Raw genomic sequence first — 144,179 nt, forward strand, 5'->3', positions numbered from 1 at the left:
CGGGGGGGGGGGGGGGGGGTAGGACAAAAGATGTCATGCAAGTTCTTTTCATAACCACGTATGACTATATTCGGAATACATGCCTACATTACATTGATGAACTAGCGCTAGTTCTGTGTCACCCTATGTTATAACTGTTACATGATGAACCACATCCGACATAATTATCCATCACTGATCCAATGCCTATGAGCTTTTCACATATTGCTCTTTGCTTAGTTACTTTACTATTGCTACTGTTACAATTACTACAAAACTGCTACTGTTACTTTTGCTACCGTTACTGTTACTTCCATACTACTTTGCTACTAAATACTTTGCTGCAGATACTAAGTTATCCAGGTGTGGTTGAATTGACAACTCAACTGCTAATACTTGAGAATATTCTTTGGCTCCCCTTGTGTCGAATCAATAAATTTGGGTTGAATACTCTACCCTCGAAAATTGTTGCGATCCCATATACTTGTGGGTTATCACCCTTTAACCGTCCTCCACCCAGTAGTGAATTTTGAAGTCCATCTTGAGCTTGAAGTCATGGGGTTGTCATCATCTTGACTCTCGCATATCCCTTAAGAATCACTCAACCAACCCTATCTACGAAAGCATAGCAATCAACTACATCGCCCCGGGCATTGGTAACAAGGGGAATGGGTTCATCCTACCTCATGATACTACTCAAGAACATAACTTAAAATTCTCTTACTGCATGCATGGTGGGGAGGTATAATTCTAATGGAATAAAATCATAGGTATTGTAAAACATGATCAAATGACTTGCCTGGTTGACGGTCTTCGAAAGCTAGTGAATCGTAATTGCAGGCCTCGCACTCCGGGAATTCTATCGAGTCAAACAATAGCACAAATAAGTATACTACAATATAACATAACATCACGTCAATGTAAATCACCCAAGCACTCAAACCAAAACCAAAGAAAACTCGAAGAAAGACAAATCAAGGTTTTCATCACTTAAAGCAACAACTAAGAAATAGCTTTATCCTACTAAAACTATTCTTAAGAGAACCTAAACAAGGGTTTTGCTAACTAACAGAAATCAAAACATCATACAAACTAGGTGCAAAAATAATCACATCAAAAGCTATTATAGAACTCCTATTATGCCCAGAACAAAACTAGCAATAAAATAAAATAATTTTTTTTATTTTACTATAAATAAAAGTTCACCCTCTGTAACTACAGAAACTAATCTAAAATAAATTATAACATAGGAAAAATAAAATTCTATAATAACTAGAACAACATGAAACAGTAGCAAGTTAAATAAAACTAGAGAAGCTTGATTTTGACTAAAACTAATTTTAATACAATCTAAAAATACCCAAACAAGTTCCTACTGCTAGGCAAGGTCAAAACTAAGCAGTAGCAAATAGGAATCGCTAAAATAAAATTACTCTAGCTCAATTTATGGCAGAAAAACTAATCTGACTAAAACTAGTATAATACTATTTTCATAAACTTAAACATGGATAAACCTATTTTCTACAGAAACTACAGGAAATTTATAAACTAACAAAAAAACAACTAAAAACAATAAACTACCTAAAAGATACAGCTAAAACAAAAACAGAACTATTTCTGCTAAAAATAGAAACTAAAACTAAAACAAAAAAAGAAAACAGACGCGACTGGGCCTATCTAACGCTCAGGCGCATTATAACTAAAACGTGCCCGCGGCTAACAGAATAAAAAACGAATGGCCAGATCTAACTGAACCAAAAAAACGAACTAACCAAAAAACAATCTAACTAAAATAACCTAACTCTTCGCCTGAATCTAATCTAGACCGCAAGTTATTGATTGGACAGTGGAGGGGAGTGTGGCTTACAGCGACGGCGGCGATGGACGACGGTGGCTTCGGGTGACAACGGTGGTGGTGCTCCGGTGATCTACGGCGTCGGCAAAGTAGACAGGAGGATGCGACCGTCGACGGGGATCACAATGGTGGTCGCAACAGCGTCAGAGGTGGTCGGAGTCGGACGACAGCAAGCTTGGGGCAGAGATATTGTTCGGTGGTTGTTGGCGGCGGCGGTCCAGCAGTCGTAGGTGGCGGTGGTGGTGTGCGGGAAGGTGAGGGGAGTGCAGAGGTGGTCTCGGGAGTTGGCGAGGGGGTCGGGGTAGCTTGGGATGGCAGTAATGGCGCGGCGGCGGCTTCGGGCTCCGGCGAGGTATTGCGAGGCGACGGTGCATCGGGTGAGGGGCTGTAGGAGGTTGAGGACGACGGGGGCGATCGGAACAAGCTCGACAACACTCCTGGTGAGCTCCAACTCCAGCGATAGGCGGTGATGCTCAAGGCGGCGGCTCCGGCGATCTTTGGGCGAAGGGAGTATGTCAAAGAGGTGCGGGGGATCAAGGGCATTCGAGTGAAGGTGCTTGGGAGGGAAGGTGGTGCTCACTGGCGTTAGAAGTGGCGGCGAACCGAGGCGGCGGCGGCGAGATCGGTTTCGCGAGAGCGTGGGCTGTGGCGCGGTTGAAGCTAGGATTTTAGGGGGGATCGGGAGAGGAGGGGCAGGGGCTTTTATAGGGCACAATCCATGGCGAGGGGGCGACGCGGGATCACGATCCCGAGAAGATCACGGCGACGAGCGGATTAGGTCGTGCTCTGGCGCGGCATTTCGTGCGCGAGGGGAAAGAGAAGGCGTGGGGTCCGCGGGTCAGCGATGGAGAGAGAGAGAGGGGAGCGAACGGGTGACCGAAGCGAGAGGGATTCAGGCGCGGCGCTGCGCGCTGGCTGGCTCGGGCGCTCTGGTGGCCTGCGGCCCAGTTGGTTGGGTCGGTTGGCCTGACCAGCTCGGGGGGAGGCTTTTTCTTTTTCTTTTTTGAATTACTACAGAGAGGAAAAACTAAATAAGAAAATGTATATATATATATATTTTATATGGGACATATATATATTAAAAAAACTCAGGGGAATTAATCCTACGACGTGGACATTTTTCCAGGGGAAAAACACAAACTAAAAAAAACATTTTCTGAAAATCCCAAATAAAATTCAAATTTTAATTCAAACTTTTTGGCAATATTTTCTTCTCACATTTTTGGAGTGTCATGTCTACTCCTCTCATACTTTTGCTCAAGTATTTGTCAGGCATTTTTGAAATAAATTTCAATTGCCAATCAAGTTCAAATTCAAAAAAACTCAACTGCCTCTGAAATTTCAAATGCCACTCAAATTTCAAAGAACATGCATAGATGCTTATCTAATAATTGTAAAACATTCGAAATTGGAAATTTGGGATGTTACATAGGTATGGCCTCGGCCGGCCATAGACGAACTATTACGTCCTTCATGGCCAGTCCGACCACCCTGTGCAGCTCGAACAACTGCTTCAGCTGGTCAGTTAGGGGCCCTGGAAGCTCTGGCGCAAGGTACTGCGACTAGAACAACTTCTCTCTTGAGCTCCCCTCTTCAGCTCGGAAGAATGCGGCGGCATCCGCAATACTCCTCGGCAGATCCGCAAAGGCACTTGGAGAACTCCAAACTCGGGTCAGTAAAATATATCTCCTACTAGTAAATCTACTCTGCATGATAAAGGCCTTACTAGCCACAATCTGCCTCGCCTCTTGGATCTCCTAGCGAGCCCCGTGGGCATCAACCCGGGCCTCCTTCAGACTCTCAAGAGCTTTGGTGAGCTTGGAGGCCTGTTCTGAACTCTTCTACTCCAAGGACTCACACTTGGTGATAACATCCTTGAGCTCCTGTTCGACCTCCCCCACCCGCGCCTCATGTCTTCGGCGGGTGGTTTGCTCCACCTCTAACTCCTTAGTCGCTTTGTCTGCGGCCGCCTTCCTCACCTCCTTCTCCTTCTTGGCTTTAGCAAGGGCGCTCTTGAGGGACTCGACCTCGGCAACGCCAACTTTGAATATATTCAAAACAATCTTAGTCAGTTTAAAACGACTAACACACATATAACCTTTTGGGTATGCCTTAATGCCGCATACCTTGGGTTTCGTTGAACCGCTTATTGATGCGGTCGAGTTCCTCATCAGAAAGCCGAAGCTTCCGATTGAGCTCGGCAATTTCTGTGGCCTGAGCAGTAGCCGCCAGCATAGAAGCCTGTCAAATAACATATACAGTGCATTATATACTTGTTTGTGATCCTCTGTTTGGATCGTTCTAATCCGGACAGAGTCTCAGGGGCTACTGTCTACATATGGGTTTTGCCTCACACGCACACACATATATATAGGATGGGACTATTTAGAAACTCCCCTTTAGAGTTCCTAAATAAGCTTATTTAGGAACCACCCCCTCCTAACCTGTTTCTTTTCCCGAAGGAAGCGAGCGAGGGAGCGAGCGAGCTCGGGTCTGCAGGCCATGGCCTAGGAGGTGGGCTCCATGGATTCCGGGAACAGTCCACCGCCCAGCCCCCGCGCCCGCATATCCATCCATCTTGTAGGCTTGTAGCCAGCCAAGAAAGCAGAGCGGCGCTCCTGACCAGCACCCTTCGATTTGCGGCACCGGGCGAGGGGAAGAAGGGCTCAACATGGAGGGGTCATTGTCGGCGTCGGCATCGATGGGGGCGGCGACGAGGGCGGCGCGGGCGGGGGCAAAGGTGTGCGGCAAGGAGGAGAAGGTGGTGGGCATGCAAAAGGCGTCGGGGAGCTGCCCGTACTGCGGCGGCGGGGTGGTGTCCATGGACGTGGAGGCCAAGTGGGTGCTCTGCTTCCTGCTGATCTACCTCAAGAACAAGCGCAGATTCGCCTGCACCGCCTGTGCCCGATGCCTCATCACCTACCCCGCCATTGTCCAGGACTAGCTGCTGCTTAATTAGTCCTTTTCCATACTATTTCATTCTCCTCCCCCCTTGGTTGGATTCTCTGGAGATTGATCAAAGAACTGAAGATTTTCGTTAGATGCCAGATTGAACAACTGGAGATCGATTGATGTGCGTCCCGGCCAGTTGCTTTCCGTGCCCGCGGATCTTGATTTGGATATATGCTTGATTGTTTTCTTGATTCTGGCTAGATGTTTCTTGCTCCTTTGCTCGTGAGTTTCAGTCTGGCTACAGTTCTCCTTACTACAACTGATGGATGGATGATGCGATACAGTTCTTAATTTTTTAGTGTCTTCGCTCCTAGCAATTAAATTGGTGTTAACTGCCACAGCCCCAGGCAGATAGCTATTTTAGGCCCGGCAGTTAGTTCGACCCAAGAAAAATTGTAAAAGAAAAAAATAGTGTCTTCAGTCTGGCAATTAACTTGATGTTAACTGCCGCAATCCCCGGTAGTTAGCTATTTCAGTCCCGGCAGGCCTAATCTGGTCGAAAAATGAATAAAAGAAAAAGTATTTGCAGCTCTGGTAGGTAGCTTGCTCAACATAGTGCAGTTAGCTATTCTGCTCGAACAGTTACCGTCTACTGTAGCAGTTCGGGAAGTGACAGGTGGGGAAGTGAACGGTTACCCATACACGCACACCATCGGATGTGTTTGTGCATTGTTCAGTTAGCTTCCCTTATTTCTAGCACGCAAAATAGTGGATTTACAAACACAAAAATTTCTCTCTATCTTTGTGTGTGGAAATTAGCAGGCAGAGGCCAACAGTTAGGGAAACAATGAATGGTTTATGTGTTCTAAAAATATTTGTTGTTTCTATTGGTGTTTCCATTGTCACAGGGTTTGAAAATTCAGCAGTTATCCCTTCCAAGAAAAAAGAGTTAATTTCGAGTGTGATAGCAGTTCCTGAGAAAAAAATTGGCTACCCAGAAAAATAGGAAGTTAACATCATAATTTACAGCGGTTAACTTTACAAATGTATACTAGTTCGGGGTCTATAGCAGTTAGTTTTTTTACAAGAACCTGTGTAGCAGTTAGCTGAGTAGATTTTATAAGTTAACTTTTACAAAAAAAGGTGCAATTAACAAAACAACATGTTTTTTAAATGCGAGTTAATTTTGAAGTTAACTTTTACAATTTACACTAGTTAAAATCACATTTTGCAACCGTTACCACAAAACAAGGTAGACAGATGGGAAGATTTTGCCAAAACTTGATATAAAAAATTGGCAGTTAGGTTGCAAGGTACACAAACATTTTGGTCATAACCGGGATGCATCGCAGTTTGCTAAAGAAATCTAATTTCTAGTGCTCATAACTCCTTCTGTGTCTATTTTATCTTATTGAGAGTACAAGTGACTGATTAATTATAGCAATTGCATACTCTTTTCTCATCATTTTATCATCTAGTGGTGTTGAACCAGTGACCGTGGTCAGTGCTGCATTATGATGCTCCTGCTTCATCTTTTGTGTCTGTTTCTTCTTCCCAGGAATAAAATTGAGTCATTTTAGTGTGTTCTTATTATTCTAGTCATCAATTTATCATTTCGCGTGTTCAACCATCAAATAGTGTCGTTCATAAATGTAGAAACTATAGATAGTGACATATTCTATTTTATCCTTTTTCAGACTTCCAAAAAAACAAGCAATTAGAGTGAAAAGAAGAACTTAGAAAAGAAGTAGAGTGCCTCGGAGCTGATTTGCAACAAGGTAGAAAGATGGATCATGCTCAATCTGTTGCTCAACTGAATACCTTGACCACTAAACTAGCCACTTACAATGAACAAGATAGAAATTGTTTGATAAACTGAATGTTTGAGAGTTAAAGTGGTTCTTTTAGGTTTGTGCTTTCAGTAAATTTGGTTTATTTTCATGTCACTACTTGCCTTATTACTATCCTTTTGTTCTGAAAAGACTTATCATTATGCTTGTTCTCAAGAATCAGAGACCACTGCTCAATTAGCTATTACCCCATGCTGCCAGCGGCGTGATCCACAGTGCGCAGTTTGCCAATGCTCAGTTTCATGGAGCAGTTAGTTTCAGGGACTGGCTACAGTTATCTTGCATCCAAAAAATTAAGTGATGTACACAACTATGATTTTGCCAAGCCCCTGCTTGTGTGAGGTACAAAAAATAGCAATCTAATGAGAGGGTTCAGTTTGTTTACCAAGCCCCTGCTTGCGTGAGGTACAAAAAATATTTTTAATTCCGACAGTTAACTCGGTGTTAACTACCGCAATCCCTAACAGTTAGCTATTTTACTCCCGATCGTTAACTTGAACTGGGCAAAAAACAAAAAAAAGTATTTTCAATCTTGACAGTTAGCTATTCCAGTCCCGGCGGTTAACTTGACCAGGGAAAAAATAGAAAAAAGAATGAAAACAAAATAAGCAAAAAAAGTATTATCAGCCATTGCAGTTAGCTTGCTCATCGCGTGCAGTTAGGTATTTCATACCCGCAGTTAGTGTGACCCAATCAAAAAAGAAAAAAACATTTTCAGTCCCGTAGTTAACTTGGTGCTAACTGTTGCGATTCCTGGAAGTTAGCTATTTCACTCCCGGAAGTTAACTTGACCTGCCGATAAAAGTATAGAATAAAAAAACAATTTTCTTCAGTCTCAGTAGTTAGCTTGTCAGCATATGTCAGTTAGCTATTCCGCGCGAGCAGTTAGCGTGTACTGTAGCAGTTCGGGCAAAAAACGTCAAAAATGATGTTGTTTTTTTGAAAACTGCTCTTAAACCGTAGCAAATCCGAAAACATGTTATATATGCCAAAGTTCAGGCTAATCGATACCTTTCTAATGGTATATCATACACATCATTCCGACAAAAACTTTGAAAATTCCTTTCACAAAAACATTGAAAACTCGTTTGATGGATTTTCAGTTTTTTGAATTTTGTTTAGAAACCAGATCGATTTTGGGAAAACAACCAAAATGTATTTTCTGCTCCCTCTCAATAGCTATCCAAAGGTATATCAGTTGAATCAATCCAATTAGCGGTTAAATAATTACGACCCAAAAACAGTGCGAAAAACTATGCCAGAAAAAGTCCGCCCGGCAGTTAACTAGTATTGTTCACACAGTTAGCTGTCTATTCTCGCGCAGTTAGGAACGGTTCCTGAATAGCTTATTCAGGAATGGGTTGCAGAATAGCTCGGATGTATATATATATATATATATATATATATATATATATATAGACACACACACACACACACACGAAAGAACTTATGAAGAATATTACGTTGCTTACCTCGAAGCCTGTCAGTAGGCTATTGAAAGCTTCGGTCAGCCCGCTCTTCAGGACCGAACCTTTTCCATAACCGCACTCATCATAGTACGGTGTTCCTCGACAATGGAAGTGCGTTGCAGCGCTTCCTGCTGAGTGTCAGCGGCCTCCAAATTGACAGAGGCCACCGACGAAGCTCTTGCTCCTCCCCCCTCTTTCAAAGGGGGGTGTTGGTCCGAACCCGGAGCCGTACTGGACTACAGGACGGTAATCGGTGGAGGCCCCGACTGCTGAAGTCCGCCACCCTCGGTGGTCGTGGGGGTCACCGTGCCCCGCCCTACGGTGTCCGAGGTATTGTCCTCGGGTGCCTTCTAGACGGTCTCGTCCGCCCCTTCCTGGCTAGGAGATGGCCTTTGGGATGACACCTTGGTGTCCTCCATGGCAGGGGGAGAAAAGGCGTAAGAAGGCCCATCACTCTCCGCCCCTCCAGGGGCTAGAGAGTTCCCTTCCGAAGTGGAGGTAATCGGGATCTCGCGCAGAGGGCTGAAAAACATAAAAATATTGGGCATGACAGAGGCAGATTAAAGCGATAATGGAACGTGTAAGTTTTTTATATTACATTTCAGCCAGGGGCTTCTCCCTTTGGACCCTCTTCGGGCTGTGTTCGGACTCTAAGTCTGAACTGTCCGAGAGGACCACCCGCCCCTTCTTCAGCGTCGCCCCCTCTAGGTTCTCGAAGGATGTCCTTTTTCCCTCCTCGTCTTGAGGGGGGGAGTCACTCTCCACTTCCTCTTCCTCCTCCTCCTCCTCCTTTTCCTCTTCGTCCTTCTATTCCTCGTGGGAGGAGACAGGCTCGGTCTCTCCGGACATAGCTTCCGGAGGACCTTTGCAGCGGGGCCCATCCTTGGGCCCCTTGCTCTTCTTCTTGGCCTTCTTCTCTGGCGGCTTATAAGGCGCCAGGACCAGCATCTCCTCCAGCTCAGGAGTGACTGGGTCTTCGGGCAGTGGAGCCGGATTCTTGATTTGCTCCGACTTCTTGGTCCAGCCCTGTAAAGGATGGGTTAATGAGTTTAGTATTGACCGAACATATGAACCGACTATATCTTTCGAAGGTTAGAATACTTACTGGAGAGGCCGGATTCATGGCGTTGAGGCCGAAGTCTTCGGTCTCCATGGGCTAGCTCTTCTACGCCTCGAAGAGCAGCTTCCACATTCCCTCATGTGTGGTGTCGAGGAAATGTTGTAGCGTCCGCACCTCTGGCTTGAAATCCCACATGGGGGAAGCTCGGCGCTGGCAAGGGAGAATGTGGCAGAAGAGCATGATCTGAACCACGTTGGTTAGACCAAAGTTCTTCCCCGGCATGTTGATGATGCGCATTTGAAGCGCATGCACCTCCGTCTGGGACCCCCATTCGAGGCGCTTCACATTCTAGGAGGTGAGCCTCATGGGGCGTCTAGATCTGAAATCCGGAATGGCCGCCCACTTAGTGCGGCATGGCTCAGTGATGTAGAACCACTCCCATTGCCAGATCTTCATGGTCTCCACGAAGGCCCCCTTGGGCCAGCTGGTGTTCAGTAGCTTGCTAATCATAGCTCCGCTATAGTCCACGTGCTGACTGATACGTCTCCAACGTATCTATAATTTATGAAGTATTCATGCTATTATATTATCCATCTATGATGTTTTATATGCATTTATATGCCATTTTATATGATTTTTGGGACTAACCTATTAACCTAGAGCCCAGTGCCAGTTTCTGTTTTCTCCTTGTTTTTGAGTTTTACTGAAAAGGAATACCAAATGGAGTCCAATTGACGTGCCAATTTTTGACGATTTTTTATGGACCAAAAGAAGACCACGGAGCATCGGAGTTGGCCCAGAAGAGTCCCGGGATGCCCACGAGAGTGGGGGGTGCGCCCACCCTCCTAGGGCGCGCCCCCTATCTCATGGACAGCCCGGAGACCCCCTGATGTGAAACATATGCCAAAAATTCCTATAAATACAGAAACCTTCGGGAAATAACCTAGATTAGAAGTTCCGCCGCCGCAAGCCTCTGTTGCCACGAGAAATCAATCTAGGCCCTCTCCGGCACCCTGCCGGAGGGGGCCATCATCACCGGAGGCCATGGAGGAGGATCTTGGAGGGGCCATCATCGCCATGAAGGCCAAGGACCAGAGGCTCTTGGTGGCACCGGAGTGCCATCGGGAGGGGAATCATCGCCGCAGTGATCGTCTTCATCAACATCACCATCATCATCACCATCCTCATCTCTTTTACGCGGTCCACTCTCCCGCACCCCGCTGTAATCCCTACTTGAACATGGTGCTTTATGCCGCATATTATGATTCAATGATGTGTTGCCATCGTATGATGTTTTGAGTAGATATCTTTTGTCCTTGGGTTGATTGATGGCCTAGATTGGTACGAGTTGTATGTTTTATCTTGGTGCTATCCTATGGTGCCCTCCATGTCGCGCAAGCGTGAGGTATTCCCGCTGTAGGGTGTTGCAATACGTTCATGATTCGCTTATAGTGGGTTGGTGAGTGACTGAAACACAAACCCGAGTAAGGGGGTTGTTGCGTATGGGAATAAAGAGGACCTGATGCTCTAATGCTATGGTTGGTTTTACCTTAATGATCTTTAGTAGTTGTGGACGCTTGTTAGAGTTCCAATCATAAGTGCATATGATCCAAGTAGAGAAAGTATGTTAGCTTATGCCTCTCCCTCATATGAAATTGCAATGACGACTATCGGTCTTGTTAACAATTGCCTAGGACAATTCCGCACACCGGTCCATCATTATTCCACACTCGCTATTTATATTATTTAGTAATATATTCTAACTTTATGATAACAGCACCTACTTTCATATTTTAGTTCTCCGATATCATGCAAAGTTATCCTCTTTATACCCACAACACGGTTTTATTTCTTGTTTATAGTTGGAAGCAAATGTTCGGTGCACGTAGAGTCGTATCAGTGGCAGATAGGGCTTGAGAGAATATTGATCTTACCTTTAGCTCCTTGTTGGTTCGACACTCCATACTTATCACTCCCACCTTTGGGAATTGCTACGATGATTCCCTGCACTTGGGGATTATCACTGCCCGTCGACCACCTTCGGCTTCACATTGAAGACCTTGAGCTATAGGCGGAAGTGTGGGTGGACGTGGAGGAGAGCCTCACACACGACGATGAACAACGAGATGTGGAGGAAAGAGTTCGGGGCTAGATCGTGAAAATCTAGCCCGTAGTAGTACATGAGTCCACAGAAGAACAAGTGGACTGGAAAACCTAACCCTCTAAGGAAGTGGGGAAGGAAGATGACCCGTTCGCCGGGCTCCAGAGTGGGAATGACTTGACCTTCAGGGGGAAGCATATGCTTGATGTTGGTTGCGAGGTACCCCGCACTCCAGAGATCTTTTATCTCCTTCTCCGTCACGGAGGAGGCCTCCCACTTGCCTTTGGAGCCATCTTTGGCCATCATCGGAGGAGGTGTGGTGGTGGTGAGAAAGACGGAAACTTTGCTAGCACAGAGAGCTTGGGAGATTGGAAGGCTAAGGAGATGTGAAGGCGTGGGGGAGAAAGTAAAGGTTCATTGCCCTCTTATAGGCAGTAAAAATGCCAACCACGCCCCACTCGTGCCTTGAATCTCGCCTATTCCCAATGAAGGCGTGCATTGCAAACGGTTGGATTACCCAAATATTATTGATGAGCAATCTCGTATTAAGTGGGCACAATCTCTGTTTTTGACAGGTTGTGCCAATGAGGTGTGGCCACGAAACACAGAAAGCGGGGTGGAAAACGGTTTCAAAATGTCGATGGGTCAAGTCTGAGGCTTCTCCAAAAAAGTTGTCAGTAAAAGACACTGTTCTCATTTTTTATATATCCTGCCTTCGCGGCTAAGGGTTGTGTTCATTACGAAAAGCCATATACAATTCTTTTATAGAGGAAAGCCGATGTGTATTCTTTAAGGAACCCGCCTTGCAATGCCAAAGACAATCTGAATGTCGAATATATCATCATTGAAGACTGGTTCAGGGGCTACTGTGGGAGTCCTGAAATAGGGGGTCCTCGGGTGTCCTGTCTATTAGATGTGGGCCGGACTGATGGGCCGTAAAGATACAAGACATAAGATTATCTCTCGTGTCCGGTAGGGACTCCCGTATGCGTGGATGGCAAGTATAGGTGTCCGGATATATTATTCCTTTCTGTAAAACTAACTTTGTACAACCCTAAGCCCCTCCGGTGTCTATATAAATCGGAGGGTAGATCGGAGGTAGGACCACAACATTGTTAGGCTAACCAATCTAAGGTTAGCCAACTTGATCATGTGGTAGATCAACTCTTGTAGCCTCTATACCCTCGAATATAATCAAGCAGGAGTAGCGTTTTACCTCCATTAAGAGGGCCCGAACCTGGGTAAATACTGTATCCCTTGTTCATAGTTACCTTCGGTCTTCAGACATATAACTTCCCCCCCCCCCTACCAGAGATCTGCCGGTTTTGACACCGACAGCAAGCTGAAGCCGAAGCCAGGAAGAGGAAGCTCAAGGATACATCTAATGATGCTCCCTTCAAGAAAAAGTTGAAGACAAAGGGCTCTAAGTCTTCAAGAAAAGAGCGTGCTGCTGCCCCAGAGCCCCTCATTGCCGAACCCATTTATATTGCCTTACCTGCCTATGCCAATCGCGGGCGCCGCCTCGTACTCCATGAGCCTGCTTCTATAGAGGCTCCAGAAAATGAATAAGTTCCAGTTGCTGACACCAACGAAGCTGAAGACATTGGTCATGAAGACAATGTGCATGATCAAGAAGTCCTTCCTCAGCTCGAGCCCCAGTCGGTATCATTGCCTGCTCCGAGGAGCAATGAACTTATCAGCATTGGTCATCCATTTACGCCAATTTCTCAAGATGACTCATCGGTGAGCACCAACAACAAGACACCCCAGTACACGATGATACACCCCGTACTCCACCTGCTCAAGTTACCTCTTCGGTGCTTGATGAGGACAACTAGATGGAGACCACTCCATCTCCAAAGGCGCCACTAGTGTTTCGCAGGCTTCGCAAAGGCCTCAGGCCACCGGTCTCCATGTCGAGCATTCCAGAAGAAGAAGTGCAACAAACTGGCTCAGTAGCACATCAAGTGTTCCCTGATGCCAACCCCTCCGCGACTGCTCAAGAGTCCAAAGCTAAAGTTGTCAAAGACATTCCAGCTGCATCAGCCAATGAAGAAAAAGAAGAAGAAAGAGAAGCCACACCCCCTGCTAATGATCAAGTTATTCTTGAAGAGAATGTGATCGTGCCCGATCCTCCTGTCGTTGAACAGATGGAGGTTGAAAAGCCACTGAAGCCAATGACTCAGTCATGGCTGAAGACAATGTGGAGCCTGAAGCAAATGTGAATGCTGAAGCCACTTTGATGCCAATCACCTCAAATGGCGCTGTCCCCCCCCCAAGGCCTCATACAATGGAAAAGGCATTCAATCGTGGAGGTTAGCTTGTCACAGTCAAATTGCCAATTATGGTTCCACCTACTGCTCCCGGGCCACAATATGATTATCATGTGGAGCAAAGGCCTCAAGTTCAGAAGCCAAAGCCACGTCTACCAAGGCTTCCAAGTGTTGTCACAACACATGGCTCATTCATCATGCTCAGCTTCAGAGAGCACAATACTTTCTTTGATAGTGCCAAGAACCCATACACGAAGCCCAAGATCACCTCTGGTAGATTTTGGAGCCATCAGCAGCGAATCTATTACTCTTGCATCTTGTATAATCAAGACTAGATTTTTCCGCACAAACGTCTGGATTGTGATGCCATGTATTGAAGAGGCCCTTGACTTCTTTTGGGGTGTTGGTCTTTTGGCCTTTGTGACTGACAAGGAACACTAGAATGAAGAGCTTATGCTGCAGCCTATGCTACTCTACTCATTCGAGGCTACAATAGGGATCCGAAGACTTGGGTCCTTGAGTGGATGACAGGTGATGTACATCATGAAGCCAAAGCTCAGGATATCATCGAGCTTACTTTCCTGCCCACTCTAGGTGAGTTATACGAACGTGGTTGTCAACTTCATCAGAATGACCTGCAGAGCATCTTTCAGAAGCCAGAGCTAAATATGAGCCAAATGCTTAGCATGATGAAGCTATTTCCCCACGACTCTGAATATCCAAAGGAATTCTTTGTCAAGGACCTTGAGCACTTGCCATGCATAGTGTACCATATTCTGAGGCGTACTCTCTGGCCTATCAAAGGAAATTCTTCTGAAGCCAAACTTGAAGGCCCCATGAAGACTTTGGTATTCTATGTCATCAATGGAATCAGATTCTACACTCAGGATTTCTTCATCAGACAACTTGCTGCTTCTGGGATTGATCTGTTTGGTCTGAAATTCTATGCTCCATGGGTGATGCGCTTGATTAAGCTTCATTCAACCATTGACTATTAGCCTTCAGCGCACAACCATATTGTCTTTCTGCCTGAAGTGGATATGTCTATTGAAGCCATCTACCCCGAGCCTGCCAAGAAGCCACTCCACCTTCAGAATCTTGAATTTCAGAGCTTCATGCAGCCCATTGAAGGGATTCATGTGCCCAATGCTGCAACTCCTGCATATCCTCTGGCTGGTAACCCGCTCATACCACACCGGGCAAATACTGAAGCCACTGCAAGCACCATAGCTCAAAGGCCACAGAAGCGTCCTTGTGTCCTCAACGACCGTGAGCTTCTGGTGGCTTTACATCAAAAGAAGGATAGGCATCATGACTGGCTAAAGCGTCAGATGCAGAGTCTCTTGGTGGATGTCAATCGAATTCACAACTTTGCCACCAACAACTCATTTGTTGCACATGAAACCTGTAGACGGTCCTGGAAGAGCATCACCTTGCTCTTCTTTGAAGATGATCTTCGCGAGGATGGCTTCACTGAGAACTTCAAGTTTGACTCCAGGCCTCCTCAAAATTCAAGTTGGCGTTGCACACCTTCAATTGAAGATTCTGAACACTCATCTTTGGCTACAACTATTATTGCGAGAGTCGTCGATGAAGAAGATGACACCAGTTCATCCGCATTAGCTTCACTACATCACGATGCTGCGCCAGGCCCGTCTGCACCACCAAACTCCAATGCCAACCCTGCTCCATCTTCTACTCCAGCTGGGAACAAGTAGATACTCTATGTCTTCAAACCTTTTTGGTCATTCCCGACAAAAGGGCGAGAAGCATATGAGTTGATAGTCTTCAAGCTGGTCCATATGGGTGGTTGCTTTATTTTTGCTAAGTTCTTACAACTCTCGTTTTGAAACTATTTGGCTTTTGAGTTGTAACGCTTAAACTTGATGGTCGTCTGCTACTCTTGCTGCCACATGATAAATTCCGCATGAAGTCATTCTGCAGACGTCCATTTTTCATTATGCATATCATTATCTTCATTACTTTCATATATGCATGATGAATTGTCTTCACACCTTGAAGATGGCCTCCACAAAGCAAAACATGCCATGTACATTTGCATTCAAAAGCAAACTACTTATATCAACATCTTTAGGGGAGCCTCTTTTTATGTGTGAAGACAATGCTCACAAAACTGAACTTTCACGTACTTTTATCCCAATTGAAAACTTTAACCAGTTTGTCATCAATCACCAAAAAGGGGGAGATTGTAAGTGCATCTAGTGACACCCCTAGTTGGTTTTGGAGTATTGACGACAAACGTGGTTGAGGGACTAATGTGTTTGTGAGAATTGCAGGATAACACAGGTAGTAGTCCCTCATTGATTCATTTTACCTACCAGAGATGACCCCTAAAAATGTGTGAAGACATTGAAGACAATGGTGGTTTGTGAAGAAATTCACAATGAAGATTATGACGTGTGAAGATATTCACTTCAAGACTATGGAGTGCAAAGACATAACTGTTCTGTAGTTTCCTTTCTTCTTTATTGAGTCATAGGAACCACCATACTGTTAAGTGGGGTCCAAGTGAACAAAGTCAGAGTGACTGAAGTGATGCTTAACCAAATCCTATGTCTTCAAGCGAAACCAATGAGAGCAAACCTTATTCAGAGCTGGATGAGTCAGCTTTGCTTGTAGCCCAAGCCAAGCAGCCGCGTGTGTTTGAAATCCGACTGTTGGACATGTGTCGGTTCCTTAGTGACCCAGGGTAATTTCGTACATATCAGGTCAGGTTGCCTCCTGGCTATAAATAGCCCACCCCCTACACAATAAATTGGTGGCTGCTCAGAGTTAGTGCACGGCTTTTGTCGTTTGAGCACAGCCCACCTCCGAAGCATTTGAGAGAGGGATCCTTGTGAGGACTAAGCCCAAAACACCCAGAGCCAAAGAGTGTTAGGCATAAGTGAAGTCTTTTTGTTCGCGTGATCTGAAGACTTATTACTGATACGTCTCCAACGTATCTACTTTTCCTAATGCTTTTCCTCTTGTTTTGGACTCTAATTTGCATGATTTGAATGAAACTAACCCTGGACTGATGTTGTTTTCAGCAGAACTACCATGGTGTTATTTTTGTGCAGAAATAAAAGTTCTCGGAATGGAATGAAACTTTGACAAAAAAACAATCTATTTTGGAGTGTCGATTGTTTTTTTCCATGACTTCCACAAATGTCATTCCCTGATGAAGCTTGGCAAGCACTGAAAACATTTGTCATTCTTTGACACCATTTTTTTTGGATTTTTTTGAACTTTTAAAGATTTTACTGTTCATGGTGGTGTGATAAGAGCTAAAACTCGGATGGGCACTTACCAACACTTTTGTCATGAATGCAAGTGACATTGACATATATGTGATATTTTTCCAAACATTTTGGTATCTTATTTGCATTTTTCTGATTTAGTATGAATTAGTTATGAAGTTTTCAAAGTGATGGTCAAAGGGCAAAAGCACAAGACGACCAAAGTGGGTTGGACAGAACCGCTGGATTTTGGAAATTAGGGGCAATCCTGTCAAGTGGGACACAACTAGGGGCATAAAACCAATTATCCCGTTTATATCAAATAAGAGAATTTCTGGAACCAGGAAGGACCTGAGGGGAGCACCTGGGTGGGCACAACCCACCAGGTCGCGCCAGCCCCCCTAGGCGCACCCAGGTGGGTGCTGCCCACCTGGTGGCCCCGCTGACCCTCAAACCGACGCTATAAAATCCCATATTTCCAGAATAAATTAGGGAGAAAGAATTATCGTGTTTCACGAGACGGAGCCACCGCCAAGCCCTGTTCTTCCTCGGGAGGGCAGATCTAGAGTCCGTTTGGTGCTCCGGAGAGGGGGATCTTCGATCTTCATCATCACCAACACATCTCCATCACCAATTCCATGATGCTCCCCACCGGGAGTGAGTAATTCCTTCGTAGGCTCGCTGGTCGGTGAGGAGTTGGATGAGATTCATCATGTAATCGAGTTAGTTTTGTTAGGGTTTGATCCCTAGTATCCACTATGTTCTGAGATTGATGTTGCTATGACTTTGCCATGCTTAATTCTTGTCACTTTGGGCCCGAGTGCCATGATTTCATATCTGAACCATTTATGTTATCACCATTATATTCATGTTCTAGATCCGATCTTGCAAGTTATAGTCACCTACTACGTGTTATGATCCGACAACCGTGACAATAGTCGGGACCACTCTCGGTGATGATCGTAGTTTGAGGAGTTCATGTATTCACCATGTGTTAATGCTTTGTTCCGGTTCTCTATTAAAAGGAGGCCTTAATATCCCTTAGTATCCAATAGGACCCCGCTGCCATGAGAGGGTAGGACAAAAGATGTCATGCAAGTTCTTTCCATAAGCACGTATGAATTTTTATGGAATACATGCCTACATTATATTTATGAACTAGAGCTAGTGCCGTATCGCCCTAGGTTATAACTGTCTCATGATGAATATCATCCAACAAGTCACCGATCCAATGCCTACGAATGTATCTTATATTGTTCTTGCTTAGTTACTACTGTTGCTACTGCTATCATTATTGCTACCATATCACTGCTATCACCGTTACTGTTACTGTTACTACTGCTGCTATCATCAAATCTATCATACTACTGTGCTACTAATCACTTTGCTACAGATAATTAATCTCCAAGTGTGGTTGATTTGACAACTCAGCTGCTAATACCTTCAAATATTCTTTGGCTCCCCTTGTGTCGAATCTATAAATTTGGGTTGAATACTCTACCCTCAAAAACGGTTGCGATCCCCTATACTTGTGGGTTATCAAGACCTTTTTCTGGTGCCGTTGCCGGGGAGCATAGCTATATTTGTTGAGTCACTTGAGATTATTATCATATTATCACTATGAAGAATCTGAAGGATGCTAAGACTAAGATTTTTCCCTCAAAGACGAAGGGAGGTAAGGAACTGCCATCCAGTTCTGCTTTAGATTCACCTTCTGTTATGAGTAAACTTGCAACTCCACAACATGCTATTAATTCTGATATGTCGCAAGTTATTGATGATGCTACTTCTGATATGAATGTTACTCATGATGATGCTAGTACCTTGCTTGAGGATGTGCCATTGGGTAAATTTCTTGATGAACAAATTGTTAGAGTAAGACAACATGATATTGTTGAATCTGATGATGAACTTGAAACTGAAACTACTGAAACACCTGGTAGAACTTGTCCTCCTAGATATGAATTTCCAAAGGTACCCGAAGGTTATACTATGAGTGAAGAGGCAACTAGAGATATTCTTGCTTGTAAGGATAGAGATGATCTAGAGAAATTATTGTGCAAGTATAAAGAAATATCTCTGAATGCCAAAATGAAATATGATCCTGAGTTTGCTACTTCACCTATTGTTATTGCTAATAAGGATTATGAGTTCTCTATCGACCCAGAGTTAATCACTTTGGTTGAATCTGATCCTTTCCATGGTTATGAAACTGAAACTGTCGTGCCACATCTTACTAAGTTGAATGATATAGCTACCCTTTTTGCTCATGATGAGAAGATTTGCTATTACTATATTTTCAAGTTATTTCCGTTCTCATTAAAGGGTTATGCTAAAGCTTGGTACAATATTCTTGCTCCTGGTTGTGTGCGTAGTCCCCGGGATATGATCTGTTACTTCTCTGAAAAATATTTCCGTGCTCATAAGAAACAAGCTGCCTTGCAGGAAATATTTAATTTTGTGCAAATTGAAGAAGAGAGTCTCCCACAAGCTTGGGGGAGGCTTCTCCAATTGCTTAATGCTTTGTCTGATCATCCTCTTAAGAAAAATGAAATACTTGATATCTTCTGTAATGGACTAACCGATGGTTCTAGGGACTTCCTAGATAGTTGTGTTGGTTGTGTTTTCAGGAACGAACTATTGGGCAAGCTGAAGAATTATTGAATAACATATTGAAAAACTATGATGATTGGACTCCTCCTGAAGCACCTATTAAACCCACTTCGAAGAAGAGGGGTATCTTATATCTCAGTCCTGAAGATATGCAAGAGGCAAAGAAATCTATGAAGGAAAAAGGTATTAAGGAAGAGGATGTTAAAAATTTACCGCCTATCGAAGAAATACATGGGCTTGAAGCACCACCACCACCTAAGGTGGTAGAGGTAAAATATTTAATGAAATTCAATGATAGCGAGGAACCTCGTAATAAACATCCTAGTCAATGCCTTTATGAGTTTGATGATTACATTAGAAAGCAAGATCACTTCAATGCAAATGTTATGGAACAATTGAAATACAACTCTGATATGATTGCTCGCTTAAGTGACTTGTTATTTAGAATCTCAAATGATGTTAGAGGTGTAGGAAAGCATGCCTCTATGGTTCGAGCTCAACTAGAACAAGTTGCTAAATCTCAAAGAGAGTTACTTGATGAAATGAACAATAATATAAGAGACTTTGCTGTTAGAGTAGAAACTAGAGGAGGTAAAATGACTCAGGAACCACTTTATCCTGAGGGACACCCAAAGAGAATTGAACTAGATTCTCAAAGGAACAACACCACTACACATAGTTCTTCTAAAAAGAAAAGGAGGAAGAAAAATGATAAGACTTTGCCTGCCTCTAGTGAACCTGAAATAGAAAAACCTCCTGATAATGATAATGAAGTTTCTATCTTTGATGCTGAAACTCACTAGAAAAAAAATACACTTCCGTGATGATACGTGTTTGTCACAGCAGGTCACATTTTCTGTCATGCATGTACATCCATGACGATTTTATGACAGAATCAAGATAGTCATACATGTGCTATCGTAGAAGTGTTCCATGACATTACCAAAATTATCATCACGGAAGTGTCCACTTCCATGACGATAAATCACACGTTATAGAAGTGCTTTCGTCAAGGGTGACCTACACGTGGCATCCACCGTAACGGAACGCTGTTAAGCTATCGGGTCCGGTTTTGGATCCGATAACCTACTAACAACCACGACCAATGGGGATTTTCCACATGTAAAATTCTCATTGGCCGGAGGAAACACGTGTTGCCTCACTGTTGGGACAGATGTCATCCACTCATTGGACAGGAGCCACCTATGATACATCGACACATGGCACGGCCCAACAGTGGCCCATTCTGGTGAAAAGTTCGGGCCTGTAAAAATAAGCGGGTCGTCCCATTAGCAGCCTACTTGAGTCAGGCCCATTTACAAGTACGGCTCGTACAAGTTACTCAGAATTGGCCCATTAAAGGCCCATTCTAGATTCTACAATTTCCAGCCATCGTCAGTTTAAGCCCGTTAACAGCCCGCTACGTTTTTGGGCTCAATTACGGCCCGAGCTTCTTTCGGCCTGTTAGTAGCCCATCGTCAGTTCCAGCCCGTTAACGGCCCGAAACGTCTTTCGGCCTTTTCTCGGCCCATTCTGCAGTGGGGCCAATTCTAGACCGCTGTGAATTTGGGCCTGTCTTTGGCCGATTCGGTAAATGGGCCACCTCTTAGCCCATTTTGTCCCTCGGCCTATTAACGACCCACACAACAGTTGGGCCTTTTACTTTAGGTCCATTAGGGGCCCACGTCCCACAGGGAAAAGGTCCATTAGGGGCCCATGTTCCGCAGGGCATCATTTCATCCCAATGTGACTTTCGGCCTGTTGAAAGCCTAGTTTGCACAATTGGGCCTTCTCTGGCCCATAACACTTTCGCCTCTTACTCGCCCGTAAAGTAAAAGGGCCAAGACACAATTGACATTTATTTTGGCCTGCTAAAGGCCCGCGGGCCATTTCCATTTATACGGCCCTATCGTGCTTTAGGCCCGTTGACGGCCTGCTAAGAGCCGTTGTTACTGTCGGCCACATCATTTGGGATCCACTTAATATTATTTTGACCAGCCCAATTAAGGCCCGCTTTGACTACACATGTTTGTTCGTTTGTATGGCGTCCAGGAAATGTTTGGGCGTGTTGGCCCCCGTTTCAACAATATATCATATTCAAGAAATATCCTACTCTATATTATCGCCTCTAAAAAATATACACTATACAATAAAAAGACGGCATAGAAACGTAGATTAATCCTACACTATACAATAAAGAAATTACAACCGAATACACCCACTGGGCATTATAGTTTGGCACCAGTGATAATAAAGCATACACAAACAGCAAATTACATACACTGGACAAATAAAGCTCATACATCACGGACATGCATCAACTGAACTTACCATTTGAACTATAATCTCTTCAGAAAATAGGATTAGCCGGATTCAGATAGCACAAATTTCAGTCTACAAAATCTCCAATTCCTTCGTGGTTACCTCAGTGTCTTGTTTCATTTTTTTGACTCCTGCATCTAATACCTGCATGTCCAATCTCAACTTGTTGATTGTACGTTGAGAATCATGTACACGTTGTCTTGCCACCTCTAGTTGATGCTCGAGAACATCAGCACATTCCAATTCCAATCCATCATCATTCGGTAACAGCCATGCTGCACTACTCGTAGATCTTTGTGTTGATGTCACTTCATCCTGAAATGTTTCTATAAGTACACATGACTAGGGCAAAAATATAGTTACAACAGTGAAGCGAGCAAGACAGACTATTTTGTACATGGAAAAACAGGACTAACAATAATGTCACACGTCATGAAGCATAAGCAGGTGATATTTTAAAAATTATAAAAAAGGTAATCTGTGCAGCCTGCATACGGAAATCTCTCTTAGCTCACCAGAGGAGCATGATGTTGGGGCCCAATCCAAAACACAGACAAGTTACAAATTTAGACAACATGTTGCATATAAGTAAGCAAGCAGTTGGCCATTCTGTAGCTCAATTAAAGTCTTAGGGAGCATAATTAACAACAGAGGGATTCATACCTACTATAGCAAGAAAAACTATGCAATGATTATCCTAGTATAAACTAGATTGTGAGCCTCATGCAATAATAGTTGGTTAATAGACTTCAAAGCTTCAGGCACACTTCGGCAGAGTAATTAAATGACAAGTACCCAATATCAGGCATCATTGTTTGGGCATCTCATTAACTGAGGACAAATAAATCAATTGAAAAGAGCAAATTAACTATGCCTGAGACAAACAAGGAATTGAACTGTTGAGTTGGATACAGTGACTTACCTTAACTGGTTGAAGAGGCTCAGCGCAGCTCCTACTTCTCTTGCAAGGCTCCTTCCTAACATCGTGTACTTGGAAATCCTCAATCTTATCTTCATTGCACGCCCTCTGCAAGGTGACACAAACTAGTTACTCGTCTCCTTGGAAGATAAATATGCATACTTTCTAGTCTGTGAACACAAAGGATGAGATTATAACAAAACAACACCACATAATGAAGCATGCTACATCTCTTGCGCTTGCACATAATGAAACGAGCATTTACTATCTCTGCACTATGTAAAAACTAGGCATGCCTTCGAACTGGATCTCTAGGTACTCTTGGAGAGCCTACTTTAGTGTACAACCAAACCTTTATGTCACCTATGAGTTAGACAAGGCCCCACTACAGCAGCCCTTAGTGTTTAAATCATTGACAAGCTCTATTAGAGTGTTAGGTCAAGAACAACAAGTAATCAAAGCAATCAGTCCTAGTATGGCTGGCTGATGCAGACAAGCAATTGAACGGATGTGTGAGCAAATCTTACATATCAAGAAAAGAAGCAAAGAAGGAGGCTTAAAGACCATCACTTGACTGACCAGATTTGAGGGGCATTTAAACATCATGTGCAATGTATGAACTAACATAAACATTGCATATTCGAGATTCTACAATGGAATGCACATGTATTAGGTTATGCCATGTATGATGATGCCTAAATGTACACTATAGCAGGCAGGAGTGATTCATCATTGCACACACAATTGAATTGCAGGTTAAGGGCCAGTTCGATTCCGCCTTTTCAGGGCTTATTGTCAAAATAAGCCATAAAAGATGTAAAGAAGTCATTTTTGAGTTATGGGCTTGGGCTTAACTTATTTCACTTTGGGGGGGGGGGTGTTTCGGGTAGAACCTCACTAAAAATTGAAAGGAAGGGGAATAGTGAAATGACTTTGTTGTCTGCCTATATTACACTCAAAATGCAACTGCTGACGCCCGCGTCACACCTGACCGTCAAGTAAAAACAAACACGCAAGCATTCATTTCCCTACCCGCTTGCATCTCCTTTCCCCTTTCCCTCTGCCTCAATCCCCTGCCTGCAGCACTAGGGTTCCTCCAGCGAGCCGTCGCCACTGGTCCTATCTGGCCTGGTCCTCAATGATGCTCTGTCCAGCTAAGCTACATGGCCGGTGGGTAGGGGCAAATCTCCCTGGCTGCTCCTCCCTCTGGCACCGCCCCTCATTCTCATGGTCTCCAGCAGTTGCTCCACTGTGGTCTGTCCAACGCACTACTCCGGCAGGCGCCGCACAACTACGGCTGATGCCACACTGCAGTAGAAGGCACCTTATTACCCCTCCCCTCCTCCCAGGCCGTAGCCTTGAGGTGATGTTGAAGGATGAGCTCATCCAACAAGGTGAGGATCTCCTCTGATTTTTTACCGAATTTTCATTCCGATCCACTATACGATGAATTGCCATGAGCTGCTTCTGCTGCTGCTATATGATGCATTGCTACGAGCTGCTCCAGCTGCTGCTATATGATGAATTGCTATGAGCTGCTGCTGCTATATGATGAATTGCTATGATCTACTGCTGCTATATGATGAGTTGCTATAAGCTCCTCCTGCTGCTGTTGTATGATGAATTGCTATGAGCTGCTCCTACTGCTATATGATGACTTGCTATGAGTTGCTCCTGCTGCTGCAATACGATGAATTGCTATAAGCTGCTCCTGCTGCTGCTATATGATGAATTTCTATGAGCTGCTACTAGTATATGATGAATTGCACACTGCTACTGTTGCTGCTGTATGATGAGTTGCTATGAGCTGCTGCTGCTACTATATGATGCTTTCAGGTGGTGCTACTATATGATAACAACCAGCCACTTGGACCATCGAATTTCAATAAATAATTATTCTTCATTTAAATGTGGGTCATGCGTTCTTCATTTAAATTAGGAAATGGGACGTCTATGGAAAACATTGACCAAAGTGGATTGTGCCAAGTAGATGGTATCTTTGTATTTTCATTTTGAACAAATAGTGATGGTCTGTTTGCCTATGATATTAATTACTGCACTGGGTTCAATTTGTGATGTTTGCAAGTCAAATTAATTTTCATATGGGCAGCTGTAAGTGCATCTAGTGCCCCTTAGTGATTTTGGTGTATTGAAGACTTATAGGTTAAGGGACTAATGCGTTTGTGAGTGTACACAGGTCTATAAGTCTATGAGGAGTTTGATATTTACAGAGAAAGTCGACCCCTAAAAATGAAGTTCTTCAACTGAAGACTTTGATATTCTGAAGACTTTTTGAAGACTTTGAAAGTGAAGAAATTGGTGTGACCTTGAAGACTTGGTATTCATTTGTGGAACATGAAGCGTGAAGACTTTTGTTTTCGTAGTTTCATTTTCTCTTTCTTGAGTCATAGGAAACACCGTACTGTTAAAGGGGGTCGAGGAAATACTAAGGAAAAATTTCCATGTGATACTCAACTCAAAATCCTACACCTACCAATCCCTTCAAGTGAAGCCTTTGGAAATCTCATACAGTTCAGTCACGTTCTTCAGTGACAGGGACGAAGTTCTTCTGGTCACTGATGAATTTGTTCTGACTGAGGAGTTAGGAATTCATCAGTGCGAATTACCTACACAGTGAGGTTCATGATAGCCCTGAGGAATTTGAGAATTAAATTTCCGACCGTTGCTATGCTGCGCGCCAGCTGTCCCAAAATATCTTATCCACCTAACGGTCATATCATTGAGGGGCATTTATGTCTTATCATGTCGGGCTGCTCCCTAGGCTATAAATAGCCGCCCCCTACGACCACTAGCTGGTTGGCTGCTCCGAGAGAACTTGACACTTGTCATTTGAGAGCAACCCATCCTCCGAGGACTTTGAGTGAAAATCATCAAGTGAGGAAAACCCAAAACCAAACCCCTACAAACCCAAAGTGATTGAGCATCACTGAAGAAATTGATCCTGCGTGGATCCGACGCTTGTTACCTTTGAAGACTGTGCTTCTTCCAGACGGTTAGGCGTCAAGGTCTAGAGCATCCAAGAGGAATTGTGGATCGCCGAGTGACTGAGTCTGTGAAGGTTTGGAAGTCGCCTGAAGACTTACGACGAGTGATTGGACGGGATCTGTGTGATCTTAGTTCAAGGAGAATACGGTGAGGACTGAGTGTCCTGAGCTGCGTGCTCAGCGACTGGGTGTCCGGGACTGTGTGTCCTCGAGTTTAAATACTCAGCTGCTCCAACCAGACGTACAACTGAGACAGCAGTTGGAACTGGTCTACCAAATCATTGTCTTCACCAACCTACTGGTTCTATTTCCTCAACCCTTTCATTTCCTCATTACTGTGTTTAGTGTTTGTTCATATCTGTGTTTGAAGACTTTGACTGAAGACTTTCTCAATTTCCTCAGTTCAATTTCTTTAGTCTGTTTGTCTTCATCTTGTGTTATCTTGTGACTAGGCTTTCTGTACTCTGTGCTAGTCTTCATTTCATCATGATGACCATGCTTTTATTCTGTTATGCTTACTTCTCAGTACTTATTCCGCTGCTAATAGTTCTTCGTTAAGGAATTTCCTCACCGGCAAATTCCTCAGTGAAGAATTCATAAAAATCGCCTATTCACCCCCCCTGTAGTCGACATAACGAACTTTCAATTGGTATCAGAGCAAGGTACTCCCTTGTTCTGTGTGATTTTGGTTTAACCGCCTGGAGTTTTAGTTATGTCGACCGCAGGTATGATCAAGGTCTCGGCTGGGTGTCCTACCTTTGATGGGACGGACTACCCCTACTGGAAAAACAAGATGCGAATGCATCTCGAGGCTATTGACAACGATCTCTGGTATGTTGTGGAAAATGGTGTTCCCTCTGTCTCACCCTCACTGAACGCTACCCATGTGAAGAGATTCAAGCAACTCGATTCTCAACCGAAGAATATCATATGTGGCCATCTGAGTAAAGGACAGTATGGAAGAGTGAGTGCTTTGGAAACTGCTAAGCTTATCTGGGATAGGCTGTCCAAAGTGAATGAAGGAGTCTCAACTCAGCGTGACTCTCGAGTTGATGTTCTTCGGAATCTCTTCAACCGCTTCAAAAGACTCGACAATGAAAATGTCCAACAAACCTTTGATCGCCTCACTGACATCTCAAATGAGCTTCAAGCCCTCGGTGCCACTGACATCACTAACCATGAGGTGGTGAAGAAACTGTTGAGATCACTTGATTCCTCATTTGATACTCTTGGTCTGATGATACAAGAACGGGCTGATTACAAGTCTCTTGATCCTGCCAATATCCTCGAAAGGCTAAATACTCACGAGTTCCAGCTTGCTGAAAAGAGAGATCTCTATGGTTCGAGCTATGGCAAACCACGTGCCGTGAAGGCCAAGATTGTGTCTGAGTCTGAATGTGAGGACTCTGGTAGTAGCCTTGGTGATCCTGAAGAATTGAGCCAGGAGCTAGCACTGCTCGTGAAGAAATTCCAGAAGTTCTCAAGACGTGGTCGCTTTGGAAAATCCTCAAGAAGCAGTGATTCCTCATCAAGTGACTATAAGAGAAGGCTGTGCCACAAATGCAAGAAACCTGGTCATTATATTCAAGATTGTCCTCAGTGGGAAAAGGAATTTAAGAAGAAGAAATACAAGGATTACAGTTCTGATGATGCAAAGAAGAAGAAGAAATCGTCAAAATCTTCGTCATCAAAATCCTCGAAGTCTTCATCTCACAAGAAGAGCAGCTCCAAGAAGGCTCGGGCATTCATTGGCAAGGAAATGGACTCTGGAGCTGAATCTGAGGAAAATGAGGAAGAGGAGGCGTCCGAAGAATCCGAATCTGGTGTGGCGAGTCTGGCCTTCGCTACTGCTTTCGTTAGCAAGTCCATCTTCAGCACTGAAGAAACTGACCCCACCGACAAGCCTAATGAAGATAATGATGACTACGCTCCCACCTATTGCTTCATGGCAAAAGGTGCAAAGGTACTCAAATACACCTCCTCTGAATCTAGTGAAAATGAATCTGATGAGAATCTCAAGCCCAGCTACTCTAAACTTGCAAAGATTGCTGTAAAACAACAAAGGGCTTTTGAAAAGGTTCAAAACATGCTAGACAAAAGTGATGATATGTTGGGTGAAGAAATGGATCGCACTAAAGCCCTGACTGAAAATCTTCAGAGACTTTAGTCTAGGTTTGATAACCTTCAAAGTCATCATAACACTCTCTTATCTGATCATGAGAAACTTTCTTATGAATTTCTTCAAAGAAAGCAAGATCTTGAGAAGCTAAGAGTGAGTTATGAAGATCTTCAGAAGGAGCGCGATTCATTACTTGCTCAACAAATCAGCACTTCTCAGGAAGAATTTGTTCCTCCATGCTTAAAGTGCATTGAACGTGAATCTGCTAATTCTTCACCTGAATGTTCAAATGCTTCAACTGTTACAAATTCTTCTCCTGCCTCTGCTATCACTAATTCCTCATCTGAGGACATTGCTAGTATCACTGACGATGCAGGGCTGAAGGAGTTGTACATGACAGGCATGTACAAAAGCCTCAAAGGGCATCAGATTCTTTGTGATGTGCTCAAAAAGCAGATCCTCAATAGAAACCCTAGGAAAGAGGGTATTGCCTTTGAGAGGAAACTTAATGCTGATGGAACATATTGGAAGCCTGAGCAGTACCCCAAAACATCATGGGTTGCTGCAAAGGGACCTCCAGTTGATCCATCCAAGTTATCTGGCTTTACATGTGAATCTCCTCATTCTTCTGATGAGTCATTTGACTCCAACTATAAACTGTTCAAAAATCAGAATGGTGAAGTATTTGCTAGATATGTTGGGACTAACTGCAGGAACGGTTCCCCTATGAAGAAAATCTGGGTTCCCAAAAGTTATGTTGAAAGTCTTCAGGTGAATGTCCTCATGACACCACCTGTGAAGAATAGGAACCCTAGAACAAACTCTTCATATGGACCTAATTCTTCATATGGATCAAAGTCCTCATATGACTATCATCGTGCTAACAACTCTGTTTCGCAGGGTAGAGCTAAGGGCTATGAATATGCACATTATTCTTCAAATCATTATGTTCATAAGTCCTCGAAGAATTTCTCTGCTTATTCATATGCTTACCCTAACCCCTTTTATGTGAAACGAAATGGTTTGGCTTCTATGCCACCATTCTCGTATGGTGCTCGCAGAGTGATGAACTCTTTGCCACCCCTTCAGATGTGGGTGGTGAAGAAAAAGAACTAATCTCTTATGCAGGGTCAGGTCTCCAGACGTGCCTTAACGTCTGAAGAATTTGCGGGGGACCTGACAAAATTGCCTGAAAGGACGCAGACTAACCATGATGAAATGAACTTTCATTTCACACGTCCTCATACTGCTATATCTGTTTACCGCTTGATGAAATTCATCTGATGAACTTGATATCATATTCTTCACTAATGAAGCATATGAGATTGTAAGTTACACTAATTCATCTGTAGGATGATCAACCCAAAACCACTGAATGGGTCCTCGATAGTGGATGTACAAATCACATGACTGGTTACAAGAATCTTTTGATGGATGCTCCCTTATCACCGTCACATCTGAAGCATATCATCTTTGCTGACAAAGGCAAAAGTCAGGTATTGGGTCTTGGTAAGGTTGCGATCTCTAAGGATAAACACATGGACAAAGTCATGCTTGTTGAGTCCTTAGGATACAACCTCATGTCAGTCTCAATGCTTTGTGATCTTGATATGGTTGTTGTCTTTGGCAAGTATCGCTGTGTTGTGATTATGGAAGCTGAAAATTCCAAAGTCTTCGAAGGCTTTAGGAGAGGAGATTTGTATATTGTTGATTTCTCTACAGGACCACAACCAGCCGTGTGTCTACTTGCAAAAGCTTCAGAAGGCTGGCTATGGCATCGACGACTTGGTCACACGGGCATGAGGAATTTGCACATGCTTGCGAAGAAGAAGCATGTCATTGGCATTGAGAATGTCAAATTCCTCAAGGATCACTTATGTGGAGCCTGTGAAGCTGGAAAAATGACCAAGGCCAAGCATCCAGCAAAGACTATCATGACCACTACTCGTCCATTCGAATTGCTTCACATGGACCTCTTCGGACCTAATCATTACTCAGCAGTCACCAATGCTGCATCTCTATATGGTTTTGTCATTGTTGATGATTACTCTCGATATACATGGGTACACATTGTTACTTACAAACATGAAGTGCAGGAAGTCTTCAAACGATTTTCCTCGAGGGCTTCAACCAACTTTGGTGTGAAGATCAAGCACATCAAAAGTGACAATGGAACTGAGTTCAAGAATTCCGGTCTTGATGACTATCTTGATGAACTTGGTATTACTCATGAGTTATTTGCTCCATATACTCCTCAGCAAAATGGCATCGTGGAGCGCAAGAACAGAACTCTTGTTGAGATGGCTCGCACTATGCTTGATGAATACAAAACGCCTCATCGTTTTTGGATTGATGCAATTGATACTGCGTGCCACATCATCAACAGAGTATATCTTCACAAATTCGTCAAGAAGACGGCCTATGAACTCCTCACTGACAAGAAACCCAATGTGAGTTATTTCAAAGTCTTCGGTGCTAAATGTTGGATTAGAGATCCTCACCACAATTCTAAATTTGCACCAAAAGCACATCAAGGTTTTATGCTTGGTTACGGAAAGGACTCGCACACCTACAGAGTCTTCAACATCGCTCTTCACAAGATTGTTGAAACTGTAGATGTGCGGTTCGATGAAACTAATGGCTCGCAAAGAGAGCACCTACCTTCTGTGTTAGATGAACCAGCACCTGAGGATTCTATGAAGTTCAAGGCAACTGAGGATGTCATTCCTACTGAAGAATTTGCTGAAGGATTCATTCCAGTACGCGAAGAATGTGGAGCTGATGCACCTGAAAATAATGCTGAAGACAATGGTGCTGAGGAAAATGATCAAATACCTCGATGACAACCAGCTCATCCTCGCGTTGCAAAAGAAGTACAAGTTGACAAGATCATCGATGACATTGAAGCGCCAGGTCCTCTCACACGCTCAAAAGCTTCACATTTATCTAACTTTTGCGGGCACTATGCTTTTGTCTCTATCATAGAGCCCACTAAGGTAGATGAAGCATTTTTGGAGCCGGAGTGGATTCAGGCTATGCAAGAAGAATTGCATCAGTTTGAGCTCAACAATGTCTGGGAACTGGTCAAACGTCCAGATCCTCACAAGCATAATATCATTGGCACAAAGTGGATCTACCACAACAAGCAAGATGAAAGTGGCCTTGTGGTAAGGAATAAGGAACAACTGGTAGCTCAAGGTTACACACAGGTTGAAGGAATTGATTTCGATGAAACTTTTGCACCTGTTGCTAGACTTGAGGCTATTCGCATATTACTTGCTTATGCTAATCATCATGATATCATCTTATATCAAATGGATGTGAAAAGTGCATTCCTCAATGGTAAGCTTGAGGAAGAAGTATATGTTGCTCAACCCCCAGGTTTTGAAGATCCAAAGAATCCTGACAAAGTCTTCAGACTTAATAAGGCCCTCTATGGCCTCAAGCAAGCCCCTCGGGCGTGGTATGATACATTGAAGGAATTCTTCGTGAAGAATGGCTTCACACCCGGTTCACTCGACCCTACTCTCTTTACTAAATCTTATGATGGTGAACTGTTTGTGTGCCAAATATATGTTGATGATATTATCTTTGGTTGTATTGACCAACGTTATAGTGATGAATTTGCCTATATGATGAGTGAAGAATATCAAATGTCTATGGTGGGAGAGTTGAAATTCTTCTTAGGTCTTCAAATTCGTCAATAGCGCAATGGCATATTCATATCTCAGGAGAAATACCTCAAAGATGTACTGAGGAAATTCGGCATGCAAGATTGCAAAGGCGTCAAAATTCCTATGCCCACAAAAGGCCATCTATGCACTGATGAAAATGGTATTGACTTCGATCACAAGGTATACCACTCCATGATTGGTTGTTTATTGTACTTATGTGCATCTAGGCCAGATATAATGCTTAGTGTTTGCATGTGTGCCCGATTCAAGCTGCACCGAAGGAATCGCACCATAAGGCTGTGAAGCATATTCTTCGATATCTAGCTCACACACCAACACTAGGATTATGGTACCCCAAGGGCTCTGTTTTTGATCTCATTGGATATTCTGACTCTGACTATGCTGGTGATTGTGTGGACCGCAAGTCAACTTCTGGCACTTGTCATTTCCTCGGACGATCTTTGGTCTGTTGGTCCTCGAAGAAACAGAACTGCGTATCACTGTCTACTGCGGAAGCTGAATACATTGCTGCTGGCTCTTGCTGTGCTCAACTGCTTTGGATGAAGCAAACACTCAAGGACTATGGCGTCAACGTGAAGAATGTGCCTCTCCTCTGCGACAATGAGCGTGCCATCAAGATTGCTCACAACCTAGTTCAACACTCGAAGACAAAGCACATTCAGATTCGTCATCATTTTCTTCGTGATCATGTGTTGAAGGGCGACATCTCCATCGAGCACGTGAAGACTGAAGAACAGCTAGCTGATATCTTCACTAAGCCCTTGGATGAGAAGAGATTTAGCAAGTTGCTGTGTGAGCTAAATATTTTAGAATCTTCGAATGTTCTTTGAAAAGGACACACATCCTAACACTTATGCAAAATTGATGACTTAGATGTGCAACACATGAAGAAACGTTTTTCTTCAATCAATGAAGAATAACACTCTAAGTGTGAAGAAATTAATGAAGAATTTGATTCTCAGAACCCTATGACAATTGTACGCGGTGTCTGAAATCATCATTCTTATACGGTGGGTCACGCCACCACAAAAAGTTGAAAATCTTCAATTTGAGTTATTCCTCAGTTCTGAAATTCTTCAGTTTTTCAAATTCTTCAACTTTGCAAAATCTTCACTATTTCCTTCGTTTTTCTTCATTGGCTATATATATATATATGAGTTTATGTCCTCTACAACATTCACTTATCGCTATTTCTTCAAGTTGATTTTTCTCTACTAAGTGAATGTGATCGGACCCTTCCCCCTCTATGCTATACTCAACCCAATCTATTCACAAATTCTTCATATGCGTTCTATTTGAAACTCGTTCAAAATCTTCACTGTGTCCTTGTCAGCTGAAGAAATTGCGAACGAAACTTTAAAACAAATCTTATCCAAATTTTCGGTTTTGCTGCTCAAACTGTTCCGCATCCCATGATGCATTATTCTATTCACCCACGATCGTACATGATCTCCACTACACAGTACGTGGGTGACACATGTCGTGAGAAGGAGAATGGTCAGGGGCACGTTCGTCCTAAATCTCTGGGCGAACAGTTTTTCACTACCTCTATAAATACCCCTCTCTCCATCCTCACTTCTTTCACTCCGCCCGACCTCTCTCTCCCGCTCGAGCTCCTCAAACCCTAGCGCCGCCGCTACTCCATCGTCGCCGGTGAGGAAGAGCTTCGCTGCCTCAACCTCGTCGCCGTCGTACTCACGCCGACCGCGGGAATCTTCACTCCGCCGCCGCCGTAGCTGTCTTCCTTCGCCGAGTTAGGGCAAGGAAGATCTAACCTGACGAAGTTCCCATCTGTTCTTCTCAGTTCGTCGTGTTCTTCACTTCGGGTAATTAAAAGTTACTTTTATTACTCGCATTGATTCTTAAGCTTTCCTAAAAATCTTCAAAGGTGTTTATTCTTCAAATCTTCACACATATGAACATCACTCACATCATATGATCTTGAACTGTTTCTCTAAGCAATCATTTTCTTCAAGACTCCCTAATTGTGTGGATCTTCGATCTGTACAACTCTGGAACCTAAGACAAGAACGCTTAGTGAAATTCCTCAAGGTTCATCTGGTCAAATTCCTCAAAACTTGTTCTTTTCGAAAAACCATCTCAGAACGCATATGACCTCTCCGAATTCCTCGCATATGTACTCTGTTCATAGGTACTCATGTCTGCTGCTGAATCACTAGGTTCTCATCAACTTAACTCATTTGCAGCGTTCCTCGAAGAAAAACTGCATACTTCTTCAGAGAACTCAATTGTTCAAATTCCTCAACTGAAGAATATGGCAGACGGTAAGAAGCTGCAGAAAGGAGGAAAGAAACCTGAGGTTATGACTGCGTTCGAAATCCCTGAGGAAATTTATGCTGACTATTGCACACCTGATGAAGCAAAATTTGGCAAAGAAAACAAAAATCAGCGCAAGGTGCGCATTCAGAAGATTGAACGGAGATGGGCAAGGGAATGGAGGGAATACAGATATGTGACTCCAAAGTACATGAAGAAATTCGCCCTCAATCCTCCATGCCCAAGAGCTCCATTGGCACCTGGCCAAGTAGCTGATCCCACAAGCATCAAACGTGGTGAGGACTTTCCTGAAGAATGGGCTAAGCGCCAAGCTAAATTGGCAAGACAAGCCAAGGAGGCTGTGAAGAAATTCAATGAGGATTCTGCCACTGCTACTGCTACTGAGGCCTCGGTCAAACCGAGGAAATCCATGCCAAAGAAGCCTGCTCGTAAGCCAAGTGCTTCACCAATAGCGCCCTCACGGCCAAGTTCCTCAGCAGCGCCCTCACGGCCAAGTTCCTCAGCAGCGCCCTCACGGCAAATTCCTCACACTGCTACTGCTCCATCAAAGTCCTCAACTCCTGTGCATCTGGCTACATGTCAAAGGACTGCTGGTTTCTCGATTGCCTCTGGTGTTTCAGCAAGTTCCTCAATCGCACCAAAGTCATCATCTGGCCCGACTCTGCTGAAGACCAAAGCAACAGCTGGACGAGGTCCTCGGCCAAGTCCAAAGAAGAAACAGGTCGCATTCCATGTGCCTTCCGATGATGAACTTGCAGAAATCATCAGAGACAGACAGGTGAAGGCCGCTAGAGCCAAACGCACATCTGTGCCACTGCTGTTGGATCCGAGGAAAATCCTCGATTATATTGATCTCTGGCACAAGGATCCAAACACCCCAATGCCTGATTTTCATCTGACCCCTGGACAAAGTCATATGTTGACCCATTTCATCACTGAAGAGAAATGGAAGTTTGAAAAGGCAAGAGAGATTAAGAAAGCCCAATACAGAAAGGAGAAGCTGCTGAAGAAAAACGTTGTCAGAATGACACCTGAGGAACTTCTCCAGGCTCAGTCTGAAATTCAAGCCCTCAGCAATGACTTTGATGCCTACTATACTGATTGGCAAGGAGACAAAGTCAGATTCGTCAACCTGACGAAGAAATTCACCAATGTTGCAGCCCCAACGCAACATGAAATTCCTCAGGCTGGAGTCTCAGCTCAGCCGACTGAAGAACATGCCAGCACCGCTGATGAAGTTCAGGCTGCTGATGAAAATGCCAGTTCCAGGGCTGATGATCCCATTCCAGCCGCTGAAGAAATTGCCAGGGCATCCACTAGTGGTGCTCCTGAAGAAACTGAAGAAGTCAGGGCAACTGCATCAGTTGCGCCTGTAGAAAATCAACCAGATTCCTCAGCTCCATCTGCACCTACACCAACTCCAATTCTTCCATGTGCATTCGATGTGAACAAGACCAAGGCTGCAGAGCGAGCTGCAGTGAAGAAAAGGAAGGCATCAGCTGCGTCAAACTCTTTGGCTGTGGAGAAAATGAAGCCAATGACCAGCTCACTCGAAAATCCAATTGATGCTCTTCCGATTTCCTCCATGCCATCAAAGGACCTTGTTCCTTTTGGAGAAGACTATGAGATCCCAAGCGGATCCGATGAAGAAAATCATTCTGCTGCTTCGTCAGAGCAGATTGATGAAGAAATTGAAGTGGAAGCAATCCCTTCAACCCCAATCATTTCCTTGCCTATGCCTCAGTTCATAGCTGAAGAGGCCGGTGTTGAGGAACTTGAAGAAGATGTGGATATTGGAAGCACAACGCCAGTGATGAACGATGACTTTTGGGAAAGTCAACATCCAAATTCTCCACTCTTCACTCCACTCCAACAGATATCAGTCCCCTGCACCAACTGTTCAAATGGGCTCTGAAGAACCTCATCCCACTTCATCTGTCCATGAAGAAATTCCAGCCACTAGTGCTGATGAACCTGCTGCTGCTAATCCTCAGACTGCACTTGTTGAGGAACAAGAAATTCCTCAGCCTGAAGAGCCTGAGCTCGCGATTCCTGAGGTGGTGATGCAACTCACTGACACCCCTCTGCCAAAGCAAAAGAATCCTATCTCAAGCAAACAGAAGTTCAAGGCTGAAGATTTCTTTGCCGAGCATGTATTCTTCACTGATTATAATCCATATGATTCTGCTCGCATAAGGAAGAGGCGGTTCTGGACTGCCAGCCAAGCCAATTTCTATTCCTTAGTGCTCTTCAACAAAGACAAAGTCTTCGATCATGCACATATTCCTCATGTGGACATGGAGTCTCTGCCCGGCTTTGAGCCAGTCCTCAGTATTCTTCACGACGCAAGACTTTTGAATTTCTGCATTGATATCTGTGACTGGAATGAAAAACTCATTCTTCAATTCTATGCAACTCGGCACATCACCGGAGACGCTGGGTATTAGACTGGATGTCTGAAAATACTCACTACAAGGCACCAGCAACTAAATTGCTTCGTGCTCTACCACTCAGTCCTCCACTTGATGGTGCTCGTTGTATCTACAACGATCCAGAACTTTCAAATCACTATATGCAAGTGCTAATGAAGCCTTTGAAGCCAAGGCAGGCCCCAAGAACCAAATTCCTCGTCAAGGAATTATTGTATGTGCCTCGGACTGTCTATCGAATTCTGACGAAGACAATGAGTCCTATCAAAGGCCACGACTCAAATGATGAAGAAATCGTTGGCATCATGAAGAATATGCTTTTCAACATCATTCATGGCGTTCCCGTCAACTTCCATGATTTCTTCATGAGGACTCTGGCCAATATTGCTATGTCACCATTCGAGCTGAAGCCCTATGTTCCTTGGATTATGAGATTCATCAGGGTAAGATCTTCACTGAATTACAAAGCTGACACTCTGAACCACGGTAGCTACTTGCCTCCCATTGAAGTCCTCAAACGGACAGTTTCATCAGCTGATGATAAAGGCAAGGCCGCTGCTGTGATCGATGAAGGCATTCGTCCATTGGATGGTCAATTTCGCAAGGCTGCATCTTACTCTACCAATGACGATTCTGCCACACATGACTCTGCCGCAAATACCTCAGCCAAGCAAAATCCTCAAGCCACAGCACCCAGGGTGATGACTGATCGTGAGTTACTCCTCAGTCTTCATCAGAAGGTTGATCGCAATCATAAATGGGTCAAGCGTCAGTTTGGTTCAATTCTTCACAACATGACCTCAACACACAATGCAGTGAAGAAAAACCAATACTACCTCCATGAAACCTTCAACCGTACCTGGGCTGTTCTCTCTCATGTCTACAGTGCTGCAGATCTGAAGAATATGGGTCTCAAGGAAGAATTTGACTGGTCTGCACCTCCACCGAAGAAATTCAAGAAGGTCAAAGTTCCTTCCTTGGTGGCCAGCTCTTATTCTTCATCGCATGACACTGATGATTATGAAGACTTGGACGACACTGCGGCAGGCCCTACTACAACAACCGACCCCAACAACGCTGGCGCTCCTCCATCAACTTGATATTCTTCAGGGGCGTTAGTCTTCAGTTTCAATCTTTTTGGTCATTTGATGACAAAGGGGAGAAATCTGAGTTAGTCTTCAAGCGGGTCTATATTAAGGGCATTTTTTAAGTTACAACTCTCGTTCTTCTAAGACTTTTATTTGGATCGAGTTGTAATCTTAAACCCGATGGTGCGCTGATACTTTTGTTTCATTATGCTTTGCATGCTTATTCCTCGTTAATGACATTGCACGCATGCTGAATCTCATCAGGCACCATATTTCATCATGCATTTCAAATTCTTCATATTATATATCAAATGCGTGCATGAATTACAAGATATAGGGGGAGATCTCCATGATTCAATTCTTCAAATGTGCATTGCGTCAAAAGCAAATTCCTCACTATGCACATCTTCAGGGGGAGTTCCACTATATCTTGTAATCAAATTCCTCAATATCAGTGTATACACTTCATATGTTTATCCCCGTTGAAAACTTAACCTATGTTGTCATCAATCACCAAAAAGGGGGAGATTGTAAGTGCATCTAGTGCCCCTTAGTGATTTTGGTGTATTGAAGACTTATAGGTTAAGGGACTAATGCGTTTGTGAGAGTACACAGGTCTATAAGTCTATGAGGAGTTTGATATTTACAGAGAAAGTCGACCCCTAAAAATGAAGTTCTTCAACTGAAGACTTTCTGAAGACTTTGAAAGTGCAGAAATTAGTGTGACCTTGAAGACTTGGTATTCATTTGTGGAACATGAAGCGTGAAGACTTTTGTTTTCGTAGTTTCATTTTCTCTTTCTTGAGTCATAGGAAACACCGTACTGTTAAAGGGGGTCGAGGAAATACTAAGGAAAAATTTCCATGTGATGCTCAACTCAAAATCCTACACCTACCAATCCCTTCGTGTGAAGCCTTTGGAAATCTCATACAGTTCAGTCACGTTCTTCAGTGACAGAGACGAAGTTCTTCTGGCCACTGATGAATTTTTTCTGACTGAGGAGTTAGGAATTCGTCAGTGCGAATTACCTACACAGTGAGGTTCATGATAGCCCTGAGGAATTTGAGAGTCAAATTTCCGACCGTTGCTGTGCTGCGCGCCAGCTGTCCCAAAATATCTTATCCACCTAACGGTCATATCATTGAGGGGCATTTATGTCTTATCATGTCGGGCTGCTCCCTAGGCTATAAATAGCCGCCCCCTACAACCACTAGCTGGTTGGCTGCTCCGAGAGAACTTGACACTTGTCATTTGAGAGCAACCCATCCTCCGAGGACTTTGAGCGAAAATCATCAAGTGAGGAAAACCCAAAACCAAACCCCTACAAACCCAAAGTGATTGAGCATCACTGAAGAAATTGATCCTATGTGGATCCGACGCTTGTTACCTTTGAAGACTGTGCTTCTTCCAGACGGTTAGGCGTCAAGGTCTAGAGCATCCAAGAGGAATTGTGGATCGCCGAGTGACTGAGTCTGTGAAGGTTTGGAAGTCGCCTGAAGACTTACCACGAGTGATTGGACGGGATCTGTTGATCTTAGTTCAAGGAGAATACGGTGAGGACTGGGTGTCCTGAGCTGCGTGCTCAGCGACTGGGTGTCCAGGACTGTGTGTCCTCGAGTTTAAATACTCAGCCGCTCCAACCAGACGTACAACTGAGACAACAGTTGGAACTGGTCTACCAAATCATTGTCTTCACCAACCTACTGGTTCTATTTCCTCAACCCTTTCATTTCCTCATTACTATGTTGAGTGTTTGTTCATATCTGTGTTTGAAGACTTTGACTGAAGACTTTCTCAATTTCCTCAGTTCAATTTCTTTAGTCTGTTTGTCTTCATCTTGTGTTATCCTGTGACTACGCTTTCTGTACTCTGTGCTAGTCTTCATTTCATCATGATGACCATGCTTTTATTCTGTTATGCTTACTTCTGAGTATTTATTCCGCTGCTAATAGTTCTTCGTTAAGGAATTTCCTCACCGGCAAATTCCTTAGTGAAGAATTCATAAAAATCGCCTATTCACCCCCCTCTAGTCGACATAACGCACATTCAGCAGCAAAATGAAAAAATATAATGCAATCTAGACTTTTCACTGATCATACCAGAGATAAGCTGAAAAGGAAGGCAATGAAAAGAACTGGTTGGCTTATTACATGGAGCTTATATTCACATGTGCTTATTTTCTTAGGATAACTCGAATAACTGTCCCTAAGAAACTTGGCCAATAGAACTGACATACAAATAACATGTCATGATGATTGCAATGGAGGAGTGACGTACCATAGCACACTGTATAGGCTCACCGCTGCCTCTCCTTTTTTTGCGATGTTCCATGAAATTGCCACATACATATTGTACTTTTTCATTGTGTAACCCTATCTGCAAGTTGACACGGCTAATTTCAGACCTCTCTACATGATAATACATTGCATATATTTAAACCACCAATTAATGATTGTGTGCGTAGCATAAACTAGCCACAACTCTGTGTGCTGGACTAGCAGGCACTCTAAGGGCGCCTAATGTAGTGCACTGGAATTCCTACATGCCACCTACAATTTTGTGTAATGTACTACCTCCATTCCTAAATATATGTCTTTGTAGAGATTCCAGTATGGACCACATAAAGATGTATATAGATGCATTTTCGAGTGTAGATTCACTCATTTTGCTCCGTATGTAGCCTATAGTGGAATCTCTAGAATGACTTATATTTAGGAACGGAGGAACGAGGTAGTATCATGTATGACATCTACATATCTAATTTAGCAGCCAGTAGTAGAAATCATTGTCTTCACAAAGGGATTACTGGTCGAAAATCCTAGCAAAGCACGCTGGCAGGCACAGAACAATACAAGAGAGAGAGAGAGACGCACTTACAAGATCATAGCAATGCCTCAGTCCAGGATCTTGGTTGGCCAAGCTGTTAGATCCATAAGAAACATCATCCTTGTAGTTTCTGCCAGCTGCATAATAGGTAACAGTGACCTGTTAGTATATTTGAAGTACATCGGGCAGGTGATGCTGGATGGGTTTAAAGGTGACAAGTACTTAGGCCGTGGCGGATGCTTGGCATCTTGCCAGACGGTGGGAATCAGGTTAGAAACGTCAAGGGTGATGACGCTGCGCTGGCTGTCGGGGTCCGGTAAGGAGATCTAGAACCGTTGAGTAGGGTGTTTGTGGAGCGGCTCTGGTAGGGTGGACTACGGTGTGGGCGAAGCGGATCTGTGGCCGTGGACGAGGGCATAGGTGAAGCTGCTCCGGTGGTTGGGTTAAGGATGGTGTCGATGATGTGGATCTGCGGTCATGGACGGGGCATTAGAAGTTGCTCGGTAGGTTGGATGAGAGTGCGAGGAAGCGGATCTGAGCCCAGGGACTTGTGAGTTGTCAAAGCAGCCCCGGTAGGGTTGAGAATGGTATAGGCGAAGCTACTCCGGTAGGGTTGACGATGGTGTCGGTGAAGCGGCTCCGGTAGGGTTGAGGAAGGTGTTGGCGAATAGGATCAGAGGCCGTCGACGGGGGCGTCGGTGGGGCGGCTCCGAGAGGGTGTGGACGAAGCGTCTCCGGTGGGGAGTGCGAATGATTCGCGACAGATGCGCTGCGGTTGACGAGAGTACCGACGAAGCAGATCCGGCGCCATGGATAAGGCCGGCACTAAATGGGTTGTGGTACAGTGGTGGATGAGTAGTCTACTTGTTTCTAGGGGAGGTGGAAGGGGTAGATGCGGCCGCAGAAGCAGATCCGGTGAGGTGAACATCGCTGGCAGTGAATGAGCTCTGGTACGCTGGTGGATGAGCAGTCTAGGGTTTTGAGAGGGGAGGGGTAGAAAGGCCGATGAATTACAGACGATGTGATGTAAGATGGTCTGGTGCTATGGAGTTAGTCATTTTGGGGGGGAGGGGGAGAGGAAATGGGGGTGTCGTGTGGTGGGGGGAACCGGAAGTTACCGAAGTAGCCCCGACCTATTATGTAGATGAGGGTGCTATGGTAACTATTGGTCTCCGTGCACCAAGGACAAATGAGGAATTTCGCATGCTAAAGACTAGGTGGCGGAAAATTTAGAAGGAGGCGAGAGATTTTCCCGCCCGCGGGATCGTTCGTATCCAGTTTCAACTAATTTTGGACAGTGCAAGCGGGAAGGTCATGCAAGACTGTGTACACGGGGCACACGTCAGTAGTTAATAACTAGTGTGAAGTCCACCCCAGAAACAAAAACAATAACTCGGGATGATGCGCCGATAACTTGGACATTCACACGGGCGCGGCCAATCGTATGGGTGTAGAGGCGCGTTCACAAAAAAGGGATCAAACGCTCAGCCTATGTATTTCTCATGTAAATTGATAATTTAGTGCCATTGGTTATTTAATTTAAACATAATGCACTGACGTGTTAGTATAAAGGCGCACAAAAACAAATTGATATTGAAGTCCGCTACTTAAAAGTCTTACCTCATATGATTACATAACCTCCATTTCATAAATTGCATACTCGTTGAGTTCATATATGAATATTACATATATTACTTCATAATAATAGAACCTTAAATCATCCAAGACTAATGAATTTGAATGCAAGAGTAACAATGGTGCATGTACATGATAGCTACATTGGTTATTTGAAGAAACATCACTGTAATTTTGGCATGCACAACTGAAAAGGTTTATTTAGATATAAAAAATGTGATATGTGAGTGTCCAATCTTTATAGCGTTGAATAAATATTGTACCTTTGGCCACAATACGAAATGGATATTGATTTATGTTCAAGCGATGCAGGTCCACGATCGCTAGATAGTGATACGTGAATGAATTATGCAATCTCTCTCACACGCATACATATCTCATTTCCCTGTGGGCATCAGAATCACACACGCGCACATCATGTATTTATCTCCCTCCGTCAAGGTTAGAATTCCTCTTTCTACCCCATCCTAAAAGTCTCTCACACAGAAACACACACGCTCTCTCTGCCGAACGCGCCCGCCCCTTTAATTCCACCCACCCACTGCCACTAATGTCTCAAAGTATAATTATGTCTCTCATACATATGCCTAAGGTTAACTTGAGTTCCGTAACCATATGAATACATACAATGGGATTCCAGCACAACACCTTTCGTTTTGAGATTTCGCTCTCTCTCTCTCTCTCTCTCTCACACACACACACACACACACACACACACACACACGTGCGCGCGCGCACATTGTTTCTCGCTTCATTTTTTCCGGCACTTGCATGCACACCGTTTGTTTATCTTCGTGATGCTTTAAATATGCCTCACACACATGCTATCTACCTATCCCTTAATATAGCTAGATATGTGTCACACAAACTCCTTCTCCCTACTAGCAAGATGCCCATGTGTTGCACGGAACATCAAGATGCATTTGTATGAGTAGTTTATCTTGTGGGAGAAAAGGATGAACGAGGGAATGCCTTATTTGCAAATGTGGAGAGGGGTGTGGGTATATTTTTGCAAAATTGCCATAGTTTCCTTCCTATCCGTCGGATACAAATCGGATGGCCTATATTGTAGGATGGCAGGAAAACCATCATCACCAGCTCTGTTTTTTATAAGAGTAGAGATATGTAAGTGTCATTGCCCCCCCCCACACACACCCACACACCCACACACGCACACTTCCCAACATCGAAGGAGTAGGATGATACCTCGATCTTGATACTAATCTATCGACTGGGTTCTCTCTCAAACACACACACAAACACACACACACACACACACACACTACCCGACACTGAAGGAGTAGGGTGGCACCTCGATCTTGATAGTAATCTATCTACTCCTCTATCAAACACACACACATACACACACACACTCGCTAGTTGTGCCTCTGTGCCTACCGCGCACACTCTTGATACGTCTTTCTCTCCCTCCCCCTCCCCCACCCCAACAATGACAGTAGAAGGGTGACAACTCGATCTCATCATAATCTGTCAATTAGTTTATCTCTCAAACATTGCATATCTTTGCCTCACTCAGTAGCCCCCTCGATATGTGGACTTCTTGCGCGCGCACAGCTGTAGTGACGATGACGCTGAACCCAGTGTGCCTTGTTTTTACCGGCCTCATGTGATAGTTTTCACCCTGTTTTCTGTTAATTAACAAGGCAACCTTTTCTTTGTTACTACTAGTGAATTTGAAATCATTCGGGGGAGACATAAAATATATCACTTCAACCCAATTATCGCAGTAGCTATTTTAAAAGAAACTAGCTAGATGCCCGTGCGTTGCACGGAACATCAAGATGCATTTGTATGAGTAGTTTATCTTGTGAGAGAAAAGGATGAATGGGGGAAGGCCTTATTTGCGAACATGGAGAGGGGAGTGGGTATATTTTTGCAAAATTGCCATAGTTTCCTTCCTATCCGTTAGATATAAATCCTACGGCCTATATTGCAGGATGGCACGCACACCATCATCACCAACTCTGTTTTCTACTCCCTCCATTCCTAAATATTTGTCTTTTTAGAGATTTCAACAAGTGACTATACACGGAGCAAAATGAGTGAATCTACACTCTAAAATATGTCTACATACACATCTGTATGTGGTAATCCATTTGAAATCTGAAAAAGACAAATATTTAGGAATGGATGGAGTATAAGAGTAGACATGGAGATATATCTCCAGCATGGTCTACAACAAAAATGTGCTGGACTGGTTAGCGTCGGATGCTTGCAACGCGATGACATGAGTTCGAATTCTGTCTTTAACTTCAAATTTTTATATTATATATTACTTATTTAATATATACTTCTTTCGCTACTGTACTGACAGTGGAACCCACAGAGTACTTAGAATACAAGATTAAGGATGGACTTGTTTCTTTTTAACTTTCTGTATGAAGTTGTAGCCACCCTACAAGTCACGTGTACACTGTACATGCAATTAACTTTTTATAGAGGGACAATCATACACGCAATTAACTCAAATGGGTTGGATGTCACTCTATTATTTCCACCATAAGAGCATCTCCAACGGCAGCCGGCAAATTTCCTCCCGCTTCCTTCCGCGGAGGACGACATCAAATGCCAGCGGCATACATTTTCACAACTCTAACCAACCAGATGAAATTTGTGCAAACACGTACTGATTTTATATAAGCATGAAGGATTTCGTATAAAAAAGCCTGATCTTCATATAAACATGATAGATTTCATTACATTTACATGAACTAAGCGGTGCTAATCCGGCTCTCTTGGTATAATTAATACTCCCTCCATTCAGAAATACTTGTCCTAGAAATGGATGTATCTAGACTAACTTTGTTATAGATACATACAATTTATCCATTCTTAGAACAAATATTTCCCGCCAGCTGGAGAGGGAGTACATAATCTAAATGGCCGCCCACGGATCCCTTTGTCTTCCTCATGTCCGGCAGACACTTGTGGGGTCGACGATGGTCCTCGGAAGAGACGAAGCAGCAAAGAAATCACCTGAATGCGCAGTCTCGCCCCGGCGGTGGCCTTCATGGGACCCAAGTGGTGGCGGCCTCCCATGTTCTACTTCTCCTCGATGATGGCGGCGGACACGGAGAATCTCACCACCGACTTGTCGCTCTCCATGCACCCGGCTTCTGTCTCTGCCTACATGGCGCTGCCACAGGCATGGGAGGCGCGGCCGCAGGCACGGGAGGCGCGCCCACACACACGGGAGGCGCGGCCACCACAGACACTAGTGGCGTGGTACGACGCGACAGTGATGATGCCCGTACCGTTGTGCTCGCTGCCATGCCGGCGTGGAGCAACTTGCCACTCCTCATCGAGTTGAACTTGTCGGATATTGGGTTCCGGCAAAACCCTTAAGGTTTGAACATTGGGGTGCGCACGAAGATCTTCTCCCTACCGATACACGCCCTCATCCTCGTCGCGATCCCTAAGCTAGATTGATGAACAACATAAGAGACACGAGGTCTATACTGGTTCGGGCCACCGTTGTGGTGTAATACCCTAATCTAGTGTGTGGTGTGGTGGATTGCCTCTTGGGCTGATGATGAACAGTACAAAGGAAGAACAACCTCGCGAGGAGAGGTGTTCTTGTGCTTTGTGGTGTGCTTGAGGAGGAATCAATCCGTCCCTCCTATGGTGGTGGCTAGCCCTATATATAGAGGCCCTGGTGCTCTTCCCAAATATTGAGCGGGAAGGGATCCAACAGCGGCCATTCTGAAAGGGGACAACTAGTACAAGCTATCCTGACTAAAGGTGGTCTTCGCCTGTCAAAGGTGCTGGTGATGACGCCATCTTGGACTCCACGGTGACCTCCGTCCTGCCGTCCTGCTGGTCTTGGTCTCGTTGCACCGATATGGAAACCTTTGCCTGATGCCTCGGTACTCCGCGCCTGCGCTTGCCTCCTTTGCACCAAAGAGGAAACGAGGACACTGCACAGGCTGGCGCCCGCCTGGCCTTGATCATCATGGCTTGCGTCACGGGAACCTCGCGAGGTACCCCTTGCCTTGATCTCTCCGCCTCCTTGCGAGCCTGCCTAGTGAGGCCACTCCTGAGGAGGCCTTGTGTCGCCCGCCCCGTGAGGCTTGGCCCCTCGCGAGGGTCTAGAGTGTTTGGCTGATGAAGATGGACTGTACTGGGCCACCAATTGAGCCGCGCAGCAGGCCGCAGGGAAGCAAGTCTGGGGACCCCCTGAGGGAGTCTTGGATTAAGAGGTCCTCGGACAGCCGAACTATATACTTTAGCCGGACTGTTGGACTATGAATATACAAGATTGAAGACTTCATCCCGTGTCCGGATGGGACTCTCCTTTGCGTGGAAGGCAAGCTTGGATATTCGGATATGTAGATTTCCTTCTCTGTAACCTACTTTGTGTAACCCTAGCCCCCTCTGGATATAAACCGGAGGGTTTAGTCTGTAGGACAACAACAATCATAATCATAGGCTAGCTTCTAGGGTTTAGCCTCTACGATCTTGTGGTAGATCAACTCTTGTAATACTCATATCATTAAGATCAATCAAGCAGGAAGTAGGGTATTACCTCCATCGAGAGGGCCCGAACCTGGGTAAAACATCGTGTCCTCTGCCTCCTGTTACCATTAGCCTTAGACGCACAGTTCGGGACCCCCTACCCGAGATCCGCCGATTTTGACACTGACATTGGTGCTTTCATTGAGAGTTCCACTATGTCATCGTGGTAAGGCTTGATGGCTCCTTCAATCATCTTCAACAATGCAGTCCAGGGGGAGGTTTTCCTTCCCGGACAGATCTTCGTATTCGGAGGCTTCGTACTGCAGGCCGATTCGCTTGGCCATCTGGAGCAGATCGATAGCTACGCCCCTAGCCATCAGGTCAGGTTTGGAAGCTTAAACTATACTGCCGACATCCGCGGAGACTTGATCTTCGATGGATTCGATCCCAGGCCGGGTGCGCCGAACGGTCGCGACGGGCATGACTTTGATCTGCCATCGGACAGTATTCGGCAGATCGCACATGCGGTGGCACCAAGAATCAATCCAGAGCAGATCGTGCCTTCTGAAGGCGGGTGGATGAACCCCGTCACAGAGGCCGCACCCTCATCGGCGTTGGAGCCGAACACTGATCCCACCTCCTGTGAGGGTGGTGTCATCGGACCCTCGGACTCGTCTCCGGTTTCAGGATCCGAACCGCGTGCGTCCGTGCCTATCGAATTGGACTGGGCACCCATCATGGAGTTCACTGCCGTGGATATTTTTCAGCTCTCCCCCTTAGGAGACGTGCTAAACTCATTAAGGTCTCTTTCCTTGTCGAGAGATCCCTGGTCGAACTATGTCCGGCTCGAGTGGTAAGCAGACGACGAAAAAATACGTTCCCCACCCACCGCCCACTTAATAGCCATTGTCGATGACTTAACCGACGTGCTTGACTTCAACTCTGAAGACATCGATGGTATGGACGACGATGCAGGAGAAGAACAGGAACCACCGCCCATAGGGCGCTGGACAGCCACCTCATCATATGATATATACATGGTGGGGCACACCAAAAGAAGGCGATGGTGACGATGCAACGAAGGGTAATCCCCTTGATAAGCCACCAAAGCAGTGCCGTAGATGCCACCCTAAATCCCACCACAGTGACAACAGCGCAAGAAATAATAACACCCCGGTTGACTCCAAAGGAAACGATGACCCCATGGACCCAGCGATGGATCAGGATGAGCCAAGGGACGATGAGCATAGTCAGGAGCCGACGTCAGATGGCGCGGATCCCGGGGGTAACATTCACCAACCTGTCTCCGGAGAAGAGAACAGCCCGGACGATGATGCAATCATCATCCCAGAAAATCTCTTGGAACAAGAGTCCTCCACAGAAGGCTTATCGCCACCGCGAGGAGCCTAAAGAAGCAGAAGAAAAGGCTTAAGGCCGCGCAGGATACGCTCAACCACAGGTGGAACAAAGTGCTCGACACAGAAGAAAAATACGGCGATGATCGTCACACAAAGATCTATCCAAAGCGCAAGCTGCTGCCCGAATTCGACGATGAGGCCGTAGAGCCCATTCAGCGAAAAACGACTGATCAGCCGGAACGACCGTCCCATGGCCGTGACAGGACGGCTAATGATGCCGCACACAACCCAGCACATGATTTACGTGAGCTCCTGGACAAAAAGTCCGGTATGGCCAGATCCATCTACGGATCTAGGAAGCACGCTCCGGCACAAGATCAGAGCTATCGAAACGATCACATTGATTGAACACCAGCTAGGAATCAGAACCGAACACAACAAACATCGACAGCATGCCACGACACGACCAAATACAGGGGTGCTGCACACCCCCTTTGCTTCACCGATGAGGTACTGGATCATGAATTTCCGGAAGGATTTAAACCCGTGAATATAGAGGCATACGACAGAACTACAGACCCTAGGGTCTGGATCGAAGACTTTATCCTTCATATTCACATGGCTCGCGGAGACGATCTCCATGCCATTAAATACCTACCCCACAAATTAAAGGGACCAGCTCGGCACTGGTTGAAAAGCTTTCCCGAAAACTCAATCGGAAGTTGGGAAGAGCTCGAGGATGCTTTTAGGGCCAATTTTCAAGGGACCTATGTCCGACCTCCGGATGCAGACGACCTAAGTTACATAATTCAACAGCCCGAAGAGTCAGCCGAAAGCTCTGGAACAGATTTCTTACTAAGAAGAATCAAATAGTCGATTGCCCGGACGCCGAAGCCTTCACGGCTTTCAAACACAGTATCCGGGATGAATGGCTTGCCAGACACCTCGGCCAAGAAAAGCCGAGGACAATGACAGCCTTAACAAGCCTTATGACCCGCTTTTGCGCGGGCGAGGACAGCTGACTGGCCCGAAGCGGCAGCAGCGACCCAAGCACATCCGAAGTCAGCGATGGCAACGGGAAGCCGCGACGCAACAAAAACAAGCGTCGAAACAATGATGGCAGCCTAGAGAACACGACGATCAACGCCGGATTCAGGGGCTCTCGACCCGGTCAACGGAAGAAGCCATTTAAAGGCAACAGAGATGGACCATCCAGCCTAAACAAGATTCTAGACAAATTATGTCAGATTCATGACACCCCCAAAAAACCCGCAAACCACACCCACAGAGAGTGTTGGGTTTTCAAGCAGGCCGTCAAGCTGAATGCCAAACAAAAGGGGAGGGAGATGCCAAGTGAAGACAAGGATGAGCCTCGTCAGCCGAACACTGGAGGACAGAAAAAATTCCCACCAGAAGTCAAAACAGTGAATATGATTTACGTAACTCACATCCCAAAGAGAATGCGCAAACACGCACTCAAAGACGTATACACTGTTGAGCCCGCCGCCCCCAAATTTAATCCCTGGCCGGCCTCCCCGATCATCTTTGATCATAGGGACCATCTGACTAGTATCCGTCATGGAGGATCGGCTGCCTTGGTGCTCGACCCAATAATTGGCGGATACCACCTCACACGAGTCCTTATGGATGGCGGTAGTAGCCAAAACCTGATATATCAGGAAACTGTCCGCAAAATGGGGATAGACCCCTCAAGAATCAGCCTAAGCAACACTACCTTGAAAGGAGTAATACCAGGCGTCGAGGCCCACTATACGGGCTCTCTAGTACTAGAGGTTGTATTCGATTCTCCCGAAAACTTCAGAAGCGAGTAATTAACTTTCGACATCGCTCCATTCCGAAGTGGCTATCACGCACTACTCGGAAGAACGACCTTCACTCATTTTAATGCAGTACCGCATTACGCCTACCTCAAACTTAAGATGGCCGGTCCACGCGGCGTCATCACAGTTAGCGGAAATACAGAGCATTCCCTACGCGCGGAAGAATACGTGGTGGCTCTAGTAGCCGAACACTAAGCGGTCCCTCAAACCAGGATAATGGTCGGTCATCAAGACCACGGACACGGTTAGACGAGTTCGGCACTCCACCCAATGTAACAGCCCAGTTGGTATTTCCCATATAAGATGCTAGGGGCTGCCCACAAAAAGAGCTCACAATTTGGCTCAACCCTATATATACAATAACATATTGCATTTTCATGGTTCGCTCAGATTAACGAACACCTCGCACGAAGTCTTTCACCTGTTTTTTTTCTTTTTTACAAATGATCATCATGCTACACCCTTCCAGGATACGACACAACGGAGATAAAGGCGCAGACGTGCAGCAGGGCCCCGCTCAAAGGTTTCTTTTTAGATTAAGACCCTGCGTAAACCTTTTCAATGTCTCTTGTTGCTTCTTCTCCTCCGGAAACTTTATACAACCGAGAGGGATTCTGGCGTCTTCGGCATTTTTGTCACACCAGACTATTGCTCATACCTGGAAACTCAGGGTTTATTGTGAACGGTGTTACTCATCCCCGTACACATTATAAAGTCCAAATACCTTAGGGAGTGTTCGGCGTCACGAGTTTGGCCTCATATGCATCAGCTCCGAATCATGTCTTTGGTCAAATGTTGGGTTTGCCCGGCTCCCATATTTTGCTACCTTATGTTCCGCTCTATCGGCTAAGGCGGCACCAGGAGAACTACTGCGATTGTGCCCTGGTTCATCTGGGTGAGCACCTCAGTAGAGAAAGACGAAGACTGACTATCATGATACAGCGCGAGACTGGTCAACCACTCGATGACCCAGCGGAATCTTCACGATTGCTCCGCATTAACAAAGGATCGGTTTCCCGGTCACGTACATACGCGCACCATATACGGATGAACACGGAAGTACCAGGAGTTATATTGTAGCCCCACCGTCAAACTCCTATGGCTAAGTGAAAGTGTTAAAGCTATACAGTCCGATTACCTGGTTCGTCGTGCTATCACCTCCTTAACAGACCAAGACGTTGGATCAAGTGTGACTACGCGTTTTCTTGAACACCCCCGCATTATATGCATGGGGGCTGAAGCCGACGACTGCAAACTTTCAGGTTATATACATACATAAATGGCCGCACAGGAGGCATTATAATACTTTAAGGCAAAAGTATAAACACAGCCTTTATAATCAAAATGGCATTGTCTTTACAATTGCGATACATCTCATTCAAACATGGCACTCTTCGAGCACCGAGCCTCTATTAAACGGGCGCCTTCTAAGACTTCTTCGAAATAGTGCTCGGCCGGGTCCTGGCCTTCCGCCGCACTCCAGGTTGCAATAGCGGGGGTTTCCATCCTAGCCTAGTATGTTTTAACACAGGCAAGAGCCATCCGCGCACCCTCTATGCACGCCGACCACTTTCCAGCATCGATACACAACACAACACCAAGGAATTGTTGCACCAATCCAAAATAGCTGTCCGGCCTTGGTCCACACGGCCAAAGATGATCCACGACGGATCTCAGAGCAAGTTCGGACAACCTGTGGAGTTCGGCCCTATTGGCGTTCTGGGAACGGGGGTCCCCAAACTTGCCTGCCTGCGGCCTGCGGCGTGGCTCGAGTGGTGGCCCAGTACGGCCCACCTTCATCAGCGCAAGACTCAAGACCCTTGCGAGGATCCAAGTCTCGCGGGGGGGGGGGGGGGGGACGACACAAGACTTCCTCAGGAACGGCCTCGCCAGGCAGGCTCGCGAGGAGGCGGAGAGATCAAGGCAGGGTACCTCGCGAGGTGCGACGAAAGCTGTGACGATCGAGACCAGGCGGGCGCCGTCCTGCGCAATGTCCTTGTTTCCTCTTTAGTGCAAAGGGGGCAAGCACAGGCGTGGAGTACCGAGTCATTAGGCAAAGGTTGCCATTTCAGTGCAACGAGACCAAGACCAGCAGAGCGGCAGGATGGAAGTCACCGTGGAGCCCAAGATGGCGTCATTGCCAGTACCTTTGGCAGCCGAAGACCATCTTTAGTCAGGATTACTTGTACTAGATGTTCCCCTTCAAAATAGCTGTTGTTTGCGCCCTTCCCGCTCAATATTTGGGAAGAGGACCAGGGCCTCTATAAATAGGGCTAGCCACCATAGTAGAGGGCATCTCATCGAGTGCTCGTTAGATCGAGAGGCGATCGAACTCATCCAAGCAGTTCATCGCACCAGCCCAAGAACACCTCTCGCGAGGCAATTCTTCCCTGTACTGTTCATCATCAGCCCTTGAGGCAATCCACCACACCACACACTGGAGTAGGGTTTTACACCACAACAGTGGCCCGGACCAGTATAAATCTTTTGTCCCCCGTGCTGTTCATTGTTTAGCTTAGATTCTCGCGAGGCGATCAGACGTGGATTGGTAGGGGGAAGATCTTCGTGCGCACCCCAGAGTTTGAACCTTAAGGGTCTGCCAGAACCCAACATCCGACATTTGGCGCGCCAGGTGGGGGTGCATCGAAGCTCTCCCTTCCGCCGTCCCGCTCTTCATCAGCACCGCACTTCTCCCTCATGGCAGCCATCACGCTTCCGGCTCCGGCGGCCGGCGCCAGCACTGCGGCCACGGGGCTCCGCTCCCTGGCCCCCACCTTACGGCAGGTGCAATGGCCGAACAAGTTCAAGCCAGACATGCCGCCACGCTACGACGGCACGACGGATCCGCTGGCCTTCCTTCTGGCGTATGAGGAGGCCGTCCTCGAGGCAGGAGGCGACAACCGGGTCATGGCCAACTGGCTGCCCATGGCCCTCACCGGTGTCCCGCGCATGTGGTTGCTCCATCTTCCTCAGCATTACGCTGCGCCGCCGCCCCCAGTCGTCGCAGCTCTCTTGGGCGGCTCGCTGGCGCCACCATTGAGCCGCCACGTCAAGCCGTTTGTCCGCCGGATTGGTGCCGTCCTCAAGCGTCGTGAAGCCCCGCCGGGCTGGGTGGCACCCAAGGCCGATTTGACCTTCAGCTCGGACGATCACCCCACCAACACTGCCTGTTCGGGCGCGCTCCCAATGCTATGCACCCCCACCATCTGCCAGGTGGCCATCACCAGGACCCTCATCGACGATGGTGCCGGCCTCAGCGTGCTCTCAGTGGAGGCCTTCAGCCTCCTCCACGTGCCGCTGGAGCGACTCCAGTCCAGCAGGCCCTTCTCGGGCGTCGGGGGCAGTTCTACCGGCTCCCTGGGGCAGATCCGCCTCCCTGTGACCTTCGGCACCCATGACAACTTCCGCACGGAGCTGGTCGACTTCGACATCGCCCCCATCGGCCTCCCGTATAACGCCATCCTCGCCTATCCTGCCTTGGCCCAGTTCATGGCGGCGACTCACCCGGCCTACAACCTCATGAAGATGCCTGGGAGCAGCGGCGTCCTTACCATGCCTGGAGACGTGAGGGATGCACTGCAGGCACTCAAGCTCGCTTTCAAGACGGCCGCAGTGGTGCAGCCCGCTAGCGCTGATGCCCCCGAGCCCAAGGGGGCTGCGCTAGCCAAGAAGAAGCGGCTATTCACCCAAGACAGGGGGAGACCAAGCAAGTACCAGTCGACGAAGATGGATCTTCTAGCTCCACCTTCACCATAGGCGCCAATCTAGACCCTGAGCAGGAGGAGGCCCTGGTGAAATTTCTGCGCGCGAACAAGGAGGTGTTTGCATGGGAACCTGATCAGCTAGCAGGGATCCCAAGAGAGGTGACTGAGCACCATCTGAACATGTGTCCCAACATGTGCCCCGTGAAGTAGAAGGCAAGGAGACAGTCCACTTAGAAGCAGGCCCTCATCGTCCAAGAAACTCGCAAGTTGGAGGCTGCCGGCGTCATTCGCGAAGTTCACTATCCTGAATGGCTGGCCAACCCTGTTATTGTGCCAAAAAAGGGGGAATGAGTGCATGTGTGTTGAATTCACCAACCTCAACAAGGCCTGCCCTCAGGATCCATTCCCGCTCCCTCGCATCGACCAGATCGTCGATTCCACCGCCGAGTGCAACTTGCTGTGCTTCCTGGATGCCTTCTCAGGCTATCACCAAATTAAGATGGCGGTAGAAGATGTGGAGAAAATGGCCTTCCTAACCCCGTGCAGAGTGTACTGCTATACCTGCATGCCGTTCGGGTTGCACAACATGGGCACGACCTTCCAGCGTTTGATGCACATCGCCTTGGGCCGGCAGCTCAGGAGAAACGCCGAGGCCTATGTCGACGACATCGTGGTGAAGTCTCGGGAGGCAAAGACCCTGATAGCAGGCTTGAAAGCCGCAACCGCCTTGGGGGTAAAGCACCTCATCATCAAAGGCGATTCTCAACTCCTCATCAACTTCTCCAACAAGGTGTACGAGCCGAAGGACGAACACATGGAAGCATATTTTGCGAAGGTCCGCAGGATGGAGAAGCAGTTTTAGGGGTTAGAGTTGTAGCACGTGCCCCTTGGCACCAATCAAGAGGTTGATGACATCGCCAGGAGGGCGTCCAGGCGGCTGCCTCAGGAGCCCGGCGTCTTTGAGGAACGACTCTTCAGACCCTCAGCAGCATCGACGCAACCAAGTACAGCGCAGCCTCGGGAGGAGCTCCCTCAACCTCCTGCCTCGGGAGCCCCGGCCTGCGACCCGACCTCGGGAGCTCGCCTGCTCCTGGCCCTAGAGCCTCAGGAGGGATGTTGGACAGCAGAATTCAAAGATTACCTGACGCAAGGGACTCGACCAGAGAAGGAGGAGGACGCAGAACATGTGACGCGGCAGGCCACGACCTACTGCATCCAAGACGGAGAACTCTACCAAAAGCGGCCGAATGATGTTTCCCTGCGTTGCATCTCCAGGGAGCAAGGGAAAGAGTTACTGGCAAGCATTCACAGTGGGGACTGTGGGCACCAATCATCTTCACGGACCCTCGTCGGGAAGGCGTTTCAGAGCGGGTTCTATTGGCCAACAGCACTCAACGACGTGATCGAACTGGTAAAAGCTTGTGAAGCCTGTCAATTCCACGCCAAGCAGATCCATCGGCCGGCTCAAGGCCTGCAGACCATCCCCCTTTCATGGACATTCACTGTTTGGGGAATGGAATCCTTGGCCCATTTTCTCGGGCGCCAGGGGGCTACCGCTACCTCTACGTCACCATCGACAAGTTCACAAAGTGGGCAGAGGTGGAAGTTGTCCGCACTATCCCGATAGGCTCAATGGTCAAATTCATCAAGGGCCTCGTGAGCCGGTTTGGGGTGCCTAATCGCATCATCACCGACAACGGTTCGCAGTTCGCCAGCAATCTCTTCGAAACATATTGTGCTAACGTTGGAACGCATATATGCTACGCTTCGGTGGCGCACCCTGGGAGCAACGGCCAAGCTGAACGCACCAGTGCAGAGGTCCTGAAAGGCCTCAAAAGCCGGACCTTCAAGAAGAAGCTGGAGGCCTGCGGCAGGTGCTGCATGACGAGCTTCAGTCCGTGCTATGGTCCATCCGCACAACCGCTACCAACTCGACCGGCGAGACCCCGTTCTTCCTCGTCTACGGGGCCGAGGCGGTCCTTCCTCATGATGTCAGGCATCGCTCTGCGCGGGTCCTGGCTTTCGACGAAGCATAGCAGGATGCCATGCGGGGGATGGACCTCGCGCTGGGAGGGGAACGCCGTTGGGAGGCTGCGCTTCGGGCAGCGAGATACCAGCAGGAGTTGCAGCGGTACCACTGCCGCAATATCCGCCCCAGGACCCTCGAGGTAGGTGACCTCGTACTCAGGCGGGCGCTCTCTAGGGAAGGGCTGCACAAGCTCTCGCCCATGTGGGAGGGCCCGTTCAAGGTTTTTCATGTCTCCAGGCCTGGTGCCGCACGCTTGGAGACTCAGGAGGGGGTGCCCATCCCAAACGCATGGAACATCCAGCACCTCCGCAAGTTCTACCCTTAAAGGAAGGCCCAGTGCCTGTAAAGAAGGCTCGGCACCTGTGAAGCTAGTTGTACCAACAAAGGCCCGGTGCCTGTGAAGAAGGCCAACGCCTGTGAAGCTCATTGCCCCGAGAAAGGCCTGGAGCCTGTGAAGAAGGCCAACGCCTGTGAAGCTAATCGCCCCAAGAAAGGCCGGGAGCCTGTGAAGAAGGCCAATGCCTGTGAAGCTCGCCGCCCGTGACACTCTCACGTAATAATGATTTGGGGATGTACACGCCCTGGAGTCTCCGTAGAGCCACCCTCGGGCCTCGGGGGCTCCCGCCCACGCCCAATGGCAGCACTTAGCTTCACGCTGGTGAGAAGACGTTGAAGACTAGATTAGGTGTCGGACGCGGCTTTTTCATTTGCTTTCTGCAGTTGGCTTGTTCATCCTTATTTGAAATTTTATTGGAGTTGCTTTTAGCCTTGTTACCATCCTCGAAATATGATTCTCTATCTTTGTCGCCCACCTGACTCATTTTCTCTTTCGCAAGTCTTGCGAGGGGGCTGTGCGGGTGCTCTCGTGAGCGTTTTCTGACCCAGTCTCGTGAGGCTTTCCTATCCAAGTCCACCACGGGAGCACCCCTCCCGGTCCGTGCCCCACGGGCATCGCGACACAGACACAGGACCAGAGTCGGTTTCCCTCACGACCAAGACCGAAAGTTACCTCTCCCGACTAATTCTTCCAGGCCGCAAGGCGCGCGACGAGGCCTCAGCCTCGAGAAGCGAAGACTGTGGCAAGTCCCTCCGAGCTAAGTGGTTCCTACATACGAGCACGCAGCACCAAAACACAGCATGGGAATAATGGAAGTAGCATAATAATTAAACGGCAACAAGTCCAGCCCGCCCCTACGAGGCCCCACACTACTCCCTCTTTGTGCTTGAAAGGAAGGAAAAGAAAATAGACATGGCTTGCCCGGCGCCGGCTCACGACGAGGGCTCGTACTGCCTCCGAAGCTCAGCCAGACCCCTCCTCACGCTTCACCGAGGCGCGACGATGGGCTGACCCGCTACCTCCCTCAAGGCAAGCGCGACGACGCGGTGGCTAGTCGCAGCCACCGCTGGAGGAGCTGCCATCCGAAGAGGAGCCATTGAGGCTTGGCGAGCCGCAAACGCCGCCGGCCACGCGCCCACCTTCGTCTTCGTCTCGACCATCGCTGAGACTGGGCACCCGGTCGCTACTATCATATTTGGGGCAGCACCCAACGCGGCGGCCATCTTCTCCGAACACCCTCACATAGAGGGTGGCGTCGCCGTCGAACTTGAAATGCAGGGAGCACCGCCGGCTCAGGCCACACACGTCGGCAAACGTTTGACAGCCGCGGGCCAGAGCCACATTCCCGGCGACGGAGATCTCTAGTGAGGCCTAGGAGGCCTTGCTACAGCAACCGTCTGCTTGAAGCTAGAGGCCGCCCGGAGCGCCGGCCGGAAGTTCGCCTGCGAAGAAGAGGGGAAGCTGGAGCCAGCTGCCGGTTGGGTCCACTGACCACACGATGAACTCCGGTAGCACCTCCGCCGAATGGAAGCGCGCCTCCCTGCTTGAAGCCAGAGGCCGCCCGGAGCGCCGGCCGGAAGTTCGCCTGCGAAGAAGAGGGGAAGCTGGAGCCAGCTGCCGGTTGGGTCCACTGACCACACGATGAACTCCGGTAGCACCTCCGCCGAATGGAAGCGCGGCTTGGTAGGCCGCGCGGCCACAACGCGCCTTCCTTCACCCACCAGGCGCCCATTGCCACGCGGGAGATCGCAGCCGCGGCCGCGGGGAGCCGCTGCAGGAGTCGCAAGATGCTTGCAGGGACGACCCCGGCCGCGCTTGGGCGGGGGAGAGTCTGGCCCTTCCCGACGAGCCTTTCCCTTCTCCGCGGCCGAGAACCTCTTCAGCGGTGCCATAGAACACGGCGAGCAGCTAGGATGGGGATAACGAAGAAGCTAGGGGGAAGGTGTGCAGCGGGGGCCTACGCTCTACCGCATTTATAACCGGAGGAGGCCAACCGTCGGCCTCCACAATCTCAGGTAATCATGACTCATTTCTTCATGCAAGGACTTGTCAAGTTGAGCAGTTGCCGAGGCAGCGTGGGGAAGCGGAGGCACCGATGTCCAATCAACCGCCATGTGGCGCCCAAGGCCGTAGGCTGATGGGGCCCACGGTGCTCCGCACTTGCCCCTTCGCTTCTCCGCTAAGCCAAGTCCAAGCGCGCCTTGGGCCCGGGGGCTACTGTCGGCGTTATGGGAACGGGGGTCCCCAGACTTGCCTGCCTGCGGCCTGCGGCGTGGCTCGAGTGGTGGCCAAGTATGGCCCACCTTCATCAGCCCAAGACTCAAGACCCTCGCGAGGAGCCAAGCCTCGCGGGGGGGGGGGGGGGCGACACAAGACTTCCTAAGGAACGGCCTCGCCATGCAGGCTAGCGAGGAGGTGGAGAGATCAAGGCAGGGTACCTCGCGACATGCTTGTGACGAAAGCCATGACGATCGAGACCAGGCAGGCGCCAGGCGGGAGTCGGCCCGTGTAGTGTCCTTGTTTCCTCTTTGGTGCAAAGGGGGAAAGCATAGGCGTGGAGTACCGAGGCATCAGGCAAAGGTTGCCATTTCAGTTCAATGAGACCAAGACCAGCAGAGCGGCAGGATGGAGGTCACCGTGGAGCCCAAGACGGCGTCATCGCCAGTGCCTTTGGCAGCCGAAGACCAACTTTAGTCAGGATAACTTGTAATAGATGTTCCCTTCAAAATGGTCGTTGTTGGCGCGCTTCCTGCTCAATATTCGAGAAGAGGATCAGGGCCTCTATAAATAGGGCTAACCACCACAGTAGAGGGCATCTCATCTAGTGCTCATTAGATCGAGAGGCGATCGAACTCATCCAAGCAGTTCATCGCACCAGCCTAAGAACACCTCTCGCGAGGCAATTCTTCCCTGTACTATTCATCATCAGCCCTTGAGGCAATTCACCACACCACACACTGGAGTAGGGTTTTACACCACAACGGTGGCCCGAACTAGTATAAATCTTTTGTCCCCCGTGCTATTCATCGTTTAGCTTAGATTCTCGCGACGCGATCAGACATGGATTGGTAGGGGGAAGATCTTCACACGCACCCGAGAGTTCGAACCTTAAGCCTTAGCCGGAACCCAACATCCGATAGGCCCAGGCGGCCATCTTTTCATTCAACTGCAGCGGACGCGTCGGGGCACTGAACTGCGACTAGAATAACCTTTCAGCCTTATGATCCATCTGATCTTTGAAAAACTCGGTCGCATCAGCAGCACTCTTTGCCAGGTCCGCATACGTGTTCACAACACTCCACAACTGATCCATAGGGGCATACTTTGGATCCCCGAATTTCATCCGCAACACTCATGAAGCTCCTCCCTTATCCCTCTCATTTCAGAGCGGGTTTCCTTGGATGCTTCCAGGGCCTTCTTCAGACCAGCCGCTTTTGTTTGGTTTTCCTTGTCAAGAAGCTCACGGCGGTTGGCAGCATCTTTCAGCTCAGTAGCCATCTGGGCTATATTTTCTTCGCTCCGGCGATGAGAAGCCTGTTCGGCTCTTAATTCTTCGACCGCCTTCAGGGTGGCCGCATCAGTTCTTCGAGCTTGTTCCTTGGCTCGGGCAAGCTCCGCCCGAAGGGTCTCTATGGCAGCAGCTCCGCTGCAGTCACAATATATTATAAGATACTAGCACAATGCTCCTCTTACAATTCACTGACATGCCGAACATACATACCCTGGGCCTTGTCAAGCCGCTTGTTAACAAGCGCGATTTCGGCATCCGCCACGTCCACCTGCCGCTTTAGTTCGGCAAAATTAGCAGTCCGGTCAGCCTCCGGAGAATTAGCCGCCTGCACATACAAAGCAGCACGATTATTACCTAGGATTACGATCCTCTGTTTGCCACCTCTTGGCGGCAACTAGAGTCTTAGGGGCTACTATCTATACAGAGCACACTTAGCATGTGCGGTACTATCAGAAATACATATATTATTTTGCATACCTCGAAGCTGCTCAGCAGACTTGCAAAGGCTTCATCTAATCCGCTTTTGGCGGAGGAAATCCTCTCAATCACCGTACCCATTAAGGTACGATGTGTCTTTGATATGGTTGCTCGCCCCAGCAGACCCATCAGGGTATCCGGCTGTATGCCGGACAATCACGGACTCCTCATGTCGTTCTCCTTGGGAGCCGAATAGCCCGAACGTCGGGCAGCCGAAGTGTCAACTTCCGGCCTCGGCGGATCGGGAGAAATCCTCCGTGACGACACCCTGGGGTCATCCACCCCATGTGATTGGGAGGCAGGGGGAGGCGTTTCGCTCTCCATCATCTCCGGAGGAAGATCCCCCGAAGATGAACTCTGTGGGGAAGGGCTACGAGCTGGACTGCAACAAATATGTTTCGGTTACTATCCTCAGAGACTAAACGGGATATGTCCACCAAAGTACTCTTTTACTTACGGCTCAGTGAAGGGCTAGCCCCCTTGCGGGCGCTGCGCGGTAAGGACGCCCCCTAGGGCAGGGCCCTTGGGCGAGGGTTTCTTCCCTCATTTGGAAGCCTCCGTTTCCAAGTCTTCAGAGGCGGCCCTTTTCTTACCTTGAGGAGAGGGGATTTTAGATTCCCCTCCCCAAATATCCTCCTTCGCGGAGGCACTTACTCTTCCGATTTGGATGTGTAGAAGGTCAGGCCCACCTGTGGCTTCTCTATTCCTCCCCTCGTCTTCTCTTGATGGCACCTGATATGGCGCGCGCTCAAGCATCCTGGTCAACAAAGGACTCGGCAAGCCTTCAGGAAGAGGGGCCGGACACCTAATCCTCTCCGCCTTCCTCAGCCAGTCCTGGTAGAGAGCAATTTTTAGAATGATGTTATAATAAACATAAAGGATGGTGTGTTCGGTAACAGAAGTATCTACCTGGGTATCCGGACGGTTGCAGTTGGGACCCGCGTCCTCAGTGGTGTCTGGACACTTTATTCATGATCTGAAGAATGACTCATACATCTCTTTGAGCGTCATGCCGAAGAATTGTTGAAGGGTTCGCGGTCCTTCCGGGTTGAGCTCCCGCATACGGAGAGGACGACGTTGGCAGGGCAGGACTCGATGAACCGGCATCACTTGCATTATCTTGACAAGACTGACATCCCTCTTGAGAAGGTCTTGGATGCGGCTTTGCAATGTAAGCATGTCGTTAACCGTCCCCCAGTCCAGCCCCTTGTTGACCCATGATGCCAGTTGTGGTGGAGGGCCCTGGCGGAACGCTGGAGCAGCCACCCACTTTGTACCTTGGGGAGCGGTGATTAAAACCACTGCCGCTGCCATAAATCAAAAGCCTCCACGAAAGAACCCTTCGGCCATAGGGCGTCGGCGCCTTTGCTTATTATAGCACCTCCGCACTCCGCGTGATGCCCGTCAATCACCCTCGGCCTCACATTGAAGGTCTTGAGCCACAAGCCAAAGTGGGGGGTAATGCGGAGAAAGGCTTCACACACGACGATAAACGACGAGATTTGAAGGATGAAATCCGGAGCTAGATCATGGAAATCTAACCCGTAATAGAACAAAAGCCCCCTCACAAAGGGATCGAGACTAAAACCTAACCCTCGGAGGAAGTGGGAAATAAATATGACACTCTCATTGGGTTCGGGAGTGGGGATGACCTTCCCTTGAGCAGGCAGCCTGTGCGGGATTTCGGCGGTGAGATACCTGGCTTCCCTAAGCTTCCGGATGTCCTCCTCTATGACGGAGGAAGCCATCCACCGGCCTTGATTGGATCCGGACATGGTCGAAGGACCGAAGTGCTTTGGCTTGAGCCTTGGGTGTTGGAACTCGAGGTGCGGGAGGGGCAGGATCAAGCGTGGGAAGAAGAGGACATACCTTCGCCCCTTTATAAAGAGGACGAATATCAAGCGTCCCCCGCGTGACCGTTTGGGACTTGCTTTAAATCGAGGACTCATATTAAACAAACATGGTTGGGTTACCCACACCCGTATTGATGAGAATCCCGTGATAAGGGGGACACGATCTCTGCTTCGACAAGGCGTGCCAATAAACACAAAAAAAAAGACACATCCGTGACATTTTGGGCCGAACGGAAATTTTTTCTATCATACATATGACACTTCTATGATGATAATTGTGACAAAACCCGGTATCATCATAGATGTGGTGGGCTCCTACTTCTATGACAAAAAATCATGACAGAAAATGAGCTTTTCGTCCTGGGCGGGCAGGAGACGTAGCTGCATGACATTCTTTAGGCCGTCCATGACGGAAAAAACCGTGGTAGAAGCGAGGGCAAGGAAAATTTTGGGGATTTCCTGGTTACGGTGGGCGGTCGGGGGCTGAGCGATGCGCGTTTCTCTCATACACATACGCGTGTGTGTGCGAGGCGTTGGCTCTAACTGAACCCGAGCGAGGCGTTGGGCTCTAACTGAACCCGAGCGATTGCACTGCATGCTACACATTACTGAACCCGAGCGATCGATCGATGGCTGTTAATTGGACCCGATCGAGCGATTCCTTTGCTACTGCTGCTAACTGAAGCCGATCGATGATGCCTCTCTGGATGAACAATGAGCGTTGCGGGAGGGGGTGGATGAACAGGGAGCGGTGGCGTTGCCTCTGGATGAACAGGACCCCGTGGTGTGGAGGGCTGGATGAACAGTAGACGGTGGAGGGGTGCCCGTGGAGGAGTGGTTGAACAGTAGCCGGTGGAGTAGTGCATGGTGGAGGCTGGAGGAGGTTGACGGTAGCCCGTGGAGGCTGGAGGAGGTTGATAGTGGAGATGAGCAGTATCCCGTGGAGTCCCGTTTTGCGGTACGCCACACCCCTCCCGATGAACAGGACCCCCGTTTCGACCGTAGTGCTCCAACACAAGTCCGTTTCGTCCGTTTTGCGGTACGCCACACCCCTCCCGATCAACAGGACCCCCGTTTCGACCGTAGGAGGTCCGTTTCATTGGTTTTGCGGTACGCCACACCCCTCCCGATCAACAGGACCCCCGTTTCGACCGTAGGAGGTTCGTTTCCTCCGTTCTGCGGTATGCCAGGCCTCGTTTCCATCGCTTGTTCCGTCCAAGCCCTCCCGATGAACACGACGACGCATTCCGTTCCGACCCAGCCGGTTGGTTCCCACGCGTTCCGTTGCCTCCTGATGAACACGGCGCATTCCATTGCCTCCCCATGAACACGACGCATTCTGTTGCCTCCCCATGAACATGAAGATGATGTTGTTTATCCGTTCCGACCCAGCCATGAACACGAGCCCTGGCCGTACGTATGCGCGAGTAGGCGTTCGAAACCCCGCCCGTATGTACGTACGTGGCTGTATTTTCTTTCTTGCACCCTGGCCGTTGTACGTACGTGTACATGCTACATGCGCGCCTCTACTAGGACACGTGTGTGCCTCTACTACGACACGTGTGCGCCTCTACATCGACCAGTATATATGTACGCACACATTCGCGACCAGAATGACAACTCTACATATGCTTCGACCAGGTGGGTCCCGACTGTCAGGCACTTCCTTGCGTGCGAAAATGTAGCTGGTGGGTTCCAGCAGTAAGGGGGGAGAATCATTTTTTTTGCCCGGACGCACTTCCATTGCGTGCGAAGATGTAGCTGGTGGGTCCCAACAGTCAGGGGGGCGAATCATTTTTTTTGCCCAAACACACTTCCTTGCGTGTGAAGATGTAGCTGGTGGGTCCCAGCAGTCAGGGGGGCGAATCGTTTTTTTTGGCCGAACGCACTTCCTTGCGTGCGAAGATGTAGCTGGTGGGTCCCAGCAGTCAGGGGGGGTGAATTGTTTTTTTGCCCGGACGCACTTCCTTGCATGCGAAGATGTAGCTGGTGGGTCCCAGCAGTCAGGGGGCGAATCGGTTTTTTTTCGGACGCACTTCCTTGCGTGCGAAGATGTAGCTCGTGGGTCCCAGCAGTCAGGGGGCGAATCATTTTTTTCACAAAATATGGTGGCCCGTCCGGTGGGTCCCCGCTGTCAGGTGGAGGAATAACTATTTTGCGCATAATAAGGAGGCACTTCCCTGCGGCTGCCGTAGACCCAGCTGTCACCCTCTCCACGTACAGTCCACGTCCAATGGAAGTCATTCCTTGACCACGTTGACCACGCCGCACCGAGAGCACCAGGGTGGTGGACGACGGCAAGGCTAGGAAGGGGACAACGCGGAGCAGGGGAAGACGCGGCAGTGGATGCCGAGGCGTAGAGGAGTATGAGGGTTCACTCGTTCAGCTGCGGTGTGAGGCTGCCATCGCCGTAGAATAACAGGGGGTGTGTGTGTGCATAGAGGGATTGCCTGGCCAGCGGTGGGAGTAGTAGGGGGCAGTGAGGCCTCTGCGGCATCACAGCCAGCCACGGCCGGCAGGAGCAGGCGGCACGACCGGCGCTGCTTTGGGCGGCTGGAGCAAGAAGACCAGAGGTTGAAGAAGCACTACGGCCGTTGGATGGACATCGTACGGTCACTGGAGCTAGAATCGTTCATATATTGACTAAAGTTGACAAAGGCCTCCATCCCAGTCAACTTAGTAGGCCCACAAGTCAGCCTCCCACCAAGGTGGGTCCCAGCTAGCAGGGGGTATTCATTTTTTTGTGCGTAATAAGTAGGCACTTCCGGTGGGTCCGAGCTGACAGCGGGGGGCACATCTTTTTCGCGAAATATGGTGGCCCGTCCGGTGGGTCCCAGCAGTCAGGGGGAAATGTTTTTTCGCGAAATAATGGTAGCCCGTCCAGTGGGTCCCTGCTGTTAGGTGGAGGAATAATTATTTTCCGCGTAATAAGGAGGCACTTCCTTGCAGCTGCCGTGGACCCAGCTGTCAGCCTCTCCACGTACAGTACTCTTCTGATGCAAGTCGGTCATTGACCACATTGACCACGCCGCACCGAGATCACCACGGCAGTGGATGAGGCGAGGCGTATGAAGGGGACAACATGGAGCCGGGGAAGACGCGGCAGTGGAAGCCCGCGCAGAGAGGAGTACAAGGGTTCACCGGTTCGGCTGCGGTGTGAGGCTGCCGTTGCCGCAGAATAACAGGGGTTGTGGGTGAGTAGAGGAATGCCCCGGCCAGCGGTGGGAGTAGTAGGGGGTGCTGAGGCCTGTGCAGCAGCACAACCGGCCATGGGAGGCGGGAGCAGGCGGTCCCGCCGGCGCTGCTTTGGCGGCTGGAGCAAGAAGATCAGAGATTGCAGAAACACGACGGCCGTTGGATTGACATTCAATGGTTACGTCTGCTAAAATCGTTTGTTGACGTATATAATAACTAAAAAAATCTTGCATACGCGTCAACTAAATAGGCCCACAAGTCAAATCACTCCCTCTTTTTTTAATAATTTATATATAGCTCATGGTAACTTCTTATGCAATTTGTTGCAGTCGTTTTTTTGTTGGCCAGGGCCAATTTCGCATATTTCAGTGGGTTCCAAACTATTTTTAATACCGAAATGTCGAGCCAGATTTAAAATACTTTGAAGATATATTTAAATTAGGTTAATGCCCAGTGAAATAGGAATATGAAAATGTGAAAAAATCAGAAATTATAAAGTAATTGCCAATTTGTCATCTGTTTTTATATTTACAACCCATTTCATATTACTTTCAAGATTTGCAGGCATCTTGAAAGAGTTGTAGCCCATCAGGGCGTAGAAAAATAAGTAGGCCTGGATTGGGTATTCTTCAGAAAAAATAAACTGGGCTCATTTTCACAAAGAAAAAATAGCTGGGCTGGTCCCGTGGTGAACATAAAATATAAGCCTGGGCTAGACGGGCCACAGCCCAGTTCAAACCCTGCTCCGTCTCAACAATACCAAACAAAAAAAATACTGCTCGAGTAGCTACGTCCCAGGTGTCAGTCGATCTTGTTCTGTTCTCTTGTCTATTGACGATATACGCTCACAATGTCGTGGGTCCCAAATGTCAGGAAAACACTAGGAGGAAGCATTTTATTTTTCCATACGCTGACGTGGTGGGCCCCTACTGTCATCCTCTCCACGTACTTCTGTCGATTCCTGTTGTTTGTTGACCATGTTGACAACATGAGAGGGCGGCGCCGCAGCGAGCGCACCAAAGCACGCGGAGGACGTCGGCATTAACGATTTAGGAGACGATGGGGCGGCGATGCGTGCGCTGAGGCGCAACCAGCACCATGGGATGCGGAAGCAGGCGGCCCCGCTGGTGCTGGTTTGGTTTTGGCGGCTGGAGGAAGACAAGACTGAAGAAACACGACAGACTGTAAAAGCAGCAGGAGTACTTTACAGCCTTAACTGAAACCAGCAGGGTCACTTAACAACCAAAGCTGGAAGCAGTATGAGTACTTATATAGGTTCAACCGTACAAAGCACGCCTCGAACAGTGCTACTTTGACTACAGTTAACCAAGGGTGAGGCCGCCAAGCCCCAGGACAAGGCCCAGGCGCCACCCCGTGCATCCACAACCTTCTGGAAGCGGCTTCATCTCGCAATGTGGTAAATAAACAGGATATTCGCTTTAGAGCCATGGAAAAGCATGAACATAATCTTCTGTCCTATTCTCCAAGATGGACGGGCCTTCATTATTTGAGACCACCCATGAATAAGTATCTTTTCACCTCCAAGGGGAATTGAGTAGGTCGACATAAACATCATGTTGTGACCAAGCGCAAGTCTGACCCGACCATGGTCAGGCATCTGTATAGGAACAATAGAACTGGGCAGTTCCTGTTTCAAGAAGATCACCGCTATAAAATTGTGTATAAGCAATAGTTTATGAACAACATATATAACAGAAAACAGCTCGTACCATAAGTTTCTCGACACAGTTGGACCTGTTCAACGAGTGCAGCAGTGGCACACATATCCCACGTGGCCTTCCACCATTGAAACGCCCCACAAGGACCTCAAGACAATCAATAAAGTGTAGGAACTTGTGGATGTCGATCCAGTCAACTTCAGTGCCATCATTAACAGCAGAGTTATTACAGAGTAAAAAACGAGCAGACTGCTTAACTCTGAAAAAACCTACACGTGCCACCAATTATAAGAAAATATTAGTTAGAAGTAGCTTCTTCGTGAGAGATTCGTTGCTACTTCTAAAGTTAAATTGTGATTAGTTAGACAGAATAGGTGGATTAAGAAGTAATCAAGGCAGCAAGCAAGAACCAGATACAAAACTAACATGGATGAACAATTGGAACGACATCGGGGTGGAAGATTGCAGTGAAGATGAGACCAGGTTCTGCTATTTCCATCAACATTCGTGTGCCAACTTTCAGTCTGTAACACTTGAAAGTTTATCCAAGTTCGGCCATAAAAAAAGCAGCGATCTTCTTGGTTCATGAACCCAACTTGGAACTTATATCCATGGCTTGTCTTCACTGTGACCATTAAACTAGTGTATTCAGTTATGGCAAGGCCGAGCATCTTGAGTACATGTGTTCTGGCAGAGCAAATAATACACTTCAGGAAAAATAATATGAGAACACAGCATGTTCGAAAAAACCACCCTCCCGGATAGAAAAGAGGATTCTAGGAACATACTATGCGCGTTTCAAAATGCTGTGTTAGGATGAGAAGGAACAAGTGTGGCATCTCGCCGAGGGCGCAGAAACCTGTAGGGTACTCGTACTTTGGGCACTGCAAATGAAACACACTAGATTTAGTAGGAAGAAAAATGCATCAACGGCGGCGGCTGCCATCCTAAGATTACCTGCGGCCAAGGGACTTGGATTTATTGGGGATGGATGAAGAATTCGTACCTGGTTCTCCATGAGAAAACCCTATGCAATCACCGAGAGGGGGCTTTCTCTAAACAAGCAGACGAGGGAGAAGGGGATTCAGGCCCAGTGAAATATTGCCGCTTCATCCGTCCAGCTTACTGCTAAAGCTGGAAAGGGGGGGTTGTGATTTGACGGCTCATTGGGCATTACTGCGGTGCCACGACCGGGGTGTGTCTACCGTGAAGTTGTGCACTATAATTTGTGCATATGGCATGTGGACCCCGTTGCCGGTTGCCCCACATATTAACGAAAGGTAGTAGAAAGATAGGAGTAACTAGTTACACATAAATATATTTTTTGACAGAGAGATACTCCCTCTGTAAAGAAATATACAAATCTTTTATATCACAGACAGGCTCACCTTGCCGAGAAATATACTCCCTCTGCAACGCACGGGCATTATGGGGGTTTAGCTTTTCTTATGGGGGTTCAACTGAGAATATAATACTCAGATAGGCTCATGGTTCTGGACTTTGGGCCGCAGGCCGACCCTGCATGTTTGGGAGCCCATGTGTTCTACCTCTGCGCTTTTCATATTGCAAGCAATTGGTACGGCGCTGGTTTTAGATGTTGTCGCAAGGCGAATACACAAAATTGAATAAAGCACGACAGCTGTTGGAATGAAATCGAACGACAGTTCCTAACCAGCAATCAGAGTTGCAATTCTATCAACGATATACCATGTGATAAATAATACTGTCGTACTACTTATACACACAGGACACTTGTTTCCTCATGCCAGATTATTACATCAAAATCTCTCGGAGGATAGATCAGTTCGGCAGTTGCGGGCTGCTACTGAAGAATTTCAAAGTTGATTTGGACCAGCTCTCCTTGCCGAGGAAGTTCGATTTTAACATCATCCCCTACCGCAAGATATGATTTAGATTTGAACCTTGACCATCCTTTAGCATCAATCATCATGCGACCATCCTTTGTACATATGGTATATTGAGCAGGTTCATTCACACCAAGGCTACGCATGGTAAGAGAAACATGGTCGCGGTCGCCCGGATTGTTGAACGACTCCCTCATTGCTCTAGGAATTCTTTGTTTGAAAACAAGAAGACATACCCATATAGTTAGATCAACACAGTGAATCATGTGAAACAACATGGAAAGAAAAAAGAACGAAGCACTTGGGCGGCCAATGCTTACCAAGAAGGTGGACATGCCTGTTTTTGTAAGGACTTTGGTATATGAAGTGCGAACTGCAGCCCAGTCTGTTGCCGGTGCAACTACACGGGCCGGAGCAGATGCAAGTGCAAGTGTTGGTGCAGGTGCCGAAGCCGCTGCTGTTGTCGGAGATGGTGCTCCTTGTAGAGCTGGTGCCGGTGTCGGAGCAGGTGCCAGTGTCGATGCCCGATCCTCCGATAGATCAGACTGATCCGCTGACGTGGTCGGTTCCCAATCCTTAGCTGGATCAGACTGAATTGATGCCGCTGCCAGTGCTAGAGCAACTGCCGGTGCTCAATCCGTTGCTGAAGGTGGTACTAATGTGCGAGACAGCGGCGATCGTGTCTGGTGTGCTATGATCAGCTTTCTAACTTGACTAGGATCCGTGACCGTGATCCAGTTTTTTCTTCATTTCTTTTAAATGCGAGAAGGACTAATTGTGGCATTTTTGTTAAACCAAACTGCAATTCATCATAGGGATTCAGCTTGTACTCAGACATCAGACTGATCTAATTTTTTCCAGTAATATAAGTGATGGACAGTGCCTTCATTACTGACACGACATAAGAAGTGAAACCTGCAAAAATAGCCATCATAGAGCAAACCAAATGGTTTATTCTGTGATGAATGTCACATGGCAAAACCTGCATCATAAAATTGCAGGAAAAGAAAGAAAACATGACATTGAAAGGAGGAACGAGATGAGGGAGAAGCGAAGCGAGGGACATTGCCTTCATTACTGACACGACATAAGAAGTGAAACCTGCAAAAATAGCCATCGTAGAGCAAACCAAACGGTTTATTCTGTGATGAATGTCACATGGCAAAACCTGCATCGTAAAATTGCAGGAAAAGAAAGAAAACATGACATTGAAAGGAGGAACGAGATGAGGGAGAAGCGAAGCAAGTGGGGGTTTTGTTCAAGAGAGGAAGCTGAGAGAGAAGAGTGAAATGATGGTTGCTTCTTCCGTCCAACTTACTGCTGGAAAGAAGGGGGTTTTGTGATTTGACGGCTCATTGGGCATTACTGCAGCGCTTCGACTGGGGTAGTCTACTGTCACTCTACTACAGAGTAATTTAGTGCATGGCTGGTGGACCCAAGTGCTGGCTGTCCCACACGTCGGCGAAAGTGAGTAATTTAGTGCATGGCTGGAGGAGGATCCGCACGGTAGAGTGTGTCCACTGTTTTTCTAAAGAAAAAAATGATTACAACAAGCGTTTCCACTCTTACGACGGTGGAGTGCGAAACACGGCAGCCACTTGAACATACACAGTGCTCCTACTACTAGGCATGTGTAGTGGTTCATACGTCAGTACTACACAATCTTGTTGCTAGTGTAGTAAGATATGACAATAACAAATGATGTTGTGCGCATGTCAACTACTCCTATATGTAACATAGTACCACTTTTTCGACTGTCCGGTCGAGAATGAATGGTGAGATCAATGTTAACAGAACTAGGTCCACAACACACAGAGAGTAGAGTGCTATAGTACTCCACAAAACATGAACCATATGAAGCACGAATAGTGTTAGGGAGGGTGTATGAAGGGTGCACGGGATGGAAGCAAAAGTTCCCTTCTCAACCCACTTTTGGGTGTTTGACAGAGTCCATGAAGGGTGCATGAGTCCACACTAGTAGGTTGAAAAAAAATACACGAAGAGGAAACAACTATATTGAGATGAGAATGCAACCAAACACACCCACACGCTTTGTGCGACAGTGACTGATCTGCACCGTCTGAGTTTGATCCAACGGTCATGTTGCGCCGAGACATGCCCATGCCCGTGCAGAGGGCGCCTAAACACCATCGAAGTCCCTATGCTTCTTGAGGCGCATGACGTTGGTGATGCAGGGTGCAACCTCCCGCGGAGCCCGCTCCCGGTCGACGAGAGCCAGCTCATCAAGGACGGCGTCCAATGGCACGAATGGATTCCGGTGACGGAGCCCTGAAAGGATACGCCTGGCAACGGCGATGGCAGCCCACAACCCCTCCTTGTCCAGCTCAGCCCCCACCATCGCGCAGAGACGGCTCAGCTCCTCGGAGATATAGGTGAAAAAGGAGACCAGGTTAGGAAGCCGCAGCTCGTTGAAGTCGACCGGGTGGTCAAACGGGTTTAGCCCGACGGACGGCATCGTCGCGCTGGCATGACGATAGGCATCCCGCAGCCGCAACACATGCATGTGTAAGTGCATCTAGTGCCCCTTAGTGATTTTAGTGTATTGAAGACTTATAGGTTAAGCGACTAATGGGTTTATGAGTGTACACAGGTCTATAAGTCTATGAGGAGTTTGATATTTACAGAGAAAGTCGACCCCTAAAAATGAATATCTTCGACTGAAGATTTTGGTATTCTTGAAGACTTTCATGAAGACTTTCAAAGTGAAGAAATTGGTGTGTCCGTGAAGACTTGATATTCATGCAAGGAATATGAAGCTTGAAGGCTTTCGTTTTCATAGTTTTGTTTTTCTCCTTCTTGAGTCATAGGAAACACCGTACTGTTAAAGGGGGTCGAGGAAATACTAAGGAAAAATTTCCATGTGATGCTCAACTCAAAATTCTACACCTACCAATCCCTTCGAGTGAAGCCATTGGAAATCTCATACAGTTCAGTCAATTTCTTCATTGATAGAGATGAGGTTCTTCTGGTCGCTGAGGAATTTGTTATGACTGAGGAGTTAGGAATTCGCCAGTGCGGATTGCCTACATAGTGAGGAACATGATAGCCCTGAGGAATTTGAGAGTCCAAATTCCGACCATTGCTATGCTGCGCGCGAGCTGTCCCAAAATATCTTATCCACCTAACGGTCATATCATAAAAGGGCATTTATGCCTTATCATGTCGGGCTGCTCCCTAGGCTATAAATAGCCGCCCCCTACAACCACTAGCTAGTTGGCTGCTCCGAGAGAAACTGACACTTGTCATTTGAGAGCAACCCATCCTCCGAGGACTTTGAGCGAAAATCATCGAGTGAGGAAAAACCCAAACCCAAACACCTACAAACCCAAAGTGATTGAGCATCACTGAAGAGATTGATCCTACGTGGATCCGACGCTTGTTACCTTTGAAGACTGTGCTTCTTCCAGAAAGTTAGGCATCATGGTCTAAAGCATCCAAGAGGAATTGTGGATCGCCGAGTGACCGGAGTCTATGAAGGTTTGGAAGTTGCCTGAAGACTTACCACGAGTGATTGGGCGAGGTCTGTGTGACCTTAGTTCAAGGAGAATACGGTGAGGACTTGGTGTCCTGAGCTGCGTGCTCAGCGACTGGGTGTCCGGGACTGTGTGTCCTCGAATTTAAATACTCAGCCGCTCCAACCAGACGTACAACTGAGACAGCAGTTGGAACTGGTCTACCAACTCATTGTCTTCACCAACCTTACTGGTTCTATTTCCTCAACTCTTTCATTTCTTCATTACTGTGTTGAGTGATTGTTCATATCTGTGTTTGAAGACTTTGACTGAAGACTTTCTCAATTTCCTCAGTTCAATTTCTTCAGTCTGTTTGTCTTCATCTTGTGTTATCCTGTGTTTACGCTTTCTGTACTTTGTGTTTGTCTTCATTTCATCATGATGACTACGTGTGTATTCTGTGATGCTTACTTCTGAGTACTTATTCCGCTGCAAGTAGTTCTTCGCTAAGGAATTTCCTCACCGACAAATTCCTAAGTGAAGATTTCATAAAAATCGCCTATTCACCCCCCCTCTAGTCGATATAACGCACTTTCAATTGGTATCAGAGCAAGGTACTCCCTTGTTCTATGTGATTTTGGTTTAACTACCTGGAGTTCTAGTTATGTCGACCGCAGGTATGATCAAGGTCTCTGCTGGGTGTCCAACCTTCGATGGCACGGACTACCCCTACTGGAAGAATAAGATGCGAATGCATCTTGAAGCAATTGACAACGATCTCTGGTACGTTGTGGAAAATGGTGTTCCCTCAGTCACACTGAAGGAGTTCCGGACTAGGGGGTGTCCGGATAGCCGAACTATCATGATCGGCCGGACTCCAAGGCTATGAAGATACAAGATTGAAAACTTCGTCCCGTGTCCGGATGGGACTTTCCTTGGCGTGGAAGGCAAGCTTGGCGATACGGATATGTAGATCTCCTACCATTGTAACCGACTCTGTGTAACCCTAGCCCTCTCCGGTGTCTATATAAACCGGATGGCTTTAGTCCATATGTCGGGGGTTGGGTACGTCATATGCCAAAGGATGGCTTATCATGGTGGGAGCGAGTAGAACGTCGCCGGTGCCTGGAAGCGGGATGAGGCAAAGACATGCACGCCAGCGGAACATACCCAGCTTCAGGGCTCTCCTAGGAGATAACACCCCTACTGCTGCTCTGCGGGGTCCCCGCATGATCACTAAGGCAAAATAGCTACAATGGTGCTCCTGGAGCTGTTTCGGGAGGCAGGAGAGGGCAAGGCTAGCTCTCTCCTCCCTGTGCTACCTGGTCTATCTTTCTCTAGGTCCCAACCCTTTGCATGGGTGCCCCGGGGGGTTTATATAGGCCTACCCCCCGGGGGTTCAATAGTAATCTGGCTGGGCGCGGGTCCCAACCGTCTGTCTCTCAGGCCGCCGTCCTTCCCGCCAGCTTCTGGGGCCCGCCGACTAGCGGGTCCCGTGGACAGGCTTGATACTGTAGCGGCACTCCTAATGACGCAGGCTCTGTCATCGGGTCGTGGCAACAGTGCCACCATCTATCGGGTGGTCACTGTCGCCATTCCCCATCTTATCTGGTTAATGGCTCGTGGGGCCCTGGGAGGAGTCGGCCGACTCCAGGGAGGCCGACTCCCACAGGTCCGTCTTCGGGTGGCCCAGGCCGCCTTCGGCCCACCCACTAACAGGCGGCCCCGCCACCTTCGGGTCGTACAAGCCGGCGTCATGGGCACAGTGTACGGTGCACTGTGGCTGAGGTCAGGGCAGGCATGGCAACAGTGCCGCATCTCGCCGGAGATCTTCCTGCGATACCACTCACTGTAGCCATGCCGGCCCTTCGTAAGCATGGGGGGACGGCCATGCCGTGACCGTACACCGCGTCGTACTTCGATATGAAGGAGGAGTCTTGGGCCGACTCTCAATAGTCGGCCTCTCTGGAGGTCGCCAGCTTGGAGTTGGCTTATCTGGGAGTCGCCGTTCGGGACTCGGCATATTTTTTAGTCGCTCCTGGGACTCAGCCTGAGGGGCGCGTCCTGCCCTGATGTCTCGAAACGTCTTGGGCCTCGGGTTTGCCTACCCATGGCCCATAACTCCGACATTAGTCCCCGAAGCTGGTGAAGCCCTGCGGTCGCTGCATTGTGGGGCTTCAACAGTTTCAATCTTTAAAGTGCAGACTCTGGAACTCGGCTGCCGTCTTCCCTTGGGCTGACTGTCGAAAGTCGGAGGTTTAATGGAGAGCCGAAGCTTGATAGTCACGGCGGGAAACCAGGCGGCGTGCCTGATACGCTTCCCCACAGCCACCAGGGCAGTCCTATCGCGTGGCGCCACGTGGGGAGAAAAGTCTGCCTGCCCACGCGCGCGACGGGACGGGCCGTTAGGCGGGGCCCGCCACTACAGCGCCTCGGCATACGAACGGATCCGTTGCGGCCGTGGACGGTTGGTTTTCCCACGTTGTTACTGCGCGTAGTAACTTCGTGGGGTAAATCGTGGGGCGGCGTGGGGCATCGTGCGCAGTTAATCCCACGCCCGCCCCCTCGGCTTCTCAGCCCGCAGGGCTATAATTAGGCGGGGGGAAGCGGAGCGGCACAGCTCGCGCGCCCTTCTTCCCCGCTCCCCCGCCTCATCTTGCTTTCTCTCCCTCCTGCCTCCGCTGCTAAGCAAGAGCACAACATACCGCGGCGATGAGCTCTTCCTCCGTCGCGGCCCCCGCCGGGCGCTCCGGCGTATGGCATGGCTCGGAGGTAGAAGAAGAGCACATCGAGTTCCTCCGCCAGACACGCCATCTCCCCAGCGCGGACCTCGTGCGTGCCCGCGCCGCGCCGGAGGGGGAAATCCGGCCGGCGCCGGAAGAGGGCGAGCGGGTCATCTTCCGCTCGCACCTCATGCGCGGCCTGGGGCTGCCGGCGAGCGGCTTCTTCCGCTCGTTCTTGGAGTTCCACAATCTTCAGCCGCACCACCTCACTCCGAACACGGTGGTGTTGCTCTCCCCCTTCGCCACTCTGTGCGAAGGTTTCCTCGGCGTTCTCCCCACCATCGAGCTGTGGGGAGAATTCTTCTCTTCTAAGCTCGACACGCACATCGCCGGCGTGCCGCCTCAGTGCGGCGCCTTTATCGCGATGCGGCGCTCGACGGCCGACAACCCCTTTCCTCCCATCACGCTAATCAAGTCGGTGAAGATGTGGCAGCGCTCGTACTTCTACATGAAGAACCTCGCCTCTGACGGCGACTGGGTCAACTTGCCACCCTACAACGCCGCCCCCTGACTGGGAGGCTCCCCAGCTGGTCCCACCGAGTCAAGACGCTGACTCCCGCCGGAGCCGCCGCCGTGGCGCGACTCCGAGTCTTTACGCAGTCGGAGGGACTGGTTGGGGCCAACTTGCTGGCCGCCTTCGTGGCGCGCCGAGTTCTCCCGCTCCAAGGCCGGCCTCACCTGATCTTTCAGATGAGCAGCCTCCGAGACCCAAGTCGGATGAGCACCAAGGAGATGCCCCATAAGGAGGTGGCAAACATGGTGAATTACATCGAGCACTGCGAGTTCGAGGAGGACTGGTAGTTCGGCAAGGAGCCGTACTCGCGCGACAATCCTCCGCCAGCGGTAAGTCGCGTCCCCCTATCGTTTTGTCTTTTTTCGCAGCTGACTCCGGCTTCTGACTCTTGTTGGCCTCTTCTGAACTAGAATCCTCTTATGCAGCCCGCCGCTGGCGCCACGAGATAGCCCCGCGAGTATGTTATCGACCGCGCGGAGAGCGACGTCGACGACCCCGACTTGGGGGCGGCGGCGATGGAAGCCGACGCCGAAGGCGGGGGAGGAGGAGCAGAAGGCGACTTCAGGCCCTCGGCCACCTTCGCCGACTGGCCTGACGACGACGCCGAAGGCGAAGTCACTCCGTGCCACCAGCTGAGGATCGGCCCGTTGGGCGCCGGCTCCTCCGCCGGCGTGGCCGGCCAAGGCGGCGCGAAGAGGCGTCACGCCAGGCCGAGCGCGCCCGGCGGCAAATTGAAGAAGTTCAAGGGGGCGGCCGCCGCGACCAGACGGGAGGAGGCGGCCGCGAAGGCCAACCGCTTCCGAAGGGAAGTGAGAAAGCCGCCGCTAGTCTCTGCTGAGTCTTTATGCTTTTTTATTTTCCCTCGTTGAATCTTGTTCGAGTCTTTTTGTTATATACTCCCTCTATTGTTCTTCAGGGCCCCTCTTTCCCTTGAGAGAGTCGCCGTCCCCTCCGTCATGGGGTCGGCAGAGGCGTCCGCCAATGCTCGGCGGCCCGACCCCGCCGCCGACCTCCGGGAGGCGACGGAGCGGAATGCGCGGGAGAAGCGCAAGGAGGAGGAGGCCGAACGTCTGGCGAAGGCGGAGGCCGACAGGGCGGCCGCCTCCGCCCAGAAGAAGCTGGATGATGCTGAAGCCGCCCTTGCGGCGAGACGGCATGCCGAGGAGGCCGCGCGTCGCCGATCAGCGATGCTCGTCCCCCCACTATCGTCTGCACCGCCGCCTCCGGAGTTCACAGGGCAGACTGGGGAGGCCGGCACCGAGAACCCCGTCATGGAGAAGGAGAGCGGCGAGGCCTCCATGTCAGACACTCTCGTGCCGCCACCGCCGCCTCCACCGCCTCCACCGCCGTCTGGGAGACCGCACGGCAAACAGCCGGTGGGTCCGTCGGAGCCGCCGGTCACGGACGAAGCCGAGGCGCGGCTGCTTCTCCAAGTCGCCTCGCCGGTGCACCGCCGTCTTGAGAGGGCGACCTCGGCGCCACGACCTCGGGAGACCGGCGCTGCCAGCTCGGCGGCCCTAGACGCCGAGGCCACAAGCGCCACGCCCATCGGGTGGGTGCGCGGAGGCGGCACTGGGCCACTAAATCAATTGCTCCTGGAAGTCCAGGCGAAGCTGCACGCCAAAGGTGACGCCCTTCAAACTTGCACCAGGGCGCATCTGGCAGCGCGGACGGGCGTCCGAGTACGTTTCCTTCTTTCTTTTTGATTCTTGTTTTTCTCCGTGGGTGCACGCCAGCGCACCCACTGGGTGTAGTCCCCGAGTTCCGGGACGGCTGTTGAGCAGGCGGTTCGGAACTCCCTCTGGCGAGTTCCAAACACTAACTTTTGTCTTCAATGACTTATTGCAGGAGTATCACAACCTTCGCGCCACTGCCTTCAACCGCAATGTTGAGGAGTTGAGCAAGCGGACTGCAGACTTGTAGGAAAGCCGGAGTGAGCTCTTCTTCTTCGCGGGGGCGCGCTGGCGCACCCGCGGGTTGTAGTCCCCGAGATTTGGGCCGACTGCTGAGCAGTCGGGCCGGATCTTCCCGGCGATCTTCTTTGCTGATGACTTATTTGTTTCCTCTTTCGTTTCTTCAGGCTTCCGACTATGTGCCAGGCCGACTTCTGATTTTTCGGCTTGCTTCTTTTTTGTCTTGGCAGACTTCTTCCCTGGTCACTCGCAGCCGGTCCCTCTAGCCATCGAGGCTGCTCGTGAGGCGTGAAGGGCAAATGGTGAGGAGATCGCCGCCAATGCCCCCCGAACCGTCGATGCACAGCTCCTGAGCATTGAAGCCCATCTTCGTTCGGACCACCGGCAGATGCGCCGGCTTCAGCGTGCCGACGCCCAGGCGGTTGCCGCTTTGTGGCCGGATATGCCGGCTCTGCGCACCGCCAGTCGGACCGCCGACTGGCTGGAAGTCGCTGCCGGCCGTCTTGAGGCCTGGAAGGGTTCCTCGGCCCGGGCCGGAGCGCGCCGGGCATTGGAGTTTGTCAAGGCGTGGTATCCAGGGCTGGACCTGGACCATGTGGCCGCGTTCCGGTCAGAAGCCCAGGCTGAGCTGGAGTCCGTGGAGGGCGCCCTTATCGAGCGTGCGGCGGCCATCGCTGAGTACACGGACACCAGCGTCTTCGTGCCCGAGCGGGCTGAAGGCGGCGAGGAAGTGCCAGCAGAATGGTTCGGGATGAACCCGGAGTATGGTTAGGACTCGGCAGAGGTGATCGACTCCAGCACCAAGGAGGAGGACGGGGCGGAGGCCGAAGGCGAGGCGGAGGTGCCAAAAGATGGAGCAGGCGGCCAGCCTCAGCTCGACCTCGCCTCCTGCAACAAGCCGCGCCAAGAGAAGGCGACTGCCGCCGGAGGCGATCAAACCGAGACCGCCCAGCCGACTGCCCCGGTGCCTGACACCGCCATCTCCTCCGATCCTCCAATCCCAGATGCCACCTCCTAGGTTGCTGTTTCCGCCTCTGCTTGTCTGTCTTTAGTAATCTTTTGAGAACTTTTGTTAGATTTGAACAATTCCACCCGCGGGGTGTATCTTGAACTTCTATTCGAAGATTCGGCCAAGGGCCTATGTAAATATTAATCTGCTTTCCGTCTTTCCTTGCTTACTGCCCTTTAGGCTTTTCCTTTTGCTGCCTTCCTTTAGTCGCTGCCTTGCCAGTCGGGCAGCCGCTCTGCGGACTGTCGCTGGGTCAAGTGCTTGGCTACTTCGGGAAGGCAAGTACTTGGCCGTTTAGAGTTTCTTTAGCATGTCGGATAGAAAGCGACAGGCTGACTACCCAAGAGTCGGCCGTTCTTAATAGAGGCTAATAAAGACGGCGAGCCGACTACCCATGAGTCGGCTTCCCGCTTCGGAAATGCTGGAGGCCGTCTTACGCTATGTTCGTGCTTTAGGTCCTTAGCCATTTTTCGTGTGGGCGTCTGTTCTTCCTCGCTCCCGCCCGCCTCACAGTCGCTCTGCGAACTGCGGCTCTGCCAGGAGGCGGATTGGGCACCGCACACTACTTTTCTGACTGTGGGAAGCTCTCATAGCGCAAGGCGGCGAGTCCACGGGCCGACTAGTCTGGCCCGGTGCCAAGCGGCTTGCAATGAAAGTAATGTACTCGGAGGCATAATTCTTGTCATACAGATAGCAAAAAAGGGTAGTCCCCGAGCTTGTCTCGGGGGGCCCAAGTCTTAGTACTTTAATACAAAGGGGTAGTGTGATACATACTGCATCAACTGTAAAATCTTCGAAGAAGATTTGCATTCCACGGGCACTCTGTCTCTTTGCCGGAGTCGTTCCTCTTGTGCGCTCGGGGCTTCTGAGCGTCGATCAGATAGTAGGCGTCGTTCCCTAGCACCTTGCTGATGATAAAGGGGCCTTCCCAAGGTGCCGACAGCTTGTGCCGGCCGACTGTTCGCTGGATCAGCCAGAGCACAAGGTCGCCTTCTTGGAAAGAACTTGGCCTGACCTTCCTGTTGTAGTATCGACGCAGGCTCTGCTGGTAGATGCTGGACCGGCTGAGTGCCAACAGCCGGCCTTCTTCCAGCAGATCGACGCCGTCTTGATGTGCTTCTTCTGCTTCTTCCTCAGTGTACATGGAGACTCGTGGGGAGTCGAATTCTATGTCCGTTGGGATGACCGCTTCGGCGCCATAGACGAGGAAGAAAGGTGTGAAGCCGGTTGACTTGTTTGGAGTCGTGCGCAGACTCCAGAGGACGGCTGGCAGCTCCTCAAGCCAACAGCCAGCAGATTGCTCCAGCGGTACGACGAGTCGAGGCTTGATGCCGGACAAGATGGGGCCGTTCATTCGCTCCACCTGGCCGTTTGACTGCGGATGGGCAACGGACGCTAAGTCCAGTCGGATGCCCTGCATCGCGCAAAAACGGGCCAAGGCGCCTTTGGCAAAATTTGTGCCATTGTCGGTGATGATGCTGTGTGGGATGCCGTACCGAGTTGTGATGTCAGCGATGAAGGTCACTGCACTCGGACCATTCAACTTCTTGATGGGTTTCACCTCCACCCACTTGGTGAACTTGTCTACTGGGACAAGTAGGTGAGTCAAGCCACCTCGTGCCGTCTTGAATGGTCCCACCATGTCCAGGCCCCAGACTGCAAAGGGCCAGGCGATGGGGATAGTCTTGAGTGCGGAAGCCGGCTGATGTGGCTTGGAACAGAAAATCTGGCTCCCCTTGCACTTTTGGACTAACTCTTTGGCTTCTTCCAGAGCGGTTGGCCAGAAGAAACCATGCCAGAAGGCTTTGGCGACGAGTGCCCTGGAGGCCGCGTGGTGACCGCACTCGCCTTCATGGATGTCTCTAAGGATTGCCTGGCCTTGTTCTGGCTCGACGCAGCGTTGGAAGACACCGGTAATGCTGCGCCTGACCAGCTCTCTGTTGACTATGGTGTAGGCTGCTGCTCGGCGTTGCACTTGCCGAGCCGAGATTTCATCCGTTGGCAGTTCTCTATTTACTAGGAACCTGAGGATGGGTTGGGCCCATGAAGGTGCTGCTATTTCTTCAACTGCCACTAGTGCGACTTGGATAAGGGCGGCCGGGCTGGGAGGCGGCGGGTTGGAGTCCGCAGCCGCTTGCTGATTTGACAAGGTCCCGGGGCTGACTGGAGCAGTCCCCGGGCCGAGCTATGGAGTCTTCGATCTTGCCACTGCAGTCCCCGGGCCGGGTTCTGAAGTCCCCGGGCCGGCTTCGACTGTGTGTTTCTTGGAGTCAGATCCGTCTTCCTCAGGCGGAGCAGACACAAAGATTGAATCTGATTCTGGTGATGGCTTGACAGAAGGCTTGAGGAGGCGCCGGAGGGCGACACCGGATGGTATTGCCTAGCGGGTGGAGCCGATTCGTGCCAAGGCGTCTGCTTGGTCGTTGTCGTTCCTTGGCACGTGGAGGAACTCGCACCCCTCGAAGTATCCGCTGAGTTGCTGGACGAGGAAACGATAGCTCGCCATATTTGCATCCTTGGCGTCCCAATCGCCAGATGATTATTGGACCACCAAATCAGAGTCGCCATAACACAGGATCCAGCAAATGCCGAGTTCTTTGGCAAGCCGGAGCCCGTGGATGAGCGCCTCGTACTTGGCCACATTGTTGGAGGCGGCGAAGTGGATCTGCAGTGCATATCTGAGCTTGTCTACCTTGGGGGAAGTGAGGACGACGCCGGCTCCCAAGCCGGTGCACACCTTGGAGCCGTCAAAGTGCATCCGCCAATGGGTGGAGTCGGGCGCTGGCGGTAGATACTGGGTCTCGGCCCAATCGACGAGGAAGTCGGCCAGTGCTTGTGACTTGATGGCGGTGCGGGGCTCGTAGTAGATGGTGTAGGGGGGCAGGTCGATGGCCCATTTGGCCACTCGGCCAGAAGCATCTCGGCTTCCGATGATCTCGGCCAGTGGAGCTGTGGAGACCACAGTGATTGGATGCTCTTGGAAGTAAGGCTTCAATTTCTTGGCGGCAAAATGCACGCCATAGCACATCTTCTGGTAATGGGGGTAGTTCTGCTTGGAGGCCGACAGCACCTCGCTTAAGTAATATACCGATCTCTGGACAGGTAGCGCCTTGCCTTCCTCCTTGCGCTCGACTACAATGACAGTGCTGACTACTCGGCTGGTGGCGGCAATGTATAGGAGCATGGGCTCTTTGGGAGTCGGAGCCGCCAGCACAGGGGGAGTAGTCAACATCTTCTTTAGCTGGAGAAAAGCCTCGTCCGCCTTGGGAGTCCACTCAAAGAAGGTCGTCTTCTTCATGAGCTGATACAAGGGGAGAGCCTTCTCGCCCAGCCGACTGATGAATCGGCTGATGGATGCCAAACAGCCGGTGAACTTCTGCACATCTAACAGTCGTCTGGGTGCTTCCATCCTCTCGATGGCCTTGATCTTCACAGGATTGCACTCTATGCCGCGTTCGGAGACCAGGAAACCGAGGAGCTGGCCGGCTGGTACTCCAAAAACGCACTTCTCTGGGTTGAGCTTGATCTGGAATCGGCGCAGATTCTCAAATGTTTCCTTGAGGTCCTCCAGCAAGGTTCCACGCTTCTCCGTCTTCACCACTACGTCATCCACATAGACGTGGGCATTTCTGCCGAGTTGCTTCAGGAGGCATTTCTGCATGCAACGCTGAAAGGTGGCGCCGGCGTTTCTCAAGCCGAACGTCATGGTTAGGTAACAGAAGGCTCCAAACGGCGTGATGAAGGCGGTCTTCAGTCTGTCGGCCGGGTTCAGCTTGATCTGGTGATATCCTGAATATGCGTCTAGGAAACTCAACAGCTCGCATCCGGCTGTGGAGTCTATCACCTGATCGATTCTCGGCAGAGCAAATGGGTCCTTGGGGCAGGCCTTGTTGAGGCTCGTGTAATCAATGCACATCCGCCACTGCTTGTTCTTCTTCAGCACCAGTACTGGGTTTGCCAGCCACTCTGGAAAAAATACTTCCATGATGAAGCCGGCTGCCAAGAGCCGGGCTATCTCTTCTCCAACAACTCTTCTTTTTTCTTCTGAAGGCGGCGCAAGGGCTGCCTGACGGGCTTCACATCAGACCGGACGTGTAATTTGTGCTCGGCGAATTCTGTCGGGACACCAGGCATGTCCTTGGGGGACCATGCAAAGATGTCGCGATTCTCACGGAGGAAATCGACGAGCTCGCCTTCCTATTTGCTGTCAAGGCCTGTGCCCATGACAGCATACCTCTCCGGGTGCTCCGGGTCCAATGGTATCTTCTTTGTTTCTCTGGCCGGCTTGAATGATCATTCTGCTTTCGACTCCTTGGGGTCGGGCGACAACTTGGGCTGCTTGCCGGCCATCGCCACAACCCGATCAAGAAGCCGTTTCTCAGCCGCGATCACCAAGGACTCGGCCAGCCGACTACTTTCGGCCGCGCAAGCGGACGACTTCCTGTAGTCGCCGGACACGGTTAGGATTCCCTTAGAGCTCGACATCTTCATCTTGAGGTAGGCGTAGTGGGGGACCACCATGAACTTGGCCAAGGCGGGTCGGCCAAGCAATGCATTGTATGGGCTTTCAAGGTCCACCACCTCAAACCAAATTGGCTCTCGGCGGAAATGATCCTTGTCTCCGAAGAGGACATCTATCAGGATCTTGCCGATCGGCGAGCAGGATTGGCCAGGAACGATTCCGTGGAACACAGTCCGGCTGCTCTGAAGCTGTCTTCACTTGATTCCTAATTTCTCCATTGTATCCTTGTACAGGATGTTGATACAGCTGCCTCCGTCTATCAGTACTCGCGAGAACCGAGTGGCCCGCCTATCAGTGGCGAGTGTGGCTCCTAAGACCAAGGCATAGGAGACTCGGCATCACCTCTGGGTGATCAGCTCTGCTCCAACTGATAGGCCTTTCGGACCAATGCATGAACTCTGGGGGACTTGATGCAACCACATTCACTTCTTGCTGCTGGTGGCGCCTGCTGCGTCGGTCATCTGCTACATTGGTGAACACCACATAGGCTCCGTGCTCATCCGGGAACTCGTCTTGTATTGCACCGACTGGCCTGACAGTCGGCTGCTGAGGCGGCTGTGGAGGAGGCGGCCCAGCAGGAGGGGGAGGGAGCAGGCCGTCCCCCTTGGCGATTCTGGTCAGCCAGTGGCATTTCCTGGTGGTGTGGTTTGACGGCTTCGCGCCACTGTGGAACTTGCAGGGACCGTCTAGAGTCTGCTCATAGGAGAAAGCCGGCAGCCAGTTGGACTTGCCGCCCTTCTGTCGCTTTGCCGGAGGTGGTCCCTCCAACTGCTGGTCTTCTGCTGTTGCCACTTGCCGACTGTTGGAAGTCGGCTGCGGGGCTTTGCGCTTTTGGTCATTCTATTGTTTCCGCCGACTGGTGTCTCCAGCCGGAGTTCTTGGAGCCTGAGGGGCGACTTTGCCAGTCGTGCTGACCCGAATCTCCACCTTCATGGAGGAGTCGGCCGTGGCGTATTTGTCCACTGTAATCAGCAGCTCATCGAGGGTCTCCGTCTCGTCGCAGAGGAGCTTGTGCTTGAGGAGGGTGCCTTCTCTGCACCCGGCAGTAAAATACTCGATGGCCTGCACCTCGTGCACTCCCTCGCAGGAGTTCCGGAGCTCACCCCAACGCGTGAGGTAGTCGCGAGTAGACTCGTCAGGGCCTTGTACGCACAAGGAGAGTTGGCGTGGCTTGGGAGGTCGCTTGTACGTGCTGGTGAAGTTGCGGACGAAAGCCTCGATGAAGTTGACCCAGCTGTTGATGCTGCGAGGCTTCAGACTGTTCAACCACGTCCGTGTCGAGCCCTGGAGCATGAGCGGGACGTATCTTACGGCAACACGCTTGTTGTCGTTCGCTATGTTGACGGCGGTGGAGTAGTCAATCAGCCAATCTTCCGGCTTCACGGTGCCGGTATATTTGGGCGTGTCTTGGGGGAGCGTGAACCCTTTGGGGAAGGTCTCATCTCGGATGCGGGGTCCAAAGCAGGGGGGACCCAACTCGTCTTCTTCTTCCAACGCCAGGGATCGGTGGAGTCGGTCGATCCGGTGGCGGGCGTCGTTCTCTCCGACTGTGCTTATCTGTGCTATTGCTTGATGAAATTGACATCATATTCTTCATTGATGAAGTATATGAGTTCGTAAGATGCACTAATTCATCTGTAGGATGATCAGCCCAAAGCAAACGAGTGGGTCCTCGATAGTGGATGTACAAATCACATGACTGGTGACAAGAACCTATTGATGGATGCTCCCTTAACACCGTCACATCTGAAGCATATCATCTTCGCTGACAAAGGCAAAAGTCAAGTATTGGGTCTAGGTAAGGTTGCGATCTCAAAGGATCGACACATGGACAAAGTCATGCTTGTCGAGTCCTTAGGATACAACCTCATGTCTGTCTCAATGCTTTGTGATCTCGATATGGGTGTTGTCTTTGGAAGATATCATTGTGTTGTGATCATGGAAGCTGACCATTCCAAAGTCTTCGAAGGCTTTAGGAGAGGAGATCTGTATATTGTTGATTTCTCTATAGGACCACAACCAGCCGTGTGCTTACTGGCAAAACCTTCAAAAGGCTGGCTATGGCATCGACGACTTGGTCACGCAGGCATGAGGAATTTGCACACGCTTGCGAAGAAGAAGCATGTCATTGGCATTGAGAATGTCAAATTCCTCAAGGATCACTTGTGTGGTGCCTGTGAAGCTGGAAAAATGACCAAGGCCAAGCATCCAGCGAAGACTATCATGACCACTACTCGTCCATTCGAATTGCTTCACATGGACCTCTTTGGTACTAATCATTACTCAACAGTCACTAATGATGCATCTCTATATGGCTTTGTTATTGTTGATGACTACTCTCGTTACAGATGGGTACACATTGTCACTTACAAACATGAAGTGCAGGAAGTCTTCAAACGATTTTCCTCGAGAGCTTCAACCAACTTTGGTGTGAAGATCAAGCACATCAGGAGTGACAATGGAACTGAGTTCAAGAATTCCGGTCTTAATGACTATCTTGATGAACTTGGTATTACTCATGAGTTATCTGCTCCTTATACACCTCAGCAAAATGGCATCGTGGAGCGCAAGAACAGAACTCTTATTGAGATGGCTCGCACTATGCTTGATGAATACAAATCGCCTCGTCATTTTTGGATTGATGCAATTGATACCGCGTGCCACATTATCAACAGAGTATATCTTCACAAATTCTTCAAGAAGACTGCCTATGAACTCCTCACTGACAAGAAACCCAATGTGAGTTATTTCAAAGTCTTTGGTGCTAAATGTTGGATTAGGGATCCTCATCACAATGCTAAGTTCGCACCGAAAGCACATGAAGGTTTTATGCTTGGTTACGGAAAGGACTCGCACACCTACAGAGTCTTCAACAACGCTCTTCACAAGGTTGTTTAAACTGTACATGTGCGGTTCGATGAAACTAATGGCTCGCAAAGAGAGCACCTACCTTGTGTGATAGATGAACCAACACCTGAGGATTCTATCAAGTTCAAGGCTACTGAGGATGTCATTCCTACCAAAGAATCTACTGGAGAATTCATTCCAGAACGTGAAGATCGTCGAGCTAATGCACCTGAGGAAAATGCTGAAGAAAATGGTGCTGAAGAAAATGCTGATCAAGTTCCTCGACGACAACCAGCTCATCCTCGCGTTGCAAAAGAAGTGCAAGTTGAAAAGATCATCGATGACATTGAAGCATCAGGTCCTCTCACCCGCTCAAAAGCTTCACATTTATCTAACTTTTGTGAGAACTATGCTTTTGTCTCCATCACAGAGCCCACTAAGGTAGATGAAGCATTTCTAGAGCCTGAGTGGATTCAGGCCATGCAAGAAGAATTACATCAGTTCGAGCTCAACAATGTCTGGGAACTGGTCAAACGTCCAGATCCTCGCAAGCATAATATCATTGGCACAAAGTGGATCTACCGCAACAAGCAAGATGAAAATGGCCTTGTGGTGAGGAATAAGGCACGACTTGTAGCTCAAGGCTACACACAGGTTGAAGGAATTGATTTCGATGAAACTTTTGCACCTGTTGCTAGACTTGAGGCTATTCGCATATTACATTCTTATGCTAACCATCATAATATCACTTTATATCAAATGGATGTGAAAAGTGCATTCCTCAATGGTAAGCTTGAGGAAGAAGTATATGTTGCTCAACCCCCAGGTTTTTGAAGATCCAAAGAATCCTGACAAAGTCTTCAGACTCAACAAGGCCCTCTCTGGCCTCAAGCAGGCCCTCGGGCATGGTATGATACTTTGAAGAAATTCTTCGTGAAGAATGGATTCACACCCGGTTCACTCGACCCTACTCTCTTTAGTAAATCTTATGATGGTGAACTGTTTGTGTGCCAAATATACGTTGATGATATTATCTTTGGCTGTACTGACCAACGTTATAGTGATGAATTTGCCTATATGATGAGTGAAGAATATCAAATGTCTATGATGGGAGAGTTGAAATTCTTCTTAGGTCTTCAAATTCGTCAATAGCACAATGGCATATTCATATCTCAAGAGAAATACCTCAAGGATGTTCTGAGGAAATTCGGCATGCAAGATTGCAAAGGAGTCAAAATTCCTATGCCCACAAATGGCCATCTATGCACTGATGAAAATGGTATTGACTTCGATCACAAGGTATACCGCTCCATGATTGGTTCTTTATTGTACTTATGTGCATCTAGGTCAGATATAATGCTTAGTGTTTGCATGTGTGCCCGATTTCAAGCTACACCGAAGGAATCACACCATAAGGCTGTGAAGCATATTCTTCGATATCTAGCTCACACACCAACACTAGGACTATGGTACCCCAAGGGCTCTACTTTTGATCTCATTGGATATTCTGACTCTGACTATGCTGGTGATCGTGTGGACCGCAGGTCAACATCTGGTACTTGTCATTTCCTCGGACGATCTTTGGTCTGTTGGTCCTCAAAGAAACAGAACTGCGTATCACTGTCTACTGCGGAAGCTGAGTACATTGCTGCTGGTTCTTGCTGTGCTCAATTGTTGTGGATGAAGCAAACTCTCAAGGACTACGGCATCAACGTGAAGAATGTGCCTCTCTACTGTGACAATGAGAGTGCCATCAAGATTGCTCACAACCCAGTTCAGCACTTGAAGACAAAGCACATTCAGATTCGTCATCATTTTCTTCGCGATCATGTGTTGAAGGGCGACATCTTTATTGATCATGTGAAGACTGAAGAACAGCTAGCCGATATCTTCACAAAGCCCTTGGATGAGAAGAGATTTAGCAAGTTGCGGTGTGAGCTAAATATCTTAGAGTCTTCGAATGTTCTTTGAAAAAGGACACTCATCCTAACACTTATGCAAAATTCATGACTTAGATGTGCAACACATGAATAAACGTTTTTCTTCAATCAATGAAGAATAACACTGTAAGTGTGAAGAAATTAATGAAGAATTTGATTCTCAGAACCCTACGATAATTGTACGCGGTGTCTGAAATCATCATTCTTACACGGTGGGTCACGCCACCACCAAAGTTGAAAATCTTTATTTTTGGAATTCCTCAGTTTTGAAATTCTTCACTTTTTTTCAAATTCTTCAACTTTGCAAAATCTTCACTGTTTTTGTCGTTTTTCTTCATTGTCTATATATATATATATATATATATATATATATATATATATATATGAGTTTATGTCCTATACATCATTCACTTATGGCTATTTCTTCAAGTTGCATTTTCTGCTAAGTGAATGTGATCGGACCCTTTCCCCTCTATGCTATACTCAACCCAACCTATTCACAAGTTCTTCATGTGCATTCTATTTGAAACTCGTTCAAAATCTTCACTGTATCCTTGTCAGCGGAAGAAATTGCGAACGAAACTTAAAATCTTATCTTATCCAAATTTTCGGTTTTGCCGCTCAAACCGTCCCATATCCCATGATAGAATTATCTATTCACCCATGATCTCCACTTTTCTGTTCATGGGTGACACATGTCAAGCGAATGAGAAGGGTCAGGGGCATGTTCGTCCTAAATCTTCAGGCAAACAGGTTTTCACTGCGACTATAAATACCCCCCTCACCCCTTCCTCACTTCCTTTACTCCGCTCGACCGCTCTCTCTCTCACTCAAGCTTCTAAAACCCTAGCACCGCCGCTACTCCATCGTAGCCAGTGAGGAAGAGCTTCACTGCCTCGACCTCGTCCCATCGTACTCGCGCCGGCCGCGGAAATCTTCACTCCGCCGCTGCCGTAGTTGTCTTCCTCCGCCAAGTTAGGGCGTGGAAGATCTGAACTGACGAGCTTCAAATATACACTTCTCAGTTCGTCGTGTTCTTCATCACGGTAATTAAAAGTTACTTTTACTGCCCTCTTTGATTCAAATTTTCTCAACAATATCTTCAAAGGTGTTTTATTCTTCAAATCCTCACACACAAAACACCTCACTAGTCATCTGCTCTTGATTCGTTTCTCTAAGCATCATTTATCTTCAAGATTCCTCAATTGTGTGGATCCTCAATCTATACAACTCTGGAACCTAAGACAAAGAACGCTTAGTGAAATTCTTCAAGACTCATCTGGTCAAATTCCTCAAACTTGTTCTTTTTGAAAACCTTCTGAGAACGCATATGGCCTCTTCAAATTCCTCGCAACTATACTCTATTCACATGTACTCATGTCTGCTGCTGAATCACTAGGTTCTCATCAACTTAACTCATTTGCAGTGTTCCTCGAAGAAAAGTTGCATACTTGTTCAGAGAATTCGATTGTTCAAATCCCTCAACTGAAGAATATGGCAGACGGTAAGAAACCACAAAAAGGAGGAAAGAGGCCTGAGGTCATGACTGCGTTTGAAATACCTGAGGACATCTATGCTGACTATTGCACACCTGATGAGGCTAAGTTTAGAAAGGAGAACAAAAATCAGTGCAAGCTGCGCATACAGAGGATTGAAAGGAGATGGGCAAGAGAATGGAGGGAGTACATATATGTAACTCCAAAGTATATGAAGAAATTCGCACTAAATCCTCCATGCCCAAGAGCTCCATTGGCACCTGGCCAAGAAGCTGACCCCACCAGCATCAAGCGTGGTGAGGATTTCCCTGAAGAATGGGCCAAACGCCAAGCCAAGTTGGCAAGACAAGCCAAAGAAGCAGTGAGGAAATTCAATGAAGACTCTGCTACTGCTGCTGCCACTGAGGCCTCTGTCAGTCCTAGAAAATCAATGGCAAAGAAGCCCGCTCACAAGCCAAGTGCTTCACCAATTGTGCCCTCACGGCCAGTTCCTCATGCTGCTCCTGCTCCTCCAATGTCCTCAGCTCCTTCCCCAAAGTCCTCAGGTTCTCCGGCAAAGTCCTCAACACCTGTACATTCTGCCACGTGCCAAATGACTACATGCATATCTATTGCCTCTGGTGTCTCAGCGGGTTCCTCAGCTGCACCAAACTCTTCATCAGGCCCCACTCTGCTGAAGACAAAGGCAACAACTGGTCGAGGTCCTCAGCCAAATCTGAAGAAGAAACATGTTGCCTTCCAAGTGCCATCTGACGATGAAGTTGATGATGATGAACTTGCAGAAATCATCAGAGACAGGCAAGAAAGGGCCGCTAGAGCCAAAGGCACAAATGTGCCACTGCTTTTGGATCCAAAGGCGATCCTCGACTACATTGATCTCTGGCACAAGGACCCAAACACTCCTATGCCTAATTTTCATTTGACTCCTGGCCAAAGTAACATGCTGACCCATTTCATCACTGAAGAGAAATGGAAATTTGAGAAGGCTAGACAAATCAAGAAGGCTCAGTTCAGGAAAGAGAAGTTCCTGAGGAAAACCGTTGTCAAAATGACAACTGATGAACTCCTCAAGATCCAGTCTGAAATCAAAGCCCTCAACGATGATTTCAATGCTTATTATGCTTATTAGCAAGGAGCCAAAGTCAGGTTCGTTAAACTGACTGAGAAGTTCACCAATGTTGCAGCCCCATCGCAACAAGAAATTCCTCAAGCTGAAGCCTCTACTCAGCAAACTGAAGAACATGCCAGCACCGCTGATGACTTTCAGGCTGCTGATGAAAATGCTAGTTCTAGGGCTGATGACTCCATTCCAGCCGCTGAAGACATTGCCAGGGCATCCACTAGTGGCGCTCCTGAAGAAAATGAAGAAGTCAGGGCAACTGTATCAGTTGCGCCTAAGGAAATTCAAACAGATTCCTCAGCTCCTCCTGCGCCTACACCAACTCCTACCCTTCCATCTGCATCAGATGTGAGGAAGACCAAGGCTGCAGAGAGAGCTGCAGTGAAGAAAAGGAAAGCATCATCTACTTCAGATTCTTCAGCTCCGAAGAAAATGAAGCCTATGACCAGCTCACTTGAAAATCGAATTGATGTTGTTCCGATTTCCACCCTACCATCAAAGGATCTTGTTCCTTTTGGTGAAGAATATGTGATCCCTAGCAGATCTGATGAAGAAAATCATTCTGCAGCTTTGTCAGAGCAGATTGATGAAGAAATTGAAGTGGATGCGATCCCTTCAATGCATGTTGCTTCCTCGCCAATGCCTTAGTTCACAGCTGAAGAGGCTGGCGTTGAAGAAATTGAAGATGAAGACGTGGATATTGGATGCACTACGCCTGTGATGAATGATGACTTTTGGGAAAATCAGCATCCCAATTCCCCACTCTTCACCCCCAATACAACAAATACCTCAGTCCCCTGCACCAACCGTTCAAATGGGCTCTGAAGAAACTCATCCTACCTCGTCTGTGCATGAAGAAATTCCAGCCACTAGTGCTGAAGAAACTGATGTTGCTGATCCTTTGAACACGCACACTGCCACTGAAGAGGAACCAGAAATTCCTCAGCCTGAAGAACCGGAGATTGTGATTCCTGAGGTTGTGATGCAACTCACTGACACTCCTCTGCCCAAGCCAAAGGATCCATTCTCAAAGAAGCAAAAGTTCAAGGCTGAAGATTTCTTCAATGAGCATGTGTTCTTCACAGACTACAATCCCTATGATTCTGCTCGCATAAGGAAGAGGCATTTCTGGACTGCTAGTCAAGCCAATTTCTATTCCTCAATGCTATTTAACAAAGACAAAGTCTTCGATCATGAACACATTCCTCACGTGGACATGGAATCTCTGCCAGGCTTCGAGCCAGTCCTCAGTGTTCTTCACGATGCTGGATTGCTGAATTTCTGCACTGACATATGTGATTGGAATGAAGAACTCATTCTTCAATTCTATGCAACGCTGTACATCACAGGAAATTCTGAAGATGTGAACTCATGGGTGCTGGACTGGATGTCAGAAAATACTCAGTACAAGGCACCAGCAACTGAATTGCTTCGTGCCCTCCCACTTAGACCTCCCCTTGAGGGTGCTCATTGCATCTACAACGAACCTGAGCTTACAATTCATTACATGCAAGTGCTGATGAAGCCCTTGAAGCCAGGGAAAGCCCCTCGAACCAAATTCCTCGTCAAGGAATTACTGTATGTGCCACGGACTGTCTATCGCATTCTGACGAAGACAATGAGTCCTATCAAAGGCCACGACTCAAATGATGAAGAAGTCATTGGCATCATGAAGAATATGCTTTTCAATATCATTCATGGCGTTCCCGTCAACTTCCATGATTTCTTCATAAGGACTCTGGTGGATATTTATATGTCACCATTTGAGCTGAAGCTTTATGCACCATGGATTATGAGGTTCATCAGGACAAGGTCTTCACTCAACTACAAGGCTGATACTCTGAACCACGACAGCTACTTGCCTCCAATTGAAATCCTCAAACGGACATTTTCCTCAGTTGATGACAAAGGCAAGGCAACTGCTATGATAGATGAAGGCATCCGTCCATTGGATGGTCAATTTCGCAAGGCTGAATCCTACTCCACCAATGACGACTCTGCCACACATGACTCTGCCACCAACACCTCTGCCAAGCAAATTCCTCAAGCCACAACACCCAGGGTGATGACTGATCGTGAGTTACTCCTCAGTCTTCATCAGAAAGTTGATCGCAATCATAAATGGGTCAAGCGTCAGCTTGGTTCAATTCTTCACAACATGACCTCCACACACAATGTAGTGAAGAAAAACCACTACTACCTCCATGAAACCTTCAACCGTACCTGGGCTGTTCTATCTCATGTCTACAGCGCAGAAGATCTGAAGAGAATGGGTCTCAAGGAAGAATTTGACTGGTCTGCACCTCCACCAAAAAAATTCAAGAAGGTCAAGGTTCCTTCCTTGGTGGCCAGCTCCTATTCTTCATCACGCGACACTGATGAAAATGAAGACTTGGACGACACTGCGGCAGGCCCTACTACGACAACTGACCCAAACAACGCTGACCCTCCTCCATCAACTTGATATTCATTAGGGATGTTAGTCCTCAGTTTTGATCCTTTTGGTCATTCGATGACAAAGGGGGAGAAATCTGAGTTAGTCTTCAAGCGGGTCTATTATATGGTCATTTTTTTGCTAAGTTACAACTCTCGCTCTTCTGAAACTTTTATTGAATCGAGTTGTAATCTTAAAACCGATGGTGCTCTGATACTTTTGATGCACTGTGCTCTGATACTTTTGATGCGTTATTCTGCATGCTTGTTCCTCGTTAATATTATTGCACGCATGCTGAATTTCTTCAGGCACCATATTTCATCATGCATTTTCAATTCTTCATATTATATGTCAAATGCATGTAAGAATTACAAGATGTAGGGGGAGATCTCCATGATTCAACTCTTCAAGTGTGCATTGCTTCAAAAGCAAATTCCTCACTATGCACATCTTCAGGGGGAGTTCTTCTATATCTTGCAATCAAATTCCTCAATATCAGTACTTACACTTCATATGTTTATCCCCGTTGAAAACTTAACCTATATTGTCATCAATCACCAAAAAGGGGGAGATTGTAAGTGCATCTAGTGCCCCTTAGTGATTTTAGTGTATTGAAGACTTATAGGTTAAGCGACTAATGGGTTTATGAGTGTACACAGGTCTATAAGTCTATGAGGAGTTTGATATTTACAGAGAAAGTCGACCCCTAAAAATGAATATCTTCGACTGAAGATTTTGGTATTCCTGAAGACTTTCATGAAGACTTTGAAAGTGAAGAAATTGGTGTGTCCGTGAAGACTTGATATTCATGCAAGGAATATGAAGCTTGAAGGCTTTCGTTTTCATAGTTTTGTTTTTCTCCTTCTTGAGTCATAGGAAACACCGTACTGTTAAAGGGGGTCGAGGAAATACTAAGGAAAATTTTCCATGTGATGCTCAACTCAAAATTCTACACCTACCAATCCCTTCGAGTGAAGCCATTGGAAATCTCATACAGTTCAGTCAATTTCTTCAGTGACAGAGATGAGGTTCTTCTGGTCGCTGAGGAATTTGTTCTAAGTGAGGAGTTAGGAATTCACCAGTGCGGATTGCCTACATAGTGAGGAACATGATAGCCCTGAGGAATTTGAGAGTCCAAATTCCGACCGTTGCTATGCTGCGCGCGAGCTGTCCCAAAATATCTTATCCACCTAACGGTCATATCATAAAAGGGCATTTATGCCTTATCATGTCGGGCTGATCCCTAGGCTATAAATAGCCGCCCCCTACAACCACTAGCTGGTTGGCTGCTCCGAGAGAAACTGACACTTGTCATTTGAGAGCAACCCATCCTCCGAGGACTTTGAGCGAAAATCATCGAGTGAGGAAAAACCCAAACCCAAACACCTACAAACCCAAAGTGATTGAGCATCACTGAAGAGATTGATCCTGTGTGGATCCGACGCTTGTTACCTTTGAAGACTGTGCTTCTTCCAGACGGTTAGGCGTCATGGTCTAGAGCATCCAAGAGGAATTGTGGATCGCCGAGTGACCGAAGTCTGTGAAGGTTTGGAAGTCGCCTGAAGACTTACCACGAGTGATTGGACGAGGTCTGTGTGACCTTAGTTCAAGGAGAATACGATGAGGACTTGGTGTCCTGAGCTGCGTGCTCAGCGACTGGGTGTCCGGGACTGTGTGTCCTCGAGTTTAAATACTCAGCCGCTCCAACCAAACGTTCAACTGAGACAGCAGTTGGAATTGGTCTACCAAATCATTGTCTTCACCAACCTTACTGGTTCTATTTCCTCAACTCTTTCATTTCTTCATTACTGTGTTGAGTGATTATTCATATCTGTGTTTGAAGACTTTGACTGAAGACTTTCTCAATTTCCTCAGTTCAATTTCTTCAGTCTATTTGTCTTCATCTTGTGTTATCTTGTGTTTACGCTTTCTGTACTCTGTGTTTGTCTTCATTTCATCATGATGACTACATGTGTATTCTGTCATGCTTACTTCTGAGTACTTATTCCGCTGCAAGTAGTTCTTTGCTAAGGAATTTCCTCACCGGCAAATTCCTTAGTGGAGAATTCATAAAAATTGCCTATTCACACCCCCTCTAGTCGATATAACGCACTTTCAGCGTGGCAACTTGGTTCACCAAGTGGCTGAGGCGATCCTGGACCTCGTCACGATCGGCCCGCTCGCACTCCAGCCAGCTCCCCTGACGGCCTATCGTATCTCCTGCTTTCTGCGGCAACACCGTTGACGCGTCGAGCATCTTTGTGGTGGACGCCTGCCGCTTTTGAAGCTCCGTGAACTCCCGCACATAGCGGAGGAGCATGGCTTTCCTCTCCTCTTTGAGCTCACGGTGCTCCATGTCCTTGGCCTTGAGCTCCGCGTCCTTGGCATGGAGCTCCTGTGTCAGGCGCCTCACCTAAGACTCCGTGATCTGTTGTGCCGCCATGGCACCGGGTAGAAGGAATGGGGAGAGGAAGCAAAGGGGGCAAAATGGCTGAAAGGCAATGCAATCTACGGGAAGGCGGAGGGAGCCAGCCGAGGAGCAGGGAATCTTTTGGTTTTCACCATGGTAAAACACCAGTCGACGACTTCTCACATCAGGGAGCAGTGGGTTTTACAGGCGGGGTCATCATGACTAATTGCTGCCGCGCCTACTCTCGTCAATCAAAAAATTAAAAATCCTGCCGCGCCTGCTCCCGTCAATCAAAAAAATTAAAAATCCTGCCGCACCCAAACAACAGAGCAACACCGCGGTGGATATTTAAATTTACCTGCCGGCAAGTAGATAAAAAAAGGGGTGAAAAAACAAATGTGGTGGCGGCCTAGCTAATTGGTCGAACTAGCCCAACTAGCTAGCCACCGTGCTTCACTGATGTACTCAGCGGGAAAGGTGGTCTTTCGTGATTTGACGACTCATTTACTTGCTTCGGCTCTACGATCGAGGAGGACCCAGAAAATGCGAGGTAGGGCTGTCGGTGTCAAAACCGGCGGATCTCGAGTAGGGGGTCCCGAACTGTGCGTCTAAGGCTAATGGTAACAGGAGGCAGGGGACATGATGTTTTAGCCAGGTTTGGGCCCTCTCGATGGAGGTAATACCCTACTTCCTGCTTGATTGATCTTGATGATATGAGTATTACAAGAGTTGATCTACCACGAGATCGTAGAGGCTAAACCCTAGAAGCTAGCCAATGATTCTGATTGCTGTTGTTCTACGGACTAAACCCTCCAGCTTATATAGAAACCAGAGGGTGCTAGGGTTATACAGAGGCGGTTACAAAGAAGGAGATCCAACATCCGAATCGCCAAGCTTGTCTTCCACACAAAGGAGACTCCTATCCGGACACGGGACGAAGTCTTGAGTCGTGTATCTTCACGGTCCAACAGTCCGGCCAAAGTATATAGTCCGGCTATCCGGATACCCCCTTATCCAGGACTCCCTCAGTAGCCCCTGAACCAGGCTTCAACAACAATGAGTCCAGCGCGTAGATTGTCTTCGGCATTGCAAGGCGGGTTCCATCTCCGAACCCAGGGTACCTGTCGCAGCGATCAGTGTCCGACTTCCCATCAATGGTGTATTCCTTGGCTTCTGTGCTTCAATAATAGCCATCTCCACGTGTCAAGCGAATACAAGGAGCCGGAGCATTTTTACATTTGCTACCCCGACCCTGCAAGCAAACTGTCTATTTGAAGAGACGGGGATCCTCAGATCCAACTCTCACCTTCTTCCCTCAAGCAAGCATTCAATAGAGCGCATTCGGAAAAAACCATTCCATCATGGCCGGTCGTCGTAGCTCTTCTTCTCGCTCCCTTAGCTCTAAGCCAGGTGATTGGGAAAAATGTTCTGTCCCCCATAGCCGTTTAGTAGAGTTGCAGACCCAAGGGTTTCTCCCACCGGTGTACATGGTCCCCGTCCGAGCCGGACTTGCCACCTATAATGGCGGAGCGCAAGCGGGGAGATCTCCTAACCCATCTCAGGGGGAGCGGGTATGCCTCGTCCCATATTTGCTAAGAGGCGTCGGGTTTCCAATCCACCCATTCCTTCGCGGGCTTCTGGAGTTCTACGGCCTCCAGTTGCACAATTTTACCCCCGCCTTCGTGCTGCACATCGCAGGATATGTTGCCCTCTGTGAATTATTCCTGGGCTGCGAGGCTCACTTCGAGTTATGGAAGAAGTTATTCTGCCTTGTCGCTCGTAGTCACGGGGATTCTATATATCATGTGGGCAGAGCCGAAATATGGTGCATCGCCCAAACCGGATACCTGTCCGGCACTCCAAAGAAGGCATATGAAGGCTGGCCCTCAGAGTGGTTTTATGTAGATGACGTTCCCCTTCCGGACCCAATCCAGACGGGACTTCCTGAGTTTAATAATGCTCCACTGAAGAAACGCCAAAGTTGGCGCCCTCGGAGCCCCCAGAAGGAAGATTCCAGAGAAGTCAACTTCCTGATGGGCCCAATCTGGACTGACAATAGTCGAGGTTATATCAATATGCATAATGCGAGGGGGTGCATCCACTTCAATATCGGGGGAAGCCCATGTGGCACTTCAACAGGGAAGATGACGCCACCCGCTGCGGTCGTAAAGGTCCGGATTCCGCCACTGCTCTGGCAAGAATATTGTCCGATTTGTATAAAGGAGAAGAAGAAGAGTTCCTCCGCATCAAATCGCGGGATGGATTTTCCATGTACAACTCCCCAAGATGGGTAAGCTGTTTACTCTTCACCCAACTCTATCCATTCTTGCACCCTTCATCACAATCATTTACCTTGAAATTTCTAAGCAGGAGCTGAGGAAGGCTGTGAAAGAGTTCAACGGCCCTTCTCCGCAGCTAGAGGATCCTGGCCGGGCCCTTGACCCCGGACTTGAAGAAGGTCCGGATATATCTGTGGAGCTTGTCGACGGGACATTTTATCAGGCAAGCTGCTATGGCACCTTGGTGGCTATTATCACCGATTATCCCGGACTGCTCCCTGAGTCGCGTGTAAGCAAAGCCGAAGCTTTAACTTTTGAAGAGGATTCCTTCCTTATACCATGCCTTATGCAAAAATATCATATTTTTATAGAGACGACCATCGGAATGCGGCGCCGAGCCCCTGGGGGCTCGTCAGCAAAGGGCATTCGGGCCAGGCAGGCTCAAGAGGAAGGCGGTTAGGGTCGAAACACTGTCACAGAGGTATAGTTAAAATCTGCTCTGTGATTATCATGTTTGGAATGCAACATCGTCCATTGTGTCCTGGCAGGAAGAATAGTCGCTGGACTATATTTGGAGATCCTGCCGGTCACGCCCCCACCAGCCGGATTCCAGAACCGGCTTTAAGAGAGGAGGCCAACGCGGGGCCGATGCTGAATTGTCCTCCGACAAAGGATGCGGATAGTCTCTCCGCCACAAATTCTGAAGTAGAGAGCGCCATGAATCACCAGCACCGACGGGCCGTACTTTGCAATGGTATCTTTTCTGAAGAGGCATTCAATGCCCTCAATTCAGGAGATGCATACATCCGAGCTGCCCAAGATGGACTCGCCCGAGCGACGGACCAGTATGCAAAAGATATACGGGTAAGAAAATTTGATAAGCATGTATATCAGTAGCCCCTGAGACTTGAAACAAATGGAACAACTAATTTAAGGATCATTGTATGCACAGGTTCTTATAGAGAAGAATACCCATTTGTCTCGTGAGCTAGAGGAGTGCAAGACCTAGCTGAGGGACGCGGTTGCCAAAGTAGAGGAATCCCAGAAGGCCTCATCTGGTAACCCTTGTCTCAATAGAGAAATTTTAGGGACATGTACCAGTTAGTATTTGGCATGCTTTATAAGTCTAACAGAAAATTCTACAGACTATCCCGGGGAGAATCCGGAGATCAGAAAAGATAGGGAGTCACATCCCCAAAGACAACTAAAGACTGGTGAGCGTGTGCTTACGCAGGTTAGGCAGGAGAAAAATAATCTCCAAGATGCCAACATCCGGCTGGGCGTCGACTTAGCAGATGTTCGAGCCCAGCTTGCGGACTCCGTGAAGGAGAACAGGAGGCTTCATCGTGGCATATATGGTAAGTGCTTAAATGAACTGCAGTACAGTTCGGTGAGGAAGCGTATTAAAAGAGTTTATGTCTGTAGGTATGCTGACGGGCCATCCTGAAGAGGAGATGCGCGGGTCTGCAAGCGATTTGCTGCAAGATCTCTCATAGTTGCACGGACAAGCTCGACAGGTGATGCAGGGTATTGCCGAGGCCTTGTGGCCATCGGCTTCCCTGCCAGGAGGCATGGGGGAGCTCGTGGATATGCTCCAAGGAGCATGGTGGCGCTTTCGGTTATGGAAGGTATCAGCCTGCCGACAAGGTGCAAGGGTAGCCTGGGCCATGGTGAAGACGCGATACGCCAAGATTGACCCGAACCATATGGCCGAAGTTGGACCGGCGGGGACAGATGGGCAAGAGATTCCCATAAGTCTGATGTATGACCAGGTAGCGTTAGCCACAAAATATTCCCAATAGGATTGCAGGCTAGATAGCATATTGGATGGTATAGAGGAAGAATATAGCCAGTCCAAGTGACTATGTAATTCAATGGACATATGTAGTCCCTAGCCGGATTAAAAATCATTTGTCATGGCGGACCTTTTCGCTTCAGCCCCCGGATCCGACAGTCCAGGATGTATCCGAATACCCGCTCAGTTATGTAAAACCAGGGTATGCGTGGAAACCAGGCGTAGGGGTCATAAGTGCTTGAACAGACAAGTACCCAACTAGTTATGTTATATTACATGGGTAGTAAGAAACATCTTCCAGGGAGAATAGTTTCGTTAGGGGTTCCTTTCCCTGGGTACGCATGCATCGGTGTGCATGTCCGTACTGCGAACAGAAGCACAGGATACAAAACATCTGGGGATTCACGTTGTAATAAACGAAAGAAACATCTTATGTTCACCGACTGAATATTCCCTTAAGAATGCTAGCTTTCGGCTTCACACAGTCTGAGGTACACATCCGGCTAAACCGGCAGTAACAATCGCAGAGGTGCTCCCCTTATGCCCTAGCCGAATTAACGGGAACGTAGGGCATAAACACAAGAGCCAGGCAACCCAGCATGGCCAAATCTTAAGTCATATAGATGCATATAATGGTGAAGAAAAGGCACATATGGAAAGAGGGCGCATATGTGGTCGGCATGATGCCATAAAAGTAATTACATTTAGCTTTCGTATAGGAAGCCCTCAGGTATGGTTAGCACACATAGTGCGGCCGGAGTGATCCGAGCATCCGCACTTTATTTGTGTGAAGAAGGTGAAAAGGGCGAGAAAGGAAAAAGGGATAACATAATTAAAAGAGCGGGGGTAAGGAGACGAACACTGAGTTCAGCACTAGGCGTAGAATCTCCGGAGTCTGGCCGCGTTCCATGGGTTCGGCTCGAGTCTGTTATCGGATGTATTGCGCAGGCGGTACGCTCCTCCGGTGAGAACTTTATCAATGATGAAGGGACCCTCCCACTTGGGTTTGAGCTTGTCCTTCTTGTTCTCCGGTAGGCGTAGAACGAGTTCGCCAATGTTATAAGTTTTGGCCCACACTTCTCTGCTTTGATACCTTCGAGCCTGCTACTGATAGAATGTGGAATGGGCTTTTGCGACATCGTGCTCCTCCTCCAGGGCATCTAAGTTGTCCTGCCAATCTAGCTCGGTTTCCTTCTCTTTGTACATGCGCATGCGGGGTGAGTCATGGATTATGTCGCAGGGTAGTACTGCTTCTGCGCCGTACACCATAAAAAATGGTGTGTATCTGGTGGTACGATTCGGCGTGGTAGGCAGCCCCCAGAGTACGCAGTCGAGCTCCTCGACCCAGGGCGTGTCCGATTCTTCAAGGATCGCACTAGTCTGGGTTTGATGCCACTCATGATGAGACCATTTGCACGTTCAACTTGGCCGTTTGTTTGGGGATGATAGGCGAAGGTGTAATCAAGTTTAATGCCCATGTGGTCGCACCAAGTTTTCACTTCATCGGCTGTGAAGTTTGAGCCATTGTCAGTGATGATGCTGTGGGGGACACCGTAACGGTGTACAACCCCTGATATGAAGTCTATCACTGGTTCGGATTCGGCCGTTTTAACTGGTTTGGCTTCTATCCATTTGGTGAACTTGTCCACCATGACCAATAAGTATTTTTTCTTATGGCTTCCCTCTTTAAGAGGTCCTACCATATCCAGCCCCCAGACCGCGAAGGGCCAAGTTATGGGGATTGTTTGGAGAGCGGTAGGGGCAAATGGCTCTGATTGGCAAAGAGCTGGCAACCGACGCAATGTTGGACATGGTCCTCTGCATCTACTCGGGCTGTCAGCCAATAAAAACCTGTACGAAAGGCTTTCCTGACAAGTGCCCGAGCCCCAGCGTGGTGCCCGCCGAGTCTGGCATGGATTTCAGCCAAGAGCTGCCGCCCTTCCTCTTCGGAGATGCATCTTTGGAGCACTCCTGTGGCACTTTTCTTATAGAGCTCTCCCTCATGGACTTTGTAGGCCTTGGAAAGCCACACAATACAACATGCTTCATTTTGGTCCTCGAGGAGCTCCTGTCTATTTAGGTAGGCCAAGAAGGGCTTGATCCATGGGGCGATTACAGCCACGATTGCATGGGCCGATGGTGTTATTTCAGTGGCGGAGCCCCCTATTACGTCAGATGGTTCGGAATCTGGGGTTGTATTCGGAGCCAGACTGGTGTTGTCGGACTCCCCTTCCCATACCACGGATGGCTTGAATAGCCTTTCCAAGAATATATTAGGTGGGACGGGGTCGCGTTTAGCGCTGATGCGGGTGAGGATATCCGCCGCTTGATTGTTTTCTTGGGCCACATGGTGGAACTCGAGGCCCTCGAACCGAGCTGACATTTTGAGCACGACATTATGGTAGGCCGCCATTTTTGGATCCTTGGCATCAAAATCTCCGTTTATTTGTGATATTGCGAGGTTTGAGTCCCCGCGGACTTCTAGGCATTGAATGCCCATAGAGACTGCCATCCGAAGACCATGCAACAGAGCCTCGTATTCGGCTGCGTTGTTGGAGTCTGTGTATGATACTTGGAGTACGTATTGGACCGTGTCTCCGGTGGGGGATGTCAAGACTACCCCCGCTCCCAATCTGGCCAGCATTTTCGAGTGGGTTCGGGCCCTCCGGCTTCTGCGCAAAAGTAAGCCTGTAAAGAAAAATGCTTAGAGGTATTTGCGTGTCGTAGGGTGGTTGAACCGCGGGGCCCTTCCCCAGCTTATACCGGAGTGCTTAATCGGAGCCTGGTCGAGCCGGGCTATGATGCCGTAAAGTAGCTCGGACTCCTTTGTTGGTGTCTAGGGGGTTGGCTGTCGAATCGAGGTTCGATAGAAAGGCACAACTCGCTACCCCAGCGATGGTATACTTTCCAGTGTCGGGGTGGAGTTCGGCCTTGGCCATAATTGTGACAATGTCATGTGGGTTTGGCATGGTGTGGTACCGCGCTGAGTCGAGCCAACGCGGTTTGTCCCGGTAGTATATAATAGTTACTATATAAGGGGACAATGTCGAAGACTTACTCTTCGCTATGGTATTTCTTTGGTGATCCGAAGACAACCTCCAGGGTGGTGGGCCTATAAATCTTGGCCTTTACACCTGGAACGACATCTTTGAGAAGATGTTTTTAGTTGGTTTGGTCCTGGAGCGATCAATACCTATCTGGTGAATTGTGTCTTGGCGCAACAAGTTTGGGCTGCTGTTTATGCCAATAGGGGCTCGTGTGAGGTGGAATCCACCAATTGTTGGGTCGATGGTAAGTGTAATTGAATTGCCATGGTTGAAATTGGCTGGACGGTCTGTGTGATCAGAGATGATCGGCCGTATGTTTGTACCGTGGGGTGACTTGTATTGTTGAGTCGGCATCCCGAGAAGTAATCATTCGTTCCCTTGTTGGTTTGTGGAGGGTTTTTCTTTTACCTCACAATGTTTGATGGCCTGGATTCCTCGTTGTCTTCATAGCTTTGAGACCCCTTTTTATTGTTTCTGGTGCACGACCGACCGTTTTGTTTTGAAGGTCCGACATTCTCTATTGGTATGATTGGCTGCCATTCCAGGGGTACCATGAATTTGACATGGTTGGTCGAGTATGCTGCCCGGGCCGGATGGGCCTGTATTGTTCTCTTTCCGCTGACCGGACTGGGAGCCGCGGAATCCAGCACCGACTGCCGTGTCTTTGGCATCATCATTATTTTTGTGACGCTTATGTCTATTGTGTCGAGGTTTATGGATGCTGCCTCGCGTTTCTTGCGTATTGCCCCGGACCATGATGTATTGGCATCAGGGTGTGGGCTTTAGGACCTCCTTCTCAGGTTGAGGTAGCAAATTGTGCTTTGGGTACCCTTTGGTGGGGCAGTCGAGTCTGCATTCCTCGGCTGCCAGGACCTTAGTCCATCTGTCTGTGAGTAGATCTTGATCAGCTTGGAGCTGTTGCTGCTTATTTTTTAGGCTTCCCGCAATGGCCATAAGTCGGCGCTTGAAATGCTCCTGCTCTACGGGATCCTCTGGCACGCCGAATTCATCGTCATCGAGGCTCACCTCGTCTTCGGGGGGGGGGGGCATGTAGTTGTCCTCCTCCAAGTATCCGTCCGTCGCTTGTTTGTCTCGGCTAACCTGCCTGTCTTCCTGTTCGGCCTGCTCGAAGGCAGGCTGATCGGGATTGTATTCACCTTCGGTACCATCTAGATTGTTTTCATCTCCTGTGCCGGTATTGCTGTGGCGGGGCTTGGAGCGGCGCCGATGACGCCCATGCTCTGATTTCTTCCATGAGGGGTTATCCTCTATTGCCTCATCGCCATTGGTTTCTTTGGGAGTGTCCACCATATATATATCATACGAGGAGGTGGATGTCCAGCACCCCGTGGGCGGTGGTTCTTGTTCTTCTCCTGTATCGTCGTCCACACCGTCGATGTCCTTGGAGTCGAAGTCGAGCATGTCGGTCAAATTATCGACAGTGGCAATGAAGTGGGTGGTGGGTGGGCAACGAATTTCCTTGTCGACTGCTTCCCACTCGAGCCGGATATAGTTCGGCCAAGAGTCTCCTGACAAAGAGAGAGACCCTAATGAATCCAGCATGTTGCCGAAGGGCGAGTGCTGAAAGATATCCGCGGCAGTGAACTCCATTACCGGAGCCCAATCGGATTCAGTGGGCTCAGGTGCGCGTGGTTTGGAACCTACAGCCGGACACAAGTCCGGGGGTCCAGTGACACAGACTTCGTTGGGGGTGGAGTCTGTGTTTGGCTCTACCGCTGATAAGTACGCGGCCTCCGGGGCGGGGTCCATCCACCCGTCCTCGGACGACGCGATCTGCCCTAGATTTAGGTCCAGAGCTATTGCAGGTGTGATATCCCAAATATTGTCTGATAGCTGGTCTAAGCCATGCTCGTCGTGACTGTTCGATGCTCTTGGCGTAGGCCTGAATCTGTCGAAGATCAAGTCTTCGCGGATATCGACCGTGTAGTTCAAGTTTCCGAACCTGACCTGATGGCTAGGGGCGTAGCTATCGATCTGCTCCAGATGGCTAAGCGAATTGGCCTGCAGTGCGAAGCCGCCGAACATGAAGATCTGTCCGGGGAGAAAAGTCTCACCCTGGACCGCGTTCTAGTTGATGATTGAAGGAGCCATCGAGCCTTGCAGCGGCAACACAGAGGAACTCTCAATGAAAGCACCAATGTCGGTGTCACAATCGGCGGATCTCGGGTAGGGGGTCCCGAACTATGCGTCTAAGGATAATGGTAACAGGAGGCAGGGGACACGATGTTTTACCCAGGTTCAGGCCCTCTCGATGGAGGTAATACCCTACTTCCTGCTTGATTGATCTTGATGATATGAGTATTACAAGAGTTGATCTACCACGAGATCGTAGAGGCTAAACCCTAGAAGATAGCCTATGATTCTAATTGTTGTTGTCCTACGGACTAAACCCTCCGGCTTATATAGACATCGGGGGGGCTAGGGTTATATAGAGGCGGTTACAAAGAACGAGATCTAACATCCGAATCGCCAAGCTTGTCTTCCATGCAAAGGAGAGTCCTATCCGGACATGGGACGAAGTCTTGAGTCGTGTATCTTCACGGTCCAACAGCCCGGCCAAAGTATATAGTCCGGCTGTCCGGATACCCCCTTATCCAGGACTCCCTCAAGGGTGTCGCACGTTAGGAAGAATATATGCATGCACCACCGGGGAGGACCCCGAAGCCGTGCGGTAGGGTGTGCCACATCTCGGCACAGAGGAAAAATGTGCATGTAAAAACATACTGTATCAGACGTAGTACCTATGGTTCGACCTCGGGACCCAGCCAGTCGGTCGAAAACACCCCACTAGCCACACAACTTCATCATGCAAAGGTGGCATGGAGGATAGATGTGGTTACCTCCGTCTCGACCGGCCACAATGTCTCTTGTTCTAGGCAATTCTTCTATTTTCCAAGCTTTTTTAAGTTGTAATAACACCACGGCAAGCTAGCGCCGCTCTTCGTGTGTGCCCGTGCAAAGGTTAAATGATGGAGAGAAGAGAGATTGAGATCGCAGACCTGGGACCCACCAGTAAGTGAGACAACGGTCATGCTCGTGTTGACGAGGCACTCCCTCTACTGTACTCAACGCAAGTACTATATAAAATCAAGTTATGGGACAAAGCCAACAACCGTTTGTCTTTTCAGGCTATCGACTTACGCTTTGTAGTCCAGGTTGCCAGTTCGAATCTCGTCTTTTAGATTTGTTATTTTTAGGTCCAAATTTGATTAATGACAAGTGGGACCCCCGTGTGTTGTTCCAATATTTCAGTGTAGGATGGTTTTTTTAACAAACACTTTGCATGGTTAGACAAGTAACGGCACGAGTTACACGTATTTTGCAAGTTTACGAACAAAAATGATAGCGGCATAGAATATCACATCCACCCCGCAGCTTAGATACTATGGTGATACGAGTTTTTACACCGATGGAAGTGAGATCCAATGGCTTGGGAGTAGTCTTTGTAATTATGCGCAATTTCCAAACTCTCCAAAGGTTTTTTTGCAAATAAAACATCCAGGCCTCGTGTGTGCCGCTGCATCTTCGATCCAACGGCTCCCCGGTGCTCATATTAGGTGCTCCCCATAGCTTAATTACCCGCTACGGCGATATGAGCATCTAGGTCATATGATCGGTGATCAGATGGCACATGTGTAGTACTTGTACTTTCTGCGCATTTCCCAAACTCTATCAGCCGTATATTGCAAAAACATTCAAACCTCCTACTGTGGGCCATTAGATCTCAGTGAACTCGTATCACCATAGAATCTACGGTGCGGGAGCACCTCATATTCTCCTGTGCGAGAAAACATAAGGTGCTATCGCAGCTTGGATGCTACGGTGATACGAGCTTGGAGGTCGTTTGATCTGAGATGCAATGGCATCTAAGCAGTCTTTGTGCTTGTAAGCTGTGGCCGAACTCTTTTGGGGCTTTTCTGCAAAAAACTATTCAAACCACCGAGGAGGTGTTGGGTCACAAATCCAACGGCTCCGAAGAGCTTGTATCACCAAAGCATCTAAGGTGTGGTAGCACATGATATTCTTACATACAGGAGAATATGATGTACTCCTTCATCTTAGATGCTACGGTAATACGAGCTTCGAGGTCGTTGGATATGGGATCCAAGGGCATCTGAGTAGTTTTTGTAAAAATTGTGTGCAATCCTCAAACTCATCAAGATTTCCTACAAAAATATTAAGACACATCATGTGAGCTGCTATATCTCAGATCTACAAGCTCCAAGAAACTCGTATCGGCATATATCATCTAAGGTATGGGGGCACATGATATTCTCCTGGAGAGGAGGGGTGGGGTGCACAACCAATCGGTGGTTTGGAGGGTGGGGACAAATATAATCTAAACAACCCTAAATAGAGCTCCACAATTTTATCTAAGGTCGAGGGGTTGACCCCCGACAATCATAGCTCTGCCTAAACACAACATTTGCATGTACTATAGTACTAGACTTAATATTCATGTTTCAGTTTCATGTTCATTTTAAATATTGAACTGAGGACCATGGATGTCTTACATTTTACTCCCTTCATTCCTAAATATTAGTCCTTTTAGAGGTTTCAAATGGACTGGCACATACAGATGTATATAGACATATTTTAGAGTCTAGATTCACTCATTTTGCTCCGTATGTAGTCACTTGTTGAACTCTCTAAAAGACTAATATTTATGAATAGAAGGAGTATTTTTTAATTCGTGTCATACATGCATGATTTGGAAAAATAGATGCACTATACTTATTGGATTGTTGTTGTGTTCGTGCACGCGCGCGCGTGTGTGTGTGTGTGTGTGTGGTCATATGCTTGATACATACAAAGTTTTCTCACCTCCATATTGTTCATCTTTTAAATTTGAATTTGCATTGGAAAACTTACTAGGGATACCATGAAATGTGAAATCCACGTTGAGATCACTATATCACAAACTCACTCTAATTCAATAACTCGTCATAAATCAATTACCACGTTGAGATTGTTATTTGCAAGGAAAATACAGGTATTGTAATACACATAGATTCGTTCGGCAATTTAAAAGGTTCCTTTCGTATTCACGAATGGTAGGACCCAACGGCGTACCAGCCAGATCTTGGCTCGTGTTGATCCTTAAAAAAACGGTCTCGTGTGCTTCGGTGGCGTGCATGGTATGCACATTAGGCAACCCCAACCGGCCGAGCCTCAGCGTTTCAAGTCGAAATATCTGGCGGCCAGAATTCTAGCCCTAGGAAATTTCCTAGGGCTAGAATTTTGGCCGCCAGATATTTCGACTTAATGACTACCGATGAACAACGGAGGGATGCTTTAGTAACTAGACAACGTTACCTACCGTCCCGAGCACGGTTCAATTCCCTCGGTCGCCGCTCGTCAAGGCCACCCGTCCACTGCATTGCCTAGTACTACTACTACTACACCAGGATGATAACAGAATTGAGCCCGTTTGTTCGTGCCTAGTACTTGACTTAATATATCAGGCAATGCACTGGTACAGAGGGATTATCCTTTTACTCTGCATATATAACTTGTCTGAAGTCTAACTAAGCAAAATGTTTGACCAAATCCTTTCTTAAGAAATACAACAGGACAGATGTACGGCTTGAAAATTTATTGCATGATGCAGGTTATGATATTGTTTCGAATCCTGGATCTTAAATTTCAGAAAATCCAAAAGTGAGCATAAATTCTTGAAACCGAGCATGATCATGTGATATGTTACAAATATTACTTCGTAAGTTTTTTCTTCAATTCGAGACAAGCTGCTTATGACAAGTTGCACAAATCAAGAGCCAAGGTATTTTGGAACAAAGACCTGTTTACATGCCGCCACGAGTCCCCGCTTCTCATCGGCAGGTGCCGTCCGAGCAAGCGTGTGAGTCGACGGGAGGCGTGTGAGCAGACCGATGCGCTGGCTGTCAGGGAGGCATGCGAGCAGACCGCTGTGCAGGCTCACCGGGAGGCGAGCCCTTTGACTAGGCTCCGCCACCCACCGTCGTCCCAACTGCTCCCACTTGTAATGTCGCCGGTGCTGCAGTTTAAAATCAACCCCACACTACCTGGTATCGCTACAATTTTGTCTCTTCCTCTCCGATTCTCCTGTCGTCTACCTCCAACTAGCCTGACCTAAACGTACGCCATGCCGCATCACGATGGTCTGCCCTTAGTGTTCCAGTTTCCTGAGGAAGACACCTAGTCGGAGTCTCAAGAACATAAGGCACTTTGGGACGAGCTTGAACTGGCCTTGCGGGAAGACGTCGCGCCTGTCCCCGCTCCCGTTCCGGCTCCCGTCGCCCCGACTACGCCAGTGCCCATCCCCGTGGCATTGATTGGCTGGGAGCCGCACATTGTCGCCGAGCTTGAACCCACAAGGTTCCACGAGGTCCCCACCAACTTTCACGCGCCCCTGCACCTACCAGCGCATGTGCTGTCGGCATTCTGGGAACGGGGGTCCCCAGTCTTGCCTGCCTGCGGCCTGCGGCGTGGCTCAAAGGGGGGCCCAGCACGGCCCATCTTCATCAACACGAGCTCAAGACCCTCACGAGGGGCCAAGCCTCGCGGGGCGGATGACAAGGAGCTTCCTCAGGCGCGTCCTCATCAGGCTGGCTCGCGAGGAGGCGGTGAGATCAAGGCAGGGTACCTCACGAGGTACCCAGGACACAAGCCATGATGACCAAGGGCGCCAGGCGGGCGCCAGCCCGCGCAGTGTCCTCCTTTCCTCTTTGGTGCAAAGGGAGCAAGCGCAGGCGAGAGCATCAAGAAAAGGCATCCATTTCGGTGCAACAAGACAAAGACCAGCCCAACGGCAGGAAGGAGGTCATCGTGGAGCCCAAGCCGGCATCACCACCAGAGCCTTTGACAGGCGAGGACCAACTTTAGTCAGCATAAGTGTACCAGATGTTCCCCTTCAAAATGGCCAATTGTTGGCGCCCTTCCCGCTCAATATTTGGGAAGAGGCCCAGGGCCTTTGCCTATAAATAGGACTAGCCACCCACAGGGATGCATGATCTTGATGAGCATCTAGAGAGAAACCAGAGAGAGAGAGAGAGGCGACTGAACTCCCCCTAGTAGTTCATCGCTCCAGCCAAGAACAGACCCTCGCGAGGCTGTTCTTCCTTGTATTGTTCATCATCAGCCCAAGAGGCAATCCACCACACCACACACTGGAGTCGGGTATTACACCACAATGGTGGCCTGAACCAGTATAAACTCTGTGCCTCTTGTGTTGTTCTTTTCATAGCTTAGATCCTAGCATGGCGGTGGGGTGCAGGTAGGTAGTGGGTGAGATCTCCGGGCGCACCCCAGTGTTTGAACCTCAAGGGTCTGCCGAAACCCGAAATCCGACATTTGGCGTGCCAGGTAGAGGTGCGCCAGAATTCGTCTTCCACCGCCCTATTCTCCGCCGACCACTGCATCCATGTCTGAAGCTCGTCGGGCCTGCGCCGAGCGCCGAGCCGCCCTCACCTCCCACATCGACCAGACGGCTCTCGTCGGCGGGCGCCCTCGTCGTTCCCCGTCGCCTGCCATCAACACTGCCACTGGCCCGGCGGGGAACGAGCAGCAAGCATCATCCCAGCATCCCTCTGTGAGGCAAGACGGCCGCACTGCTACCCCCTCGTTCACCCCGGCGGGTTCTTCGTTTCGCGCATTCCGGCCACCCATGGAGGCTCGAGCCGCGCTCATCGCGGCGAACGAGCTCCTTCGCTACCGTCCCGTCGACGACGTCTATGAAGAATGGCTCGACCGCGTCGCCGAGCTCGTCCGTGCCGCAGCGGGCTCTCCTGCACCGTCCGTCCCGCTGCACCGCACCCTGCCCTGCGCGGGCGAGGAAGCTTCGGTGGTGCCCCAGCCGCCTCCTCCTCAAGAAGGCGCCCTGGCCCCAAGGAGCGTGGCCCCTGGGCGGAATCCGCTCCGTCAGGCGCCAGCGCGGCAAGAGCAGATCTGCCAAGAAGTCCCTCGCCCGCAAGAAGTTGCCCGAGTGCTCCCTGCTTCGGCTCGTCGCGACCACGCTCCCGCTCCCGCGCATCAAGACCCCACGCTGCTCCCAGCTGCAGTGCGTGGGGACCTGCAAGACCAAGCTCTTCGTCACCCACGGCCTCCCGTAGCCACAGCAGGCTGTCGTGCCTTCACCACCGAGCTGCGCAACATTGCGTGGCCTGGCAAGTTCAAGCCAGACCTGCCTCCTCGCTACGATGGCACGGCCGACCCCGCCGAGTTCCTCCAGCTCTACGAGCTGGGCATCGAAGCCGCCAACGGAGACGAGAAGGTCATGGTGAACTGGTTTCCCACGGCGCTCAAGGACGGGGCCCGCACCTGGCTCCTGAACTTGGCCCCCGGCACGATCTCCTCCTGGGACGAGATGCGCACCCGCTTCATCGCCAACTTCCAAGGTACTCGCGACCGGCCACCCACCGTGAGCGACATGCGCCGCATCAAGCAGCAGCCAGGGGAGACCCTGCAGAAGTACATCCAGTGCTTCAACAACGCACGCCTCAAGACTCCCAAGGTGACCGAGGAGGCCATCATCTCGGCCTTCTCCGACGGCATGCGCGACGTCAAGATGAAGGAGGAGTTGGCGATGCATGAAGACCTGTGCACCTCTCTGGAGCTGTTCAACTTGGCGACCAAGTGCGCCAGGGCTGAGGAAGGGCGCCTCTCCCTCCTCGAGCTACCTGATGCAGACCCAGAAGAGAAGAAACCCAAGGCCAAGGATGTGAAGCGCAAGGGGGGTGCCGTGCTCGCGGCAGAACCAGACACCAAGCGAGGCAGAAATCTGCCCGAATCTTCCAAGGGCAGTCGGTACTGTGTGTACCATGACCTCCACACCACAACACCAACAAATTTCAAGAGCTCTGGGCCGTGCGAGAAGGAAGGATCGGCCGACGCCCCGACCGCAGCGGCCGGAGCTACGGTCGAGGAGGAGGAAGGAACGCAGGACGCTGGGAAGACCGTGGCCCACGCCAAGGGTGGCGCGACCGACCTCGCGAGGATCGCTGGCATGACCCGCCTCACGAGGGAGATTGGAGGGATCAGCCTCGCAAGGATCATCCGCAAGGCAACGCAGGCCTCCCTCCGCTGCCGCCGCAGCCAAGGAGAAACGAGGACTGTCATCTGGACGAGGGGGCTGGGGGCTTCCAGGAGCCACGCGCGATCGCCTGCATCCTAGGCGAAGCTCAAGCCCGAGCCTCTCAGCGCATCTTCAAGCAGTTCGCCCACGAAGTGAATGCAGTCCTCCCCAAGCTCGAAGCCATGCGTCCTCTTAGGTGGTCGGCGTGCGCCATCACGCTCAGCTCAGCGGATCAGCTCAAGTGCACGGCCACAGTCGGAGTCCTCCCGATGCTCTGTTCCCCAATCATCAGCAATGTGCTAGTCACCAGGACCCTCATCGATGGCGGGGCAGGGCTCAACGTCCTATCCGTGGAAACATTCAACAATCTTCAAGTGCCCTACAATCAGCTTCAGCCAACCAAGCCTTTCTCCGGAGTCACTGACGGCTCCACGGTCCTGATTGGGCAGGTTCGCCTCCCTGTCACCTTCGGGACATGTGACAACTACCGCACAGAGCTCATCGACTTCGACGTCGCCCACATTCGCCTGCCGTACAACGCCATCCTCGGGTACCCAGCGCTGGCCAAGTTCATGGCCGTGACTCACCATGGCTACAACGTCCTCAAGATGCCAGGAAGTGGCGGAGTCATCACGGTGCCCTGCAAAGAGAAAGATGCAGTGTGCTCCCTGGAGTGAGCCTTTCAGGCCGCATCACTGGAAGACCCGGTCCGCGGAAACAGCAGGCTTCCCGAGACCGCCCCCAAGAAGAAGAAGACATCGTCCGGCCCGACCCCTCAGGAGGCAGGTCCCTCAGGGCCCGCGCCTGCCCAGGGGGAACCTTCTTCTATCGCATAGGAAAGTGCGCCCGGCGCCCTCCTCAGGCAAGGCTCGGGGGCTCTCCCCTGAAGGGTCACCGACCTTGCCAAGGTCACGAGGGAGGCGCTTGGGAACCACTTGGAGGCGTGTTTCGAAGCACGTTTCCCTCAAGAAGGAGCAAGGCAAGGAGGGCCAAACCCTCAGGAGTTTGTCAGCAAGGACATTCAGGAGCTACAGGAGTCAAGGATCATGAGTGACAGCCTCCGCTTACCCGCCGCGGCTCCCCATCCAGGAGAGGATGGCTGGCTGCGCGTCTGCATCGACATCCCAGGGCTCAACCGAGTCGCCTCTCACGAGCTCCTTTGGCCCTCGCGAGTGGGGTGCTGTGAAGGTCCACCCAACAGTTACGTTCGCATGCCTTACGGCTTGCCGAACGCGGCTGCCACGTACCAGCGCCTCATGAGGGGCATCCTGGAGGCTCAAGAGGCCAGGCGTTCTACAGCCCTGGCAGAGATGGAGATGGTCCGCGAGGGGCCACTAGCACCTCCGGAGCCTCCCGAGGCCCCTGGGCCTGGGGGCTCATGAGGACCGACTCCCGCAGCCCGCTACGTCTGCTACTTCAACACCCCATCGTCGTCAACACTATCAGGTGACATCTTTCAAGTTTCATTTCCAGTTGGGAGCGCCCCCCCAGGGCTGCATTATTCCTAGGCCGCGTGGGTCCGTCCTTGCAGCGTGTATGCCTTTTATTTCATGTTCCTAGCTTACCTTGTCGGGGGCGCCCCTCGGGCTGCATCATCCCTGAGTCGTTCAGGCCAGACCCAACGAAGTCCGCCTGCCCGGCATCAATTTGAATGAATTCGCTCCTCCGTGATTAACGTGCTTGACCTAGTTGCCCGCTCAACTGTCACCAACTGATGGAGCTGCTCCCAAACGGCATGACGCTTGCGCATGGGTCCGTCCCTACAACGTCGACAAATCTTAATGGCTGAGCTCTGGCCGCGGCAGCCCCGCATAGCGCCACCTCGTCAAGCCTTCAGTGCCTCATTACCCCTCCGGAGCAACCAATGGCTGACTGTCGATTGTCGTGGCGAACTCTCGCCCTTTCTATGATGAGTCTGCAGGACCTCTTCAAGGAGCAGCGTCAGGCGAGGCCCTCATGGTGTCTCCTTCACTCTTGTCCGCGGGAACCACTTGCACGTTAAAGGGGGGTGCCTGAGCATCGCGACTCAGGGCTCCTACTGGCTCTCTAGCCCTCACCCTCTCGCCTTGTCCACAGCATCGCGACCTGGCATACCAGCGACGGCTGAGACTCGCTCGAGGGCCAGGACCCGAGGATGTAGAGTAGAAAGGGGAGCAAAGGCGAGAGGGGAGGGACACGCGAGGACCTCGCCAAGCAACCTCTTGCCCGCCGATGCATGGACCCGACGACACACCAGGAGGCGGTCCCTGATTTTCGAGATAAGTCACCACCCGGAAGCACCAGCTACCATGGCACCATCCCTGCACCCGATGCAATCCCGTGTTAGCGATGTCACTCTCCTTTATCACCGAGCGGTGGCTGCTTGAGCGCTAAGGGGGACCTCCTAAGCATCGCGACTCAGGGGCTCTTACCGGACCCCGGGCCGCTCACCTCCTGTCCTTGACCACGGCATCGCGACCTGGCATACCAGCGATGGCTGAAGCCGCCTTGGGACTGGGACCTGTCGGCGCAGAGCATCAAGCCCTCGCGAGGTTCTAAAGGGAGAACTGAGCTAAGACGGAATGAGCAACTCGCACTACTCTATGGCAAGGATTATATTAACAAACAGGACCACAGGCACCTTACAAGCCCCCACGGGACACGTTCTTTGATTCCTCGTAGGGAACAGATCCTAAAGAACGCTAACTACACGCGCCTCTGCAGAAGACGCCATCATCAACAGTGGCCCGTCAGCCACCAACGCCAACCCCATCCAGATCAGAGGCGGCGATGGCTTGACGAGCCCGCCCTGCTCCGGGAGCGGCGTAGGCTCGGGGGCTCGTAGCTGTCGTCGCTCGTCTCCGAAGAAAGCAAAAGAAGCAAGGCCTAGGCAGATGCCGCTCCTTAATCAACTCGCGCGGTTGCTAAGGCACCCACGTCCCATCAATCGCCACGCGGCGCCCAAGGCCACAGGCTATTAGGGCCCGCGGCACTTCACACTTGCCCTTTCGCCTCTCTGCTCGGCCAAGTCCGGGCGCGCCTTGGGCCCGGGGGCTACTGTCGGCGTTCTGGGAACAGGGGTCCCCAGACTTGCCTGCCCGCGGCCTGCGGCGTGGCTCAAAGGGGGGCCCAGCATGGCCCATCTTCATCAACACGAGCTCAAGACCCTCGCGAGGGGCCAAGCCTCGCGGGGCGGACGACAAGGAGCTTCCTCAGGCGCGGCCTCATCAGGCTGGCTTGCGAGGAGGCGGAGAGATCAAGGCAGGGTACCTCACGAGGTGCCCATGACACAAGCCATGATGACCAAGGGCGCCAGGCGGGCGCTAGCCCGCACAGTGTCCTCCTTTCCTCTTTGGTGCAAAGGGAGCAAGCGCAGGCGAGAGCATCAAGCAAAGGCATCCATTTCGGTGAACAAGACCAAGACCAGCCCAACGGCAGGAAGGAGGTCATCGTGGAGCCCAAGTCGGCGTCACCACCAGAGCCTTTGACAGGCGAGGACCAACTTTAGTCATGATAAGTGTACCAGATGTTCCCCTTCAAAATGGCCAATTGTTGGCGCCCTTCCCGCTCAATATTTGGGAAGAGGCCCAGGGCCTTTGCCTATAAATAGGACTAGCCACCCACAGGGATGCATGCTCTTGATGAGCATCTAGAGAGAAACCAGAGAGAGAGAGGCGACTGAACTCCCCCTAGTAGTTCATCGCTCCAGCCAAGAACACACCCTCGCAAGGCTGTTCTTCCTTGTATTGTTCATCATCAGCCCAAGAGGCAATCCACCACACCACACACTGGAGTAGGGTATTACACCACAATGGTGGCCTGAACCAGTATAAACTCTGTGCCTCTTGTGTTGTTCTTTTCATAGCTTAGATCCTAGCATGGCGGTGGGGTGCAGGTAGGTAGTGGGCGAGATCTCCGCGCGCACCCCAGTGTTCGAACCTCAAGGGTCTGCCGGAACCCGAAATCCGACATGCGCCTACGCGTGCATTGATGCGCACGCCCGTGCCGGTGCCCGTGCACCTGCCAGTGTATGCGCCTGCGCGTGCACTGATGCGCACGCCCGTGCCGGTGCCCGTGCACCTTCCAGCGCATGCGCTTGCGCATGCACTGACATGCGCGCCCGTGCTGGTGCCCATGCACACGAATGTCTCTGTCGCGCCGTTGACATCGCCTGTCCCCGCGCGGGTGCTAGTGCCCCCCTCAGCGGCATGGATGGCCGCCGTCGACCGCTTCCTTGTACCAACGCCAGTCGCCTCCTCACGCCAGTTGACTCGCTCCAAAGTCCAGAACATTTTGGCCTTCCTTGAAGCTAGTCCAATGTCCAGGAGTACGCCAACAACGACGCAAGACACCACCGTCGTTGTCGGTCAGTGGCCCAATGACACACAGAGCACGGCATAGGAGCCGCTTTCTACCACGAGACGCCCCCGCCGCCGCCGCGTAACCTAAATTTGCCATGAAAAACGTTCGGATTGGCATTCTTAAAATCCGAATGTTTATCATTTCCGTTTATTTTATATCGATCGTCATATAATTTAAAGTCGGAGTCAGACTGAAAGAAATCTATGGTTTGATCGATTGAATGTTCTGCTAGAGCCGTATCAAATTAAATACAAAACTTCATCAAGCCACATGTATTCCTTGTCATCCAGTGACCTAGACTACTTCAATGTCGAGTGCTCAACACGTTTTGCGTGCAGTTAATTTCATGCCAAAAATATTGCTAATCACATAATAACACGCAAATAATATCCTAGTACTTAATATCCGCATGCACTTAATATACTTCCAAATTAACGTGCATTGCACGTACACACTGACTAGTGCTGCTAGTGTGCGAAACTGGTGTCGTGACTTGTGAACGCGTCCAGATATGGTCAATGGCAGCATCGCCCGCGAGTTCTTCGTGTTTGCCCGTGCGTCTAAACGCAGAAGGGGAGGAGAGAGAGAGAGCACACATGGAACCCACCAGTAAGTGAAGGCAAATAGTACTAAAAATAATATTACATGTTATCCATTAATTAGACTGTGGTAAAATAAAAACATTATGTGAACAAAGGGGGGTACAACAAACATTTCTGTTCTACGTATGTTGCCTATTGACGTGCGGCTTGAAGGCCCGGTCGCATGTTCGATCCTCGTCCTTTATTTTTTAATTTGTATATGGGTCCAAATTTGTTTCATGACATGTGGGACCCTCGGTGTGTAGTTTGTAGCACTTTAATTTGTGGGTCGAAATTTGTTCCATTCCAAGTGGACTATCGGCGTGTAGTTTTGTAGCTTATCTATAATAATTAAAGAGAACAACATAGTTTTTTCAATAATATCATGGTGCGACGTTGAAGGCGAGAAAGGACGTGTGAGAGAGCGATGACCGAGCCAGAGGGAAATCAACTTGCGGAGTTGCGTGGGTTGCAACAGTGTTTGGAGTAGTTGTGGGCCGAATGCTACAAAAATATAATCTAAACCAACCGGAATAAATGTCTACACAAATTAATCCAAGGTTGGAGTGCCCCTCGCAATGTAAATAGCTCCGGCTTTGCGAGGGATGGAGAGGTAGTAGCTTCAGTGCGTGGAAGATATGGTGTGAGAAAGCGAGGTCAATCGAGAGCCATATAGATAGAGAGACAAAGTGAGTGTGGTCCGACATTCATTGAACAAATATATATGCTCTGGAGAGATATTGTCCGATTGAGCTTTTGGCAAGGGTGAGGGCTGTAAGATAGAGCTTGAGAGATGATCCAGTCACAGACATGTAGATATATTTTGTGCGTGGGAGGAAGCAAGGTCAACCGATCGCATAGGGTCGCCGTGCGATCGAGAGAGTGAGACGGTTGGAGAGAGTGACCTAGGTAGACAATGTGCGTGAGAGAGTATACAATGTGAATAGGTCGAATTGGGCTCAAACATGGTGATATATCGTTTTTGTCCGAGAAAGAGCAAGGTCAATTGAGACATACAGAGAGAGAGAGAGAGAGAGAGAGAGATTGAGTGAGCGTGGCCCACCATGAGGTCGAAGGAGTGTGGGCGGCTTGGATGGACTGACCTGGATAGACAGTCTGTGTGAGAGAGTATAGAGTGTGTCGATCAAGGCCCGAACAGGGAGATATATCATTTGACGAAAATGAAGTTAAACGAGACTCAGATAAAGAGAGCGAGATTGAGCGAGTGTGGCCTGCCGTGCGGAAGAAAGAGTGAGACAGTCTCGAGGGAGTGACCTAGATATACAACGTGCGTGCGTGCACACGAGAGGTTGGGGGGCTAGATAGGCAATGCATGTATTTAGCGCGAGAGGGTGAGAGGGAGAGGGGGGGGAGAGAGCTCGGCATGGGGTGCAATGGCGGGTGTGTGAGGTAAATACATTTGGTAACAGAGTGGAAAAAGGGGTTGTGTAGTTGAGAGACTTAGAGATAGAAACATGGAGAGAAAGAATGAACGTGTGTTGGAAACCGATAGCTTCCTAAGGTGGTTAGGAGAGGAAGATTGACCGATACAAGAAGTATTTAGCATTTGTGCGGGGGGGGCGGGGGCTAAAAACAACATTTGAATGTACATAGTACAAGACTTAATATCGATGTTTCAATTCGGTGTACATTGTAAGATTTGGACCGAGGACCATGCATACGGGTAATTATTTCGAATTCGTGCCATACTAAGTTTAGAAAAGTTGACATTGACTCAATTTGTTGTGCTTTTTTGTAGGTCATATTTTTGAATCCATCCAAAAGTTTTCTCACTACCATGGTGTTCATCATATACATATGAATTTGTATTAAAAAATAGCGTGGATACAGTGAAATGCGAAATCCACGCTAGAATTGGAGATCTCTACGTGACATGCACTCTAATTCAAATAACTAATTATGTGACACACACTCTAATCCACATTAGCCTGGATACCATTTTGATTTTTTTTTCAAATAACTCCTCGTTAATTAATTTATAGTACTCCCTCTGTTCACTTTTATAAGACCTTGAAGACATTGCAGACAATGTGCAAAATAGTTCATTTTAAGTTGACTGTAATGACTTATAAAAGTGAGCGGAGGGAGTATCTCGTTTCGAATGACTAATTATTGCAAGGAAAACACAGGCATGGTAATACATATAGATTCGTTTGCAAATGAAAGAAGATTCGTTTGCATTCTCAAATGTAGGCACACCAGGTAGACCAGGGTCGTGTCAGGGTGGACGCTGCTTCGGTGCCTTAAAGGCACCTGCCTTTGGGTCACCGACATGTGGGCCAGCCACCTGTTGGGCCCACATGTCATGGACACAAAGGCAGGTACCTTAAGGCACCGAAGCATAGTCCTGTCGGGTGGTCGCATGTGTCGGACGGACGCGTAGCACCCAACCACCCACCCCCCTCCCTTCCTCCCCAACTCCCCCCCCCAAAAGGACGACGAAAAAATAAGTTCACGCTTCCACGTTTTGGATTGAAATATCTGGCGGCCCCAATTCCCGCCCTACAAATCTCCCTTCTCCACCGCCCCCTTCTGCGCCCAGATTGCTAAAATCCCTAATTCACCGCCAACCCAAGCAAAGTTCGAATCTCCCCTAGTCTCGTCTCTTTCCACACCTCTGTGCTGGACGACAACGACGAAGACGACGGTCGCGCTTCACCACCGCACCGGAGCTACCTCATCTACGCCCTCGTCCACCGCATCGGGTGGTCCACCGACCATGTCGGCCGCCGCAACCGACGTGCCTCACAGACACCGAGTTCCACCGCATCAGGTGTGCTTCACCAATGCCGTCTCCCAGCTCACCGGGGCTACTTCACCGAGCACATCATCGCACCTCCGCCCCCGGAGGCCGTTGGGGCTTCACCAACGGTCTCGTCCACCGCGTCGTAGCGCTCCGCTGCCACTCAAGATCTGCATCCGTGTGCGGCCAGCCAACGCCAGTGCATCACCGTCAATGGCTCTGAAGTGACCCGCACTCTAGCTAGGCGAGCATGCCCAAACGCCGGCCTGAACTAGGTATCCACACATCACTCGCTTGTGCACTGTTCCGACAATGTTTGGATATCCTTTCACTCCTCTTAGCTTACACGCCTATGCAACTCTGACTTTAACTCTTATTTCTCCTGGAGATATCATCTGAAACAAGCAAATCCATTTTTTAGCGAAGCATGACGGCGCTACAGGATTTGGTACACATCTTGCACACCCGTATAACCTTGTAAGTATCTGTCCTCCGATACAACATCAAGGTCGATTCCACTTATTTGGTCAACCATTCACCATGTCAAAAATGCAGAGGGGGATGCAAGGAGCACAAGGCCTGCACATCCAAGCAAGTGGTAACATGGATTTGTACATGGAACATCCCAAGCGCAAGTAGAGCTGTAGTGAGCCTGTACAATGAGTTAGCGTAAGTCCTTGCATTTCATTTAATTCGTACTGGCATTCATGTATGATTTGTGTGCGGTGGCGGATCCACGGATTACATTTAACTTAAAAATTACGAAGGCACTTGCACTCCGGAAATCAACATAACTTGAGAAATGTGAAGCTACATGCACTTTGAAAACCAGCTAATGATCCAAAGTAGTTCAGATTATAAACACTAAATGATGCAAGCACCAAAAAACACAAAATGCAACATGGTGTACAAGGACTACAAACATGGTCTGTACCTGCTTGAATTATTCGTTCTCTGGCTAAAAATATCGAAGTGTAATTGCACCTATAACCAGTGCGCAAACTGCATATCAATATATCTATCGTGCACAAGTATGCCAATAGTTTCAAACAACAGATTAGAAAAGTATTTATGCTATGTTGTCATGATACGGGGAATTTCTGGTAGATGGCCTCGACGTTTCCTCAAGCTATGAAAATGCACTATAATTTGCTTGTCATCAATGCCTGCAAATCGCTGTGTCTCTCAACGTAGTAGATCATCAGTAGACACTAAATCCTTCAATGAGCTTGCAAAATGTTTGCATTAGATCCCTCATTAGACACTATATGTTCATCACCAGGAGCATGTAAAATGTTTGCATCAAATCCTTCATTAGGAGTCTGTTCATTAGACACTTCAGGCTCAAGAACAACATGAGCTTGTATGTTTGCACCGGAAACTTGATTAGATACATCAGATTCAGTCAGTTCAGTATTGATTGGGGGAGTTATAAAATAAGTAGAAATTGGTTTCATTTTCTCATAGATTCCCTACATACAAGCAGTTTTACAACACCGTCAGGTTTAACTATTGGCCAGAAATTGAAGAGTTGAATTAGATATAATCAGGGATGTGATGCACCTGCTCGTTGTGCATGCTACTCTTGCAAGCTGCGACCGTCTGTTTGCGCAAGCTCAATGACATGCCCGTGCTGCCGCCGCTGCCTCCCACACAGGCTACACCCAGGGTTGGATCTTCATCTTCTTGTCATTCCATTTGCTTGAAGCCCGGCGACCGCCCTCCAATGAGGGCACGAGGAAGTGTTGTGTTGGTCTGTCCAGCGGCGGCTAGGTTAGGAGCCAACCAGACTGGAGGCTGGAGCGAATGAATTGGGATTTTTCCTGCTGTCGATCGATATGGGAGGCGCTCGTTTGGGCCGCGAGCCTGCTATAGGGCCTGCCTTGCACTTATGTTATTGGACCATCCAAATTGAAACATTTTTCTTCATTTTTTACATTGCCTGCTCGTGCATTGGGAGGAACAAAACTAGCGTGGGCCAACCTGGACGACTCAAACTAGGTGCACACTTTCCAGCCACCTGAGGCGGCCGCCCATACCAGCCCCTATGGTGGCGTCGCCCCTTTTTGCGTGTATGATTGGATAGTGAAAAATATTCCAGTGGCGCTTTTGATTTACCCACAGAATGGTTGAATTGCTTGTTTCTATGAACTGAGTTCGCCAATAATATGAAGGATGCCAGTCTTTTCATCCTATTGTAGATTGCTTAGATCTCGATATGCCAAAAGTAATCGCATGAAATATACAGTAAAAGCCAGTGTGACGTGTGTGACTACAACTAGTCTAACTACACGTCCTCATATAACATATCAAGGACGCACCATCTTACCAGATTAACCATTCGACTTACCAATGCAGTGTGGGAAGAAAGAAGTATTGGGACTGCGTATCTAAGCAATTGATGCCATGGACTCCTTCGTACAACCTTGTAAGCGAAAAAGAAGTTGAAGTGTGCCTGTACAAAGAACTAGCGTAAGTTCAGTTACCTGCTTCTCAGAATTTTAGTTAGCCACTTATTGCAAAATTGTTCAATTACGTTGCTTGGCTTAATTTAGTTTGCTACTGATTACATAATGCCACAGCCTGTTAATCATATTGTAGACTGCGCCTATCTATGTGTTTGATACCTACTGTTAAGAATTACCTGTTTGCCTTAACTTAAATATCTACTTGTTTGTTTAACTGCTTTGCTGCTGCAACAGCGGGTTACAACGATGTTAATAACTACTTTTCAGCATCCAAGTGAAACTCTTTAATTCCTTGTTTGTTTAACTGGTTTGCTGTTATAACTCCCAGTTGAGATGTTTTGCTAACCTCAATTTTCTGAATCCAATTGGAGCCTTAGTGGAAAAACATGTTAGCCCAAGATCAAAGAGAGAGGTCCCCATGGACGTTGCATCATCCCACAGCAGTGGCACCGGCCCAATCGTGCATTATGAATTGCCAACTGCTGATGCTCTAGAGGCTAAACTAGTGGTAGAAAGAGATTCTGCTTCTGCACTTAGAGATGAAGTTGACATATTGAGGAAGCAAACAGCACAATCACATGCAGTACTCAAGACAACCATTAAATATTTGGTGGATTTCAAAACGAAGCAAGCTGAGACTGACCAGATTGTTAAGGTCCCGAAGGAAAAAAGGAAATTAAATTCCTACTTGGTAAATCATAGGTGAAATGTTCTTTCCATCATTGAATAACCTTTGTGTTGTCTGTTCATGTAATCAATCAAACCTTTTGTTTTAGAGATCATGTAATACTTTTTTTTGTTTTTTGGTTTGTAATTTTATTTGAGCACAAGTCTGTATTAATTGATAAGACTCGGAGACATTTCATTTGGATTGCTGTGCCAGACCTACAAATATGCCAATCGGGCTGAATGTGCATTCAGCAATAGTAGTAGTATAGATGGACCATAAGTGGCACGCATCGGAAAGGGCCAAGATGCTGGCTAAAAAATGATGTTGTTGTAGCCAAAAAAAAGTACAGCGGCCTGGCTTATGTATGTTAGTTGATATTATTGATCCATATACTCTATAAGTGTTTATATGTCTGTTAGTTCTGTACATTCTTGGTTGATTGACTTGGTACTTGAATCTTGAACATCGCTTGTGTACATATCTAAATGGGAGTACACATTATGTTGCGTGTGACATTTGAGTTGGACATGAAGTGTTCCAAATATTCGAATTCACCTTAAACTGGATTCTAGCTTCTAAATTTGAGTATCGGCATTTGTAAACCATATTCATATATGACAGTGGAATACATCTTTGTCGTCCTTTTGAAGATATATAAAAACACATAGAATGATTTATAAAGATTCATATAGGAATACAAAATGGATTCGAATTTAGTTGCCAGGGTAAACGTGGATGCTTATTGTCCCAAAATTCGAAAGAAGCGGCAAAATGTCCACTCCCACGTTGGCTGCCAGAAGCCAAGTGTTTGGGAGGTGGAAATTACTGTCTACCCATTACACGGATAATCCATCGGCCCGATTTCCACTGCTCTAAATAGGGATAGGTTAGTAAGTTCAATTAGACGTGACACGACCGCCTCTGAGCCCATTCTGACATGGTGGGCGTCAAACATGGGTGGAAAAACACATTTGATTCAAGCTCGTCCGAAAGACCTCTGTTTCTCCCTCCATTCCCCATTCATACACGGTGGGCGGCAAAACAAACTCGACTCGGTCGAAATCGATGTAGGCAAATATTTTCAATAGGGGCAGGTTTGTAACTTCACTCAGACGTGACACAACCGCCCTACCTGTCAGCCCCATTCATACACCGTGGGTGCCAACCATGGGCGCCAACCACCCTCTCCTCGCCCGAAATCGCTCTGGGGAAATATTGGCGAGATGCGAGATTACCATCCTATCCCCAACCGACGAGACGTCCAAATTTTAAACGGGGGCTAAGTTCGTAACTTTCCCATATTTCAGACAGGAGCGTCCCAAAAACATGGTTCCCCGTACCTCTCCCTCCATTTTCCCATTCATACACCATCCGTGCTAGAACACCCCATCCCCACACCAGCCTCCGTCCGCCACCCCATCCATCGCCGCCGTCCTCCACCACATCCATCGCCACCGTCCTCCACCATGCCGGAGTGCCTACCAAGACCACATCGTCCACTGCTAGAGGTGGACGTTTCTCATCCACGGCGATGGACCAATAGCCTTGCATTGCGTCCTCTCGCTTCATCGGCGCCGTCGTCCTCTTTGCCAGGGCCGCTCACATGACCTTCTCTTCCACCGCAACGGGACTTATCCCTCGATGCACCCGTCTACTGTCGCAGATCTGCTTCAACGCCACCGATAGCCATCGCACCCCCGATGCCTACACGGCGCCGCAAGAGAGGTGGTTCTTCATATCTCCTCAACTTTTTGATCTCAACCAGAAAATAGATCTTAACTTGGTTACTCTACTTTCTTTTCAGCTCTTAGAATTTAGTACTTAGTTCGAAGCAAACAATGGATGCTAAATATCATTTCTCCGGTTTGCAGCTTCAAATCTGCAATGGCACAGCCATAATATGGTTTAATTGATCATGCTTTGGGTTTAATTAATCATGTTGGTTCCGTGGTGGTATCTTTAATAGAAATCGGAGGGGAAACCCTCTTTTGCTAAAAAGAATATGCTTAGAGTTTCCCCCTTTTATGATCACTATACAATCAGAACACGTGCTTCATGTCATAATAACACTGCTCCACCCATCAAGCTAAACAAGCTTAGTTGTTCAAATACGAATCTGATATTATTAAAACAGAGTTGTTTAATTGGTCAGTTAAATGTTCCTAAATTAGTTTCGAAAATGCATGTTCGCTGCCCGGGTGTGTATCTCTACAGGGTGCCCACGATGGGCCGGCCCACCCTAGGATTTTGGGTCGTCCCAGGCCCCGATTCCCCTCTGTTCTGCTGCGCGCTTTCAATCTCTACTCGCCCCCAGCCGCCTACCTGATGAGGACATCAATACAATTGTTACACCCACATCCCCTACTGCTATACATACTGGACCAATTACTAGAGCTCGCGCACGCCAACTAAATTACCAGGTACTTTCGTTTCTTGGTAATGATTCTAATGTTCATGAGAATATGATACTGCCTAAATTGGATACATTTGTTTTGCTTACAAATGAAGGGTCTAGCTTGGAGAAGGATGAACATTGGAGCAAGAACAAGCATGGAGATGATGGCATGCGCAAGGGGAACAAGAACGGAGTTACAACTGATGATTTCAGGACTTTGAAGCCACCATAATGGCTGCATGAAGCCTTGGACGAAATATACAAGATGCCACTTCATAAATTTCGTCCCGAGGCTATTCTAGGTGCTGAGTCACCTTATTATTGGGCCAGGCCCATGTAATTTTGAAATACATAAGTATAGGCTATTTTTAGAGTCCGTATGTGTGGGGAAACAAGAGATAGGGTTGATTTCGGACCCCTCCACGAAGGGCCACGAAATTCCCCCCCTCTTCCTCCATATATACAGCCCTTAGGGCACCGTTTAGACCTCGGGTTTTGTTTAGATTAAAGTTCGCCATAGCTGCAACTTCGCGTACTTTGTTTGTGTTCAACGACCAGACAAAGGCGTCACAGAACCCCACCTTGATCAATAAAGCTTTCATCTTATATTCACAATATCCAGATTGCAATCTCAGTTTCTTGCTTGTTCTTCGTTTGCTCGCGGGAAACAAACCCTCGTGGTCAGGTCGATCGTGCTCTGACGTGGTCAATAACCTCTCGGAGTTGGTTTAGCGATTGCTAAGGCACGACGTCCTCGCACGTTCGTAGTCAGATCGTCAAAGTCGACTTCCACAAAAGCGAAATCCATCATCTCATCGAAAGACGGGACACCTTTGCCTCTATCACTACCTCGCCGGCGACTTGCCGTCCCCGGACGGCATGACTCTAGGAGGAGACGCCGAACTAACAGGAGGCCAGGAGCCGCTCGCCCAACAACGTCACCGCTACCCGGGCGCGCCGCCGTGCCTACCTTCCCAGTCCGTTCAGGGCTCATGCATGCAGCACCCACCAAGCCAACCCGATTTATCCTGAGATACATCCTCAACACTCAGCAGCCACTCCTCATCACCCATTTTCTAATTGATTCATTACTCATTAGGCAGGACTGTCATTAGGGTTTGTTGTGTGCTCAATGCTACCTCCACTTAATGGTTCAGATGTATTTCGGTAATCTTATTACCTCTAAAGTTCACAGGGTTTTCAAAATTCCGGCCCTCGGAATAGACACTAGTCATTTTGGATTGTTGGTCTGTCACATCCCCAGTTCAGGCCTTGCTTGTTTTTGCTTTAGCATCCATGCATCATGTTTAAATTTTATGAAACTTGAAATGGGGGCTGATAAACCCTAGCAGCGAATGAATTCAACTAGGGTCAAAATAAAATCTTTTTCAATAAACCCAAAATGCCCTCTGGAAATGTTCATGACTTCTGGTAAAGGTGAAAACCTCTGCCAAAAATGATGCACATATTATTAGGTCATTCTGGATTTTTGAATTAAATCATTACTTATTTGCATTTGGGCATTTAAATACTATAAAATATTTTAAATGCTTAAATAATCCCAAACTGAAATGTTTACTGTAGGATATATTTCTAACAGTGGTCATGAGCAGTTGCATGATTTTTGGGATTGATTTAGTATTTTTAATAAAGCCACAAAGCTGCAGAAAAATAGAAAATAGGAAAAGAGAGATAGAGAGAGAAGTACCTGGCGCTCACCTCGCAGCCCACCTAGCCCAACTCCTGCGGCCCAGCCCATCGCAGCCGCCATCGTATTCAACCTCCTGCCAGTAGGCAGGAGGGCGTGTGGCCACCGTGCGCCGGCACACGCCCGAGCCACCTCCTGCTTCCGCCGCTTCTGGAGCCAGCCCCGAGTGCCACACACTCCCCCTCGCCCCCCTGCACCTCTCCTTTCTCCCCTTGGACCCCATCCCTTCTTCTGCTCCCCTCTCGCGCGCACCACCGAGCGGAGCTCGTCGTCATCATCACCGTACCCGTGGCCACCGGCCACCCCTCGCCCTGCCGCTGCAACCAGACGCCCCGCCTCGTCCCCCTCTTCCTCCTCACGAAGACGGAAGGCGCCGGAAGCCCTGGGTGCCACCAGCTCCGCCGTCCCCTCCTCGGCCACGGAGAATCGCCGCCGTCGATATGTCACCGTCTCCGCCTCCCCGAGCTCGCTGAGACCGTCTCCGACCCTGCTGTCAGCTCGGCCTTCTTCTCCCCTGTTCCCCGTGCCCGTACGCACCCTCTAGCCGCCCTAGTCACCGGAGCCGAATTCTCCTCGCCGCCGGCCATGGCGTAGCCGTGGCCACAGCCGCGCAAGCTCGCTTCCGAGCACACCACCGCCCTCACCGCACTCACAGGAGTCCAAAACGCCACCCCACGCGCCTCGCCGTGCCCACTAGCACCGTGTTTGACCTCGGCCGAACTCCGGTGACCGCCAGGGTCGTCGCCGGCAAAGATTCCGGCCACCCCAGCTGCCGCCATCTGTTGCTTTGGATGCGCGAGAGCCCGGGCTACGCGTAGATGTCCTCCGCTGGCCATTTGGTCGCCGGAGGAGGAATCCCGATGCCCTTCGCCGTCTCGGCCTCGCCGGCGGCTCAACGCGGGTGGTTTAGCCCCGGTTGACCAGGGGTTTGACCTCCCATGGGTCGCTGACAAGTGGGCTCAGGCCCCAGCTAATCTTAGTTTAGTTTTTAATTAAGATTAATTAACTCCACTGACATTTTTTAGTTAGTAGTAGTTTAACACTAATTAAGTTAGATTAGTTAGTTAACCACTAACGTGTGGACCCCACATGTCAGGTTTGACCTGGACTAACCCCGGTTGACCTGCTGACATCATGCTGCTGTCATGCTGACGCAATAAGCTATTTTCTGGACTAATTCTAATTCAGGAAATTTCAGAAATATCCAAAACTTCTAAAATTCATATAAAATCAACCGTAACTCCAAATGAAACAAATTATATATGAAAAATGATCAGAAAAATCCAATCTATCCATCTGTACCATTTTCATGCATGTTAGAGCAACTTATGACTACTGTTTAGGACAATTCAGTTAAATGTCATTTAAATAACCACATGTGGAGTTTGAATTTGAATCTTGGATTCAAACCAACTTCATTTAATCTGGTTTTAGTTGCATTAGCACAAACCACAGCATATTGCCATGTAACATTCATGCATCATATTGTTCCATTGCATTGATTGTGTTTCTTCTTTGTTTTTCGGTGCTTGTCCCCTCTCAGTAGACGTGTACCGATGATGTGATCGATGACACCGATGAAGAACTATACTATCTTCAGAAGTGCCAGGCAAGCAAAACCTCCTTGTTCATTCCGATACAATCCCACTCTCTCGCTCCTGCTCTCTTTTGCTACATTAGGACAACACCGATTCAACTGTTACATGCTGCGGTAGTTGAACCCCTTTATCCTCTACATGACCTGTCATTGCCACAGTAAATAGATGAAACCCACTAGCATGAGTAGGAGTTGTTTGAGCCCTGATGTGCCTACTCATTCATGCTTGTTTGTCATGCCTACTACTGCTTAGAGTTGAGTCAGGTCTGATTCATCGGGGATGAATTGGAATGTGGTGAACCTGTCCTACTGTTAAGAGCTAAGTGTGTGAACACGATTTGGTAAAGGTAGCGGTGAGAGGCCATGTAGGAGTACATGGTGGGTTGTCTCATTGCAGCCATCCTCAGGAACTGAGTTCTGTGTTTGTGATCCATGAACAATTACTACCACACATTGGGCTCCGGGCGCTCCAAGCTCTCTCAACTTATTAATCAACTTGATCTCTGTCCAGGAGTTGCAACTAGTTTCTGGTGTTTGTAGGTAGTGTTAGTAGTCTACCAAGTGGCACTCGGTATAGGTGGGCATGGGACAGACTAGGCATAGTGGCACGGTGTACCAAGTGGCACCCGGATGGTGGGCTTGGGAACCCTGCTCACATCGTTTGGGGCCGTGAGCGACACCCCGGCCGGATCTCCTTGCGGATGGAACCCGAATAGGCGATAAACCTGGACGAGAGACTTGTGTGGTTAGTTAGGTCGTGGCCGACACCCTCGCTGGGCTTCCGCTTGAAGGTTGCCGAGTACATGCCGTGTAAACGGCGGTAAGTGGTGAGAGCGTGTGTGAAGAAGTACACCCCTGCAGGGTTAACATTATCTATTCGAATAGCCGTGTCCGCGGAAAAGGACTTCTGGGTTGCCTGTACAGTTCATAGACAAGTGAAAGTGGATACTCTAAAATACGCAAGATAAGCGTGAGTGCTATGGATGGCGTTCTCGTAGGGAGACGGGAGCGGATCCATAGTGGTGTATTGATATGGTGAATATGTGGACTCGTGTGCGCCACCTCAAAAGAGTTACTTGCAGTCGTAGTTCAGGATAGCCACCGAGTCAAAGCTGGCTTGCTGCAGTTAAACCCCACCATCCCCTTTGTTGATAATGATGCATATGTAGTTAGTTCTAATGTAAGTCTTGCTGGGTACATTTGTACTCACGTTGCTTAATTTATGTTTTTGCAGAGAGACTTCAGTCTCGCTAGTAGTACCGCGTGGACTTCGACGTTTAGCTTGTTACCTCAGCTACGATCTTGTGCCCTCGGCAGGATCTGGTAGATAGTCAGGCTTCTCAGCCTTTTTCATTTGTAGATGTCTGTACTCAGACATGTTAAGCTTCCGCATGTGCTTTGACTTGTATGCTCTGATTGTTGGGTCATGAGACCCATGATTGTAATATCTCGCTCCTCGGAGCCTATTGAATAAATACTTGAGTCGTAGAGTCATGTTGTGATGCCATGTTGTATTTGCACATATCGAGCATATTGTGTGTATGTTATTGAAATGCTTGGTATGTGTGGGATCTGACAACCTAGTTGTTTATCCTTGGTAGCCTCTCTTACCGGGAAATGTCTCCTAGTGCTTCCACTGAGCCATGGTAGCTTGCTACTGCTCCGGAACACTTAGGCTGGCCGGCGTGTGTCCTTCTTCGATCCTATGTCTGTCCCTTCGGGGAAATGTCATGCGGTGTCTACCAGAGTCATGTTAGCCTGCTACAGCCCGGTTTACCAGAGTCCTGCTAGCCCAGTTGCTACAGCCCAGATTCACTCGCTGATGACCGACACGTTCGTTGCTGGGTCATGTATGCCTGTCCCTGTAAGTTAGTGCCACTTTGGGTTCACGACTAGCCATGTCAGCCCGGGTTCCTTGTCATATGGATGCTAGCGGCACTATCATATATGTGTGCCAAAAGGCGCAAACGGTCCCAGGCCAGGTAAGGTGGCACCCATGGGAATACCGTGCGTGAGGCCGCAAAGTGATATGATGTGTTACATGCTAGATCGGTGTGACTTAGGATCGGGGTCCTGACACTTTGGTATCAGAGCTTGACTGCCTGTAGGTTTACCAAGCCAAACTAGTCGAAGTTGAGTCTAGAAATTCTTTAGTTATGTAAGGGAATTGATTGTGGGATGGAACGTAAGGCTCTTTTTACTCCTTATACCTCATGTCCTCTGATCTGAGTCATCTTATCTCTCCTACGGGGTTAAGGAACTAGGCTATCTCTTCTGTCTATCAGGATCACGTGTTACTAATCCGTAGACTTATAGTATTGATGGACTCAAGGCTTAGTTCAGTTCCTACTGCTTCCGTATGTTAACTGTTGATCTCGAAACCTCGATATTGTGATGTTGAGTGGCTATGACACCATTTTGCCGGATGTCTCAAATCTTTTTGAGCATTTATAGCCGTTATGCTGTCCGAGTCATCCCAGGTTTCTACAATATTCTGATGCATTTGCAAATCCCTTCCTTCTGTTTCTGATGTCTCTTTGGGCCAGTTTGACCACACTATCGGTGAGTTGAGGTACTCTATTGCCTTGACATATATGTTGGAATTATGATTATGGCCCTAGGTGTCTTGGAGTATTACCTAGTGATCTAGCCATGTTTTGTGTTCCAGTGTGATGATTCTGGCCATCATTCTCGAAAGCATCCCGTGATGCCACTTAGTTAGTAGGCATTCTATTCCTGGGTTCTTGACCCAAGATCCACCCTACTTACTTCATGTTTATAGTGTTTGCTCGTCCCTTTAGGTTATTAGTAACGTTTGCGATAGTCCTCGAAGTTCGTGGTATTTCCTTCCTCCAAATACTATGAACCACTTTATGGCAGAAGTTTGTTGGATCAAAAGATCACAACAGGAATATCCTCGATGAGTTATCCATTCTATATTGTGGCTCTGCCAGTTCTACCTTTCTGCACGGATTATCCAGAAGAAATATGTTGAGCTGTGTTTGACATACTAAATCTATGCATCCGCAACTCAGAAAATCATATGTTCTTTGGAGTTGTCCCTCTTTAGTTGTTTTCTGACCTTCGTCTATCAATTGATAGTCAAGAGTGTGTGTGCATTCGTTCATCGATGCCTATTACTCTTGTGGTCCATCAAGCCATTCTGTTCCAGAATGACTAGGAGAAACAAACTCCAGTACCCCATCCATATCCAGGATTGGGTCAAAGTAGTTGTGCTCCGCAGAATAAATACTAATCCAGCTTTTGCTCTGCTCCACCTTGGACTATTACCATCTTTATATCAAGAATATCACGGGAATTGCTCACCATCCTATGAACTCTTGATACAGTGATACTCTCTCCATCATTATTCATTTCTCGGTTCCCGTGTTGTTGCAACCGGAATGCCGACAAGTGAATCGTGATGTGTGAAATCAATACTCCCAGCAACCTTGTTGCTTGGTAGTTAATGGACAATAATTTCATTCTTAGCGTGTTGGATCTCGAATCATCATTCTAAGATAGATTGTGCTACATAGTCCTTATTTCCGGGTGCACTCTTCGATCAATGAGTTGGGATCGTATCGGTCCCTCGCTCTTTTGATCATCTCGTCTTGCCCTGAAAAGCAAGATTGTTCTCGAGCTTAATAGCATATCGGTGGTTCGTGATTTTTCAATTATCTTCTCGGAAGTATCACCAGGTTGCCACCTGACCGCTATGTTGAGTTCGTGATCAAGTTGGTTTCCTTGTAAACCACCTTTTCTCCAAGAATCTGTGTTGGATACCCCTGAGCTAGTTGGTCAAGATAAACAACAACTTGGAGAGTTGGAAGATGGAAGCTTGTCCGACTTAGTTCATTTTAAGGGATGTCTTGTATGTGTGTTGAAGAAAGATGATATCTTCATCGATTGATCCTCGTGATCAGTTAATGGACCTATCATCTTGTCCAACCTTTGATTTGGGTGTGGGCTATCCTCAAATCAAATCAGAACCAACGATATTTGTAATTTTGTCTTACTCGTGGTTGTTTCTTCGAGCATACACCATTATATCTTTTGGTCTGACCAATACTATCACATTGTTCACATAATGGTGGAAGTCCAGTGATATGGAAATTCCGATGAGTTGTTGTTGAGCCCATCAGCGGCATTTTGTCTCCTCCATGAATAATGCTGAACATTAAGCTAGTGTTGGAAATTTTTGTAAGCATCATCTTCATGTCCCGTGCATGAAGCATATGTTCGGATGAAAGAAGTGACCTCCTCAAAGTCATGGGCATTTGATGCAAGCTGCCGCCGTGAATTTGAGAAAGTCAATGTTGCCTCCTCTGGAACCATCTCAAGTCAGTCATGCATGTGCGAATGTATTCTATGGTTTGTAGATTAATTACCTGCACTCCATATGGATTCCCTAGCACACCAAGCCACTGACTGATTTGTTCAGGAAAAGGAGTTAAGTGCTAATCCATGGTAATGCACAAGACTTCGATATCCCCGATGATGGTTCCCAACCTGAACTCGGTAGTGTTTTATTGTAAGACTACCATGTGATCATGTTTTTCCGGGACAACATGTTCACATGTGTGTAGCAGAACCAGCTCATGTTTTGGAGCTTGCTGTCATAGTTCATTTTCCTGAGAATCTCGCAACGTCATCTCTTCGGTTTGTGTTGCAAATTTTCTTTTCCAGACATGCTGTCTAAAATGTCTTGTTACCAATCAGATCTGAATCTCAGACAGATATGATGGTTGGAACTATTCCAAGATCTATGATGTAGGTCCCGACAAGGTTGATGTTAGCCGACACACCTAGCTGGAAGATCTATCATTGTAGTATCTTGAATGAGCAATTTGCCCATCTTCTCTATAAGGATTTCATGTGACTTTTCTAGAAGTGTTCCTTATAAATCCTTTCTCTTCCAAAGTCTGACCTATACTTGATGGCCACATTAATGCTTTAATTATGATTGTGGTATGTAGAACATCAAGGAGGACATTAGAAGCGGAGTGCTAAATGTTTCTCGGTCAATCATCCAGATTTTGATTCCTTGGCCTCGCTAAGGTGAGCTCTGAGAAGCTGTTATCTTCCTATGCATCTGCATCATCCATCACCATTCATCACGGTAGTAAGTTGTGTTGCCAGGATCCCTGACACGGATATTGGTAAAACCTTGATGATTATGGAAATGCTCAAGTTCTTGAGAGCACACGCAAGTGCTAGGTTTGATCGTCGGCATTAATTGCATAGTGCTCTCAGTTTCCTCGGCAATGCTATGACCCTTTCAAACAGTGGACTCACTCTCTACTGTTGGGTTCTTCCCCAGTTACCAGAATCATTCCCAGCATTTGCATTTTGTTCCCAGCTTGCACCGCCAATGTGCCATTCTACCATGGGTCCCTTCCATTTCCGGTGGTAAGCAAATTCATCCATTACGTTGTCTTCAACAAGGTAATCCACATCATCCATTCTAGCCCAAGTGTGTCGTTCTCCCGAACTCTGTCAAACGATCGTTCGTAAATTGCCTCAGGCTGGTGAGGAGAGTTCCAATGATCTTTGAATCAAAGGAAATTCTTTTTGCCACTTCAAAGAATATTCTACGAGTCACCTTCCCTAAGGTGTTCCGTTATGGAATCATGGTAATTACTTCCTCGCTACATTGACAACCGTTCACCACCTTCTTGGGCGTGAAATTGTTGCCTACCTAGTGAACCCTTGTCATCTGTTCCACTCCATCCTTATAGATGTATGCCTCGTGTCTCAGCTCGGGGGATGCTGCTATGTCTCATCCCATGAGTTCATCCTGAGTTGTTCGGTCTTCGAGAAGATCAATTCTTCTAGAGTTTTCCTTTCCTCTTCTTGTCTTGATAGTTGGAGTTCTCAGAGGAAGACGTCGAGACAATGATGGTGATCGAATCAATGTTCTTATGAAGGGCAACCTGGATCGTGAAGATTGTGTTAGGTTGCGTTCCCCTTCGTCTTACCCTACGCTTGAATCTCGGGTCGAGATTCTTGTTTAGTGGGGGTGAGTTGTCACATCCCCAGTTCAGGCCTTGCTTGTTTTTGCTTTAGCATCCATGCATCATGTTTAAATTTTTATGAAACTTGAAATGGGGGCTGATAAACCCTAGCAGCTAATGAATTCAACTAGGGTCAAAATAAAATCTTTTTCAATAAACCCAAAATGCCCTCTGGAAATGTTCATGATTTCTGGTAAAGGTGAAAACCTCTGCCAAAAATGATGCACATATTTTTAGGCCATTCTGGATTTTTGAATTAAATCATTACTTATTTGCATTTGGGCATTTAAATACTATAAAATATTTTAAATGCTCAAATAATCCCAAACTGAAATGTTTACTGTAGGATATATTTCTAACAGTGGTCATGAGCAGTTGCATGATTTTTGGGATTGATTTAGTATTTTTAATAAAGCCACAAAGCTGCAGAAAATAGAAAATAGGAAAAGAGAGATAGAGAGAGAAGTACCTGGCGCTCACCTTGCAGCCCACCTGGCCCAACTCCAGTGGCCCAGCCCACCGCAGCCGCCACCGTCTTCAACCTCCTGCCAGTAGGCAGGAGGGCGTGTGGCCACCGCGCGCCGGCACGCGCCCGAGCCACCTCCTGCTTCCACCGCTTCTAGAGCCAGCCCCGAGTGCCACGCACTCCCCCTCGCCCCCCTGCACCTCTCCTTTCTCCCCCTAGACCCCATCCCTTCTTCTGATCCCCTCTCGCGCGCACCACCGAGCGGAGCTCGTCGTCATCGTCGCCGTACCCGTGGCCACCGGCCACCCCTCGCCCTGCCGCTGCGCCCAGACGCCCTGCGTCGTCCCCCTCTTCCTCCTCACCAAGACGGAAGGCGCCGGAAGACCTGGGTGCCGCCAGCTCCGCCGTTCCTCTCCTCGTCCACGGAGAATCGCCGCCGTTGATATGCCGCCGTCTTTGCCTCCTCGAGCTCGCTGAGACCGTCTCCGACCCCGCTGTGAGCTCCGCCTTCTTCTCCCCTGTTCCCCGTGCCCGTACGCACCCTCTAGCCGCCCTAGTCACCGGAGCTGATTGCTCCTCGCCGCCGGCCATGGCATAGCTGTGGCCACAGCCGCGCAAGCTCGCTTCCGAGCACACCACCGCCCTCACCGCACTCGCAGGAGTCCAAAACGCCACCCCACGCGCCTGGCCGTGCCCACAAGCACCATGTTCGACCTCAGCCGAACTCCGGTGACCGCCAGGGTCGTCGCCGGCGAAGATTCCGGCCACCCCAGCTGCCGCCATCTGTTGCTTTGGATGCGCGAGAGCCCGGGCTATGCGTAGATGTCCTCTGCCGGCCATTTGGTCGCCGGAGGAGGAATCCCGATGCCCTCCGCCGTCTCGGCCTCGCCGGCGACTCAACGCCGGTGGTTTAGCCCCGGTTGACCAAGGGTTTGACCTCCCATGGGTCGCTGACAAGTGGGCCCAGGCCCCAGCTAATCTTAGTTTAGTTTTTAATTAAGATTAATTAACTCCACTAACATTTTTAGTTAGTAGTAGTTTAACACTAATTAAGTTAGATTAGTTAGTTAACCACTGACGTGTGGACCCCACACGTCAGGTTTGACCTGGACTAACCCTGGTTGACCTACTGACATCATGCTGCTGTCATGCTGACGCAATAAGCTATTTTCTGGATTAATTCTAATTCAGGAAATTCTAGAAAATATCCAAAACTTCTAAAATTCATATAAAATCAACCGTAACTCCAAATGAAACAAATTATATATGAAAAATGATCAGAAAAATCCAATCTATCCATCTGTACCATTTTCATGCATGTTAGAACAACTTATGACTACTGTTTAGGACAATTCAATTAAATGGCATTTAAATAATCACATATGGAGTTTGAATTTGAATCTTGGATTCAAACCAACTTCATTTAATCTGGTTGCTAGTTGCATTAGCTCAAACCACAGCATATTGCCATGTCACATTCATGCATCATATTGTTGCATTGCATTGATTGTGTTCTTCCTTGTTTGTCGGTATTTGTCCCCTCTCAGTAGACGATGTTCCGACGATGAGTTCGATGACACCGATGAAGAACTATACTATCTTCAGAAGTGCCAGGCAAGCAAAACCTCCTTGTTCATTCCGATACAATCCCACTCTCTCGCTCCTGCTCTCTTTTACTGCATTAGGACAACACCGATTCAACTGTTACATGCTGCGGTAGTTGAACCCCTTTATCCTCTGCATGACCTGTCATTGCCACAGTAAATAGATGAAACCCACTAGCATGAGTAGGAGTTGTTTGAGCCCTGATGTGCCTACTCATTCATGCTTGTTTGTCATGCCTGCTACTGCTTAGAGTTGAGTCAGGTCTGATTCATCGGGGATGAATTGGAATGTGGTGAACATGTCCTACTGTTGAGAGCTAAGTGTGTGAACACGATTTGGTAAAGGTAGCGGTGAGAGGCCATGTAGGAGTACATGGTGGGTTGTCTCATTGCAGCCGTCCTCAGGAACTGAGTTCTGTGTTTGTGATCCATGAACAGTTACTACCACACATTGGGCTCCGGGCGCTCCAAGCTCTCTCGACTTATTAATCAACTTGATCTCTGTCCAGGAGTTGCAACTAGTTTCTGGTGTTTGTAGGTAGTGTTAGTAGTCTACCAAGTGGCACCCGGTACAGGTGGGCTTGGGACAGACTAGGCACAGTGGCACGGTGTACCAAGTGGCACCCGGATGGTGGGCTTGGGAACCCTGCACACATCGTTTGGGGCCGTGAGCGACACCCCGGCCGGATCTCCTTGCGGATGGAACCCGAATAGGCGATAAACCTGGACGAGAGACTTGTGTGGTTAGTCAGGTCGTGGCCGACACCCTCGCTGGGCTTCCGCTTGAAGGTTGCCGAGTACATGTCGTGTAAACGGCGGTAAGTGGTGAGAGCGTGTGTGAAGAAGTACACCCCTGCAGGGTTAACATTATCTATTCGAATAGCCATGTCCGCGGAAAAGGACTTCTGGGTTGCCTATACAGTTCATAGACAAGTGAAAGTGGATACTCTAAAATACGCAAGATAAGCGTGAGTGCTATGGATGGCGTTCTCGTAGGGAGACGGGAGCGGATCCATAGTGGTGTATTGATATGGTGAATATGTGGACTCGTGTGCGCCACCTCAAAAGAGTTACTTGCAGTCGTAGTTCAGGATAGCCACCGAGTCAAAGCTGGCTTGCTGCAGTTAAACCCCACCATCCCCTTTGTTGATAATGATGCATATGTAGTTAGTTCTGATGTAAGTCTTGCTGGGTACATTTGTACTCACGTTGCTTAATTTATGTTTTTGCAGAGAGACTTCAGTCTCGCTAGTAGTACCGCGTGGACTTCGACGTTTAGCTTGTTACCTCAGCTACGATCTTGTGCCCTCGGCAGGATCTGGTAGATAGATCAGGCTTCTCAGCCTTTTTCATTTGTAGATGTCTGTACTCAGACATGTTAAGCTTCCGCTTGTGCTTTGACTTGTATGCTCTGAATGTTGGGTCATGAGACCCATGATTGTAATATCTCGCTCCTCGGAGCCTATTGAATAAATACTTGAGTCGTAGAGTCATGTTGTGATGCCATGTTGTATTTGCACATATCGAGCATATTGTGTGTATGTTATTGAAATGCTTGGTATGTGTGGGATCTGACTATCTAGTTGTTTATCCTTGGTAGCCTCTCTTAACGGGAAATGTCTCCTAGTGCTTCCACTGAGCCATGGTAGCTTGCTACTGCTCCGGAACAGTTAGGCTGGCCGGCATGTGTCCTTCTTCGATCCTGTGTCTGTCCCTTCGGGGAAATGTCACGCGGTGTCTACCTGAGTCCTGTTAGCTTGCTACAGCCCGGTTTACCGGAGTCCTGCTAGCCCAGTTGCTACAGCCCAGATTCACTCGCTGATGACCGACACGTTCGTTGCTGGGTCATGTATGCCTGTCCCTGTAAGTTAGTGCCACTTTGGGTTCACGACTAGCCATGTCAGCCTGGGTTCTTTGTCATATGGATGCTAGCGGCAGTATCATATACGTGTGCCAAAAGGTGCAAACGGTCCCGGGCCAGGTAAGGTGGCACCCGTGGGAATACCGTGCGTGAGGCCGCAAAGTGATATGATGTGTTACATGCTAGATCGGTGTGACTTAGGATCGGGGTCCTGACATGGTCGTAGTGACACTGACCCAGATTACTACTGCAAGCCAGGTTTGTTGACAATTTTACTTGTCTTTCTTACCCATTCAATATAATATCCAATTATTCACGTCGATTAGTTGCAAACAATAAGTGCTAGACAAACTTCTTCATTCAGATTTTGGACGGTCTCTTACTGCAGTTACAATTCTGCATACTTGTCCTAGTAAGCTCACAGGTAAATGATTGATTCACTACATCTATGCTTGCCTTGTCATATTTGTTGTCAATATTCTTTTAGGGCGGTCTCTTATTGCAGTTACAATTCTGACTACTTCTTATGTTTTCATGAATCTCAGATTCTGAACAGCGTCATAATGATTATGAGCTTGCGAGCATGAAAAGAATAAAGCAGAACAATGCCATGGCTGTCGAACTTGGCATTAAGGGACTGAAATCAAGTGTCACATCCCTAGCTTCTGGTAATGCTCTAGGCTAGCTTCATGTGTGCATCATGTTTAAATTTCATTTAAATTTGAAATGAGGATTGGTGGAACCCTCAGAATCATTTTGAAAATGACCCAAATAAAAAAATTCCCCAAAAGGGTCCAAGAAAATGCTCATGTTGCCCTCTGAAAATATTGGACAGAGATAAAAATCAAAACAATATTTTTAGGAGCTCATGGACATTTATTTTGGCCATTTGGATTAATTCGATAAATATTTGCATTGGAAAGATATTTCTATATATATGAAATATGGTCCAAAAATTATGCCAATTATAAAAGAGCTCTGGAATAATACCATTAGCCCCTACAAAAATTGGCATAATAAAATTAAATGATTTAATATATTTATTAAATCAAACAAATGTCAGAAAAATAGAAAACAGAAGTAAAATAGGAAAAACAGAGAGAGGGAGGGAAACATTACCTGCAGCCCACCTGGGCCATTTACCAGAGCCGGCCCAGTTCCCCCAGCCGGCCCAGCCCACCTCCTCCTCCTTTGTCCTCTTCCTCCTCTGCCAGGAGGACGAGCAGAGGCGAGGCGTGGCGCTCGCCGACGCTGCCCCGGCCACCTCCTGCTTCCCCCCCCCCTAGCCACGTCCTGCTTCCTCCCTGGCCTCCCCAGCGACGCCCCGGACGACGCCACGCACCCCCTGCACCGCTCCCCTCTCCCCGTGCCCCTCTTCCCCCCCTGTTCGCCTCTCCCTCTCACTCACCGAATGCGCCCGCCGCCACCGACGAGCACCACCGCACCCACCGTCTCCCCCTCGACCCCTCGCTGTGCTTACGAGCTTCGCCTCGACCCCCTCCTTCCTCCCCACCGACCCACGGCCCCCCCGGAAGCCCCGCAACGCCGCCACCATCGCCGTTCCGTCGCCGGCCACCGAAGCTCGCCGCCGTTCGATTCGCCGCCGACAGGACATCCCCGAGCCCACTGACCAACCCTGCGGAACCGCTGTGAGCTCCTCTGCCGTTCGCCCCTTTTTCCCGTCGCTCCGCACGCTCCCTAGCGCTAGCGCTGCCGTGCCCGAAGCTCGCCGCCGCCACGCCTCATCGCCGGCGTGGCTAGAGCCACCACAGCTCGAATCCGAGCACACCGCTGTGCTCAGAGAACTCCCAGGAGGCCGTAGCGCCCACCAGCCCCTCCTCCCATGCACCATAGCGCCATCTCCGCTGTTGCCCGAGCTCCGGCCGCCGCCGCGAGCTCGCCTCCGGCGAACCCCGGCCACCCCCGCACCTCCCGTTGGTTCCCCTAGATGCGCACGGGCGCGGGCTACCTCCTGGTGCCCTTGGCGCGTTGATCCGATGCCCCTAGCGCAAGTCCGGCGTTCCCCCGCCGTGCGGAATGGTCGCCGCCGGCGAAACTCCGGCAGGAGCTGATGTGGCCGGTCATTAGGGACTAACTACCCCGCTAATCACCCACTAGGCCACTGACAGCGGGCCCCACCCCTGGTCAAACCCCAGTCAGCGCTGGGTTTGACCGGGATTAGCTCCTGTGTCACTGACGTGTGGACCCCACACGTCAGGTTTGACCCGGGGTAGCCCTGTTGACTTGCTGATGCAAGCATGACGCAGTGCTGATGTCATAACTCATTTTCTGGATTTAACTTAATTCTGAAATTCCAGAAAATGCCTAAAACTTCTAAAATTCATAGAAATTCAACCGTAACTCCAAATTAAATAAATTATATATGAAAAATTATCAGAAAAATTCAAGGAATCCATCTGTACCATTTTCATGCATGTTAGAACAACTTATCACTACTGTTTAGGGCAAATGAAGTGAATGGCATTTGAATAATCACATATGGAGTTTGAATTTGAATTTTATATTCAAACCAACTTCATTTAATCTGTTGCTAGTTGCATTAGCCCAAAACACATTCATTTTGCCATGTCATGATCATGCATCATATTGTGCATCGCATTGATTGTGTTCCTTTTGTGTTGCCGGTATTTGTCCCCTCTCGATAGACGTGATACCGATGATGTGATCGTTGACACTGATGAAGACTCAATGTTATCTTCAGAAGTGCCAGGCAAGCAAAACCCCCTTGTTCATTCCGATACAATCCTACTCTCTCGCCCCTGCTCTCTTTTAATGCATTAGGACAACACCGATTTATCTGTTACTTGCTGCGGTAGCTGAACCCCTTTATCCTCTGCATGACCTGTCATTCCACAGTAAATAGATGAAACCCACTAGTATGAGTAGGAGTTGTTTGAGCCCTGTTGTGCCTACTCATTCATGCTTGTTTGTCATGCCTGCTACTGCTTAGAGTTGAGTCAGGTCTGATTCATCGGGGATGAATCAGAGGCGTGTGAACATGTCCTACTGTGTGTGAGCTAAGTGTGTGAACACGATTTGGTAAAGGTAGTCGGTGAGAGGCCATGTAGGAGTACATGGTGGGTTGTCTCATTGCAGCCGTCCTCAGGAACTGAGTTCTGTGTTTGTGATCCATGATTCAGCTACTACCATACATTGGGCCCTGAAATATGACCCCGCTCGACTTCTTATTCACCCTCGTCCTCTGTCCAGGAGTTGCAAGTAGTTTCTGGTGTTTGTAGTATGCTGGAGGCCGTGGACAGCGCTGACCGAAGGGGTGGGCTGTGATGCGGTAGGCACGTGGCCGGGTAAACCGGGCGCCCGTTTGGTGTCACGGAACCCTGTTCACATCGTTTGGGGCTGTGAGCGAAACTCCGGCCGGATCTCCTCATGGATGGAACCCGAATAGGCGATAAACCTGGACTAGAGACTTGAGTGTTTAGGTAGGTCGTGGTCTACACCCACGTCGGCTTTCGCTTGAAGTCTGCCGAGCACATGTCGTGTGCAGACGCTAAGTGGTGGAAACATGTATGAAGAAGTACACCCCTGCAGGGTTAATATGATCTATTCGAATAGCCGTGTCTGCGGAAAAGGACTTCTGGGTTGCTTATATCAGTTCATAGACAAGTGAAAGTGGATACTCTAAAATACGCAAGATAAGCGTGAGTGCTATGGATGGCGTTCTCGTAGGGAGACGGGAGCGGATCCATAGTGGTGTATTGATATGGTGAATATGTGGACTCGTGTGCGCCACCTCAAAAGAGTCGCTTGCAGTCGTGGTTAGGATAGCCACCGAGTCAAAGCTGGCTTGCTGCAGTTAAACCCCACCATCCCTTTGTTGATAATGATGCATATGTAGATAGTTCTGATGTAAGTCTTGCTGGGTACATTTGTACTCACATTTTCCTATTTTATGTTTTTGCAGAGAGACTTCGGTCTCGCTAGTAGTTTCACGTGGACTTCGACGTTTAGCTTGATACCTCAGCTACGATCTTGTGCCCTCGGCAGGATCTGATAGATAGTCAGGCTTCTCAGCCTTTTTCATTTATAGTTGTCTGTACTCAGACATGATAGCTTCCGCTTGTGCTTTGACTTGTATGCTCTGAGTGTTGGGTCATGAGACCCATGTTTGTAATATCTCGCTCCTCGGAGCCTATTGAATAAACTACTTGAGTCGTAGAGTCATTTTGTGATGCCATGTTGTATTGCACATATCGAGCATATTGTGTGTATGTTATTGAAATGCTTGGTATGTGTGGGATCTGACCATCTAGTTGTTTATCTTTAGTAGCCTCTCTTACCGGGAAATGTCTCCTAGTGTTTCCACTGAGCCATGGTAGCTTGCTACTGCTCCGGAACACTTAGGCTGGCCGGCATGTGTCCTTCTTCGTTCCTGTGTCTGTCCCTTCGGGGAAATGTCACGCAATGAGTACCGGAGTCCTGTTAGCCCGCTACAGCCCGGTTCACCGGAGTCCTGCTAGCCCAGTGCTACAGCCTGGTTTCACTCGCTGATGACCGACACGTTCGATGCTGGGTCATGGATGCCTGCCCTGTAAGTCTGTGCCGCTTTGGGTTTACGACTAGTCATGTCAGCCCGGGCTCTTTATCATATGGATGCTAGCGACACTATCATATACGTGAGCCAAAAGGCGCAAACGGTCCCGGGCAAAGGTAAGGCGACACCCGTGGGGATACCGTGCGTGAGGCCGCAAAGTGATATGAGGTGTTACCGGCTAGATCGATGTGACATCGAGTCGGGGTCCTGACAGCGTTGGTATCAGAGCTTGACTGCCTGTAGGATTACCAAGCCAAACTGGTCGAAGTTGAGTCTAGAAATTCTTTAGTTATATAAGGGAATTGATTGTGGGATGGAACGTAAGGCTCTTTTTATTCCTTATACCTTATGCCCTTCTGATCTGAGTCATCTTCTCTTCTACGGGGATTAAGAACTAGGCTATCTCTTCTTTCTATTAGGATCACGTGTTACTAATCAGTAGACTTATAAGTTTGTTGGATTTAAGCCTCAGTTCAGTTTCTACCTCTGTATGTTAATTGTTGATCTCGAAACCTTGATATTGTGCTTCTGAGTGGTTATGCCACCATTTTTGTGAATGTCTCAAATCTTTTCTGAGCATTTACAGCCGTTATGCTGTCCGAGTCATCCCAGGTTTCTAAGTAGTCTGATGCATTTACAAATCCTTTCTTCCCGTTTCAATGTTCCCATGGGCCAGATTAACCACACTAATCAGTAAGTTGAGGTACTCCGTTACCTTGACATATATGTTGGAGATATTATTATGACCCTAGGTGTCTTAGGGGATCATCTAGTAATTTAGCCATGATTTGTGTTCCCAGTGTGATGATTCTGGCCATCATTCTCGAAAGCATCCTGTGATGCTACTTAGTAGTAGGTATTCTACTCCTTGAGCTTTGAACCCGAGATTCACTCTACTTACTTCATGTTGATAGTGTTTGCTAGTTCCTTCAGGATATTAGTAACTTTGCGATAGTCCTCGAGGTCCGTGGTATTTCCTTCTTCCAAATACTATGAACCGCTTATGGCAGATGTTTATTGGATCAAAAGATCACAATTAGAGTACTCTTGAGGAGTTCTCCATTCATAAATCGTGACTCTGCCAGTTCTACCTTTCTGCATGGGTTATCCGGAAGAAACATGTTGAACTTGGTTCGACATACTAATCTATGCGTCCACAACTCAGAAAATTATATGATCCTTTGAGTTGATCTCTTTAGTTGCATTATGACCCTCGTCTATCAATTGATAGTCAAGAGTATGCGTGCGTTCGTTTATCGATGCCTAATACTCTTGTGGTCCGTCAAGCCATTCTATCGCAGAATGACTAGGAGAAACAAACTCCAGTACCTCTTCCATATCCAGGATTGGATCAAAGAAGTTGTGCCCCGCAGATCAAATTGCTAATCCAGCCTTTGATCCTGTTCTACCCTGAAGTATTACCATCTTTATATCGGGATTGTTATAGGAATTGCACACCATCCTATGAACTCTTGGTACAGTGATACTTCTTGCCATCATTGTTCATTCCTCGGTTCCATGTTGTTGCAGCCGGAGTGCCGACAAGTGAATCATGATGTGTGAACTCAATACTCCTAGCAACCCCATTGCTTGGTAGTTAATGGACAATAATCTTATTCTTAGTATGTTGGTTATTGAATCACCATTCTAAGATTGATCGTGCTACCTAGTCTTTATTTCCTGGTGCACTCTTTGATTGATGAGTTAGGATTTTGTCAAGTCCTCGCTCATTTGATCATATCATCTTGCTCTGGAAAGCAAGATTGTTCTCGAGCTTAGTAACATATCGGTGGTTCGTGATTTTCCGAATATCTTCTCGAAAGTATCACCAGGTTGTCGCCTGACTGTTATGTTAAGCTCGTGATCAAGTTGGTTTATCCTGTAAACCACCCTTTCTCCAAGAATCCGTGTTGGATACCCCTGAGCTAGTTGGTTAAGCTATGCATCAACTTGGAGAGTTGGAAGATAGAAGCTTGCCCGATTTAGTTCATCCAAAGGGATATTCTTGTGTAGTGTGTGTTGAAGAAAGATGATATCTTCATCGATTGGTCCTTGTGATCAGTTGCTGGACCTATTGTCTTATCAATCCTTTGATTTGAGTGTGGTCTATCGTCAAATCAAATCAGTACCAACGATGCTCGTAATGTTGTCTTATTTCGTGGTTGATCCCTCGAGCATACACCATTATATCTTTTAGGTCTGACCAATGCTATCACTTGTTCACTTAACTATGGAATTCCTTTTAAAAGGAAACCCAGGTGAATTGTTGTTGTGCCCATTGACAACATCCTTGTCTTCTCCATAATTTTGCTGAACATTAAGCTAGTGTTGGAAACTTTTGAAAGCATTTGTTCATGCTAGCTCATGAAGCATATGTTTGGATGAAGGTAGTGACTTCCTTTAATTCATGTGCATCTGATGCAAGTTGCCGCCGTGGATTCGAGAAAGTCAATGTTGCTTTCTTTGGAATCATTCCAAATCAGTCAT

This window comes from Triticum aestivum, chromosome 4B (genome assembly GCF_018294505.1).
Source record: "Triticum aestivum cultivar Chinese Spring chromosome 4B, IWGSC CS RefSeq v2.1, whole genome shotgun sequence".
Lineage (NCBI taxonomy): Eukaryota > Viridiplantae > Streptophyta > Magnoliopsida > Poales > Poaceae > Triticum > Triticum aestivum.